The sequence below is a fragment of the Lynx rufus genome, unplaced genomic scaffold (genome assembly GCF_022079265.1).
Source record: "Lynx rufus isolate CCGP_SWC_20201006 ecotype Redwood Valley unplaced genomic scaffold, mLynRuf1.p SCAF_23, whole genome shotgun sequence".
NCBI lineage: Eukaryota > Metazoa > Chordata > Mammalia > Carnivora > Felidae > Lynx > Lynx rufus.
This window is the reverse complement of record NW_025814838.1, coordinates 21,339,240-21,452,108: the sequence shown is the minus strand read 5'-3', so window position 1 is coordinate 21,452,108 and position 112,869 is coordinate 21,339,240. Positions and strand designations below refer to the sequence as shown.

At 57.2% G+C, this 112,869-nt stretch overlaps 4 protein-coding genes across 4 annotated transcripts; 2 read left to right on the top strand and 2 right to left on the bottom strand.

The window, feature by feature from the left end:
* Positions 1 to 34,120: 34,120 nt before the first annotated feature.
* Positions 34,121 to 38,253, top strand: GLIS2 (GLIS family zinc finger 2). Its single transcript, XM_047087760.1, has 6 exons — positions 34,121 to 34,292; positions 35,098 to 35,270; positions 35,805 to 35,981; positions 36,062 to 36,195; positions 36,305 to 36,423; positions 37,395 to 38,253. The coding sequence occupies exons 1-6, from the start codon at positions 34,121 to 34,123 to the stop codon at positions 38,192 to 38,194; spliced, it is 1,575 nt and encodes a 524-aa protein (XP_046943716.1). The 3' UTR covers positions 38,195 to 38,253.
* A 2,621-nt stretch (positions 38,254 to 40,874) lies between these two features.
* PAM16 (presequence translocase associated motor 16) lies at positions 40,875 to 48,648 on the bottom strand. The gene is made up of 5 exons (XM_047087761.1): positions 48,334 to 48,648; positions 42,950 to 43,034; positions 41,959 to 42,095; positions 41,498 to 41,563; positions 40,875 to 41,031 (listed from the first exon to the last, which is right to left on the bottom strand). The coding sequence occupies exons 1-5, from the start codon at positions 48,334 to 48,336 to the stop codon at positions 40,945 to 40,947; spliced, it is 378 nt and encodes a 125-aa protein (XP_046943717.1). The 5' UTR covers positions 48,337 to 48,648; the 3' UTR covers positions 40,875 to 40,944.
* A 1,705-nt stretch (positions 48,649 to 50,353) lies between these two features.
* On the bottom strand, positions 50,354 to 107,565 carry CORO7 (coronin 7). The gene is made up of 28 exons (XM_047087758.1): positions 107,432 to 107,565; positions 104,762 to 104,858; positions 103,807 to 103,881; positions 100,029 to 100,099; positions 99,403 to 99,586; positions 96,681 to 96,757; positions 85,420 to 85,470; positions 79,161 to 79,247; positions 78,628 to 78,710; positions 58,430 to 58,484; positions 57,995 to 58,052; positions 57,731 to 57,876; positions 57,556 to 57,648; positions 57,266 to 57,397; positions 56,682 to 56,808; positions 56,290 to 56,465; positions 55,668 to 55,776; positions 55,473 to 55,559; positions 55,250 to 55,392; positions 55,068 to 55,172; positions 54,903 to 54,988; positions 54,012 to 54,153; positions 53,828 to 53,917; positions 52,882 to 52,998; positions 52,225 to 52,360; positions 51,712 to 51,803; positions 51,096 to 51,182; positions 50,354 to 50,982 (listed from the first exon to the last, which is right to left on the bottom strand). The coding sequence occupies exons 1-28, from the start codon at positions 107,489 to 107,491 to the stop codon at positions 50,977 to 50,979; spliced, it is 2,772 nt and encodes a 923-aa protein (XP_046943714.1). The 5' UTR covers positions 107,492 to 107,565; the 3' UTR covers positions 50,354 to 50,976.
* VASN (vasorin) lies at positions 71,587 to 73,620 on the top strand. Its single transcript, XM_047087759.1, has one exon. The coding sequence runs from the start codon at positions 71,587 to 71,589 to the stop codon at positions 73,618 to 73,620; it is 2,034 nt and encodes a 677-aa protein (XP_046943715.1).
* Positions 107,566 to 112,869: the final 5,304 nt, after the last annotated feature.

The following is a 112,869-nucleotide window of genomic DNA, read 5'->3' as shown; positions in this document are numbered from 1 at the left end:
ACAGTGCCATACAACATGAGCTAATCATGGGAGTTACACCTTCCGCACAGGCTCCGCCCACGCTCAATGGGAGGGGAGGGTCCAAGGGCAAATGTCCCTGGGGGTTTGCCACCACAGAGTGGGGAACACCAGCGAGGTGCCCCGAGAATGTTGAGGGACTTGTCTAAGGATATCTAGAGAACTGCAGATGAACTCAAACAGAAACCTAAGGTCCCAACCCTAATTCGAGGCTTCTTCCTCTACACAAATACGCCCAGGAGCTGGGGAATGCACGAGATGGCCTTTTGAGCCCTGGCCTGCTGGGCGAGGCGGTGGGGGGTAGATACCAGCTGTTGAAAGCAGGGATGGGGCTCCTTAGAAGCAAAATGTCCCTGCCACAGAGAAGATCCTGAATGCTCCCAGGAAGGCCGAGTAAGAGTCAGACGGCCCTCCTGGGGTTTGGAGCAAAGCCCAGTATGTCCCCAATGCCCTGGTCTCCTTTACTAGCCTAGACAGGGAGATCTCCAGGTCAACGAGGCTAGAGTCCCCCAACCACTAGGGGGCGCCCGGCCCACACGACGCTTTGTGTGCAAGCCTGGCGGAATTCAAGGTAGGTACTGGGGTGGAGGGGCAGACTACCGGCCTCCCCACACCCCCAAGGCCCTGCAGACCCAGGGGGCTCCAGGCTTGTCTATGTGCCTTAAGGCCCTGGCCTCCCAATGCCTGCTTTCTTTCTCCAGCTAAATCTGATTCATAAGCAAGCCCTTGAAGGGGGCTGGGGCCGAAGTCCATCTCTGGCATGCACCCCTATCCCCACCTCCAGTCTGGTTCCTGGTGTCTCGAGGCCTGACACTTCAGCGCACTGGAGCGGGCTCCTGCCCTCACCCCCGCTCTCCCTCCATCAGTGCGCACTGTCCTGGACCCGGTCAGCACCCAGCTCATTCCCTCACACTACATGGGGAAATTTCACACCCACCCCCACCCCCACTCTGTTAGGGACTCCTCCCCTCCCCCAGGGAAATGTGGGACCTTACACCTAGCCTGGGCCCTTCCCACTGGGGAGTTCAGGGGGAAATGGGGACGGGGCCCTCGGGGCCTCTGGACAACATTAAAAGGAGAGCAAGTCAACCAAGAGGGGAAAGGCTGAGCAGAGGCACACAAAAATCCAGGAAGGAGTATTTGGGGTTCAAGGAAAAGGTACACAGCATAGGGCACAGGAAGTGGACAAATGAGGACGCTGTTGAGCTCGGGGAGTGTATCCAGCATCCCTCTGGGCAGCCAGCTCTCATCCGAAGGAGTGGACAGAGGTGGGGGACAGAAAGCAGGATTTCAAGTCCCATGTGAGGATAGAAAAGGATGGGCTGGGCTGGGCCAAGTCAGGGGATGGACAGAGGCCTGCTCTGGTGACAAGGCAGACCTGGGTGGGCTGCAGGAGCAGCTCTCCCGGGGAAGGGTGGGCTCAGAGCCCAGCGTGTAGAGAGGCACACGTGTGTGTATGTGTGCATCAGTGGCCGGTGCCCCTGTGGCAGCTGCTGCTCTGGTGGCTTTACTCCCATTCTGTCTGGTCCTCACTATGGCACCTGAAGTCCCGTGATAGCCTAGGAACTTGCCCAGGATCATCCCAGATGGTCAGAGCCAGCGCCTGGCTCCCTCAGACCCCTCACGACCGCCCACGCTCCGGCCTCAAGGATGGTTTTTCCCAGTGGCCTCAGGACTCGAGAGCTCACCTGGCCAGATAAGGCCAGGTGCAAGAGAGGAGGCTACCTGGGTGTGGTGAAGGATATGGGGCCGCGAGGGAGAAAACGTGATCTGCGTCAAATGACAAGGTCAAGTACACGGTGAGAAAGAAGCCACATTCTGTGATCAACTGTCACTGCCCAGACAGCCAAAGGAAGAAACAACTCCCGGGGATCAGGACAGGCTTTGGATTCAAATTTGGGCAGACAGAGAGGAAGGAGAAGAGATGAACACTCCAGAAGGGGAACCAGGCTGGAGCAAAGCAGCTGGTCTCCTCCTCCAGCACCTCCGGCCAGTGAGCCCCTGCTGTTCATCGCCGGCCGTGGCTGCCAGCACCAGCACACCTGGGGTTAACTTCCGTCTGGTGCAGTGGCCTCAGCAGCAGCAAAAGCAGCAGCACAGGGTGGTGCCAGTAACTCAGAAGCTGCTATGTGAGAAGCAGGAGGAGAGGGGCAGGGCCAGGAAAGGCTGAAAGGCTGAGCCACAACAGCAGTGAGAAGAGAGGGTTTCCCTGGCAGGACCCTGAGGCTCCACTCTTGCGGCCAGGCCAGAGGATGTCCTCTCGTCCTTGGCGCACATCCCCTCAGTACGTTGCCCTTCCTGCCTCATGCCGTGGGCCACCACTTAGGGTGGTCCACAGTCATGGCCGGCATCCAAGCCCTCGGGCCAGGGGGCAGCAGGTCTGTGCTGCAGCTCTGGGGAAGGGGCTGAGGACCGTACCCAGGCAACCAGCAGAGAACGCACTGGGCCCTGCGGTGCGGCTTTTGCCAGAGGAGGGGGGGGGGAGCTGGGCAGAGGGCAGACGGGCAAACGGGAAGGTTCGGCGGGGTCCTGACCTCGGAGGCCCGGCCTTGACATCCCCCTCCTTGAGCAGAACTCAGTCACAGGAGCCTCCCACAGCTCCAGGGGCAAGGAGACACGCAAAGCTCCCTGTCCACTCCCTGGGCTGGCTGCCAGCCTGCCTGTGCAGTGAGGACCAAGAGGAGACTGTCCCTTCCCACGAGTGTGTGAGGTGCTGGCTACAGAGGGAGTGCCTCATCTCCCTTCCCTTGGTCAGTCCTCATCCACCATATCACTAAGTCCACAGGTAGTATCCACCACTACCAACGAGCACAGGCTCAGACAAGTGAAGACAGTTGCCCAAAGGGGTGCCCAGGGTGGCTCAGTCAGTTAAGCGTCCAGCTTTGGCTCAGGCCGTAATTTTGCAGTTTGCGGGTTCGAGCCCCACGTCGGGCTCTGTGCTGGCAGCTCAGAGCCTGGAGCCTGCTTCGGATTCTGTGTCTCCCTCTCTCTCTCTGTCCCTCCCCCACTTCCCCACTCACACTCTGTCTCTCTCTCTCAAAAACAAATAAACATTAAAAAAAAAAAAAAAAAGAAAAAAAAAGAAAGTTGCCCAAAGCCACACAGTCAGAATGCCAGAGCAGACTTGAACCTGGGCTTGCCTGACTGGCACACTTACCTCCGTGCCACAGGGGAAGGTGGGAAAAGCAAAGTTCACCAGCAGGTGAACACGGGTCTATGTGCTAAATCCAAGAAAGGCAGCCCCGGGACCCCTAGGAAAGCAACAGGGGAAATGCCTGGTCCCAGATCTATGGGTGAATCTGGGGGAGTCGGGACCTCCCATAACCCCCGGGTGCGTCCCCAGAGCAGGTGAGCAGATCACAGAGCGCTGTGCGGCTTGAGGCTTGCAGGGCCCCTGAAGAGTCAGCAGCATTTACTGAGGGGCAGTCCTCAGCAAGGCTCCGCTGAAACTGAACAGAAACACCTCGCAGGCATCACGGGATCCTGCTGACCAGGAGCGGGAGAATCCCAGGGCTTCCAGCTGTGTGACCTTGACTCACCTCTCGGAACCTTGGCAGCCTCATCCGGAGGCGGAACATACCAGCACTGACATTCAGGGTTTCTATGAGGATTAAATGAGGTGTTCCTCAAAAAGCACTCAGTTTGAAAGCCTTCTCCTTCACAAAAGCATTGCAGGATTGTTCGCAAAAGGTAGAAACAACCCAAATGTCCACGGATGGATGAAGGGATAAACAACTTCTGATCCAGCCACACAGTGGAATATTATTTGGCCATAAAAAGGAATGGGATAGAGACACCTGCTACAATGTGGATGAACCTCAAAGACGTGGCGCTCAGTGGCAGAAGCCAGACACCAAAGGTCATGATGGTATGCTTCCATTTACAGGAGATGCCCAGAATAGAGACCGAAAGCAGGCTGGTGGTCGCCAGGGGCGGGGGGAGGGAGGAGGCAGAGGCCCTGCTAGTGGACTCAGGGTTTCCTTTTGGCTTTGTTTTGTTCTATTCTATTTTTTTTTTTATGGCAGGTTTAAGCTCATAAACCATACTGAGCAGAAGGTACAGAGATTTCCCACACACCCGCTGCCCCCACACATGCACAGCCTCCCCTATCCTCAACACCCACATGAGCGGTCCACATGAGCTGTCCATTTGTTCCAACTGGTGAACCTACAGGGGTTTCTTCTGGGGATGATGAAAATTTTCTGGAATTAGATTGTGCTGATGTTCACAACTATGTGAACATACTAAAATCCACTGAATTATACACTTTGAAAGGATGAGTTTTGGGGCACCTGGATGGCTCAGTCGGTTAAGCGTCTGACTTCGGCTCAGGTCATAATCTCACGGTTGGTGGGTTCGAGCCCTGCTTTGGGGCTCTGTGCTGACAGCTCGGAGCCTGGAGCCTGCTTCAGATTCTGTGTCTCCCTCTCTCTCTGCCCTTCCTCCACTCACGCCCTGTTTGCCTCTCAAAAATAATAAATAAATGTTAAAAAAAAAAAAAGGGAAAAGTGAAAAAATAAAAAGGTGACTTTTATGGTATGTGAATTACATCCCAATTTTTTTTAAAGCACTTGGTAAGAGCTCAGAAAATGCAGTTCTCATTACTTTGTCCTTCAAATTCTGAGAGTCTGTCCCATGATGAAAGAGACAGGATGAACGTATTTTTAAATGCTCAACACCCAGCAGGGAACTGGGCAGAATGCTCTCAGCAGATTTAGGGTGCACGGGTCATGGACGAGTCACCATTGGTAGCAGCCACCGACTGCCGTGTCAGTTCTACGCAGAGGCCCTGAACACGTGGCTGTGAAAATGAGAATAACCCACGGGCACGAGGCTGGCAGGAAACGCTTCTTCCCTAAGAGGAAGTGAACAGGCCACAACTTTGAGGACTTGAGTTGTTCAGTGGGGACAAGGGCACACGTGGACTTGTGCAGGCTCAGAGGTGTGACACTGAGGAGGGCTCGCAGGGGTGGAGGGTGCCAAGCTTAGGGTGACACAGCCCTTCTAGTACTCTGCACGCCCCATGCAGGTGATGGGAAGTGCTTTACTTCAGGTCACAAGCAGGTGCAGAGTTTACAGGAGGCCTGCTCTGTGCCCTCCCAGAAGCTCCAGATTTCTCCTCAAGTGTCCAAGAGGCTTGAACTACTCTGGGCACGAGGCTTCCTCTTCTCTCTCTCTCTCTTTTTTTTTTTATTTTTTTATTTTTTTTAATGTTTATTCACTCTGGAGAGAGACAGAGGGACAGAGCACGAGTGGGGGAGGGGCAGAGAGAGAGAGAGAGAGAGAGAGAGAGAGAGAGAGAGAGGGAGACACGGAATCCCAAGCAGGCTCCAGGCTCTGAGCCATCAGCACAGAGCCCAACATGGGGCTCGAACACACAAGCCGTGAGATCATGAGCTGAGACCAAGTCGGACACTTGGCCCCAGGTTCCAGGGTTGCAGGAGAGAGACCATACGAGATCAGCAACTCTAGTTCAGGGCAGCACCCCTCACGCCCAGTGTCAAATGACCAGACACACTGATAATGTGGCACGGGAGGGACGGAGCCAGCTACTCCTTAGAGACTGGGCCCTTCCTCCAGCCACAGCCAGAGCTGAGGGCAGGCAGAGGGGACTCCAGACGCAGGTCTGAGCCCACAGGCTTCTCCCTTCCTCCTGCCACCCCTCTCCGGTCCCTCTTGCCTCCATCCTCTGTCCTTGTGTAGTCCCCAACCCTCTCTGGGGAGAAGCCAAACAATACAAACACCTTGGAGAAGAGAAAGGGCCAGGCCTACTGTGCGCACATGCACACACACGTGCATACACACACATACACACACACACTGCCCTTTCAGACCACAGAGATCTAGATGGAATCACAGAGAACCTACATACAGGGAAGATAAAGGGAACCAGTTAGCCTCGGCCCCTCCTCTGGGCCAGGAAGGTGTCAAGGGATTTGCACGCACTGTCTCCTTCAATCCTTAAAAGAATCCTATGAGATTTCAAAGACGAAAAAAATGAGCTTCTGAGAGCCTAAGGAACCTAGCCAGTGAGACACCCAGTAGGTAAAAGACAGAAAGCTGAGCACAGTGCCCCAGAAGCCGGTCCTATAGAGGGAGCTTAGCAGGGTGGGCATGTGTGCAGTTTCTGCCCAGCGCCTGGCATTGGCTCCTTTGGGGGACCCCTCACTCCCACTTTCTCCATGTGGTTCTAGGGGTGTTGGCCCTATCCCGGGGCAAGCTCCTGAGCCAGGCTTGTCCAATCAGCATCTGGGGGGAGCTGGGACCCGGAGTCTCCAGACTTTGCAGGAGCCCCAGGGAGAGGCAGGCTGGGAGTTCTCAGGCTTCAGGAAGCACTGGCCGGAAAGCAGAGCAACACAGAGGACACTGGGCCAGGGGAGGCGAGCCAGTGTCCCGGTGCTGTTGCTGAGCACTGGACCAGCTAAGGCCGTTGGCTTCTGCAGTTATACGAGCTGTTAAGTAACTGGTCTTTGAACCCAGCTCTGACTGAAGACCTCAGGCTTCCCTGCCCCAGGCTGTTCCCACAGAGGATCTGGTAGTTCAGGGCCCGGGTCTCAGCTGGGGATGGGGCCTCACCTCTCTCCCAGAATCCTGGGGTGGGGCCGTGTTGGACTCTCTGGGCCTCCTCCTAAAGCAGCTCCATAGCTTAGTTTGACCTTCAGAGTTGGCATCTGCTTGTAGGAATCTGTCTCTCTCCTCCTGGAATTCAGCCGCCAGATGTCAGCTCCAAGGCGGCAGCAGTGGCTGCACAAGGCTCCCCCCAGAGTGAATCAGCTGCATTCCAAAGGTGCAAACACAGACGCCACACCCTCAGCAGCCTGGGGCTGCAGACTTCCTCCCCAGGCCCGCCCGGCCCCCACTCCTGCTCCCCTCCCCTTTCGCCTCTCCCCAGCCAGACCAGGCCTTGGGCTTCCTTTCCAGAGACATTCTCCTGGAACTGCAACAGAGAGAAAAAGAAAGCCACTGGGGCCGGGAGACACCCTGATCTGCTCTGCTGACTCTCTCTCCTGCAGCGAGCACTGACCAGCCCAGACCTCCCCCAGCTGTTAGCGGCAGTCATGGGTTCATCCATTCAGCAGGTATCTGAGCACCTACTATGGGGACGAACAAGATGTGGACAAGCCCCTGGTGTCGTGGAACTCAGCCCAGCACGAGTCAGACAAAATCGGGTCCACATACAGAAAACAATTCCAAGGGTGGGAAGAACTATAAAGGAAAGACAGAAGGGCTGCAAAAGATGACAAGTGACAGAGGGAGGGTATTGGGGTGGGGGCCTCTCTCAGGGGTGACTCGTAAGCAGAGGTCTGAAACGTCCTCTCCAAAGCACTTCTCAGTGATCATTTCACGAGAACTACAGCATTGTGGACCAGAGAACTCCTAGCACTCGGCAGGTTCTTTTTGTTTATTTTATTTATTTTGAGAGAGAGACCACACAAGAGCAAGGAAGGGACAGAGAAAGAGAGGGAGAGAGTGAGTCCCAAGAAGACTCCCCACTGCCAACTGTGGAACCTGACGCGGGGCTCGAACTCAAGAACCATGAGATCATGACGTGAGCCAAAACCAAGAGTCAGGCGCTTAACTGACTGAGCCACCCAGGTGCCCCCACTCACCAAGCTCTTGAGGTCGCTTCCTCAGGTTTCTATCAGAATTAATACGGGGAGGTCCGCCTCTATTGCTTTAATTAGAGCTTTGTTGAGATAGCATTCACATATCATGCAATTTACCAGTTTAAAGTATACAAAGTGTAAAGTATACAAGTATTCGTGGGTTCGAGCCCCTTGTCTGGCTCTGTGCTAACAGCTCAGAGCCTGGAGCCTGCTTCTGATTCTATGTCTCCCTCTCTCTCTCTGTCCCTCCCCCATTCATGCTCTCTCTGTCTCTCAAAAATAAATGTTAAAAAAAAAAATTTAAGTATACAAGTCAACGGCTTCCAGTTGTGCACAATCAATTTAGAACATTTGCAACACCCCAAAAAGACACCTGGCACCCACTAGCATTTACTGTCCATCACCACACCCCCAGTCCCCAGCACCTGCTAGTGTGCTTTCTGCCTCTGTGGATTTGCCTATGCTGGGTGTTTCCTGTCAACAGAATCACAGTATGTGGCCCTTTGTGTCTGGCTTCTTTGCACTTATGCTTTCAAGGTTCATCGGTGATGGAACAGGTGCCAGTGCTTCTGTTCTTTTTATGGCTGATAATACTCTACTGTATGGATGGACCACGTGGTTGGTTTTTTTTTAATGTTTATTTATTTACTTTTTTTTTTTGAGAGAGAGCACGCGTGCGGTAACGGGAGAGGGGCAGAGAGAGAGAGAGAGAGAGAGAGAGGGGAACAGAGAGTGTGAAGCAGGCTCTGCACTGATAGCAGAGGGCCGAATGTGAGGCACAAACCCACGAACCACGAGATCATGACCTGAGCTGAAGTCAGACGCTGAACTGAGCCACCCAGATGCGCCGGACCATGTTTTATTTACCCATTCATCAGTTGATGGACATTTGGGTTGTTTCCACTTTTGGCTGTTGTAATGCTGCTGTGAATACCTCTACACGTTTTTGCACGGACATATGTTTTCATTGCTCTTGGGTAGATACTTAGGAGTGCAATTTCTGGGTCAAGTGGTATCTCTATGTTGAGTTGCTGCCAGACTGTTTTTTTTTTTTTTAAGTTTATTTATTTATTTTGAGACAGAGAGAGCACAAGTGGGGTGAGGCAGAGAGAAAGGAAGAGAGAATCCCCAGCAGGCTCCGCACTGACATCACAGAGCCTGATGTGGGGCTGGAACTAACGAACTGAACCGTGAGATCACGACCTGAGCTGAAGTTGGATGCTTAGCTGACTGAATCACCCAGGCTCCCCGCTGCCAGACTGTTTTAAAGTGGCTGCACCATTTGACATTGCCACCAGCAGTGTGTGAGGGCTCCGATTCCTCCCTATCCTCCCCAATACTTAACTATCATTCCTCTTTTGTTATAGCCATCCTGGGGGGTGGAAAGTGGTATCTCACTGTGGGTTTGACTTACAGTTCCCTAAAACCTGCCCTGCGGTGCCCTGAGCTCTCCCTTTCCTTCCGTATTCATGCTGCCCCAACCCCTGAGTAACCCAGTCCCTTCAAACCCTACATCAGGTCCTGTTTGATCCACCTCCCTTCTCGTAAGGGTCAAACCTATAGCCAGCCCAGTTCAGCCAATGTCTACCACTTGAGGTTTCAAGTACAAGAAACAGGGGAGAGGAGAGAGGGGGGTCCCGGTGTGTGCCTCCAGGGCAGACAGGGAGGAAAGCGGTCCTCAGGCAAGTTCTGACAGGAGGCCCTACACATCTATCTGTACCCCACTAAAATCTAAGCTCTCCTGCATTGGGCTCTGTGCTGACAGCTCAGAGCCTGGAGCCTGCTTTGGATTCTGTATCTTCCTCTCTCTCTGCCCCCTGCTCATCCTCTGTTTCTCTCAAAAATAAACATTTAGAAAGAAAAGGAAGGAAGGAAGGAAGGAAGGAAGGAAGGAAGGAAGGAAGGAGGGAAGGAAGGAAGGAAGAAGGAAGAATAAGTAAATAAAATAGTTTTAAAAAGTAGTTAGAGGGGCACCTGGGTGGCTCAGTCGGTTAAGTGTCCAACTTCAGCTCAGGTCATGATCTCGTGGTTCCTGAGTTCGAGCCCTGTGTCGGGCTCTGTGCTGACAGCTCCGAGACTGGAGCCTGCTTCGGATTCTGCGTCTCCCTCTCTCTCTGCCCCTCACCTGCTCATGCTCTGTCTCTCTCTGCCTCTCAAAAATAAATAAATGTTAAGAAAAAATTTTTTTAAAAAAAGTAGACATGGGAGACAGAGGTGCAAAGAGACCAGTGCCTGGGGTGCCAGGTAGATGGCATGGTCAGGAAGATGAGAGGGTACTAATCCTTTTATCATGAAAAGCATACAGAAGTCAGAAGTTCCCAGCAGGAAAGCCTGGCTACTGGATGGCTCCCTTAAAAATGGCAGGTGCTAGGGCGCTTGGGTGTCTCAGGTCATGATCTTGAGTTCGTGAGTTGGAGCCGCACATCGGGCTCTCTGCAGTCAGCTCCGAGATTGCTTCAGATCCTCTATCCCCTCTCTCTCTGCCCTCCTTCGCTGACGCTCTCTTTCTCTCTCAAAAATAAACATTTTTTTTTTTATGGCAAAAAATAAATAAATAAATAAAAAGGCAGGTGCTGGGGCACCTGGGTGGCTCAGGTGGTTAAGTGTCCGATTCTGATTCTTGATTTCAGCTCAGCTCATGATCTCACGGTGTGTGGCCTCAAGCCCCGCATCAGGCTCTGCACTGACAGCGTGGAGCCTGCTTGGGATTGTCTGTCTCCCTCTTTCTCTGCCTGCCCCCCTCCCTCCCTCTCTCTCTCAAAAATTAATAAACAAATATTTTTTAAAAACGGCAGGTAGTTTTTCCCCTATCAGGGTGTGCTGCTTTGGGAAGGAGCCATGTAGAACCCACACCAGCCGGACCACCTTAGGATGAAGGTGTGGCCAGATTCCCCTCAAATCAGAGTCTATTTGGAACAGCTCAGTGGGCTAGCCTAGGGGAAACCTCAGGGCAGCCCATAGAAAAATCAGCCTGGCACACCCCAGAGACTGAGTAGAAACACTGGGGATTGCCCTGAATAGAGATGGGTGTTCCCCTGGCTATGCCTCTTTGACACACGTCTAGCAAAGGAGGTCCAAGGACGGAAGCTTAGGGAATACCACAGGCAGACTGGAAGCCAGTATAGAGCCCAGAGGGCTGAGGCGGTAGGCACAACCTGGGGCTGGTGGAGAAGCAGCTCAGAGGTCTCTGTGCAAAGAACTGCCTGAGGGAAGCTCAGGACAGGGAGCTCAGAAGAAAGTGGGTGACGTAGGGCGGACGGCTCGGCTCTTCGGGGAAACTTGGCGGGGGAGGGCTGGAGACAGGGCTATCGCTTGAGACGCCATCATTTATTGTAAACAGGGGAGAAGCTGTGCTGATGACAGCACTCCAACGGAGACTAGGATGCGTTTAAATCCAGTCATGGAATCCAGCCCACATCAGGCTCCGCTCTGCTAGAAAGCGCTGGAAGGGAAGGGGTTTCTCATGGCTGCCCGGCTGGGAGGTCCAGGCCAAGTTAGAGGACCACATGCATCACAACCATTTGGGAGCCTGTTAAACATGCAGACCCCTGGGCTCTGCCTCAGACTTAGTGGGTCAGCTGGTTAAGTTTGGGAACCTGCTGGGGCTCTAAGACTCAGAATATTGCAGAGAGGCACAAGTCCGCAGGGAGGGGAGGACCAGCTCAATAGGAAACAACGCACAGGGAGCGACTGTTCACCACGAGCCCCCGTCCCTGGGGGTTACTTGAGGGGACCTGCTCACATGTCCTGGCATGCTATCACCATGAGTCTCAGACCTATCTCCCTCCACCTGGGCACCCTCACACTTGCAGCCCACCTGGTCAGTGGCCGTAACTCCAGCTGCCCCCTTAGTTCAAGGCCAGGGCACGCAGATGGGTCCCAGGTGCCCAGGTGGACTCATTCGCCTGATGGGCCCAGCTCCAAAACCAAAGCCCCAGACTTGATGAGGAGGAAGCCCCAGCTGGATGGCCCTGCCAGGCGTCCGCTAAGTCTCTGGCCGCACCTACACCAGTCCCTCCTGAGAAAGGACCGACTCATCCGGCCTAGACACAAAGGCCTGGGGACAAGGCCGAAGGACTGCAGAGCAGAGAGGAAAGAAGAGCTCAAAGCGTCTCTGTCCCCTTTGGTCATGATCCCCACAGAATATGTGTGTGTGTGTGTGTGGGGGGGGGGTGTTCTCCAAGCCAAAAGTAAAGTATATCCCCTCTGTGGGGATGAATCAGCTCCCTGAGGCACAGGATTCGGGAGTCCAACAGTCCCATCTTTGGCTACTTTATAGCTGTGCACTCTCAGGCAAATCACTTAACCTCTCGGAGCCTCTGTCTCCTCTACGAAATGCACCTAAGAGTAAGTCCCCCTGTGGACCCATACCATCAGGACTTCTGACTGACTGGTGACCTGAGGCTTGGACACAGAGGGTTGGGACCCACTCCTAACCTCAGGCCTACATTTCACGCCACAGCCCCGGGGCCAAGACTGGAAGGTGTGTCCAGCCGAAGGAGTAAATTGCATGATTCGCCATCCCTGCCCCCAGTAGAAACCCACATGCCTTCCTGGAACCAGAGGCACAGGCAGACCTACCTCCTTTTTCCACATTTCCCCCCTTCCCACAGCAGAGAAAGCAGTTCGTAGAGAACTCAGATTGGCAACCCTGAGGCCCTCCCCCCACCCTCCCCGCCACGGGCAGCGGTCAGGGAATCCGCTTGTCAGGGCAGACTTGGGTGGGTTTCATGCGTACGTTTTCATTGCTGCAGGCTCACAGGGAGGTGATTTCACAGGGAGTGATTCTGGTGGTCTGCAGTCGCTGGTGAATACACTCGGCCTGCCTGCCTGGCACCGCAGGCACTGCCTTTGTTACTGCTCGGAGCACTCGGCCATACTGCCCCCCTTCCCGCCCTCCACCCCCAGGCTCTCAGCCTTCCACCCTCCCTCTCTGAAGCCACTTGTACCTGCTCCAGAGCCTGGAGGGGTGACAAGTGCTTCCCAGACGTGCTCGGAGGCGCCCACTACACCCTTGTCCTGTGCACTGATTTGAGGCTGGGTTTCAGAGCCCCAATTGCTGGGTATACATTACAGCAGGCTGGCTTTTAGGGCCGGCTGCTGGCAAAGCCGGCCCTGCCTGCCCATCCTTCATTCCAGGTCAGTCATCCCCATTTCCGTTTAGGACTCTGGGAGGAAACTGAGGTCGGGCATAGAGGACCTGTCTTGGGCAAGGTCACCCCACCCTGGGTCTCCTGGGTGTGTTTCAGGCAATGACCTAAATTTCCTTGGGCTCCAATGCTGTGTGACCTTGGGCAAGTTATTTAACCTTCCGGAACCTCATTTCCTCTGACATAATGATACTGTCCAGGTCCCGGTTGTCCCGAGGAATGAAGGAAATTATATGCATAAAGCACCTAGCGCTTTGCCCGCTACCCGTTCCACACCTGAGCTATTTTATCATTCTTCCACCCTTTTTGTTCTCCCTTCTCTCCACTCCAGCCACACAGGCCTCAGTGCCCTGGGGCTCCTCAAAACCCCTGGCATAGGTTTGTTCCCTGGCTTCTCCTCAGGGACCCTGCCTAGTCGTCTGGTTGACGCGGTCCCCCCCCACGTTGTTCGTTGTTCATCCTAGCCTTAACACTCTCTCGGACATACTGGACATCCTACTGAGTCACCCCGCTGGCCTCTCTCGCCCTGGAACGTAAGCCCTCTGAGGGCAGGGCTTTCGCAGTACGGCCCACCCAGGGGGCGAGCGCCAGGAGTGAATGAGAGTCCTATCCAGGGTGCCTAGCCCTGGGGCCGACCCCGCCCTGGGGGGCAGTCAAGCCCAGCCCAGGCCAGAGGAGCAGCGCCCGGGGGGCCGCCGGCCTCAGCAGGCTGCGGAACGCGGGCTCCCGGGGGCGGCGCGGAGGACAAAGGGCGGCCCTACCTTTGCGGGGGGCGCGCGGGCACCTCCCCCAAGGTGGCTCCGGCGCGCGCCCGCGAGGTCACATCCCGGGCGCGCCGGCCGGAAGGAGGCCCCGCGCGGGGCGGAGGGCGGGGCGTCATTGGGCAGACCACGCCCCCAGGGCGCGGGGCCACGGCGGGGGCGGGGCCACTGGACCGGAGCCGCCTCGCACTTCCGCTCGCCCGAGCCGGCTCATTCATATTCATAAAGACAGGCGAGGGGCGTGTCCCGTGTCCCCGCGGCGCCCCGCCCCCGGGCCGCCGATCCCTCCCCGGCGGAGGCTCCGGCCCCAGTGGGGCGCCCCCGGCTTCCGCCTCCGGGAGGGAGTTTCCACTTGGTCACAACTCAAAAATGTGTCGCTCCCGCTCCTCCGCCCCCTTGTCTTTGCCCTGGGCGGGGGGTCTCCACCCTCGGAGAGCAAGGAGGGCGGGGCCAGGGGAGGGGCGGCTCCTCCTTCCTGGGGCAGGTCCATAGGGATGGGCTGACCCTTCCCTTTCTCCCTTCCTCCAATTTAGCGCTTGTAATAATCCTCATTTTTAAAACAAAATAATAGTTATACTTTATTGAGTGCTCGTTTTGTTGCAGGCACTGTGCTTTTTATATTGTCATGCCCAAAAGCTCGGAAAAGAGTGACTTACCCACTATCACACTGCTGGCCTTGAGCTTTTTCGGAAAGGTTCGTACTGTTGGGTTCGAGGGGCAGAAGCTTGTCCCCCACCACTTTTTAGGAACTGGGCTTACCTAAAGCACTCATGGCTGGCTGGGGGTGGCTGAGGGGTGCACCTGAATGCCCCATTTGAAGGAGAAGCTACTACTGGAGGAAACCAAAGCATGAAGCCAGGACAGGCTACACAATTTGCCAGACCTAGTGCAAAATGAAAATTCCAGGCCCTGTACTCCAAAATGATTAAGAACTTCAAGAGGGTGATGGCAGAATATTCAGCCAAACATGGACCCTGCTGAGTACCAGGACTGCACAGGTGAATGTCCATGAACCTGTGTGATAAAGTAGCTCAGCAGCTCTTCTCGGGGCTGAGAAGCCAGCAGGGATACCCCCACTGCCCACCTCCAATGCCACCTCACTCACCCCTACACCCCAGCCCAGGACCCTCACTTCCACACTGGCATCCAGGGCTCAGCCTCCAGAACGCCAAAAGCTGAGCATTTCAGGCCATCTAGAACTGGATTCGTGGGGGTCTGGTGAGTCCTGTGGGGACAGTGTGTCCTAAACCTGAAACACCCAGCTGGCCCTTGAGGCTGGGCCTCCTGGACATTCTCAGCCCTGGGCCACCTGAACAGGTGGGCTGGCTCATACATGCCAGACCCAGCACAGGACTCAGTTCTGACTGGAAGCCCTCTTTTCTTGCTGGAGCAGGGTGTGAGGAGCAGCCCGGGCTGCTTCCCAGAATAAACACCCCACCCACAGTCAGCCCCAGCCCTGCAGGCACAGCAAGCCAGCGCCAACGGGAGAGAGCTCACCAGGCCTCAGCTCAAGGTTAATAAGTCACCCTGATCTCACCCCCTCCATCACTCTATCCTTCTGCCTGGGCCCCCACTCACAGTGGTTGCAGGCTTCACTGATAACAACAATGGTAGCTACTATTTGTTGCACTCTTTCATCCCACCAAGCAGTACCCTCTGCACTGAGGCTCACGCTGTCCCATAATAGGCATGAGGATCACCAATTTCACAGATAGGGAAACTAAGGTTCAGAGAGATCCAGCTTGGCTAACCTAAGGTCAAGGGCCGGAGTTTGGGGTTTGCTGCCATTCATCCATCCTGGTTCCTGTGGTCTCTCCTCCAGCTACAGCGTAGGTCATAGGGCTCACTTCTTTATTTTGTTGTCTTGTATTATTTACTTTCAGCTCCTTGAATAAATTACAGGCTCTGGAAAGACAGGAACTGTGCATAAGTACAGTGGTGTAAAATGCTGAATCTAGCATGTGTATTCATGGAAGTCATTTAAGCACCTATGTTGTGCAGGACACCCTTCTTGCAGTGTGCATGTGTGTGAATGAGTGAGCTGTGTCCCCTCTGGATACTGATAGGTAAGGGGTCCCCACTAGACTGAGAGATTTCCTTGAAGACATGGATAGGCATACCTAGCCCAATGCACAATGTAGGGCCTCAGTAAATGTTGACGAATAAACACATAATAGGAGCTTAATAAGCATCTGTTGAATGAATGGGAACCTCTGAGATGTTCAATAAATGTTTATTGTTGAAAGTTTAAGGGACCAGATTCAGCCCCCCAAATATATCTTTCAGCAATTATCCTAGCTCAGACTACTATAACAAAATAACATAGATGGAGTAGCTTAAACAACACACATTATTTCCAACAGTTCTGGAGGCTGAAGTCCAAGATCAAAGTGCTGGCAGATTCAGTTCCTGATGAGGACACTCTTCCTGGCTTGCAGATGGCTGCCTTCTTGCTGTAAGTTGGGGAACTTCTGGTTTAGTACTAGCAGGGGTGACAGTTCATAACACAGGAGAGGGGAACAGGTAGCAAAGGATGGTTGCTCAGAACAAGGACTCTTAGAGGGAGGAAGCCCAGGGTGATAGGAGGGGGGGAGGACATCCCCTCTTACCCACCTTTCACTAAGAAGGAGGAAGCCAAGCTTGGTGTCACTGCTATAGCAGGCGCTGCCTCCTGGAAAAGCACAACCCCCCACAAAAAATCCTTTCAGAGCCTGGCCCTCTCAGATGTCCTGCACCCCCACCCCATAACTTTTCTGATGCCCCAGGGAGATAGTGTGTTATAACACAAGCTTTGGAATCAGCTCAGCTGAGACTGCAATCTGGACCATGTCTCTCACTAGCTTCTAAGACCTTGGCCCAATTACTTCTCTGTGCCTCAGTTTCCTTCTCTATAAAATGGGAATAATAATAGGACACACCCTCAGGGTTACAGTGAATATAATAAAAGTGAGCCATCCAGTACAGAGAAAAAAACTCGTCTGGCTGAGAACTGGGGGTTTCTGGGTCGGGTCAGCCCCACCCATATTATATAGTTCTTCACTCTTGTGGGATTTGCAAAAGCCAAATTTAGGGGGTTACTGGCAGCTAAGGGGACTCCATCTGGGTCCTGCAATTGTGGACACTAGGTAGTGATGGCTAATATGTGTTAAGAATGTACCTCATTTAATCTCCAAAACAACCTTAGAAAGGAGCAAGGTGGGAAATCCCAGCTCAGAGTTCCAACTGCGAGCAACCTGCTTGTCCATGAAAACTAGTGTGTGTAGAAAAACATTGAGAAAGGCCCTCCCAGGGTGAAGGTTTCTTATGGTCAAGTGCCCCTCAAGGTGCAGAGGTCATTGGACTTACCTGGTCATTGGATTCAGGTCCTACTGGATTGTAAGACCCCTGAGGGCAAGGACAGCTGAGGTGGTCACTCTTGTTTTCACTCTCGCCCCGCCCCCCGCCCCCTCCCACCCCCCCGCATCCTCCCCCTCCCTTCGAGATCGCACAACACTTTGCCCCTGGATGCAAGGCCGCCCTGCGGGCAGCATAGTCGCGATCCCCGGCGCGCCGGGAGGGGGCGCTCTGCGGCCCTCAGCCTTCACCCCTCCCCACGCACCCGCTGATCCGCGGACCGCGAGAGTCGGCCCTTAACAGCCCCCTCCTGAAAGGTGCTAGGTCCCAAAGCTGGCCTGCCCCCAGGCCCATCTGCCAGCTAATGTTTAACCCGGTCTCGCTCCACATTATCCACACGAGGGAAATCGGGGTGGGGTGGGGTGGGGTGGGGGCAGAGGAGGTCACCTCTAAATCGCCACTCTTCGGTCTACAGGCCTTTCATGTATTACCCAACAGTTCATGAGCACCTACTCTGTGTCTATTCACATAAATCGTGAGTACCTATTATGTGTCCATTTATGCAACCGTCATAAGCATCAACTGTGTATACATTTGCCTAAAATATAATAAGCATCTACCATGTGTCCATGCAAAAGTTTAAGAGCACCAGCTGTGTCCCTTTACGCAACAGTCATGAGCACCTACTATATGTACATTCGCTTAATATATAATGAGCACCTACCCTATGACCATCCGTGCAACACGTCTTGAGCACCTACTAGGTGCCAAGCTCTGTACCAAGAGCTGAGGATGTTGCGTGATCAAGACCCACCGGCCTCGGGCTGTGGCGGGAGATAGCAGCATCAAATACACGAACGAAGGCGTAATGACACCCGGAGTTAGATGCCTCACCTATAGAGGATGCTTTTCGTCTCTTGGGCTCCTCAAGGCCAACTGTGAAGCGGCAAGGCTGGCCAATAGCAGGAGGACTGTTTTTGAACCAAGATTTGCCACCTGACAGCAGAGCAGCAGGAAGATAACTGGGCGGGGGCTCCAGATTGGCCCAAACAAGACACATTCAGGAACTCAGAGCCTGGGTTCAACATCAGGAGGGAGAAACAGCTTAGGCGGGTGCGGGTGCCGGGCTTTCGCACTCGCCGGCATCCACTCCCACCGCGCGTCCTAACCGCGGGCGCCGCGCTGGACGCGGAAGGTCCCAGAGCGAGCAAGGACCCCCGCGGCGCTCAGGCTGGGGATGCAGGTTGTCCCAAATGCTGGGACCAAGACTGGGGCCGAGCGGAAGCCAGGACTGTTCCCGGCCCGACCACGTCCTAATTCTACGGGGTGGGAAACTGAGGCCGAGGGCAAGGCGGGGACCAGCCCGGCGAGGGACGGGAGGGAGGGGCTCATCCCGGCCTCGAACCCTGGCTTGCGCCTCCCCGAATCCGAAGCCGGGGCCTCTGCCTGCCGGGCGCTGCCCGCGCGTTCCTGGAACTGGGCTGGGCGGAGAAATCAGGGCCTGCGGAGAGGCATTCCTGCCGCCCTCCCCGCCGCCCGTGGCCGCGGGGGGCCTGGCCAAGGTGACCCCGCGGGAGGGAGGCTAGGGGCCCCCGCCCCCTCGGCCGCAGCGACCTCCTCCATCTTCCCGGTCTTCGGGGCTTTTCCTCTGGGCCCGCACGCCCTCCCTCCGGTCATCAGCGCGCCCGCCCCCTCCCCGGGCTTCCCCGAGGGCGGGACATCCCTCCCACCCCCACCCCCCCGCCCCGCGCCACCCCCAGGCCACCTCCGGGCCGTGTCCCAGCGCTGCCCTCGGGCCGGGGGCGGGGCTGCGGGGGAGGGGGGTGACTCGGGGATGGGGCCGAGGAGGACGCGCGTCGCTCGGCCGCGGCCCGCCGCCCCCTCCCTCCCGGTGCCCGCTCCCCGCGGCCTCGCCGCCCTACCTCCCCTCCCCCGGCCCAGCGCCGGCTCCCGTCCGCCCCCTCCCCCCCGACGCGCACGCCCCGCCTGGCAGCTGGCGCCCCGGGCCTGGGGCCGCGGCGGCGAAAGGGGTTTGCTGGGAGGGCGGGCGCGAGGGAACCAGCGGGGGAGGGAGGAGGGAGCGAGGCCGCCCCCCGCGCCCCTCCTCCTCCCCCCTCCTCCGCGGCTCGCCGGGCCCTCCTCCCCGCCGCCTCCCTCCTCCCTCCTCCCTCCCTCTCTAAGACATCCCCGCACGGCCCGGCCGCCGCGGCCACCTTCCCTGCCCGAGCTGCAGATGTGGCGGAGCGGCCGGGCGCCGGGCGGCCGTGCCAGGGGAGCCCGCGCCGCGTGAGCCTCGCGCCCCGGCCCCCGCCCGCCCCGGCCCCTCCCCCGCTCGCTCCCCCGCCGCCCCCAGACCGCCGGAGCCCGCAGCCGGGAGCCCGACCGCCCCCGCCGCCGAGGTAGGAAGCCCCGCGGCGTCGCGCGGTGGGGATGGGACTGGGCGGGGGGGCTGGGCTGTCGCGCGGGGGCTGCGGGGGGCTGCGGGACCCGAGGGTCGCCTCCTCCTCCCGCGTCGGCGCCTCGCCCCGGGCCATTGTGAGCCCTCGCCGGGGCCCCTGCGCTCGCTCCCTCGCTCCCTCGCTCGCGCGCTCCCTCCCTCGCCGGCTCCCCGGCCCCGTCCCTCCGTCTCTCCGTCTTTCTCCTCCCTCCCTCCCTCCCTCCGTCCGGAGGCCGGGCCGAGCCTCGGCCGGGCCCGGGGCGGGAGCAAACTTCGGCGGGGAAGTTGGGCGGCCGCGGTGGGGGCGCGCTGCGGGGTGAGAGGGGGCCCCCGGAACCTGGGCACGAAGTTGTCTGGGGCAGCCGGGCAGCCGCCCCTTCCCACGGCTGCGCTGGGGCTGTTTCTAGGACGGGGTTTGAAAGGTGTCTCCTCCCTTGTCCCGGAAAGTCTCCCCCCTGCTGCCCCTGGCCAGCCCCGGCCCTTCCTGGGGGGGCAGGGGAAGGGAGGCGTCCCTGGGGGTCAGGACAGGGGGTACTGCCGCGTCAGGACTGGGACACTGCAGTCCTGTATGGCACTTTTTCGTCCACCGCCGCCCAGGGGGAAGCAGAAGAGCCTGGCAAAGTGATGAGGGCAGGGGTATCCAGCCGGCCTGAAGGAGGGTCTGAAGGGAGTGGGGGAGGGGTGAGGCAGGTGCATCCCGAGGGAGGGAGATGCAGGCACCCTGCTTCCCCGCAGGCCCCCTGGAGTGGGGCTGGAGTCCAAGCTGGCACCTGGAGCCCCTGGCACTCTGCCCTGGCCAGTCGGGTACTCAGGCCACAGCAGGGCAGCATGCCGCCTGTGCCCGGGTCCAGGAGGGCCCGCCTGGCCTGGCCACCCCCAGGCGGGGATGGTTGCAGGGATCCTGGCCCTGCCCTGGGGCTTGGGAAGCGGGAAGAGATCCTGGGAGGAGCCCTGGGCCCCCGGCCATCACAGCCTGGGATCTTGGCTCTGAAGGGAACGCTTGACACCAAGGGGGCAGCCAGGGAAGCCCAGGACCTGGCCAAGGCCTGGGCTCTCATCGTGGCTCTTGGTTTAGGCCAGGGACAGGGGCCGAGCTGTGGTCTTTAGAGGCAGCCATCCTGAGGGTCTCACACGCCTGGTCCTGGCATCCTGGACGAAAGGTGGGGCTTCGCTGAAGCTAGAAAGCAGCTAGGAGACATTCTGCGCCCCACCCCCCCCCCCCCCGGCCTTCCTCAGCTCCCAAACGCAGGGAAGGGGAGACTGGCCCCTCAAGTCTGCCCACCCACCCAGCCCTCTCCAAGCCCTACTCCTTGTGCCACAGTGCCACAGCTGTTCCAGCCCAACCCACACATCCCTCCATCCCTCCCCGTGACCTCGGAGCCTTCCCCCTCTGCTCCTCCTTCTCCCCTCTGGGTCTGGGCTGGGCCTCCCAGCTGGCCCTGGCCCACTCTGGGGGAGGGGCTGCACCTGGGGAGCCCTTCCCAGGACACCCCTCTCCGAGCTCCAGCCCAGCCCATTTTACAACCCCACACCAGAGCTCTATTTGGCCCTCTCTGCAACCAGCCAAGCAGAGGCAGATGCCAGGGGGTTGGGGCACAGTTTATGGGGGTTGGGGACCCCTTGGAAGCAGCCCTGTTTTCCTTAGCTCCTTACCCTCCCCCTCCTTTCCGGAGCTGCCATTAGCGCTGACCCTCTGACCCCTAGTGCCTGCCCGCCCTTCCCTGTCTGTGACCTTTGACCTTTGGTGTTAAATCCCTCCAGCTGGGGCTCTTCGGCCCCTGGGTGACCCTGGCCCAGGTCCCCTGGGGGGCCTCTCCCTGCTTCTGGCTCTCTAAACAGGGACACCTGCCAGTCCCTCCCTCACTGATGGGGAGGGGGTGCCCCAGAAAGCCAGACAGTGAGTCACCCCACTTCCAGGCACCACCACTGCTTTTGGAGTCAGTGGCTTTGGGGGATTCGCTGGAGCCAGGCCACAGCCTGGAGGATGAGTGGGAAAAGCCCCTGGCCTGGGAATCTGATGTCCTGGATTTGAGTTTTGGCCAGGCCACCAACTCCCTGGGGTCCTTGGGCCGGCTCCTCCCCTTTCTGGGTCTCAGTTTCCTCATCTGCAAAACCAAGAAAGAGGTCAGACAAGGTGAGCTTCCCGAGCTGGAGTCCCTGAGAAGACTTGGTGGGGGGGGCGGGGACTGAGAAGGGGGGGTCAGGCCAACAAAAGCCAACTCTCAATTATCCGTGGGTGGAGCCAGTATGAATAACTGGATGCCACAGACATCCAAAAACCTCATTTCAAACAATCGTGTGAACCGCGTCCCCCCAAAGCTTTTGTTGTTTCTCAAAAGCCAGCTGCAAACGGGTAGCCACAGCAATGCTTTCAGCCTGGGCTCCCCTTGCTGGGAGTGCCCTTGGAGGGCACACTGGCCTGCAGGAAGACAGAGCTCTGCCAGGGCCCCTCCTCGGGGCCTGTTGGGGAGCCTAGACCCCTCTCAGCCACACCTTGCGGGCCCCACTCTCCTCTCCCCTCCTTCCCTGGCCTGGCCTTGGCCCCAGGCGGTGGGAGTGTCTTCTGCCACCTAATCCTCCCAGGGTCTGAACCGCGGTATAGAAGGAAGAATGTGTCTTCCTGACGACATTTTCCCATGTGCATTTTCAGCTACCCTGACTTGCCTGGAATCCGAATTTCCCACTTGGGCGAGGGGGTGGGGACGGGGTGCCGGGCAGAGTTTGGGGCAATCCCAGGATGAGGGAGGGTGGCGACAGCTGTGGCTGGGGGACCAGATGTTGGGGCTGGGGCCTGCAGTGAAGCTCTTTGGGAGGCATTTGGGGTGGGGCCCTGGTGCTGGGAGGCACATTGGGGTTTGAGGGGACAAGATGGCTGCCCTTGCCTCTCCTCTGCCGCACCGGATGCCTCTCCAGGTTGTGTCCCAGGGGGAGACTGTGGAGGCCCCTCACCCGAGTGGGGAACTGGGCTTGCAGTGGAGAGGCCCTGGGCCGGGTGGAATAGGGGCCCTGCTTTTTCTGAGGCTGCCGAGAAGCCTTCCTCTATTCAGGATTATTGTTCAACCCCTTCCTCCATTCAGGGTTATTATTGTCATTTTATATTTCACACAGATGACTGAGGCCAGAGGGTGACCCGTGGAAGGTGCCAGGTGGTTCCCCCCCCCTTAACCCAGAGGTGGGGAGTGTTCCTGGCGGCTGAGGGGGCACCTAAGGGCCAGCCAGAAAGATGCAGATCCTACGTGCCTGGTTGCTTCCCTTGTGAAAGGGTCATAGAAATGGGCGGCCCGGACATATGTCTGGGATTTCACCTCTCTGAGATGGGACACATAGCCTTTCCCCAGCCTGCCACCTAGCCTGGGTGTGGGGGACCACAGCTTTTGCAAGGCCCTTGGGACACATCTGCCCCAGTGGCTCCAGCATCACCCTGGTGAATTCTGATTCAGGTGGAGCTAGGGGCAGGGACTCAGCATTTTCAACGTCTCCTAGGCTCTCTAGTGCTCTGCTGACTGGCTGGGGTTGAAGCTTTGATGCCAGAACAGGAAAGGATGTGCTGCTAGGGGTTCCTATGTAAGGCCTCAGCCTAGAAAAGTCCCAGGTTTCTCTCTGGGTTCCAACTCCGCCCTCGAAACCCCTGCTGTCGCTGCAACTAATAAAAATATGCCAGCTTCGGTCCCTGGGGAGGTGGGGGTGGGATTGGTGAAGTGGATGAGGGATAGAACTTCACAGGGGGAACAACTCCCTGAAAAAATCAGCACAGTGCCTCCAGTGGCCCAGCGAACTTTGCAGGTGTTGACGTCTGTCACCTGAAATTGCATTAATCTTGTGAGGAGGATCCTGTGCTCACTATTTCACAAATGAAGGGACTGAGCTTAGGATGGACAAGGGCCAGTGGGCCTCTGGGCCCGAGTTCCCAGGTCTGCCATGGCTGGGGGAGGGCTATCTTGTGGCCGGTTTCCCAGCCTGAGATGAGAGGGGACCCTGCTCTTGAGGGGAGCCGAAGCTGGCCCCAGCAGCTGTGGACAATGGGCCCCAAGACTCCACCCTTTCCCGGGCACCCTTCTGGCCTTAGCTGCAGACCGCTCTACGGGGGAGGTGAGGTCTGGCCCAGGTCCATAGGGGTCCCCGGCCCTTCTTCCCATCCCAGCTCTGGTGCTATGGGACCCTCCCAGGGTGGGGTCCTCCAAACAGCTGGTCCCGGGGGAGCCTCGGAGGCCTGACCTCCCATCCTGGCTAGGATGCTTCTCTCTAAGCTCCCTCAGGCTAGGCAGGGCGGAAGCTTTGGCTCTGGGCATCTTGAGGGGTGGGAGCTCTGGCCTTCTGCTCCTTCTCCCCCTCCCAGATGGGATGGAAGGTTCTGGTTAACTGGTGGTCAGGCCGGGAGGAGCCTGGGGGGCACAGGGATGTGAAGTGATTCCAGTGTTGGGGTGGGGGGAGGACTTCCCATCTGCTCCAGATGCCCCTGGTGGGGGATGGGCTGATGGCCTGAGAATCTTCCAGTGGGGGTGAGGGGAGAGGCAGGGGCTTCCTCAGGCCCTTTGTCTTCAATGTCTGGGAAGCCAGGTAGTACTCGCCACAGGGAGGGCCCCACTACGGAGCATGTGACATGTGTGTGCACACGTACTCCCGCCTTGGCAGATGGCTGTCTGGGGAGGGGACTGACCCGGCCCCTGGCCCCCTCCTCCAGTCATGGCCAAGGGCGGGTGGGAGGCTACAGAGGCCCCAGGAGACTGCTGAGCTGCCTGAGTCAGCCCTGGGAAAACAATCCTGCCCAGCTGACAGGAGGGTCTTGTCTCCTTTGCACAAATGCACTCACAGGCTAGTGCCCCGCTGGGACCCTGGGAGTGAGGAGGCTGCGGTGGGGGCTGGGTGTGTGTGGGGGGGGGGACTGAAACTCAGAGATTTGAGGGCTTGGCCTGGGGTCACTTGGGGTCAGGGAGGGACAGAGGGGGACTAGAGCCTAAGACCGTCAGGCCCTGGCCCCTGACATGCCGGTTCAACCAGGGAATCCCCTCAGCTCCACTCCTGTCCACCCCCACCCCCATCCCCTGCAGGGGCATGAGGGCATGACGTGGGGGCAGCTGCGTCCGGAGGAAGCCTCTCTCCCTCCCTTCTCCCCATCGTCCATCTGGGTCTGGCTGGCAAGTCCCAGCCTGCCTGAGCCATTTCTCCCCTGGGCTACTGCCTCCTGCATCCAGAGCTCCCCAACCCCCATCCCCACACTTGCGGGGCTGACTGCCCCTGAGCTGTGATGTCCTCCTCCCCCTAGGCTGTGGGGCCCTCCATTGTCCTGTCTGTTCTAAAGTCCCCCCCACCCCCAGTTCTGTCTGCCTGCCAGCCCCACCCTCTTTCAGGCCAGGCCCCCAGCACCACCTCAGGATACCTAGTGGTCACCCTGCATGGTCCTAGGAGCGGACATGGGCTCAAAGGAGGCCAGGCCCGGCAGGCCCCTACTCAGTGGATGTTTCCCTTTGGGTTTGAAGACCTCCCCCAGCTTCTGGACTTGCTCGGCTGCCCAGAGTGAACAAGTGGGGAGGGGCGGGGGCAGCGGTGGCAGGGAGGAAGGAGGGGGGAAGAGTCCAGAGTTCAGCGCAGGGCCCCTGCTGGGCCTGCTCGAAGGCAGCTCTGGGGTGGGTTCTATGCGGGCACCGGGTGGAAGTGGCAGCAGAGAAGCTGGGGGAGCTAGGCCCTTCCAGTCATCCCAGCTGAACCAGGGCACTGCTGGTACCCCGTCCTTGTCCAGGTCTGCTCCCGGGTCCTTTGCCCTGGACAGGGAGAAGGAACCCTCTGTGTCAAGGCCCAGGCCCTGCCCCTCACCTTGACCTTGGGCCAGCCACTTCTTGCTTTGAGCCTCAGCCCCTCCATACGTACCCACCTCACCTGGCTGGTGGGCACCACAAATGGAGTCATTCACTCAGGAGACGGTCACTGAGTGCCAGGTGTTCAGGAAAAGCAGAGGGCAGGTGTGTTGGTGCTGTTCAGGGAGTGCTTAGGGTGCTGGGGCTCCAGTTCACTTTAGGCCAGCCCTCTCCCTTCCTGGGTGGGGAAACTGAGGCTCAGAGCCTTGCCCACATCAGAGTGGGGCAGGCCTGTTTTCTGGCTCTGCACCCCCAGCACTTTGTATCCCTGCCCCGTTCCCGATGGTGGAAGGAGTGAGCTCGGTGTAGGGGCCGTGGGAAGAAGTACAGTGTTCTGTCTGTTCCATGAGGCCGTCACCTGCTCTAGGACTCCCTTCTTGGAATGAGGCTCTGAATGACAGGTGCAGGGGTAAGTGCCTGGGGCCAAAGGTCGGGGGCAGCGCATATGACACTCTGTGTGTGGGCCAGGCACCCAAGCTGTGCTCAAGCACCGTTCACACTGGGGCGTCTGAGTGGCTCAGTCAGTTGAGCATCCGACTTCAGCACAGGTCATGTTCTCATGGTTCGTAAGTTCAAGCCACCTCTATCAGTGAGGAGCCTGCTTGGGATTCTCTCTCTCCCTCTTTCTCTGCCCCTTCCCCAACTCACGCTCCCTTTCTCTCTCTCCCTCTCTCAAAATAAATAAACTTAAAAAAAAAAAAAAAGCTGGTGACATTGTGGCATTAGTGAGGACTTGGACCCCAGATGAATGTGGCAGGCAGCACAGGGCCGCTACAGGGCTGGAACATTTCCCTCAGCAGCCTGGGGACAGAAGTAGGTCCTCTGCTCAGCTGTCAGGCACCTGGAAGAACAGCCCATGTACAGCTGCAAGAGTCTGAGGTTGGCCAGGGTGAATCAGGAAAGACTTGCTGCAGGAAGGGGCAGGAGGGGGCGGGTAGCTGGAGGAGAATATGCGAATGTGGAAGGTTGTCACCAGAACCTGGCACCCGAGAGGCGAGCAAGCATCGAGCTCGTGGGAGAAAGGGAATCCTGAAAAGGGAGGTGCTGCAGGGAAGAGCCTGGGGACAGGAGCCTCTGGGCTGGAAAGAAAGAGGGCACTTTCTGTGTGGAACACTCTGTGGCTCCCCGGTGCCCTCCAGGTCCTGGCCCAGCCTCCCTCTTGGGCCCCCTCTTCTGGGTGAGGCAGGTTTGCTGAAGGTCAGCCGGTGCCACCCCCCAGGCCTCTGCAGCATTGGGCCCAGAAAGCGTGTGGGCTTTGGGGCCTGGAAGTGAACCCCAAGATGGGCTCCTTACAAGCTCTGTGACCTCAGCAGATGACTGAAGCTCTCAAAGCCTCCACCTCCCTCTCTGGGAAATGGGAAGGGTAACAGCCAAATTGCAGGGCCGGGAGGGTGTATGGAGATGGTGAGCGGGTGGCAGACTGGCCTGTCTGGCTCTCAGAACGAGTTAGAGGGCCCCTGGGTGGCTCCGTTTGTTGGGCGCCCAACTTTGGCCCGGGGCGTGATCTCATGGTTCGTGAGATTGAGCCCTGTGTCGGGCTCTGCTGACAGCTCAGAGCCTGGAGCCTGCTTTGGATTCTGTGGCGCTCTCTTTCTTTCTTTCTCTCTCTCTCTCTGTCGCTACCCTGCTTGTGTTCACTCGCGCTCTCTCTCTCAGAAATAAATGAATAAACTTAAAAACAAAACAAGTTAGGATGTGATGCTCCGTCTGCCCCAGCACTTCGCCCCACATCCCCTCTTCTCGGGAGCAGCCCATCCCAAGCCTGCCCCCACTGAGGTCGGGGCGCCCTTCATCCTCGCTCACCTGTGGGCCCCCAGAACTGAGTTGGGTGGAGGGCCTGGTGTTGGAATGCGTAACTGAGCGATGGGGTAAATGAGGCGGAGGGAGGGAAGGGCCAAAGTCCAGCTCGCCTTGCCCGCCTTGCCCGCCTCTGCCCGCAGCTGGCAGATGCTGTTCAGGGGACCTGGTGCTCATCCCAGGGTAGCGGGACGGATGGCCCGTGGGCAGGAGCCCCCCCGCCCCCCGGACTCGGGAGGTACTCACTGGGTTGTCTTGCAGCCAGACTCAGTTGGGGAAGTGCAGGGTTTCCTTCCCTTTGGGGACTGGGCCTCATCCCCGCTGCTCCTCCTCACTCCTGGGTCCCAGCCCCTGACGCTGGTCCCGTGCTATGTCCTGTGTGTACGGTGTTAGAGCACAGGTGTGACACGCATACATATGCCTGTATGTCCGGGTGCACTGGGTGCCCGTCCATGTCCTATGGGACACTGGCCGTTGCCTTTCCTGGCCCCAGAGGGTTCTGGCGGGGTGCCCAGCCCTGCCTGTCCACCATGAGTGGCAGTGCTGCCTAGCAGGGCCTGGCCTCCTCCTGCCTAGGCCTCAAAGGGTGTGTGTCCCTGTCTGGCTCCCCCAGCCCCATGCCAGCCCCTCCCAGGGATTTGGGCAGCCTGGGCCCAGCCCTTCCCTTCCCAACCCCGGGGGCGGGTGTGGGGGCTGCTTGGCGGGCTCGCCCCTGGCTGAGGCCCAGGTGCAGGCAGTGCTCATAGCCCCAGGCACCCCCCCCCCTTACCCCGCAAGCTGGGCAGACAGGAAAATACCAGACATAGTTGTGCAAAGGTGGCTGCAGGCGGGCGGGCAGTAGGGGGTGGAGGCTGTGAGATGGGGGCCTAGAAGCCACTAGGCCTGGGGGGCCTGTGTGCCAGGCTGGCTCTCGCAGCTGGGCAGGCCAGCACATCTGTGTGAGTGTGCACATGTGGGCCGGACCCGTGTGGGAGTTGCTCCTCCCTAACCCCCCAGCCTGGTGGCACTAGGGAAGGAAGTGCATCTCCTGGGAAGCCAGGACTGGTGAGGGGCGTTGCGGGTGGGGGAGCCAGCTGTGAGCCTTCCAGCTTCAGCACTGCCTGAACTATCTGGGTGAGCTTGGCAGGCCAAATGATTGCATGGGGCACCCCCAGCCCAGAGCCAGGAACAAGAATCTTCAGGGCTACTGGTTGCTGGCACCTCCCGTGTACCAAGTGCTGGGCCAGGCTCTCCCTGCAGGGCGTCCCGAGTCCCCACCTTCCCTAGTGAGCCGGGCACCTTATACTGTACCTATGTTTCCACCCAAGGCTCAGAGGGGGCAGCAGGGACCCATCTGAGGCCCCACAGCAGGGGTGGGAGCTCAGGGGACTGGGACCAGCTAGCCTGGCTCTGGGTAGCACTATCTAAACATGCCGGAGTGAGGATCCTGGCACACCCTCCTGTTCAGGTGCTGCCCAGCTGAGGGCTTTCTTGAGGCCCCCAGAGCTGAGGGCAGAGACCTCATCCCTGGCGGGGTCACTTGGGGCACTTGCACTCCCACCTGGGTGGGGTCTGCCCACCCAGGGGAGTCTGGGGGCAGTGATGGAGGGGGCTGGCTGAGGGCCCACCTTGGGTGGGGGAGGGGCCTGCCTGCTGAGTGAGGTTCCCAGGGAGGGCAACCCCCTTGCTCTTCCAGGAAGTACTGCCTGCCCTGGCCCCTCTCCCGGGGCCTGCTGCTAGAGGCCTCAGGATAAGCCCCTCCCCTGGGTCCCCGGGAGGAGGCCTGCTCCTTCCTGGACCGCACACCGCCTCTCCAGGGCCTCCCTCTGTCTCTGATGCAGTCAGGCTCTGGAAGGTGGCTAGGGTCAGCTGTGGCCACTCCACAGGACAGCAGAGGCCTGAAGCTTTCTGAGAGGCACAAGCTTGTTTAGTTGCACCGTAAAATGAAGGCCATGTGGGCCCAGGTGAGAGTGAGACTCTGGTGTCTCTGGGTACAGCGGGAAGATCATGATCCCCACTCAGCTGTCCTCACAGCTCCAGACCAGCCAAAGCTTGGAGGTTTCAGCGATGGTGACAGTTCATTCAACAAGTCTGATCAAGTACCTACTATGTGCCCAGCACTGTTTTAACTGATGATTATTACATAATAATGGGAGACATTAAGAAATTATAGGATGTGTGCATCATTACCCAAAACCCAGTGAGGGGTGTCTTATTACTGTCATCCCATTTCAGAGGTGGGGACAATGAAGCTCAGATGGGGAAGTGACCTGCCCTAAGACACATGGGCAGGAAGTAGCAGAGCCAAGTTGGAGACCCAGGTGGTCTGACCCGTACTTGGAGCGTGCTCTGCTGCCTGGTCAGGAAGGGGGGGTGCGGAGACATGGGCTCCGCCCCTGCCCCCAGCCCCTGCTGCCCGGCTGCCAGGAGGGTGGAGCTCTTGGCCAGAGCAGGGAGGGAGCCGGAGCGGTTCCCAGGAATGTGGGGCCGTTTGCTTTGGCAGCATATCTGCCCTCAGCTCTCCAAGCCTCCCTGTGCACCCCCCCCACCAGAGTTGGCCCCTCCAACGCCCACCCACTGCTGCTGCCCCTCCTAGGCTCTGTACCTAGCTCCCACAAACCCCTGGGCAGGGAGGGTGTGCCCGGCTGGAGCACCTTTGCCTTCCCCCGCCTCCCCTCCCCCAGTGAGCACAGGAGGGGCCAGTAGTGAACATGGGCTTCTGGACTCACCTGGGCTAGAAAGCCAGTCCTTCCACCGACAAGCTGTGTGACCTTGGACAGGTCACTCAATCTGAGTTTCAGGTTTTGCATCCGTAAAATAGAGATGACCAGCACCTGCTTTAACAGGTGCTGGCTTTTTGCCTCACCACCAACAGCCGGCTGTTGGTCCTGTTGTAATGTAATATTCGCTCATGGCTTGCAGTGGGCTCGCTTCCCCCTCCAGCCCTCAGTTTCCCCATTTATGAGAACAGCATGTTGATAGTGATGACCCAGTCACCGAACACCAGGGAACCCATGGAGCAAGTGGCCGGGGGGTGGGGGGGTGGGGAAGGGACTTACTTCCCCTTTTCATGAGATATCAAGAAAGCCACTGGACTTTTGAGAGGTGCATCTTGGGCCCTTGTCCCTAAACTCTAGCTAGATGGGCATGGTTGACCAAAGGGCAGCTTCAGGACTGCCTTGGGAATAAGGGGTAACTCTTATATGGCCCCAGGCTGCTGTGGCGTGCACAGGGAGAGCCCCCAACCTACAGACAGTTCTGACCTCTCTCTCTCTCTCTCTCTCTCTCTCTCTCTCTCTCTCTCTCTCTCTCTCTCTCTCGCTTCGGCAAGGAGCCCCTGAGAGCTTCTCAGGGTGGGTATGCCTAGCTATCCCCTCCACCCACACAGGCACCCCTCCAAGCTCCCGGCCAACCAGCCGCCCTCCTCCAAGGAGGGAAGGAGGGGCTTTATTCACAGCAGAGTCCAGCCCACTCCCGAGCCTGGTGAGCTCGAGCCTCAGTTTCCCCATGGTCGTCGTGGGCACCTACTCCCAGTAGGGGTTTTAGAGGGTTCCAAGAATCCATGGACAGCCGGTGCCTGACACATGGTAGGTGTTGGACGGATGTTGACCGCCCCCCACCCCCAACCAGCGTGCGTCCCACCCCAGGCCACAGCTCCCTGGTGGAGTCCGTTTCCCACCCACCCCCTCCACCCCGCCCCCCGCGCTCGCCCCGCCCGCCGCGGGTGGGCTCGGCCGCCAGGTAGGCCGGGCCGGGCGGGGGCGCTCGCCTGGCGCTGCAGCTGGGGGCCGTCTGCGCGCGGCGGCCGGCGGGCGCACAATAGCGGCCATTGTCTGGGCCGGGCCGGCGGGGCGGGCGCGGCGGGCGGGGGCCGGGCCCCGGGGGGTCCCGCGCGGCCCACCCTCGGGGTGACCCCCGCCCCGCGGGGAGGCCGGCCGGGGTCCCGCGCCCGCCCCGCCGCCCCGGTGGTCCCCGCGCCGCCCCGCTTCCTCCAGCTCCCTGGGCTCTAATTAGTTCCTTGCGCAGCTGGAGCAGCGGCGCGGCGCCCGGCAGCGCGACCACCTCGGCGCCGCCTCTCTGCCCGCCCGCCCGCGGGGAGGGGGGTCGCTCCCGGCAGCCCGGACGCCGCGTCGCTGCCCCGCTGTTGCCGGCTCCGGGCTCCGCCACTGGTTCCGAAACTCGCCTGCTCCCTCCGAGCCGGGCACGTCACCCCTCCGAACGTCCCTGGCCGCCTCTGGGAAACGGGTCGGGGGGCCCGCTTCCCCAGCCCACCTGGTTGTCCAGAGCGTCGAATCGGGTGCTGGCGTGGCTGGCCTACCGGAGGTGATCACGGCGCCAGCCCCCAGGGTTCCAGGCCATGCCGATCGCCTCAGAATCCCGGGAGCGTGCCACCCTGGCTCTCACCTTCCCCACTCCACGCAGCCCCGGAACAAAGAGCAGAGCCCCAGTTCAGAAATGGCCCCTGCAAGCTGGGGGTGGGAAGTGGCAGGGGACACCTTGAGGCTGATCAAGGTCAGGACGGAAGACCGGTCATGGGGGTCTTCCCCTTGGTGTGGGACCACCTTTCGGAGGAAAATTCTGGGTGGGGCCAGCCTGGGGCTGGGTGTGCTGGGAAGTGTGGGCTTGTGGGGTGGCTTTTCGCTCCTTCCCCAGGAGTGGGGGGCTGGGCTTCTGGGCTGGGTTCTGGCTTCCATCCAGATGAACCCCTGCCTCCGGGGGCAGAACCCAGTGGCAGGAAGTGTGTGTGTGTGTGTGTGTGTGTGTGTGTGTGTGCGCGCGCGCGCGCGCGCGCGCGCGCGCGTGCACGCAGGAGGTGGTTTTCTGGGGACTGAGCCTGCTGATTAAGGGGGCTGCTGGAGTCCCCACTCCCACCTTGGGTGCTGTGCTTGCCCGGCTGTGGGAAACAGGCTCCTCTAAGGGCCCTCCCCAGTTCTAGGTTGAGACAGTGACTCCCGCAGGTCACTGCGGGACCCACAGGTTAGGGCCCCTCCCTGGACCCCTTCTGGCCTGGGGCAGAAGCCAGTAGGGCAGATGCCAAAGGATGTTACCTGGGCAGGGTTACCAATGGAAGTGTCAGTTTGAGTTCCCAGTTTCCAAACCATCCTGCCCTCATGGTCCCCTTCTCCAGAAGGTCCAGTTGGTGGTGGGGGTTGGAGACAGAGGCTGTGGGGAGGCCTGTGGCCCTAGGCCAGCTGAAGGACCAGGCCACCAGCCCTTCCTGGCTCCTGAATTCTTAATCAGCATAAATATTTACTTCCTTCCTCCCCTTCCAGGCTCCCAGCACAGAGGAGCTTCAGGGAGGTTGGACTGGGCCTGTGTCTAAAAATAAACAGGTGGAGGGACAGGCAGACACACAGACAGACATAACTGGGGGAGGGGGGTCAGGCAGAGGGCAGCTCCGTGTCCAGCCAGAGGGAGAGTGGAAGGGGCCCAGATCCATCCATCACTGTCACTCACCCACCTGCCCACTTTGGGTCTGGGACTCCTAAAGGACAGGGTGGCAGCCTGATGCCAGCCCTGCTTGCATCACTGGGAGTCCCTGGCCCTACGTGGCCTGGGGGGCAAATCCAGACAGATCTGACTGCTCCCACCTGATGCAGTTTAACTGGGACAAGTCAAGTCACAGATGGGGCCCCACCACCAAGTGCAGCTGCCCTTCCGTGAGCTCTGCTATCAGCCATGTGCTGGTGGGGTCTTGGGATGTCCTAGAAGCAGAGGGTCCTAATCGAGGGAGGGGGCCGCCTTGTTCCCTGTGTGTTTGGAGGGTCTTGGCAGACGTGGAGCATGTCAGTGCAGACACATGAAAACAGAGAAAACTGTTTTAAGTTGCTGAGGTGCCTGGCCTGGGAAAAGGATGAGTGGGGACGTGGGGGCTGCCCTCCTCCTTCCTGCTGCATCAAGCAGGTCTGCACATGTGTGGGCCACTCCGATTCCCAGGCAGAGACTGACAGACACTGAAATATACGGTCATTTACCATGTGGTGGTTACAGGGATGTCCTGTGTTGAATTATGCAAACGTGGATTTGGTGAATGATGTAGAGTGTCTCACAGTGTTAGCTTGTTCAGCAGATAGATTTTCAGGGTGTGATCCTCTCAATGAACAAATGCAAGGAAACACTTTTGACCACATGCGAAAGGCTGCCCCTGGAAAAAGGTTGAGTTTGGAATAGAGAGTTGATCTTGCTCTCCTGTCATTTGTACGTGAAGAAAATGACACCATTGAGAATTTGTAAGGAAGTAGTGAAAATAACAGCATGAGAACTTACAATAAAAGAATATCATCGCCACTGAAAAAGTGTGTGTGTGTGTGTATAAATAAATAATATATATATATATATACATATATATATATATTATTATTAATCACCAGCGCTGGTCCACTTCCCTCCAAACCCTGTCCCTGGCTAGCCTGCCTGGATCACAGTCCCCTGCTGCCCCCTGGTGGTGGCCCAGAGCCCTCTGGGTCCCAGGCCCGTGGGCACCTCTCTGGACCTCAGCTGGGAGGCAAGGCCACCTGTCTGCACCCCCATCCTTTGGGCCAGGTTTTGCAGCTTGCCCGAGACACACTCTCAGCCTCCTTCCCTTGCAGGTGGTCACAGCTGCCTGGGCCCAGCACAGTGGGCCCTTGGCAACTGGTAGCTAAGGGACCACTCCCGGCTGCCTTGGAAGATACTTGTTGCTCTTCTGGTCTGGTTCTGGGTCTTCAGGCTCAAACCGGGCATGTGATCCCGAGCACTTTTCCCTCGGTCAGAAATAACCTTTGGGACATGGCTGGCCATTTCCAGGGAGATCTGGCCTGGAACCTGGTAGTTCTGCCACTTTCTAGCTCTGTGACCTGAGGCAGTGTCTCTAAAACTCAGTTTCATGGCTGAATGGACTCTCTGAGCTTTGCCTCCAGAAAAGACCTGAGGGCAGCGGACATGGAAGCTGTCCGTAGGTGGTTGGCTCTCCTCCTGCCCCCTGGACCAGAGCCACTCAGAGGGCCTCCCTTCCCAGGGAGATGGCCTTCACACTGCGGGACATCCATGCTCCGTCCCCTGTGGGCTTCAACGGGTGCAGCCCGAGGAGAAGCCTGAGGTCACAGTCTCACGACACAGCTCCTGTCCTCTCCCAGGTTCCTGCCTGAAAACCAGCTTGGGATCCCCCCGCTGCCTGCAGCCACCTCCTACCCAGGCCCCCATCACCATGCACTCCTTGGACGAGCCGCTCGACCTGAAGCTGAGCATCACCAAGCTCCGGGCGGCGAGAGAAAAGCGTGAGAGGGCGCTGAGTGCAGTCCGGCACCGAGCTCTGCACAGGGAGCTCGGCCTGGTGGACGACAGCCCCACCCCAGGCTCTCCAGGCTCCCCGCCCTCAGGTACAGCACCCCCAGTAGGCAGGGAGGTCTCGGGTCCCAGTGAAGCCGTGGCAGTGGGAAGAATGTCTAGGGTGTGTCCACCAGGATGTCCACAGCCCCTAGCAGCTTTCAGCCTAGAGCTCTGTCCATTTATCCTTAGCAGTTTGTCTCTGGAAGTGACATTGTCCCCAGGGGGAGGCAAATGACCTGCCCAGTTCATGAAGCTGGCACAGCAGAGCCAGGATTCAAACTAGGCCTCCGGGAGGACACAGAGGGGCCGGTGGGGGGGGGGGGGGCAGGGGGCAGGGGATTCACAAGTAGTGACAAGGCCCTGTGACCCAACTCCTGGGCTCTGAGGTCAGGTCAGTAGAGATTGGGGACCGAGCCCAGCAAGATCTTCTCAGGGGGTGCTTGGGGCTCAGGACTCCCACTCTGCCTCCACTGAACCCTGAAAACCCGACCTACACATGTGAGGTGTGAGGCTCTGGAGGCATCCTGGCCCCAACGCCTGGTGTTCCAGAAGGGAGCAGTGAATCAGGAAGGGGCCCAGGAAAAGTCCGAAAGGTCCCTACCTACCAGTATGACAGGAAGCCAGGGGTCTGGCCTCAAGTTCCTGTTCAATGGGTACTTTCCACTCTTTATCTTGACCGATGTCTGAACTCTCATGGTGATGCGGGCCACATTGGTCAGGTGCGCAGCCTGCTGCTAGATGCGTGGGGTCCCAGGGTGGTCCAGGGGTGTGAGGGTGGCATCTGCTTCCAGGGTCGTGGTGGGAGACTCACAGGACCCTCAGCCCCAGCACCTCTGAACAGTTTTTCTCTCTTAGGCTTCCTGCTGAACCCCAAGTTCCCCGAGAAGGTAGAGGGACGCTTTTCGGCTGCCCCTCTGGTGGACCTCAGCTTGTCACCGCCATCTGGGCTGGATTCCCCCAATGGCAGCAGCTCGCTGTCCCCTGAGCGCCAGGGCAATGGGGACCTGCCTGCAGTGCCCACCGCCCCGGTGAGGAGGGCATAAGGGCTCTGGAAAGAGGTGTATTGGTTTCCTGGAAGGGACCACAAACTGGGTGGTTTAGAACAACGTAAATGTATTATTCTGTCACAGTTGTGGAAACTAAAGTCTGAAATCGAGATCTCAACAGGGCTGTGCTCTCTCCCAAGGCTCTGGCAAGAATCCTTCCTTGCTTCTTTCCAGCTTCTCTTGGCTCCCGGCGTTCCCTGCCTTGTAGCTGTGTCACTCCGGTCTCTGCCTCTGGTGTCACCTTGCCTTCTTCCCTCTGTTGTGTCTCTGTGTTCAAATCCCCCTTTCTCTTATGAAGACATCAGTCACTGGATTTAGTGCCCCCCAATCCAGTATGACCTTGACTGCATCTGCAAAGACCCCATTTCCAACTAAGGTCACACCCAAGGTACAGGGGGTTGGGACTGGGACATGTCCTCATGGGGGACACAACCCGCCACAGGAGACAGGGGTGGTGGGGACCTGCTGGCCCAGCAGGGCGCACTGACCAGCTCTGTCTCTCCCCTCTCCCCCTAGGACTTCCAGCCGCTGCGCTATCTGGATGGCGTCCCCAGTTCGTTCCAGTTCTTCCTGCCTCTGGGCTCCGGGGGGGCCCTGCACCTGCCTGCTTCCTCCTTCCTCACCGCCCCCAAGGACAAGTGCCTCTCACCAGAGCTACCCCTGCCCAAGCAGCTGGTGTGTCGCTGGGCCAAGGTGAGTGGGGGGGTGGCCAGGAAGACCGGGGTCAGTGTGCACAGCCCCGCGTAGACTCAGAACCTTCCCCGGCCCCGCAGTGTAACCAGCTCTTCGAGCTCCTGCAGGACCTGGTGGATCACGTCAACGACTACCACGTCAAGCCCGAGAAGGACGCAGGGTACTGCTGTCACTGGGAGGGCTGTGCCCGCCACGGCCGCGGCTTCAACGCCAGGTGAGGGAGGGCGAGAGGGGGGCCGGGGGAGAGGGGCTCCGGAGTCCCGCGAACTGAGTCGAGGTTCCCCCCCCTCCCCCCTCCCCGCACCGTGCCCTCCCTGGAGCAGGTACAAGATGCTCATCCACATCCGCACGCACACCAACGAGAAGCCACACCGCTGCCCCACCTGCAGCAAGAGCTTCTCGCGCCTGGAGAACCTGAAGATCCACAACCGGTCGCACACGGGTGAGTGGCTGGGCTGGAGGGCTGGCCCCGGGGCAGTCAAGGGGTGAGGGACGCATCGCACCGTGCAGTCGTCGCTTTGCGAGTGCCACTTCTGGGCGAAGCCTCTCCCGCGGGTCCCCTCTGCATCCGCCCTTGGGGCACAGACACATCTCCAGGTGCCGCACTCAGAGGCACTCAGCACCGTTGTTTGTGAGGCTTTGTGAGGCGGCGCGTGCCTCCTCCTGGCTCTGCCCCAGCACACGGTGGGGCCAGCCTGGTGACACGCCCACATACCTGACTTTAAATTTCCCAACCACCAAAAAAACCCATCCTCATTGCCGCATTACACAAAGTACAAAGGAAAGAAATGAATTGCAATGATGTATTTTCTCAAACCCGATATATTAAAAGACTGTCAATGAGACATTAGATTGCACGAAGTCTGTGGAATCACAATCTGGTGTGTATTCCCTCCCCCCCAACCCCGTGTGTTTTACGCTCACAGCACAGCTTGGTTGGGGCCGGCCACACTGCAAAGGCTCAGAGCCTAGAAGTGGCTCCCCGACCGACGTTTAGTAAATGTGGAGGCGTTTTCCGGAGCCAGAGCCGGAACACAGCCCGGCGAGCTTTCCTGCAGCGCTCACAGTGGGCCACGTCCCAGCAGGGTCTTCCTGGAAGTGTGGAAGCAAATGTGTGGTCCTGCCGGTGGAGGTGGTCGCTGTCACCCACAATTTGAAGCACGGGACCGAGGCCGAGGGCACACCACCAGGCCACAGGCAGGGCTGGGGTGTGACCGGGGACCAGGCCAGCTGCTCAGCGCCTGGGCCCTGCTGCCCCCAGCTGGGAAGAGATCTCGTGCCAGGTGCCAGGGACGCCACCGCCCACGTCAGAGAGTCCCCACTCTCCGGGAGCTCTCTGGGGCCGGGGGGGGGGGGGGGAGAGTGAGGAGGCTGGGCTGGGGAGAGGCCCCTCACGCCGGCACTGCCCTGCAGGTGAGAAGCCCTACGTGTGTCCCTACGAGGGCTGCAACAAGCGCTACTCCAACTCGAGCGACCGCTTCAAGCATACGCGCACCCACTACGTGGACAAGCCCTACTACTGCAAGATGCCCGGCTGCCACAAGCGCTACACGGACCCCAGCTCGCTGCGCAAGCACATCAAGGCCCACGGCCACTTCGTGTCTCACGAGCAGCAAGAGCTCCTGCAACTGCGCCCGCCCCCCAAGCCACCGCTGCCCACCCCCGATGGCGGCCCCTATGTCAGCGGAGCCCAGATCATCATCCCCAACCCCGCTGCCCTTTTTGGAGGCCCCGGCCTGCCTGGCCTGCCCCTGCCCCTGGCCCCCGGCCCCCTTGACCTCAGCGCCCTGGCGTGTGGCAATAGCGGGGGCGGTGGGGGTGCAGGGGGCATGGGCCCCGGGCTGCCGGGCCCCGTCTTGCCCCTCAACCTGGCCAAGAACCCGCTGCTGCCCTCACCCTTTGGGGCTGGTGGACTGGGCCTGCCTGTGGTCTCCCTCCTCGCTGGCTCCGCTGGCGGCAAGGCCGAGGGGGAGAAGGGGCGCGTGGCAGTGCCAGCCAGGTCTCTGGGCGTGGAGGGCCGCAAGACACCCCTCGAGAGGACTGAGAACAGCCGCTCCCGGCCGAGCCCTGACGGACTCCCCCTGCTGCCGGGCACCGTGCTGGACCTGTCCACGGGCGTCAGCTCGGCGGCCAGCAGCCCAGAGGCACTCGCTCCGGGCTGGGTGGTCATCCCTCCAGGCTCCGTGCTGCTCAAGCCGGCTGTGGTGAACTGAACCCGCCTGGTGGACAGCTACCTGCGGCCCAGCTAGGAGCTCCCGGCCCCCTGCCCCCGACGAACGGAAACTCTTCTGCGAAATAGCAATAATGTCCTCCTGCCCCTGGGGCCTGGTTGGCTGTGTCCCCCAGGCAGACCCAGCCCCAGACAAGCTGGGCAGCAAGGATGGTGCTAGAAGGTCACTGGTGGTGTCCCAGGCTCCGGAGGGGAAGCTGGTCCTGCTAGCCAGGGAGAGCTGTGCTCCTGGGTGCTGAGGCCTCGCTCACCTCCAGCCCACCCCCTGCCCTCTCCTTCACCTAGTCCTCAGATGCCCTGGCCCTCCACCATCCTCCCTCATCCAGTCACCAGCCTGGGTAGGTCACCTGTCCCCTCCCTGCCATGACCACCCGCCAGCCATGTTCCCGTCCTGCCTAGCCTCTCTGGGCCCCTGCTCTGGGGGCTTCTTGGACCCCTTTCCCTCTGGCCCACCCTCCAGAGGGAGAGCAAGACAGACGCAGGCAAAGCCACAGGAAAAAGCCACCTTATCCCTATGACAAGGCGCCTCCAAACTCCGAGAGGGAGGCCCGCTCTGCCAGCTGCCCCTCACCACTAGCCTGTCCGGAAAGAGCCAGCATGGAGGGTCAGCCCCTTGTCCAGGCTGGACACTCTCCCAAGTGAGGGGCCCATTGACCACTCACCTGCCCCTTCACTACTGGGCCTTCTCCCTCTCCTTTCAGGGAGCCCTGGGGATGTGGGGAGCAAAGCCCTAAGCGAGGAAGAGAGATGCCAGGACCTGGGGCCCTTGCTTGGCTCAGGGGGCAAGTGGGACCAGGATTGGCCCAGGGCAGTGCCACTCCGCACAAGGGACCATGGAAGCTTGCAGGGTGTCAGGAGATGGGAGGCTGGCTGGGGACAACCCCAGGCTAGGACACAGTCCCAATTCTGGGGGTGCCAAGTCACAGCCAGCACACAGGAGGGGTAGGGCTCCAGGCCAGTGCTGGGCATGGGACCTTTCCAGAGGCCATGGACAGAAAGCCCCGGGCTTGGGGGTGGTAAAGCGAACCGGGATGGCCATGGGAGGGCCCCAACTCTGTGCCTGGGGAGGGGAAGCTGGAGGAAGGTGCCTGGATTTAAAACATGATTGTTTCCTTTGGCTTTGGCTCCTCCCAACTGAGCCTCTGTCCTAGAGGTACCCCCCGCCCCCCACTTTCACTGGCATGGGCCAGAATAAGCTAAGGATGCTGGTGCTCCATATGCCCTACAGCCCACAGCCCGACCCTAGCAGGCCTTGGGGCCGCAGCACATACGCTTTCCCCACCCTGAGCCCCTGCTGTTCCTCCCTGGAGGTGGCCTGGTGCCACCTGGGAGGTGCTGGCCTGGCAGTCAGGACTTCTGGCTCCAAGGCCTGCCCGGTCCTTGGCCACATGACCAAGCACTCCATTCCCCTGCTGTAGGACTGGGAGCTGCAGGCCAGCAGCGGGGTGGTTAGCAAGCCTGCAGACCCCACCCTTTCCTGGACTGCCCTTCTGTCCTAGAGGGGTCACCCTGACCCGGCCTGCCCTGACAGGGCCTCGCAGTGCTGGCTCTGCCCCTTGAAGGGGCTGTGAGCAAAGCAGGAGGGAGCTGGTCTCCTTTCTTCGGGCCCCACCCAGGACCCAGGCCTTAAATCCCCAGTTGGGGGTGAGGGGTTTGAGACTCAAGCCCAGGGAGCAGAGGAACAGGGCACTGGAAGGTGACATTAGCTCAGCATGTGACTCGGTGATAGACCAGGCTCGAAAGGGCTGGTGTACGTGTTGTTGTTGTGGGTTTGTTGTTGCACATTCCAGGATATCAGTATTTTAACAGGTTCTAAGTGCCTTTCTATCGTAGCTTATGTTTTTCCTCCTCTTGGCTCCATTGCTGTTAGCATAGAGTTTAAAAAAAAAAAGAGATAAGCTAATGACTATAACAATATATTCCTCCATGTGAGAGGAAGTTTATAAAGAAACAATAAAATTGAGTTGCAAAGACAGTTTCTGTTTTGGCTGTGCCACGAGCTGAGCCACCCTGCTTGGGAACCATCCTGTGCCTGGTTTGGGTCACCCACCCCCAGAACGCAGCACCCAGAAGCCCTGTTCTGGGGCTTCCTTCCCACCCTGTGGGTGCCTCGGGGAGGGAGCGGCCAGAGGGGGCAGGTGCTGAGGGAGCAGAGATGGAAAAGATTCTAGGTGACGCAGGACCTGGTCCTACCACCACCTGCTGTGACCCTGATAAGAGCCTTAGTTCTGGGAAGACACAACTCGTCCATTGAGAGTCTGGCAAAGGCTTCTCTCTCTCCCTGTACTGGAGCATTCCACCCAGATTCCAGAGATGCTAGAGTCAAACCCAGCTCAGGGAGAGGTTGCCTGTGACTGAGCCGTGGGCCTGTGGGCCTGGGGCTCTGGACCCGGTGGGAAGGGCAAGGGCAGGCCTGAGGGCGGGGATGCTCATCGCAGGAGGGGCCTGGCACTGGAGCTGTGAGGGCAGGAGTGGCCCTGTCCAGTACGTGACAGCTCAGCAGGCAGGGCAGGGCTGGGCTGGCTTCTTGCCAACCTCACCCACCCCAGCCCTGTGGGGTGTCAAAGTCATGTTAACAGGGATGCGGTACTACTGGCTTCCCCCCTCCCTGCTGGCAGGAAGAGCAGTCTGCCTTCTGGAATGTGGATGTGTGCACTGAGAAATGCGGAACAGACATTTATTACCGAGCTATAAATTAGAGGTGGTGGGCAGGGTGCAGGAGGGGCTAAGTGGTCACGTTTTGGGCATCCGCTCCTTCTCTCTGTCCTCCTGGGCCTGGATTCTGAGCTCCTCCTGCAGGCGCTCCCTGGCTCGGACCACCTGGAAGGGAGTTAGAATCAGGCAGGGCAGTGAGTGGGATGGGCCTCTGCCCTTCGCAGTCCTTCCAGCTTCGAGTCCCTGCAGAGCCCTGGGCATGTCTGAGCCAACAGCTGGGAAACACAAGTGCCTCCTTTACGGGTGCCCAGCATTCCCAGGGGGACAGGGCCCGGCCACACCCTGCTCTTCACCCGCCAGTGGTCCTGTTCCCTCACAGCCATGGCTGCTGGGAGGGCCACTGTCAGAGTGACACAGGGCCCAGACATTTCAGCCCAACTGGCTGGGCCCCAGGGAGCTGAGGCAGCCAGAGGGAGTGGCAGCCTAGGGGGGGCCTCCCTGAGGCTGGGACACCAGGGACTGCCCGGCACACCTGCCTGCCTGCCAAGCTCTGAAGGGCCTGGGAATGAGGGACCCCCCCCAGTGAGAAGGGCCCTGGACTTGTCCCCTCCCAGCATCAAAGAGCACTCACCTTGGACTGCAGGTAGAAGGAGCCACCCACGGATTTGTCGTTCACCTTGAATAGGTGTTCGTAGTTCTGCAGGGGAGGGGAGACGGTGAGAGGGTGTGCAGGCTCTGGGTTACAGAGGCAGGGGGAGCTAGGAAATGACAAAGAAGGAAAGCCAAAGGGTTCAACCCTGCCGCCCCGCAGGCCCATGTGACTGCTGGGGGACAGAGAGGTGGACAGGTGCCCACAGAGGGAAGGGGCTTGTCTACCACCAACAACCGCTCTGTCCCTGCCACTGCCTGCTTTGGGCCTAAAAACAAACGAGTGACAGCGGCTGCCGTAACTCAGGGGTCCAAGCACCTGCTCCTTTCTACCAGGCCACATTCACTCTGGAAGACCCTTGTAGCCTGACTCCTCCCGCCCGATCCCCCCCTTTCTGGTCTTCTGAGGCAAGACCTGTCTCAGAGCCAGCCTAGTGGCCTCACCTTCTGGATCTCCTCGGGGCTCAGCTTGGAGACATTGAGAATCTGCTGTGCCTCCTGGAGGCTGAGGCCGGACAGGTTGGAGGCAGCTGCAGACTGGTGTCCAGCGCGTCCCCGAGCGTCAGCTGCTGCCCGGCTGGCTATGTAGACACATGGGTGAGTGCTCAGCCCTCAGCAGCCCAGAGGTTCCCCTTGGGCCTTCCGAGTGGGCAGCTCAGCCTGCCAGGCGGCACGGGAGAAGACACACACAAGGGACAGGGTACATCTCTTCTCCAGGAGTGGCTTTTTTTGGGGGGTGGGCGGTGGGGGACGGTGAAGTGAGGACAGATTTACTCCACTGGAGGACAGGGGCAGGGTCTGGTCCCCAACCTAGACCACAAGATGGTTCTATTCCTCTCTTCTCCCCTGCCCTGTCATCCCCAGTGCACAGCAAGTTAGGGAGCTCTAGGCTACAATGGGAAGCAGAGTGAAGCCGCACAGATATGAAGAGGCAGGAATAGCTCAGTTGAGACTTGGCTGCCCATCAGCTACCTAGGCCAGCCAAGCAGGTGGCTCAGGTGACCCCTTCCCTTTCAATGACCCTAGAATCAGGGTCCACTAAACTTTTTCTTAAAGGATCAAAGAATAAATATTTCAGGCTCTGCGCACCAATTAAAATCTGGGTTTGCAACTGCTCGAATCTTGAAAGTAGCCAGAGGGTATGGCTGTGTTCCAGTAAAACTTTACTTATAAAAACACGTGGTCAGGTGAACCAGTTTGCCCATTCCTGCCTTAATGTTCAAGTCAACCAGCTTTCCCTTTCACGAGAATGTCGGGAAGTCCAATACCCCCACCCCCACCCCCACCCCCTAGAAATGCCCCAGACTGCCAGAACCTCAGCCAGAAGAGGGTGCTGGCATCCCAATGGACCCATGGTGAGGGGCCATACACAAGAGGAAAATCTCACCGGGGCAGGAGCTCCCAGCCCAGGGGGAAGACTGGGGCTCCAACTTACCTGCAAACTCCTGCCGCAGGGCTCGGGCAAAGGCCCTGCCCACCACCTGCACCCCCATCACAATGATCTGGGCCAGGTATTTGGCCTGTGGGCAAAGCAGGTACCTGGTTAGCAGGTTGCATTTTCCAGAGATGGGACCCTGGAAATGGCTGCTGAGTGGCAAGGCTTCTGGAGATCTGAGGTAATGAAGTCCAGGGCAGCAGCCTCAGGCAACTTAATCCAAATTACCTTGATAAAAGGCTTCTGCTTTGGGTGGCTTCAGATGCTCTCTGGAGAGCTGGCTGGGGTGGACCTGACGGTGTTCCCAGAGGCAAGTGGGACCCTCCCTTGGCCTTCAGACCCGAGGACAGAACAGCTAAAACAAAGGGGCTGCAGGGCACAGAAGCTTCCAAAGGAACACTATGGCCTGGAGCCAGAACCAGGGGCTGGTCCCAGACCAGCCACTGCCACCAACTCACCCAGTGCTTCTGAGACTGGAGGTCCCAACCTTTGTTCTACCAGCAGGAAACTCAGGGAGCCTGGAGCCACCCCAATTCTCCCAAGACTATTCTCGAAGGTTGCAATCAACACAACAAAAGAGAAAAAGAGGCTCCACCTTTCAGCAGCAAAAAGCCCACTAGGGAGGCATTTAAGACAACTAACTGGTGAGGGAAAACAGGACTGGTCACCGGTTCCTCCACTGGTTCAAACACCAGCACAGTCGCACAAGGACACACGGAACCCTGCGGTGCCCTCAGAGCTCCCGTACACCGCCTGGCCTGGCCTGGCCTGGCCTGGCAGGGGGAGCCTCTACAGGGCACAGCATGGTGGTTTTCTACTCCCAGACCGCGTGATTCAACACACCACAGGGGCACACAGAGCCTCATTAAGCATGACCAGAAGTATAGAAAGGCAATGGAAGGAAACCTCAGGAATGAGACGGAGACATTGGAAAAAGATGAGATTTCTACTGGGCTGGATTTCGAGGGCAGAGAGGATCACAATGGGAATACTGGGGCTTTCTAGGCAGAGGAACCAGGGCGAGCCCACCAGGAGAAAAGTGTAAAGGCCGTCCCGGGAGCAGCCAAGAGCATAGGGGACTTGTAAGGTCGTTGGAGAGAAGACTAAGAAGGTGGCCGGGATGGGAAAACGTACAGCCCTTATGGAGAAAAGACGATACAGACAGCACACCGGAAATGACCGGTGTGTGCGATGGTACAAATGAGGGCGGGCAGAGGGCCCAGACAGGCCTCACTGCAGGCCGACACTGCTCAGGGGGCACATGCCCGTGGTTTCCCTTACTCTTTCTTGCACTTGTCGGTAGTTAGACGTTCTATCAGTCAGCAAGTATCAACTGAGCCTGGGTGCCAGGCACTGTGCCATTTAACCCAAGACCTCAAGCCACCAAGGCACAGCAGGGTTTAATGACGAGCCCAAGGACACGGCTAGTACTCAGGGGGAACGTGGGCAGGAAACCCTGACATTGGTACTCTCAGCCATGGCATCCTCAGGCTGCCCACCTCACAGAGGATCCTGCAGGGAGGGCAACTCAGCAACCTGACAAGGATCAGGGACTCAACCCAGAGGCCAAAGAGGGGCTTGTGAGATGCCAGGGGAATCCGGATTCCAGAATTGGCTTTGTGTGGCTTCCAGTGGACTTGCCCTTATGGGCAGGGCGGGATGTTGGTTCTGGGACATTAGCAGGAATTAAAAAATGGAAGTGGGTTTGGATTTCACACGTAAATGGAAATTTCATAAGCCCTGTTATTTCACACCAGAAAGCAAAGCTCAGTGAAGGCTCTGTCCAGGGATCAAAGGGAGGGGCGGGGCTGCGTGCAAAGAGGAGTCAAGACCAATACTGTGTGCACTGGAGGGAGGGAAGCCTCCCAACTTCTCCGTCCAGGCCCGAAGCCCTTCCCAAGTGGGACTGGAGGTTCCCAGGTAGACGGCTGGCCCCGTCTGAGGTACAGTGAGGCTGACAGGCCAGTAGGTGACGGCTTACACACCCTTCGGCCTCAGACCACACCTTCACCTGCTGCCACACGCCTAGGGGCAAGGCCACTGCTCCACCCATCACTGCCCTTCAACTTACTTCTCTGCCCCGGGATGGTGGCTGTTGCTCAATAACGAACCTTAGAAACTCAGAGTGTAACTGGGCAGCCCCCCTAACCACCCCTGCAGGCTTCAAACCACAGTGGCATGGTGTCCCTGTCGTTCCTGCTGCCAGAGCTCCATGGCTGCAGAAAAGGTGGGGATAGCCTCTAGTTTCAGAGGGTACCCTGACTGACCAAGGGAGCTGCCTGGTTGGTCCACTGAGGCTATCAAGGTTCGTGTGGGGGGCATCTCCAGGGGATGATGTGCGCTCATACAGGCAAGCTTTGGGATCACCCGTGTACAAATCCCAGCTGTGTGCTCCTAACGTGTTCTCAGGTCCCCTTAGCCTCAGTTTTCTCACCTGTAAAATGGGGACACGATAGGGCTGTCACAGGGATTTAATGAGATAATGCTTGTAAACTGCCTGGCACGGAGCCTGTTGATACAATAAGTACTCAATAAATGTTGGTTTCCATTTATTATATACTGTTTCACAAAAACCTGACAATGGTCAGACATTATGGAGTAACAAAGCTTTTCCCAAAAAGGCAACTCATTTGATAGATCCACTAATTCCTCACAGGAAAAGGCTGCAAAAAGCCAGCCTACACTCCTAAGGAGCTGGAAAGCAGCATGGAAGAAGAGGGAGAGGGCTGCTTTGCAGCTCTAATCTGGCTCCCAGCTTGTCTTCTTGCTAGCTGTGTGGTCCTGGGCCAATTACTCAACCTCTCTGAACCTCAATTCCCTAATCTGCAAAATGGGGAGAACAATACCTTCCTCATAGGGGGGCTGCAAGGTCCTCAGGAGGCAATCCACATAAAACCAAGCAGACAGTCAGTGGCAGGTTCACAGCAGCCCAGCAGCTACCTTGCTTCTGGACCAGACCCTGCTTGGTGCTCAGTGGTCTAGAGACCAGGCAGTGCAGCCAAGTTTCTCATCCACCTATTCAGTACCCAGTGCCAGCCGTGGGTCAGATGTGCTCACAGTTCTGCCAGCTACAAGAGGTGGAGAAGACTGCCACTGGGTGAGGTTTCTTCTAGAAAGTCCTAAAACATCCCAGAGTCCACTCACTGGCACTTGGGCCTGAAGACCCTGGGCCAGAACAACCAGCTGCCATGGCATCCGACTGAGGCCAAACTTCAGGGTAAGCAGCAGAGATCAGAGCCACAGGTCGCCAAGCCTGGAACCCACTGTGGAGGACACATACATTTTCTCATCTGAGGAACACAGCCCAGTGAAGGACCAAAGCTCTGCAGGTGGGGCAGAAGGCCACAGGAAAGCATCTGGGGACACTCGGGAATGTGGCTTATCTCATGTTAAGTGCATCAAGAAGGGACCTGGCTTTCAGACAGACCGATGTGCAATGTTCCCTTCAAAGCCCAGTTCCAGGTTCTTGGGCTGGCGGGCAGAGACTATCACTGAGACTCACTCCCTTCTCAAGGATCCACTGAGACAGGAGGGGGCTCTGTTCACCCAGAGCCCCTGCAAACAGCTGCTGGCATCACAACTAAGCAGGAGGGCAGTCAGGAACATCTATGCCTGGGGTCCCCGCCTATGGCCGGCACAGCAGCCCACTGGTATGTGAACCAACGTGACACTTAAACAGGTCACCGTCGGCAACAATGCCATGCCCCCAGACGGGGTTTCCAAACGCCTACCACTCCCTCTGCTGGAGGGCTTCAGCTATCCCCCAAGACACACACAATTCTGCCATTGCCACTGCCGGCAAATTCAGTCCACTTTTCAGTCAGGCGTTCTCAGCTTTGGCTACAGACAACTTCTCTGGTCTTCTCTCCCCTCACCTCTCTCCGCACCTACTTCGAGATCAAGCTCTCTGACTTCTTTACCCCAATGTCTGCAGCTCGCAATTCACACACCATACAAATCACTCTTGTCAAGTGTTCAGTGCTTTTTAGAGTATTCGCGTAGCTCTGTAAATACACTAAAATGCATGGACGACTACTACTAGTTCCAGAACATTTTCACCACCCCTCCCCAAAAAAGAGAGCCATTAACTTTGAATATCCTATTACCCTGATAGTCAAAACCCAACATCCTGCAAAACTTAACACAGCCTGGGGTGCTGGGTGGCTCAGCTGGTTAAGCGTCTGGCTCTTGACTCTGGCTCAGGTCACGATCTCATGGTTCGTGGGTTCGAGCCCCATGTGGGGCTTTGTGTTGGCAGTGTGGAGCCTGCTTGAGATTCTCTGCACCCCCCCCACTCATATGCTCTGTCTCCTCTCTCTCAAAATAAATAAAACACTAAACACGTTACCCCCATCCCCCCAAGTGAAACCTCCCCAGGCTCCTACCATGTCTATCCTCCCACAGCACAATCTTTTCCTACTAATATGCTGTTCTAGTTCACAGACCTGCCTGATTCCTCCTTTAGGATACAAACTCCCCCAGAGCAACCTTTTAACTTTGCTCTTGAGGGTGGCTCAAAGTTACACGCACAAATGAGAAGGACCCAGTTCAACCGTTCGTTGTGGGTCCTCAAAAAATGGCAGTAACCGGGCTCAAAACCAGACACTGCTGCATGAATGACCCTAGACGAATCAAACTCTGAAATTCAGGTTCCTTAGCTGTGAAATGCGGACAATGACAGTACGAACTTCATAAGCATTACACGAGAGAACCCACGTAAGGCCTCAGCTCAGGGCCTGGCACTTGCAAGCCGCTTCCTTATCCTTAATAGTAAGAAATGGTTCCCCAAACTGACTGCCTCAATCCCTTGGGGAACTGACAGAACCTCCGAGGGCAGAGCTCAGGACCATGCATTTTTATAGGGTCCTCAGGTGCACCCGTCGCAGCCAGTGTGGCCCAGGTCTGTGGATTGGCTCCAAGTGCCAATGGTACCGCAGAAACGCTCAGTTTTCGGTGTCGAGGGGCCTGGTTCAAGCCCTAGCTCTGCCACTTCCTTGGCAAAGTCTCGGAGAGCGTTTGGTCAGCTGCGAAAGGGGAACAATAATAGGGCGACACCACCAACTACCTGCGGGGCCAAGCAGGGGCTCCCGGGTCGGCCCTAGCCTCCCGCTGGGGCTGTGCGCTCATGGGCTGGAGCCCACGACCGCACTCGCTGGGCATTTTGCGGCCGGCCAGGCCCTCCCTGCTTTCCGGCCAAACGACTCTCCGTCGCCCCGAGGCCGCCAGCGCCCGTAGCGGTCCTCCCGGTACGACGCCCCCGGACCCCGCTTCCCGTCCGGCACGAGGCGGCGCGCGGCTCCCGCAGCCCGGCCGCAGCTCGCCGCCCCTGACCCGGCTCTGAAACGGCCCCCCCGCCCCCGGGCAGCGCCCATCTCGGGCCTCACCATGGTGGCCGCTCTGCCTCGGGGTCGTGAGCTGCTGCTTCCTGGCCCCGCGGCCCCCAGCTCAAGGGCGGCCGGCGGGTCAGAGGTCAAGGGAGAGAGCGCGTGCGTGACGCCGCACAAAGCATGCGTACTGTTCCCTCCGGAGGGCGGGGTGTGCCTTGACGTAATCCGTAGGCGGAGTCGGCCCCGGGCTCCGGTTCGCAAGACTACCGGGGACGGGCGATGGGCGGGCGATGGGCGGGCGATGGGCGGGCGATGGGCGGTCCCAGGACTCACCCTGGCCCTCGCCCCGGCCCTTCGCCCTTACCCTCTGTGCCAGATGCCACAGAATAAATACAACTGTCAAATGCGGAGCAATTTCTTCCCTTGATTTTGCCAAAATATTTGGTACTAAAAGATATGCAATAAACATACGACACCCCACGAACATAAGGAGTAGGATGCCAAAGTCTCACAAATATATAAGAAAACAGGAAACTTCAAAATAAGTTTCATGCTAGGGTCCCTCTACTCTGGGAAGGACCTCTCACTGCCCCCTCCTTCAAGTTCTTGCTCAAGTGTCATCTTCTCAACAAGGCCCACCCCGATCCCCTACCAACGCTGAACCTTGTCCTGCATTGTTTTATAGTAACCGCTTTATTGAAATAAAATCCACACACCATCCAATTCACCATTTTAAAGTGCACAATTCAGTGCTTTTTAGTATAGTCACAGAGTTGTGCAACCATCACCACAAGGACACCACAACATTTTCATCAACCCCTCAAAAAAATTCCTGCGCATTAGCAACCAATGCCCCTGCCCCATCCCCCTGCGCCTGGCCACCACTAATCTTTGTTCCGTCCCTAAGGATTTGTCTGTTCTGAACAACTCCTGGAAAGAGAATCCAACTATATGTGGCTTTTTGTGTCTGACTTAAACTACCATTCTTGGTCCCCTCTGTTTTTTTTCCCGGAAGTTCTTAATCATCTTTAAAAAAAACATTTTTTTTTTTTTAATTTTTGAGAGAGAGAGAGAGAGAGAGAGAGAGAGAGAGAGAGAGAGAGAACAGGAGTGGGAGAGGGGCAGAGAGGGAGACACAGAATCCCAAGCAGGCTTCAGGCTCTGAGCTGGCAGCACAGAGCTGACCTTGAGGCTTGAACTCGGCAACTGTGAGATCACAACCTGAGCTGAAGTCAGCCGGTTAACCGATTGAGCCACCCAGGCATAATTCATGTACTTTATGTTTATTGTTTATAACTTGTTCCTGCAACTAGAATGTGGATCCCTGGTGGGCAGGACTTCTCTCTTTTCCCCACTCTTGAACTTCAGCACCCAGAAGGGTGGCTGGCACATGGAAGGTATCCAACACATGGTTGTTCAATGAACGTTAAGTCAGACTGCCTTGTGCTATGTCCCGGACCACTGCCCTTTCCTTTCCTCCAACTCTTCAAATTCTTTCTTCCCTCGGTGCTGTGGCCACCTGACTTTCGTCTGAAACATTCTCATGGCTCTGTGGCTCACTGACCTTCAGGTCTCAGCTCTCAGCATAAAGGTCACCTCTCAGACTGAACACCCTGCTTCGTCTGTATCTCTGCTGCTCTGTTTCACATAATTTGTCTTCCTTATGTATATATTTGTGGTTAAGTAATCTCTATGCGCAACATGGGGCTCAAACACGCAACCCCGAGGTTAAGAGTCGCACACTTTACCAACTACACCAGCCAGGTGCCCCTAATTTGTCTTCTTTATGTCTCTCTTCACAGTTTGCTTACTTGCACACAGTCTGGCTCCCCTGCACAGGAGGACAGTGACAAGTGCCTTGAGAGGCCTGGTCTCTCCTGTCCCTTACCGTATCTACCATCCAGACCACTGTTGGGTATCTATGTGTTGGATGAATGAACCAACTCATAGCAGCTGAAAAGGCCTGAGGAGCAAAGTGAGGCCTGGAACAAGGGGGAACCCAGGGCCAAACCGCCTTCACCCATACTCCTGTCCCCGAACTCTCGCAGTCAGCAAGAGACCACAGCAGCACAAGAGGTAGCCAGCTCAGAAAAGTTTAATTGCTGAAAACATCCAGGGTATATTCAGGCCAGTCCCTGAGGGGCTCACACCCCGCCCTTAACTGGGCCATCAGCTCCGTGATGTCCCCCTTCTCCTGGTTTCAAACCTGGGGAGGAGGGCAACTGGTCCCTGGCCCGTGAGGCTGGTGCTGTGCCAAACGGCCTGGCAGGGGGCCAGCCCCCAAGGCTCTTACCTGGAAGTGGGGGCAGCAGGCAAGATGGGATGTTGCCCGTGCTAAGTGAAGGTGCTGGGCAAAGCCAGCCCAGGCTGGGACCAGCCCAGGGACGTCTACTAACCCCTCAGCACTCCCAGCCCACCGCGCTCCCGTGCCCCTGGCTCCACATGCTAGCAGGCAGCTGAGGAGAAGCAGCCAGTCCCAGGGAAAGCAGAGGTGCAGACAATCCATGGGAGTTGCAGCGGGACCTAGAGGCCTTGGAAGTGCCCAAGGCCCAAAGGAAGTCAGGGCTTTGGGGAGGAGGTGTGCCAGGGCCACGAGGCATCTTCCAGTTTGAGGGGGAGACCGGAGGTGCGCAGCGGGCACATCAGGTGGTTCTGGGAGGTGGCGGCAGCAGGTGAGGCCAGAGGTGGCTGGTGGGCGGTCTAGTCCTGGGGAGATAAACCAAGTCGGAGGGAGTTGAGAGGTCTGAGAAGGGGGGGTGTCGCAGGCTGCAGGGTGAGGGAGGGACGGAGGGGATGCCAGGGCCCTCTCATCTACTCACCCACTCATCCTCGTCCACACCTTCAAAGGAGTCCTGAGGGAGCGGGTCCTCGCGGTTCCCCAGCTTTGCCACCATGGCACTGAGCAGCTAGAAGAGTGGACAGAAGAAGAGGTGGCAAGGGAATAGAATAGGACCGCTAACCCCAGGAACACAGGCCTTCACAGTTTGAACCCAGTCAAGGGTGTGAAAGAGCCATTTTCATCAGAGCCCTGACAAAGGGGATGGTTTTCACAAAAAAATACACTTCGACCAATATTAGGGAGCCAGAGATAGACTCTGTGCCACGCAGCACTGGAGTCTGCACACTGCCTCAGATGCTCAGATGTGCACCAGGGCCCCAAATGCACTTGGGTCCCAAACCCTTGGCTCTGTTTGGGATGGGCCAGGCCAGAGGGGGGCCTCCTTCTTCCCTTCCCTGGATTCCTGAGTCCCGTGCCCCATGGGTCCACTTCAGGGCTCTGGAAGGTCTCCCCCAGTAAGCTGCCCAATCGAGAGAGGTGTGTGACCCTGGCTCCTGTCCCAGCCTGGGTCGGACAGACAACCGAAGGGCAGTCGTTAGGTACGGCCAGGACTCTGTGTGCGCCATACTGGTCAACCCCCTCCCATGCCTACCTACCTCTTCCTTCTTTTGCTCATCTGACTTCTCTTCCAGGTACAGTGCTGAGGACGGGGCCCGACGGGCAGGGGCTTCACGGGGTGCCTGGCTCACTGGGGTAGGGCAGGGACAGGCATCAGACATCAGAGAATCTCCTCGGTGAGGACTCCTTGCCCAACCCTTTGGTACCATTCCCTAGGGAATCCTGTGGCGGAGACCCCAGAGAGGGTAATAACAGCTGCCCCACCCTCTGCTCACAAGGCTGCGGTGGGCACCATGTAGCGTATGTGTGCACATCAGGGGTGGGAACTGTGATGGAAACACAAACCCTGGGCCCTGCCCTTGAAAGGCTCAGAGTATGAGCCTGGAAATGCAAACACCCCATCCTTGGAAACATCAGAGGTTTCTGTGTGACAGGGAGATGGGGGGGGGGGGGGATCTTGGACTTGACCTTTCGACCCGTTCTCCAGCCCCCCCCCCCCACCACTCACTTCCCTGCTTCCTACTTGCCACCCCCCCAGCTCCTCAGCCTACCTGGGGTCATGCCGGGGGGCTGTAGGCTGATCAGCCGGGGCTGCCCATTAGCACCTCCCAGCCAGGCCTTCGCACTGAGCACCGGCTCCCAGCTCATGGCCGTGTCTGGGAACACATCATCCTGGAAGAACTCTTTCTGTAGGGAAGAACAAACGGGCTACCCTGGGGCACCTACCAGAGGCCCAAGGTGCATCAGCATCCCTTCGGAAGGGGGTAAGGTAAGATCCGGGGCCCACTCTGGGGTTTCTGCCAGTTTCAGAATCTCAGCAGAATAAGGGAACAGGCACCCCAAAGAGCAGTGAGTGGGATAGTTTGGTGACAGGGCCAGTCGGGCCCCAAAGCCCCTTTTATGGGGACTGGTGGGGGTGGGGAGGCGCCCGGGTGGCTCAGTCAGTTAAGCGGCCGACTTCAGCTCAGGTCATGATCTCACGGTTCGTGAGTTCAAGCCCTGCGTTGGACTCTGTGCTGACAGCTTAGAGCCTGGAGCCTGCTTTGAATTCTGTGACTCTCTCTCTCTCTCTCTGTCCCTCCCCTGCTCACGTATTCTCTCTCTCTCTCTCTCTCCAAAAATAAATATATGTATATAAAGATTAAAAGAAAAATTAAAGGTACTGGGAAGGAGGACTAGGTGTTGGGGTGTCAGGCCCCCAACCTCACCCTGACTCGGGGTAGACGGAAGGCAACGGGCTCCAGGGAGGTCTGGCGAAGCCGCAGACATCGGGCAAACTCTACTTCCTGGACGTCGCACTCTGTCTTGGGCAAGAGGACGAAACCCTGGAGAGCAGGGGGATCTGAGTGGACACCTGCACCCCCACAGACTGCCAGCACCCCTACTTAGGACCACCAGAACCAAGGCCCATCCCTGGATGGGAGCGTGCTAGCAGATGCTTAACAGCTAGCTCTCTGGAGGGGCGCCTGGGGGGCTCAGTCAGTAAGCTTCCAACTCTTGATCTCGGCTCAGGTCACAATCTCACAGTTCATTGGTTTGAGCCCTGGCATCGAGCTCTGAGCACACAGTGCGGGGCCTGCTTAGGATTCTCTCTCTGCCCCTCTCCCACTCACACACACACGCACACACTCTCTCTCTCTTTCAAAATAAATCAACATTTTAAAAAAATCTTTAACAAGTAGCTCTCTGGAGGAAAAATGCCGTTTTGTAGCTCTGACTAGCCTATTTCCATGTTGTAAGAACCCACCATGGTGATTTCTCACCACCAACATGACTTGTTGAATGCAGAATGGGGAACACATGTGTGGTAGCAGCATCTAGTCTATCCACTGGCAGAGCCCACAGGTGTAAGTAGCCTCGACGGCACAAAAAAACCATAAAATCAGGTAAAATAATTAAGAAGTGATACATTGAATGTTTACTGCCTAGGTTTTCAATGTAATTTACTTGTAGGTTCATATAACTTAAGGTTTTATAGTTTAATTTCTAATAATGGTGGAGTTTAACAACCAGCTCCTGACAGCTGCTGGGCACACCCTGGCCCAGTGACCTGCTGACCCGACAGGCCCCTGCACTTCCCCATCTGGCCAGGAGAGGGCAGGGGAGCCCTGTGTCGCACCCACCAGGAGGACCAGGGAGGGCGCACAGGCTCACCTTGTGGGGGTCAGGCGATGTGAAGCTATTGCACTCCAGGAAGAAAGGAGCCTCTGGGAGCAGCTCGTATAGGAACACACGGGTGTCACCCTGGGTGGGTGGCAAGAGTGAGGCAGCCAGCTAAAGCTGCCTTTCTCCCCACCTTTCACCTGCCCACCACCCCCGCCTGCACGCTCCAGCCCACCTTGCCCGTGAGTAGCACCAGGCTGGTGTCCGGGTCATAGCTGGGAAGCAGGGTTGAGGGAGCCACATCCAGCCCCAGCACTGCCAAAGGGCCACCGGCCACAGCCTTGGCGGGGTACAGGAGTAGCTGGCGCTCACTTCGGCTGCAAGGGAGACCCCAGGAGCAGAAGCAGGTCCTTAGAGCTGCAGGGACCTGAGTCAGGGAAAGGACTCTAGCAAGGACCCTGATCCTGTCAGGCTTCAACACCTGAGGAGTGCCTCCGTCCCTTCTCTTTCCTGATCCAGTTCTCAGAACTACTGTCTCCGGTCTCCTGCAACAGTGGCCTAACCTGCTGGCCTCATCCCCTACTAATGCTCCCTCTGCTGTTCTCCGATCCTCCACCAGCATGGGTCTCGTGGCCACTGTGGCCTGCTGTCTGTACTTCTCTCCCCACATTCTGCTTGTCATTCTCTGCTCCAGCCAGGCTGGTCAGCCTCCTAGCCTTTCCACCCACACTTGAATGCCCTCTCCTCTGGATTTCTGGCTACTAGCTCCTTTGTGACTCAGTTCAGATGACATCTACCTTAGGAGGCCCTCCCTGATCCCTCTTCCAATGTGCCAAATACTCTCCCTCGGGCCTCTCCACTAGGCTTGGTTGTTTCATGCTTTTCACCCGGTCCATGCCAGGCATGGGCTCCAGGCAGTAGGTATGGCTCTCATCCCTCTGGGTCTCCCTCCCTCCCATCCATCCACTAACTTACCCACCAACCCATCCATCCATCCATCCATGCACCCAATAAGTGAGTAGCAGGAACAGCTTTTGATGCCTAACATGTGTATGCGTGTCTGGGGAAAAAGGACACAATTAGCTGCTTAAGTCTGGGTGTGGGGATGGTAGTCCTGAGTCCTCACCTGTCAAAGCCGGACACCAGCAGACAGTGACCGTCACACACCCAGACAACGCGGGCTCCACGGGCCCCCTCAGGCCCTGGGCCTTCCTGTTGGGATACAGCACATGAGGGCCAGCAGCGGACCCTCAGTCAGGTCTGAAGGCTGCCCTCATTGCCTCTTGCTCACCTGCAGGGGCTCAGGGCCACCCCGGGGCTCATAGACCCGCAGGTGCCCATCCTTGCAGACAGTGGCCAGATGCTGTCCGTCGGGACTCCAGGCCAGGCCGAAGATCTGGAGGCAGATGTGGATGGATGTGAGAGGCGGCCTCTCAGCCTGTGGCTGGGCGCCTGCTCCCACAGATGTCCTACCTGGTCCCGATGGCCCTGCAGCCTCAGCCGCTCAGCTCTGGCCTTAAGGTCCCAGATCCGAATGGTCAGGTCATAGGAAGAGGAGGCCAGCACGTCGGCTGCCAGCGGGTGGAAGCGCAGAGAGTAGATCTTCTCTGTGTGGCCTGGGGGTGAGGCAGGGAGTAACGCTGAGTTCCTCAGGAGCCACTGCCTGTCTCCCAGCCCCCACCCTGGCCCACCTGACCTGTGAGCACGGCCTCAGGTGTCGTGAGCACCTCCTCCAGGCCCTCTGGGGGCACCCGCCACAGTCGGATCCTGGCATCCTCCCCACCTGAAGAGAGTGCTGGCTCATCACTGCTGTGCCCAAGACCTCTGGGCTCCCCCTACCCTCATTCACACCCCTGGGCCCTCCCTTGAGCCTAGTGCCGAGCCTCCTTACCCACAGCGAGGCGGTAGGGGTCAAAGGGGTCCCAGGCCAGATCGGTCACAGCTGCGCCATTCTGCATTGTGGGCAGTGCTGTGTCGGGCAGGCGGCCAGGCTTCCGCAGCTGTGGGAGGTAACCCCACCCGCAGGCCCATCAGTAACAGGCAGGAGAGCTCGGTCCCCAGGGTCTGCAGGGCAAGCAGCACGCCTGGGCCCCCCACCTTCTGCAGCTGATGCCCCACTGCCGGGTGGCCCAAGCTCTCTGCCTCAGCCGCCTTGTGCTCTGAGCCTCAAGCGCCAACTGTGATGTCCCAGAAAGCGAGGGGGACAGCGTGGAGTGGTGGAAAGAGCTCAGGCTTGGGGCTCAGGCAGTCTGGGTTCGAATCCCAGCTCCACCACTTACACAGCTGTGTGACCTGACAGGTCACTAAGGCTCTCTGTGCCTCACTGCTTTCATCCATCTGTAAAATGGGGATAAGAGTGGTATCCCCGCAGGACAGCTGGGAAGATCAAAGGGGATGCTGGCAGGTGCTTGGCACATAGTTTGTGCTCAGAGAGTATGAGCTGGTGTGGGTACCCAATGCCCTTAACTTCCTGCAGGGCCCTGGGAGGGCACCATGTGAGTGGGGTCTCTCACCTCCAGCACAGCCACCTGCCCGCCACTGCTGAGCAAGGGCACAGCCACACGAAGCCGGTTGGCACAGAACCCATCGCTCTCGCCAGGCGTGGTGAGGTTGAGCCCCTTGAGGTTGGTGATGTGGCTGTCTCGGTGCAGGACGGTGCCCTGAGCATGGCGGAACTTGGAACTGGGGCCTGGCAGGCGGCAGGGATGGAGCCACGTGAGAATGCCCTGCCCACCGGCCTGCCTGTTCACATCACAGCAGGATGGTGCACAACCTGTGCCCAGGCCTCCAGAGAACATCCAGGCTGCCCTCTTACTGCAGACTTACTCCATCCCACAAGGACAGGTGACCCCACCAGGAGAGGAGCAGATGTAGACTGGGTTAGTTCCTGCCCTGATGCACTTACCTAGCAGGCTCTGTAGGGATCTCTGGCTGGGGCTGGTGCCGATACCACTGGTGCTAGAGAGCGAGGGCCCCAGGCTGGAGGGCGTGGAGGGGGAGGTCAGCGAGCTGAGAGGGGAAGAGAAGCCCTCCTGGGGGAGAAACACCCTGGGTCAGCCAGCAGGCCCCCAGTTTCTTGGCCAGAGAGAAAGGGGCACTGGGGTCATCACTCTGGGCCCCACCTCCCAGGCTATGGGACATGCAGGGCAAGCTAAACTTTAGACGGTGGGGACAGTGGGTGGCAGCTGCCAACTCCTGGCTTGGTAGGAGAACAGGCAGGCCCCGTATGGTTAACATCTGCCAGTACTTCAAGAGAAACCAGAAACCTAGATTTTTCTGTGAAAGTCTGGCTTTTTAAGGGTTTGCTCAATTTGGACAACAGCATGAAGTTCTTTGTTTGTGCTTCACATGTTTCTGTCTCTGTTATGCTTGATGATGACTACAAAAGGCTCAGAGACCCTCAGGCAGGCGAACACACTTGGCAGCTTTGACTTAGGCACCAGGATGGTGGCAGGATGGAGAGGAAAGGAAGACCGCCCTGGCACTCACGCTGGGATCCGCATCACCCGCGGGAGTGTCTGCAGGCTGGGCCTGGTCCGGGGAGGGCTCCGCGGGGGGCACCAGGCAGGAAGTGAAGCTGAGGTGGGGCCGCCGAGCTGGGTGGAGGCTAACCTTCTGCACCTGAGGGAAGAACGTGGTGTCCCAGGCAGGGGATAGGGACAAGGAGGGAGACACAGGGCAGCTGAGTTCATACAGCTGGACTGTGGGGTCGCGTGCGTGGGGCAGGTGGAGGCTGGGAGTGGCCAGCCAAGCTGGAGGGCAAGGGTGAGGGCCCCTACCTGCTGGTTGCTCCCCACCCACCAGGCATGGGGGTCGGAGGCAGGGATGCAGCCTGCGGTGTCCGGGAACAGGTCCTCATGGAACTCCACAGCCTGTTGGCAGATGGGGACATACGTGGCCAGTCAGGTCTAGGCCCCCTAGACCTTCCCAGCCCTTCACCCAGGTCCCCCTCACCTTGCGAGGCACGTGGTAGCTGACAGGCACGATGGCCGTGTCGCTCAGCTGCAGGACACGGAGCACCTCACAGCCCATGACAGCCAGCGCCCGCCGGGGCACAAGAGCCGCGCCCCTCAGCACACTCTCAAGGAGGCACTGCGTCACTGTGGGGGACAGCATGGGAAGACAGGTGGGGAGATGCGGGGGTGGGGAGCATGGGAAGAGAGTCAGGGAGGTGGGGGAGGGAAGGCAGGGGGACGGGGAGGAGGGAACAGGGCTTACCTGGGCTCAGCGCTGGCTGCTGCGGGGTCACCTCGTAGCAATACAACTGACTATCACCCTGAAAGGAGCCCAGACTGAGCGCCACTCGCCACCCGCGCCCTGGTGGCCTCGCATGTGCTCCAGATCAGACACCGGCTCCCACCCCCGTGCTCTGGGCTGAGTTCCTCGGTAGACTTCACTGCACACGGAGTAAGAACAGGGCGGCTTCGGGGCTTACAGAACGCCCGCTGTGAGCTAACACTGCTTGATTGTTGGCCTTGTCCACAAAGCTGACATTCTTGGGAATTACGGTCACGCCAACCTGAAGGCCACTCAGCCTGGCAGAGGTGGAGGGCATCCTGCTATCTCCCAGCAGGCCAGCTAGGTCGAAGGTTGGGGCCTCGCCTGGCCGCCCTGGGGGGCTGATGTGGGTGGGCACTCCAGCTTCTCACTTACCTTTCCTGCCAGGACCAGGAGCCCGGTGTCTGGGTCCAGGAGGGGCATCAGAGACCTAAGAGAGAGGGCTGGTAGGCAGGATGCGGCCAGCCACTGTGCCTGAGGGGCGGCTGGGGGGGGGGGGGGCCTCATGACCCCAGACAGGGGCTCAGGCCACACACCCCACTGGCTAGGATTGAGACGGTCCCTCTAGCTGCATCTAGCCTGTCCCGGCTACTCTTCTCTCCTTGTGCTGACTACAGGCCAAGCACATCCCCATGTCTGAGACCTTCCTGCCCTGCCCACCCTCCATCTGCCCACCCTTTTCATCCCAGGACTTGTATGGACCCTGGGCATAAGGGAGCAGGCCCCTCTTTCCACACCTCAGTCCCAAGCTCCATCCCTGGCTCACCACATACGTTCTGTCTCTGGTCCCACCTTGGCCAACCTGGGCATCAGGCCAGAGTTCCCAGGGAAGAGGAGTAGGCGTGCTAGAACCTACCTACACCCTGCCCAGGGACTACCTACACCCTGCCCAGTGCAGTTGGCCTGGGCGCACCAGGCCTGCACAAAGGTTTGGGGGCCACCTCCTCAGTTATCCCAGGCTCCTGATGACATCTTAGAGACTCAGAACCTCCCTTGGCATGACTTCGAGCCCCTGTGCCCAAGCCTAAGCCAGGGGCTGGGAGCAGGGCCTCCTTCACCACAGTGCATCCCTGCTGTCCCCACTGTGTTCCTGAGGTGGGGCTCTGCGTGGGGGGGCAGTGGCTGGGAATACACACCCCAGCGTCCCTGCCACTTTGTGGCCAATGGGCTGTCACTGTCCAAGAGAACTCTGACAGGTGCCTTCATCCATTTGTTTCTTCCCTTGGTTTTAGTTTCATGTCCCTGGACCCGAAGGCCTGGACTCTGACTCCAATGCTGCCACTCACCCTCAGACAGAGCCCCTTCCTCATCATGGTTCCAGTGGTCAGAGGTCACCAGCTGTGGCAGCTGCATCCAACCCTCACCCAGGCAACAAAGCTCCCCCACCCCACCCGTCTGTCCCCTTCTGGCCAGCTGCCCACCCCCCCCTCCCCACCCTGCTGGGAGCCACAGAGTGGGCTGGGAAACTGGGTGGGGCCGTGGGTGTCTCCACGGCTTCCTGGAGTGCTCTGGGCTGGCCACCTGTGAGTAACAAGGGCTCTAATTACCTTGAGCCGGTAGGGTGAGCCGGACTCAGAACTGTCTTTCTTGACCTGGTCTATCGCCTTCTCTGTGGGGGAGCAGGTGGGCAGGGGGACAAGGTGGGTGTGTGACCTAGGATGGCCCTCCATGCTGATGCTGGCTCCAGTGGGGATGGAAGCAAGTCCCTTCAGCAGCCCCAACAAGACTTTCATTCATTCACTCACTCATCCATTCCCATTCATTCCCTTGTCAAATTATCCATGCCCAGCCCTTGGCTCAGCCTGCAGGTGTGACCAGAAGTGAGTGCAAAAGACCCCACCTCTGTCCTCAAGTTGCTCACAGCTTGGCCTGAGAGGCAGATGCAGCTCCCTCTCCCCCCAACACACAAAACACGTGAAGGCAAAGTTCCCTGAGGACAGCCAGCAGGGAGCCAGGATACCAGACCCTGGCCACAGGGGAGGGGGGTGTTCCTTATGCCCCAAAGGGTAAGGAGGAATCAACCAAGCGGGGAGGGTTCCAAGTAGAAAGAGCAGCATGTGCAAAGGCCCTGCAGGTGTGGTAGGCAGATGCACGGTCTTCACGGTGTGAGGAACAGGGCAAAGGACGATGTGGTGATGGCTTGGGCAGTGATGGTGAGGGGCTGAGCCTCAGGATGGGGTGGGTTGGGGCCAGACAGAACGCGGCCTGGTACCTGAGGAGGGGAATCTTGCCTCCCTCCAATGGACAAGCAACAAGAAGCTGATGGCATGTCTCAAGTGAAGGGGGACAGGACAGAGACCACCACGTGGAGATGGACAGGAGAGGGCAGAAATGAGAATGATGGGCTCCAGGCACCGTCAGAGAGCAATTGGGACGGAGGGACTCCTGAGGCACCCCGCCCCTGTCACCTTAGCAGGAACTGGGGAACGGGCCTGTGAGTGGCACAGACGGCTCATCCGTGCTCCACACCGACCTCCTCGAGATGCTCCACCTGGCCTCCCTGCACCCCCACCCCGTCAGCCCCAACGGGCCGGCCCACTGACTCAGGTGCTGGGGGGCGCGGGGGCAGGAAGTCAAGGAGGGCAGGGCTGGCTCCTCCAACAGGTCAGGCCAGTCTTCCTTGCCTCAGGCAGAGCCGTCCACGGGCACAGGGCAGGAAATGGGGTCATGGCACCCAGCCCCAAGGGTTGGCCAACAGCTGGCACGGGCCTGACCCCTGGCCTTGTGAAGAGATCCAAGCCAGGTCTGGGTCTGGAATGCAGAACATAGTTCCGGCCTGGCAGAGGGCCACCAAAGGTGGTAAGAGCTGGCACCTCTCCCGCTGTCACGGTATGGGGCAGGGCTGGCATCTGGGCTGGCCACTGGAAAGGGCTCTGGCCCAGGTCCAGGGGTCTGCCCCAGACCCAAAGTCATAGAAGGTCTACAGCCTAGAGTGGGCCCCTACTTCCAGACCCAAGTCCCAGAAGATGCAGATACCAGGTCACATGAGGGAGAGGTTGGTGCCTGATAATCTCATCAGCTTTCCTAATATTCCTGCAATTAGCACAGGAAGTACTGCCTGCCAGGAAAAGCTGCTTTAAGAGTTCTCCGGCTCTCCCTGGCAGCGCATCTCTCCCCTTCAGACCCACCAACCTAGATATCCTGGCATCACCACTGGTCCAAAGTAGTCCAGATCTCCTGGATCTGCCCGTGTCACCCAGGCTGGGCAGCCGAGACCCCCTTGGACCAAGCCTAGCCCCACACTCCCTTAGAACCAGGTTCTAAGCGGGGCAAGGGGAGGGGTACCTTGATGCCATATGAGGGGAGAATGGAAAAACTGGGGAGGGGGTCCCCTGGAAGCTGCCTGTGAACCTCTGCGTGAGTAGTAGCATGGCATGTGTAAGCCCAGGCCCAGCACTGGAGTAAGGGATGCACCCTTTAGGCAGGTGTGTGGGCTCTCTCCATCAGCAACAACCGGACAGGGAGGTGAGAAGCTTGGGGGCCTGTCACAAAGTCCTGTTCCTTAGGGAGGGTTAGGTTGCAGCACCACCCCCCAGGGGCATCTGTGGACGCTCCTGAGGGCTCTAGGGAACACAGGGCCATCTCACTGAAGCCACACAGTACCCACTGCAAACTCAAATGCTTCAGGAATGTGAGCGGGTGGAGTGCTCCTGGTGGAAGACACCTGGGAGTTGTGGGGACGGGGGTGGCCAGTGAGCCTCGGCTTCCATCAGAGGGGGCAGCTACTCCTCGGCCCTGGCCCAGAGTTCCTACTGAAGGGCAAGCTGGGAAGTCCCGTTTTGATGTGAAACCACCGGATTTTTCAATGTTGGCAATGGCTTCAAAGTTTTAAAAAGTCCCAAACGAGCCAAATGAAACACACCAGAGATCCAGCACTGGCCCAGGAGCAGAGGTTCACAAGTCATGCCCCGCATCTCCACACCAAGACAAGCATGCAATACAGGCCAGGCTGGAGGGGATGGCGGGTACCCCAAGGCCTTCTGGAAGCTGGCAGCTGAGCTGGTCCCCAAAGGCTCGGAGGCATGATTCTGACCACAAACATGGAGCAAGAGGGCAGAGAATTTTCCTGGAATACTCCAAGGCAGGGAGTTTTTCTGGACTAGTCCAGTCCCTGGCACCCACCCCTCCTGCCTGTCAAGGGCCACCATCAGCTGCACCCAGGCCCCACTCACTGAGTGTGAGGCCCAACCTCCCAGTTCATCCCACCCCGTCCAGCACAATGGTAAAAGTGGGGCCCTGGGCAGACGGTCACTTCCCTTCCTGTGTCTCAGTCCCTTCATCTAAAATGTGGAGAATGTGGTCCAGGGATGCTCACCTCCCTGAAAGCCCTCATGGCTAAAAGCACCCCCGAACTCAGATTTGGCATTAGAGATTGTATTTAAGAGGCTCTCAGAGGGCTCTCTGTGGCCTGCCCAAAAGTTTTTGAAATTGGGATTAGCTACCAACAATAACACATTGACAGATTTCACCTTAAAAAAAAAAAAAAAAACAAAAAACAAAAAAACAAACAAGAAAAAAACCAAAAAACAGATTCCCAGTTTCTCTTGAAAAACCTGCAACTCTCACAGACTGGGGCAGGTCATAGGGGTTGAGCCCTTACACCAACCCTCACCCACCCACTCCGGCCTCTCCAGGTCCCCACAAACTCTGGGGTCAGCTCCTCAAGTTTGTATTACCCTTATATCACCTGCCTGTTGTGTCACAGGCATCCGGGTTTGGGACTCTTGGCCTCGATATTCTCTTCTTTTTCACACGAAAAACAGGGGCCCGCCCAGGGTTGTAGGGCGAACTAGTGGCAGACCAGACTGGAGCGCGGGACTCCTGATTCCCTCGGTCAGGAGGTGGAGTATTAGGTTGCCCGGAGGAACGACCCCTTCAGCGGAGAGAGGAGGCGGGTCTCTGTCGGCCCCGCCCCGCCCCGCCCCATGGGGAGCGGCCCCGCCCCCGGCCCTTAAAGAGCGACCCGCCTCCTAGCCAGCCGACTCCGCAGCCCAAACCCCGGGCGGGGAGACACCGACGCTGCTGCCTCGGGACCCTGGAACCAAGGACGCTTCCAGGCCGGCCGGCCCACCCCGCCCGGCTCCCGCTGCCGCCGCCGCCCGGTGAGTGTCTGCCGGGCTGGGGCGCTGCGGGCGGAGACGGGGGGGCGCTAGGGGGCGGGCTGTGCAACGCGCCGATCACGCGCGCGAACCCCTCCTATCGCGCGCACACGCACTCAGGACCGACACCTGGACCCCAGCCCCGCACGATCACCCGGGCGCAGGGCGGGCGGGCCCCGTGCACCCCCTGCCCGCGCCGGAGTCAACCCCTCCTCCTGTAGTCCCGGACAACCCCACGGCCGCGCGCGCACCCGCGCGCGCGCACAAGGCTCACGGGCCAGTAGCCGGCAGGGCTGCGAGCAGACAAAATAAACACCCCCTCCCTCGCTTCCTCCTCCCACGGCTGGGCCCTCCGGCATGACCAGTTTTATGAATCAAACCCCTTTGAGGGGATAGCCAAGCCATAGTCTTGGGTTACTTTTACCTACTGGAGTGGGACACTCTGGTTCTGGGCCTGGAGCCCTCCGTGCCCCTGTGCAGATCTGGGCAGATCGGCCGCCTGGGTATTGAGGACCCTTGTCACCCAGGGCAGAGCAGGGGGCCAATAGGCATGCAACCCTGAGGAGGAGTCGGGGGTGGCTACGAGGTATTTGACGCCCCATGGGGCACGAGGGACAGACCTTGGCTGGCTCGGGCCCTTCATTTTCCAGATATTAGGGTGTTCTGTCTCTGCCTCTGCCATGGACAGGGCTCTGCTTGGGCTATGAACCCAATGGCCTGGAGCCAGCTTAGTCCTTTGTGTCCCTGGGCTGGCAGCTCTGGGGCCTGAGGGCTGCTGAGGTCCCCTGTGGTCACTGGCAGGCCAGGCAATTGGTGCCAACCATTCTGCCTTGCCCCCATTCATTAAAGATTACCACACCAGGGTCACTGACTGCCTCTCCTGCTGGGGCCCAGGGGTGGAGTCTGAAAGGTGGGAAGGAGGAAATGGCCCTGAGGGTCCCAGTGTCCCCCCGCTTGCCTTTTGGCAAGGGCAGGTGAGGTTCTGGAAGAGGCACCAGGATGCAGAGCCCTCTTCTCCAGGCCTAAAGCTTCTGGGGCTGGGTAACTGTACTAAAATTTAAAGGCTCCTTCCCAGTCAGCTGGACTTTGAGTGTTGGGAGCATAGAAGGGTAGCTAGGTGGGTGCCCTCCAAGTGCGGTCCATTTGAACTGACTCAGAGGGTAGCGAAGTCCAGCATGGGCCCAGCTGTTGGCAAGGCCCAAAAGGGATAAAGCAGGCGGGTGGGGGGATGGGAGAGCAGTCCCCTGGGCTGGCTGTCTTCTCCCAGGGGACTCAGCCCCCAGAGCTTCTGTAAACAGAGTGTCAGAGGCAGGAAGAGGGCTCTGGTAATGAGCAGCCCAGCTGGATTCCCTCCAGACCATTATCTGGCCCAGGGAGGGGGGATGAGCACACACGTGCCAGGCTGGGGGCCTGGGCACTGCCTGTCCCCACCTCCCCCAGTTGCAGACTGAAACAGCTACCCTGGGACCTGTGGGTCCAGAGGGTCAGATGGGGTCAGTGGGGGGTTGCTGTCCCAGGGCATTTGCTTTCTCCACACTCTGGAAATGGGGGAGGAGGGATTGAACACAAAAAGCCAGACCCGTGCTCTCCTTAGGAAGCCTCCTCCAGCAGGCATGGAGATGCCCTGGGCAGGAGACGGGTCCACAGTCTCTTGACTCCCATTCCTGACACCCCTACTAATGCCTTGGGGGGGGGGCTGGAACAAGTCCCACGTAAAGATAGTTGAGTCCCCATGGGGTCTTATAAGTGAACCCCATCCCTGAGCTGGGTAGCTCCTGGGAAAAGGAAAATGGTGTCTCAGGTGGGCCCAGGAGGCAGCTCCCACCTCAGCAGGCCAGCCAGCCAGCCCCCTTGGGGACCAGAGAGAAGGCTAGGGTGAGTCTGTCCCACAGAAGCATCCCTGACCATTGGCAGGCCCTGAGCTCTTGGAAAGGGCAACAGTGCCACCTAACCCGGTTAGTGACCCCTCCTATAAGCCCCCCTCAGCTCCCCTTAAGAGTCCCTCCCTGAGCCAGGGAGCCCAAGGCTCTGCACTGCCAAGAAAACCAGCTCCCCTCACTGCTGTGGAATTTGCAAGATTTCTTGGAGAAGGGGGAGGGTGTGTGTGTGTGTGTGTGTGTGTGTGTGCGCGCGCGCGTGTGTGTGTGTGTGTCAGAGCACAGCCCAATGGGCGTGTGTCTGGCGTGGGCATGTGTCTGCGCGCGCGTGACTGAACAGGGCTGTGTTTGGGGGCGGGCAAGGGTGCTGCGGGAGTCTGAGTGCACCACAGGCGGACAGGGGCTCAGCCTTCTTCCTTTTATCGGTTTCCACATTCCAGAGTCAGCCGGATTGCTTTCCCTCAGCTGGCTGGTCCGCCTGGCCGGCCAGGCCCTCAAGCCTCCCCCACTTTTCCTCATTCCAGCCTCTCTGGGTATGAGGAGGCTGAAGCAGGCTTCCTTGAGCCACCTTGGTTTTGGAGGGTAGAGGCAGGCAAGGGGCCAGTTCTCCAGGTTGGGGATGGTCCCCCAACCAGTCTCCTCCAGGGGAATGCAATAAGGCTCTGACATTCCTCCGCGGCTGCCTGAGAGATTTAATTAAAGAGGGAGGAGAGAACTGGCTTGCATTGAGAAGGAGCTGGGGCTGGGGCAGTCACTGGGGCCCCTACTGGCCCTGGGCCTGGATGGGCAGCAGTAAGAATTGAGAGACCCAGGCACAGGGGACAGGGTTGTGGCTCCCCTGAGCCACTCGTGGACCCCAGAAAAGGCCATTTCTGCCACAGGGAAACTGAGTACCCTGGGCACGGCAAATGAGAAGGGCAAGACCCCTCTAGGGCCACTTACTTCTCAGTCCCTGCCTAGGCCCCAGACAACCTGGGCCCAGCTGGCTTGGGCTGGTGACCTCCCTTGGTGACTAAGGTCTTCCTCTGGCAAATTCAGGGTTAATTGCAGGGTTAGGGCCTTCCCTGATGAATGCTTGGCCCTGGGTGGGGACAGGGCAGCAAGGCAGCCCTGCATCTGACTGGGCCCAGCCCCCGTGGCATCACACCTGCGTGTGCGGATGGTAGCATCTGGACTGGCCCATTTCTAGTTGGGCTGCAGCCACCAAATAGCTTCTGGGGCAGCAGGTGTCCTCTCCCAACAGAGTGGCACCTCTCCTGACTGAAATGACATATCTCGCCGCCCTGAGGGCCCACTTGAGCAGAATGGCTTTAGTCACTGGTCTCCCAGCCCTGGGCTGACAGGTCTGGTAGCTGCCAAGTCATCCATGGTGCCAAAGAAGGCAGCCACTTGGGGCCAGGCAGCTCCTGCCCTGGAGGAGTGGGGGCAGTGGGGAGGAGGGCCCAGCTCCTGCTCTTCTAGCGCTGCCAGCCAGCCAGCCACACCTGCCACATTTGTTGGGGATCCACACCCCTCCCCAGACAGGGAGAGAAGACTGACATCCAGACTGTCCCCCTTTGCAACCTTCTGCCCCAATGTCTGTAGGGGCGACTCACCCAAGGAGCCTCTCCTACACAACTCTGCTGGGGCCTTATCCCAGAAGTTCTCATTTAATTGCCCCAGGTTAGGGGTAGGGGTGGTAGTGGTGGTGGCAGAGGGCATCAGGAACTTTCCAAAGCTTCCCAGATGATTCTCATGTGCAGCTGGGGTTGAGAAACCTCTGGGTTATAGGTGGGAAACAGAAACCCAGAAAGGGAAGGAAACTGGATGGGGTCATGAAGTGGTGTCTGGGCCTCATCTGTAGAATGAGCAGAGCTGGCTGGGGAGGTACACAGAGTAAGGCAGAGAGGCGGAGACTAGTACAGACTCCCAGCTTCATCACAGGGTCTGACTAAGGCCCCCAGCCCCACCTCAGCCCCTTCCCCTGAGGGCCTAGGACAGAGATTCTGACCTCTCGGCTTTGCTGTGCCCCAGGGATGGGGAGATAGGCGGACCCAGCCCAGGCTCTGAGCCTCCTCAGACACGTCAGCGAAACCGGAGCCAGCCGTCCTGGCCGCCGGCATGGTCCCCGCCTGCCTGGGGGGTTGGCAGACTCCTGGGCTGGGCTGCTGCCAGGCCTGGCCAGCAGTACTTAGCCTGGGGGGGGGGGGGGCGGGAAGCACTGGGAGCCAGAGGCCCAGAGTCTCAGGGTCTCAGGGTCAGACCTGCAGCACCTGACCCCTGCGCCCACTCTGCAGTGTCTGGCACAGGAAGGGGCTGTGCTGGCCTCATCTGTTCATCTGTCCAACCCTATTCCCTCACCAGCCTTGTGGCCTTCCCCAGGAGCAGTGAGATGAGCAGCCTAAGGTCTGATGTGGTCACACAAATGCCTGGGTTCCACCCACTCACCAGTCCCTGCCTGACCCAGTGCCTGTGTGTTAGTGGGTGCCTCCAGGTGTCCCCTACACTCACAGGTGGGTGGGGGCACCAGGATCCCCCTGAGAGCTCCTCCCTCTGCTCCCTTTCCCCACCTCCAGGTCATAGGCTGAAGGGGGGCTGGCCAAAGGTCAGCTCATTCCCCCACCCACTGCCAGAACTAAATACACCCCTCATCAGTCGGCTTTCTCCAATTCCTACTCTCCCACACCCAAGGGTGGAGGACAGAGGGCAGCCTCTGCATGGAAGCCTCCCCTGGACCCAAGGGACCTCCTGTCTGTGCTGAAAGTGGCACAAAACCCCCCTCACACCATGGCATCCTCACCCTGTATGTGCAGAAGGCAGGGCTCAGGTTTTATGGGTAACACCTTCAGGAACAAATGTTTACTGAGCACTTAGCATGTGCTCCAAGAACAAACTAAACAGCCCTCACAATGAGGCGCTATAACCAGGACCCCTCCCAACTCCCGCCTTCACAGATGGGAAGGGAAGTAAAGGGCCATGGCCAGGCTCTCATACAGCCAGGCTGGGACTGCGGACAGTGGGACTTTAAAGCCCCATCCCAGCAACTGTCCCCTGGAGGGCAGCAAGGCCAGCAGCAAGAGCCTGGGCCTCTGTTTCCTGCCTCTTCCCATCACACCACAGTGGGGCCAGGTCAAGGCAAGTCTGCAGAGTCCAGGTTTAAGAGAAGAGACCTGGACCCTTTGCCCTCCTCCCACCCCACCCCCCAAAGCCTCAGGGCTGCCTCCAAAAGTCTCCCCTCACCCTCTGCAGAGGGAAAGGTCCTACCTCCCTGCCTTGGGTCAGCAGATCAGATATCAAAGCCCAGGCCCCTGGTCCTTCAGAGCTGCAGGAATTGTAATGGCCAGGAAAGCCGTGACCTCCCATGACAGACCCCACCCCCAAAGCACACACACACACCAGAACGAGCCCAGACAGGGAGAATCACTCCCAGAACTTGTTAAAAGAACTTCCCCATTTAAAAACAAACAGAACAACACACAACTACAACTCTGGGTGTTCAGAACAACTCCAGAGAGTGAGGCAGGGCTGGGGTGAAAATGAGGCCCAGAAGTGAACAGGGACTTGGGAAGCTACTTAGGGGCTGAACTTGGGCCTACACTCAGGTCTCTATCTCCTGTAGCTCTACTGCCCACCCCCTCCATGGTCAGTCTTCACCTTCCGGGTCCCTTCTGGGGACTCTGTGGTCTCCTCTTGGTGCCAGGACAGCCCACGGCGGAGCCCCCAGAGCCGCCAGCACCCACCTTCCCATTTCCCAAAGCCCCCATGCTGACTCCTCACTGGGCAGGTGGAGCAGGGCTCTACATCCTAGCTGCTGCCTGCTGGGGTCTTCCCAGCCCAAGATGCCGATTGCTCTTGTGACCCAGCCCCTGCTCCCCACCAACTCGGCCAGACTGCTGCTCTATGGCTAGACGGACCTACAGCGAGCGTCTCTGCCTCCCTCTCCCGTGATGACTTTATTGATTAAAGGGCCAACAGACTCTGGAGTGAAGCCCAGAGCCCAGGCTGATGCCTCCTCCGTGTAGACTGGGGAACACCCTCCAGCATGCACCCCAGGCCCCCAGGGGCCACGCCCGGCTGCTCTGTGTTTAAGCGCTTCCAGTCGTAGGAGGTGCTGCCTGAAACGCCTGGGCAGACAGCGGAGAAACAGAGGCTCTGAGAGAAAAACGCAGTCTATGGCCTCATGGCTGGGATGCCCCTGGCCCAGGTTGCCTGACTGGAGCATGAGCTCTTAACTACGACCTTATACAAAACCCAGAGGGAGCTGAAGCCACAGGGGTGGCCACGTGTAGGGTCCCCTCCCATCCTGGAGCCTGGCTGCTCCCTTCCTGACCCTGCCGGCCCCACGGGGAGGGCTGATTCAGGGGGAAGCGGCTCACCCCACACGTGGATGTGGGGGGTGGGGGTCGCACACAGCCCACATCTGGAGGCCAGGCCACACCCACTGCCTTCTGAGTCAGTGAGGGTGGAACGGGTGCACTCCGGGGAGGAGGCTGGGTGCGGTGCACGCAGCCCCCTCGGGACGGTGCCGGCAGGGCCAGCAGGGGCACAAAGCCTTCCAGGTTCTGGTCCAAGCGTCATCTGAGGTTCAGCACGAGGCCCTGCCCCAGCACTCACTTGGCAAAGGTGAGCTAGGCATGCTCTGGGACACACGGGAGCAGGCAGGGTCTCCCCTCAGGGTGGGGATGGTAGAGCCAGGACCTTAGACAGCCAGGGAAGGGGCACCAGCTGGAGGTCGAGGAAGGCCTCCCTGGCTGGCCTGTGAAAGGTGGTCATCGGTGTTAACTAGGGGGGCAGAGGCCGATGGCCCCTCTTCCCTGGCACAGGGGACCCTGCAGGCAGGCCGGGCCTGGGCGGGCCCAACCTGGGTAGCAGGCCTTTACCTAGAGCTGGTCTCCCCAGTGACTTGTCTAGTCTGTCCTGGGACCACCTGCCCCCCCTCTTCTGCCTCACATTGCTGGAGCCCATGTTCCTGGGGGAGGAGCCCGACGGAGGGCAGCGGGGCAGAACACAGGCTGGATTGGGGTGGGGGGCACGTTACCTGCCATGGCCTGATGGCTGGCAGGCATGGGGGAAGGGGAGGCTGAGGCCCAGCACAAAAGGCCCTTGTGTGAGCAGAAGGCGCCTGGAGGGGAGGAGTGCTGGCCTCTCAGGGACTCTAGGGGCCCAGAGAGTGGGGACTGCTGCTAGGGTGGCCCCTGGGCTCCTCACAGGAGCCTGAGTGAAGGGGGGCCCGTGCTGTGGCCCCATTCTGTCTTGAGCAGTTCCAACTACGAGCTGGGGCCCAGAACAGCAGAGGGAGCACCCCCCCACCCCGCCCCGGGCAGGACTGGGCCCCACATCAGGAGGGCAGGACCATCACGGACTGCAGGCCTAGCTGCACCTGGACGTGGTTAAGGACCTGGGCTCCGGCTCAGATTTCCCGGCAGTGGGACGGCAAATCACTGCACCTCCTGGAGCCCCCCCTCTCTCCTGCCATCTGGGAGCAATGAGAATAGTTTCCACCTGCTGTGGCTGCTGGGGGTGCCACGCGAGGGGACCATAAATGCTCAGTGTGCCAACAAGGGGAAGAGCTGCCTGCCGCTCCTCATTCTCAGTGCTCTGGCCAGAGCACACCCCAAGAAACAGCAGACAAACCAATCTGCAGAATGTTTCTAGGCCCAGCCCTGCTTCTGGGGCCACCCCGCAACCAGTGTCCCTCCACCTGCCCCGGGTCAGTCTGGGGAGGCCAGGACCCCCACCTCTAGATCTGTCATCACACCTCAGAGATGAGAGATCTGAAGACCAGGGGACACCTGCCAAGGGCTTAGGCCCTCCTCTGCCCCCTCCCCAGGAGCGTCCCCCACCCTGGCCAAGTCCTGGCGGGCCCTCAGCTCCCATATGGGGCAGGTCTGACTTCATAAGTGGAAAAACACCGATCCCATAGTTTCCGTGTGAAGTCTTCCCGCCGCAGTCTCTCTCACTTGGAGGACACAGAGCGTGGCGGCAGGGGCCAGCGGCGCAGGGCAGTCAGCTTCTCTGCTTACGCGCTGGCTGCCCGCCCCTCCTCTCCCAGACACTGTGGGGAGGGGCTGCCGCTCTAGGACCCACCACGCTCCCTCCTGGCCTGTCCACCTCAGCAGAGGCGAGGCGGGGAGGAGGGGTGGGGCTGGAACTGCAGGGAGGGCACAGAGCCTGATGCTTTCTGACCACGTGTTCTCCCTGAGCCGCAGAGGCAAGAGGGCTGGGGTTAAGGAGAAGGGGATTTTCATGATCACTGAGTGTTTGGGGGCCAGCCTCCCTGTGCACACATCAGCCCACTAAACCCTGGTGACAGCGCAGGAAGTAGCAACCGATAGCCTAACGAAGTCATGTGACTGCTCAAAGTCACTCAGTGAGAGACTGATGGGGCCGGGGCAGGAACGAGGCCGGGGCACTGGGGACCTGACTCATAACTACTGTGTGCTGTCAGATTTGGGGGCAGGGAGTGACGAAGGGGGCTGGGAATTCCCTTCTTGGTCCTTCCTGGTGTGGCTGTCCCCTGGGTCCCTGACTCATGGTCTCCTGTCTCTACCACTTCTCTGCTCCCAGGACCCAGAAGATGTACCCCAGAATCCCTCTGCCCCCAATGCTGCCGCCACTGCTGCTGCTGCTGCTGGCCCCAGTCCCCAGGGTGCAGTGCTGCCCGACAGGCTGCCAGTGCAACCAGCCGCAGACGGTCTTCTGTGCCGCCCGCCAGGGAACCACAGTGCCCCGGGACGTGCCCCCTGACACGGCAAGCCTTTACGTCTTCGAGAACGGCATCACCACACTCGATGCAGGCAGCTTTGCCAGCCTGCCAGGGCTGCAGCTCCTAGACCTGTCACAGAACCAGCTCGCCAGCCTGCCCGGCGGGGTCTTCCAACCACTCGCCAACCTCAGCAACCTGGACCTGACTGCCAACAGGCTGCGCGAGATCACCAACGAGACCTTCCGCGGCCTGCGGCGCCTAGAGCGCCTCTACCTGGGCAAGAACCGCATCCGCCACATCCAGCCCGGAGCCTTTGACACACTAGACAGCCTCCTGGAGCTCAAGCTGCAGGACAACGAGCTGCGGGCCCTGCCCCCGCTGCACCTGCCGCGCCTGCTGCTGCTCGACCTCAGTCACAACAGCCTCCCGGCCCTGGAGCCTGGCACCTTGGACACTGCCAACGTGGAGGCACTGAGGCTGGCCGGCCTGGGACTGCGGCGGCTGGACGAGGGGCTCTTTGGCCGCTTACGCAACCTCCACGACCTGGATGTGTCCGACAACCAGCTGGAGCGAGTCCCGCCGGCCATCCGGGGCCTCCGGGGGCTGACGCGCCTGCGGCTGGCCGGTAACACCCGCATTGCCCAGCTGCGGCCCGAGAGCCTGGCCGGCCTGGTGGCCCTGCAAGAGCTGGACCTGAGCAACCTGAGCCTGCAGGCGCTCCCACACGAGCTCTCTACCCTCTTCCCCCGCCTGCGGCTCCTGGCGGCCGCCCGCAACCCCTTCAACTGCGTGTGTCCCCTGAGCTGGTTTGGCCCTTGGGTGCGGGAGAGCCGCGTGGCACTGGCCAGCCCGGAGGAGACACGCTGCCACTTCCCACCCAAGAACGCTGGCCGGCTGCTCCTAGACCTTGAATATGCTGACTTTGGCTGCCCAGCCACCACCACCACGGCCACGGCACCCACCACAAAGCCCATGGCTTGGGGGCCAACTCTCTCACCTTCCAGTCCAGCTCCCACCTGGCTCAGCCCCACGCAGCCTGCCACGGAGGCCCCCAGCCTGCCGCCTGCCGCCCCACCCACTCTGGGAGCTCCCCCGAGGCCCCAGGACTGCCCAGCGTCCATCTGCCTCAACGGGGGCACCTGTCACCTGGGAGTGCACGGCCACCTGGAGTGCCTGTGCCCTGAGCTCTTCACGGGCCTCTACTGCGAGAGCCGGGTGAGGCAGGGGCCCCAGCCCAGCCCCGCCCCGGCCACGCCGGAGCCGCCGCAGCCCCTGCCCCTTGGCATCGAGCCAGCGAGCCCCACCTCCCTGCGCGTGGGGCTACAGCGCTACCTGCAGGGCAGCACCGCGCAGCTCAGGAGCCTCCGCCTCACTTACCGTAACCTGTCAGGCCCCGACAAGCGGCCGGTGACGCTGCGGCTGCCTGCTTCGCTTGCTGAGTACACAGTCACCCAGCTGCGGCCCAACGCCACCTACTCCATCTGCGTCAGGCTTCTGGGGGCCGGGCGGGTGCCCGAGGGCGAAGAGGCCTGTGGGGAGGCCCGCACACCCCCAGCCGTCCGCTCCAACCATGCCCCTGTCACCCAGGCCCGGGAGGGCAACCTGCCGCTCCTCATCGCTCCCGCCCTGGCTGCAGTGCTCCTGGCCGCACTGGCTGCCGTGGGGGCAGCCTACTGTGTGCGGCGGGGACGGACGGCAGCGGCTGCCACTCACGGCAAAGGACAGGTGGGGCCAGGGACTGGGCCCCTGGAGCTGGAGGGGGTGAAGGCCCCCTTGGAGCCGGGCCCCAAGGCGACTGAGGGCGGTGGGGAAGCTCCACCCAGTGGGCCGGAGTGTGAGGTGCCTCTCATGGGCTACCCGGGGGCCAGCCCCCAGGGGCCCCTCCCCACTAAGCCCTACATCTAAGCCCGGAAGCGACAGGCTGCCAGGCCAGGCTCTCAGCCCTGCTGGACCCGCCAGCACCCTCCTGCTGCCAGACCAAGGAAGTTCTCGGATCCCTACAAAGAGGACACATCAAGGTGAGGGCTGTGTGACCACAGCAAGATCCTGCCCCTCAGTCTCCTCATCTGTGAGATCCTGGGACGCAGGTGACCACCTCTAAGGTGGCGCTATGCCTGAGTGCCTACGAGGACGGCATCTGCCCGGTTCTCTGCAACGTGCACCTTCCCTGGGGAAGGGTGGGGCGGGCCCTGCCGTGTGCTGGTAACACAGGCCCAGGGCTGCCAGGCCCCCCTCCCAGGAGATCCTGGGGGCCAGTGAAGGAAGCCCCCAGAAAGACAGCAGAGGGAGAGAAAGGCTGGGGATGGGGTGTGTGGCCCAGCCTCGGCCCCAAGGAGCAAAGGAACAAAAGAAACTGGAAAGACAGACGCTTAGGAACATGTTTTGCTTTGGTTTTTAAAAATATATTTATAAGAGATTCTTTCCCACTTATTCTGGGAAAATGTTTTTCAAATTCAGAGACAAGGACTTTGGTTTTTGTAAGACAAACAATGATATGAAGGCCTTTTGTAAGAAAAATAAAAGATGAAATGAGTGTGTTTCTCTGGCATGGCCCAGGGTACCTGGGTGGGTGTGGAGGTAAGCGGGAGGCCAGAACCCCCAGGGTGGGAGGGCTGCCGCTGAGGACTATGCCAGGGTGGCCTGCCCTCCCGGGATCCTGCCCTGGGCTGTGTCTGCCCAGCCTCAGCTGGGGTGCCTGATTCAGTCTCTTGTTGAGACTGGGATGCAGGCCGGAGCCAGACGGGAGCTGGGCAGCTCCTAACCTTGAAGAAGAGGAACATGAGGGCAGCCTTACCTTGCCCAGGCCCAGTGGTCAGCCAGCAGGAACTGTACTGCCCCTGTGAAGCTGGGGAGGGCTCGTAGCAGATAAAGACCGAAAGACCGAGAGGGTCTGCAAGGGCTCCTCCTCAGGGAAGGGCCTGACAGGCAGTTCACCTCCTACCTTCCTCTGCGGAGGGAGTGCGCCTACTGCAGCAGGAGCCTGTGTCCGGGGCCTGGCACAACACACAGCCCGGCCCTGCCTGCAGTCCTGATGCCCTTCCGCATGGGCTCGGGCTGGGAAAGCTTGCTCCCGGCCTCCTGTTCCAGCTGCAGCAAGGCACCTTGGAGGGGCAGCATGGATCGTGAAAGGCAGGAATCCTCTGGTGATTGTGAAGGGACCAGCCAGGGCTGTTTGGGGCAGGTGGCCCAGGGACAGGACAAAAGGTCTGAGCCTGGCTTGTGAAGGCCTGGTAGCCCTGTGATGCCCCTTTACTCTCTGCACTTGGGATGTGCCCAGGCTTTCCAGAAACCCCGGAAGTGGGAGTGTTTTCCAGGAAAGCCGCAGGCTGTGTGGGGGCAGGGCCAAGGATGTAGAGTGCAGTTCTGGCCCAGACTGGGTGCTGGAAGCTTGGGAACAGGGACGGATACACAGCACCTTCTCCCATGACCGTGGGACAGGAGGCAAAGTGGGCCCTGAGGCCTCAGAGAGGTGCTGTGACTGCTGAGCGAGCCTCCCCGAAGCCCTGTGCCTGTGTCTCCTCTGTGGGTCATGGCCCCTGGGCCTCACCAGCCTCACCCTGGCTGGAAGGAGGCAGCCCAGTCAGGTCTGGGGAGCAGGCCCTGTGGCTCAGGGCGTTGATGTCAGCGCCGAGTCAGGCCCAGCCACGCGAGGCTCTGGATTCAATTAGTGGCTGCTGAGGGTTCTGGCATGGGAAGGGAGGAGGTGGGCGGTGGGTCGTGTCGGGCAGCAGAGGATGGTGGCAGTGAGCCTGGGTGGGGCCCCTTCTTCCTGAGGCAGCGGCGGCAGCCCAGGTGGATTTCCTGTGAGCCTGGGTCCCATTAGGGGAGCAGTATGGCGAGGCCTGCCCTCCCCCTCGGCAGCCCTGTCAAAGGGGCCATTGTGGGCCCACGGGCCGCTGCTGAACACAGCGTGGCTGCTGAATAAATGTTTTCACTGCAAAGCCAAACCTGGCCTAGTGGGATGGCGGGGGGGTGGGGGGGGGGAGGCGGGACCTAAAGAAAGGCGCTAAACGCTTACTCCAGCCCTCCCAAAAAAGGGATTTGGGGTATCCCAGCAGATCAGGAGCTAGGGGATGAAGGGGTGGGGCGGGGGCAGGGGCAGAGTGGGAGACCAAGCCAAGATACAACCCTTACCCAGGACAATGCCCACGGCTCTGGGGCAGGGTCCAGGGACAGATGTAGGGAAAACGCCAATTCTGACTGCTGGGTTTTTGCTGCCACAGGCCCTGTGCCATACGGGCTACACACGCTCCCACTAATGCCCAGCAAATCCTCTCCAGACGAGAACCACAGCCTGGGAGAGGTGAGCTGGCAGCCTGCTCACCGCAGGGGAGGATAGGATCCCACCACGGGCTCCCTGGCCCAGGATGGGGTGGCCAGCCACGTGGGCGTCCAGGAGACGGGCAGGGCCACTGTGAACAGCAGAAGCTCCGCAGTGGGAAGCAGCAGAAACTGAACCCCAGCCTCCACCCTGCACAGCCTGGCTGCTGGGGTGTTCTCAACAGAGGATCGACTTCTCTGGCCTCCGCTGCCTCTGAAGTAACCGGAGGAGAGACATCCCCACCTGCCTGTGGCTGACGATGGGTACAGCTGACCACTCCGCCATCCAGAAGCACTGGACTGAGGCAGGCGGCATTTTTACATCTCCCAGTCTACAATGTGAGCTGCTCCTTCAGTGCCAGGCCCTGCTGCCTACCTTCCCACCTTCACCCCGCACTGCACACAGCCCCTGGCACATCTGAGGGACCTGCTGCTTGAGCTTGGCTTCACACATAGGCCCCTGATGTCCTGTTCTTCCCCTACTCTTGATGAGGTATGCTCCACACGTGATGGTGGGGGCTGTGACAGGGGCCCCTGGGAGGCGGGGGGGCCCTGGGCTCTTCCTAGGAGATGACCGGGAGAGGTGAGTGCCTGAGCCCTGGCCCCCTCTAGCTCCTATAAGAACACATACTGCTTTGCTCAGATTGAGATGGAAAAGCTGTAAAATAAACTGAGAGTGGGAGAGAGGAGGGCGGGTATACTGGAAATCCACGGCTATCCCCACATTTGACACCCTGGACATCTTCCGTCCCAGTCACTCAGCAGGCCTAACCCTCCAGGGAGCCTGAGGGGGCAGGGCATGTGCCACCACTACCCTGGTCCACCAGCTTCACGGAGGGCCGGAGAGTCCCCACTCCTCTGCCAAGGGTGTGGCCTGGCAGGGCAGGGGCCAGGAGTGGGGGGAAGGAGGGGGCGGGACACTGGCCTGGCCACCCATCTGGGAGTGATTTGAGAAATTCCAGGCCTTGCTGGCCCTGCGAAGCTATTCTTAACCGCTGTAATTACAGGGTCAGCCTTGGCCAGTGGCACCGTGGGGTCTGGGCATCGTTAACTCCTCCAGGGCAATGCTGGGGAGGGGCGGGGGCTGCTCTGCGGGGGAGGGGGACCCATCAGGAGCCAGGGGTGGAGCCTAGAAGGCAGGAAGTGGTGGGTGGAGGAGGACTTGATGGCTAGTGCTGGGTCCCTTTTCCTGGCTGGTCCAGCTCCCTCCTGCTGGGGAGCCCTGTAGGGAAGGAGATATCTGGCCCGGGGAGGCATGGGGGCTAAGATACCAATGCAGCCTCAGGGCCTGGGTGCTCTTATTCTTCCAGCGCAGGGGGGCAGTCACCAGGACCCCAGGGCCCAGAGTAGGAAGAGGCCTTGCACTGTGTGGTTCTAAGGCACTGGATCTCACTCAGCCTTGCCTTCCCCATCTGCAAAATGGGCCTCACCAGCTCCCCAGCCTCTTCCTGGGTTTTAAGAGGGGGGTGGGAGTGGAGGGTCACTGCCGCTGTTACCCCTTCCCTGGGAGCTCTCAGGTGGGGGGTGACTCGGCAAGAGTTCTTATGGCATCAGACTTCCCCGCTCCCAAACACGTCCATGCCACACCTGGAGCTTGGACAGGTCACCACCCCCTTCTGTGACTCAGTCTCCCCAGTCATGAGTGGAAGAGGAAGGGGCTGGATAGATAGCCAAGGGACCAAGACTTTCTCCTGGCTCTGACCTTCACAGATCTCTGCCTGGGGAGCAGCAAGCCCCTCCAAGAGTCATGGGAGAGCAGGGCTGAGGCTTCTAAAAGGGAACCGGGCCCCTGCCTCCTCCTACCCCAGCCAGACTGGTCCCCCACTCTCCTACGCCTTGTTTCCTCACTGTGACAGGCAATCATCTCTGAGAGCCTCCTGTGCCTAAGCCACAGTGAGCCTAGGCCCCCGTGCACGGAACTGGCGTGGCCTGGACCCACGGCACCCCACAAACCTCCTGCACACACTGCCATGAGGATGGAAAGATGAGGCGCACATGCAGTCCCAAGCCACCCAGGCGCACCCACCCCCTCACTCACCCCCCAAAACCACCAGAGACAGGCGTGTGGCCCGGGCTAAGGAGCTTCCATAAGGCCTGCAAGCCTGCCAGCCCGAATGTCCCCCCCACCTCCCCACCACGTCCACCCTATCAAAGCTTTGGTCTCTTCGACCCTCGGCATCACCAAAACAGCCACAGCAAAATCAAGGGCACGTCCATGTCTCCCACCCATGTGTCTGCCGGGTCACAGTCCTTCCCCCAAATGCCAAAACACGCCGACATGAGCCCTCAGGCTGAGGCCTGCACGGCCAAGGGCCCACTCTGTGGCTAGGGTCCACGTGAGATGGGGTCAACAGGCGACCCCACAGCCCAGCTCAGGCACCGTGACCGCTTTGGTGCTCAGCCCCTCACTGACAAGACCTGAACCAGGTGAGGCCTGTTCCAGCTGGACTGGGCCCCTCCACTCCGCAGGGGGCCTTGCCAGGGCACATTTGGAACCCTCCCCAATGGTGTCCATTACAGACCTGGACTTAAGACACCATCTAGCCCTTGACCCTCCCCACCGATCCATCCCAACATGCCAGCTGCTCCTACCCGGGTGAGGTGTCCAGGGTGATGGAGGTGAGGGCGCTGGAGAAGTGCCGGGTGTCCCAGAGCTTCACTTCACGCTCACGCATCTGCAGGGAGGGAGCCAAGAGGGGCTCAGAGGGGCCCATCCCCAGGAACCCAATGCCTGAGGAAACAGCCTTGACACAGGGGCACCTGCCCCAGAGCAGAGCTTGGAGGGTGGCGGTGGGGGGTGAGTCATGGCAGGGAGGGAGGGTTTGGGTTTGCATGTCCGGCCCCTTTAAGAACCCTTAGGTGACAAGGGACAAGGGGCGGTTCCCTCCATGGACTCTGGTCCCCTGGGGGGGGGGGCTGCCACGGTTCCCAGGGTCAGGCTTAGCTATTGCAAATGGAATCTGCCAGTTTTCAGCAGCTGGAGGTCCCCTGGGGCTCTGAGACCCAGCTGCACACAGGGCCGTATATGGACAAGCCTAGAGCTGGCTAGCCGTCCCCCACCTCCCCCTGGGCTTCACTCCTACCCTCTTGGTGTGGGTACCCCACCCATCTGGGAGGAGCCCTACCTGGTTGAATCCACTGGACACAAGGTGCTCCTGGGTGCCCGTCCACACCAGCCAGCCATCCTTGCTGTTCTTGTGGGCCTCTGTGCTCTGGAGGACACAAAAGATGGTGCTGAGCCACCAGGTCCTCCTGCAGGGGGGACACCTGCCGGAGAGCCCTACAGAGGGCAGGAAGGGCCAGGATGGTGACCCCAAGAGGCTAGCTGGGGACAGGGAAGACTGTATCACTACAGGATGGACCCCAGCCTCACCTTGGCTGAGGAAAGCTCTGCACCCAGAGGGCCACCCGGTCACCAAGCTTGGGCTCAGTCTCCCTCCTCCAAAGGGGACTGTTGGGCTGTCCTGCCACAGTGACGGTGCCAGGCCAGCAGCACATCCTTGTCCTTGCAGGTTCCTAGACTGGGAGGCACTCAGTTGCCGGTCACCAACCCCAGCCTCTGGGGACCCCTGTGCTCTCTCAGAACCTCATTTTTCTCACTTGTGAATGGGGCGTGTTGCCTGGGCTGCCTACTTCCCAGAGCTGTCTGAGCACCAAATGACACTACATGCAAGAGCCGGCCTACTACAGATCAAGGGATAGCAAGCATCCCAGCTGCCTCCTGAGTGCCAGGGGCTGGGGAGAGGGCCTGATGCCAGGCTCTAGGGAATGGTCCCTGGAGAGCGGAGAACGCACAGAAGTGCTCCTCCTCGCCCTCCCTCGGTGCTGGAGCTGCCAGCAGGAAGGCTTCCTGGGCCCAGGGAGGAGAGGCAAGTTCACACCCCAGGCAGCCCTGTCTCCTGGGCCCAGGCAGGGAGGAGCAGAAGGGGCCAGAGGAAATGCAAACAGCTCCCTCCCAGTCACCTCGGCCCCTGGAGCCTGAGACCAAAGACCCTGTTACCAAAAATAGCTCACCCCAAACTGTGGCCAGCTTCCTCCAAGCTTCCCACGATCTCCTTGGGAATGAATGAGAGAAGGGAGGTGGCCTGGGAGGAGCTGGCCCAGCGCCCCCTCCCCAGCCTGCGGAGGCGGACCCCAGCGTGGGAGACCCTGGAACGCCCGTGTTGTTTAAGGGGCTTTTCTCACTGCTCCCTTCCCACCCAGCAGTCAGCACAGGAAGTCGGGGCTGGTGCCTGAGAACCAGGGCCCCACACCCCTCTCCACACGAGGGGGCTGTGGGGCCAGGGCAAGATCAGCCTTGCCCTCACACCCCAGAGTCGGTGAGAAGTGTCACATGGGCCCTCCCTCTCATCAGTGTGCAAATATCCCGTGTAAGCAGCAAAACAGATGGCCGGCAAAGCATCATGCATCATTCATTCATTCGACAGACATTCGAGGCTTCCCCAGGCCAAGTACCATGCAAGGAGCTGGCTGGTTCTCAGGTGGATGGTCACATGGGGGAGACCAGGCTGCTCATTCATTTGTTCTTTCATAATACGAGTGGAGTGTTCAAACTGCATACTCCACTGGGCGCTGGGGACATGGTCAAAACAGAAAGGGTCCCCAAACTCACAGCATATACAAGTCGGGAGATAGAGGCGAACCAAACAGAAATACCTATGTCACTACACGTTGTTGTAAGTGCCAGGAAGGAGCAAAGGGAAGGCTGTGGGCACAAGCTTTGGAGTCACTGCCTGGGTGAAAACCTGCCCGGCCACACTAAGCATGTCTTCCCAGCATGAATTACCCGACGTCTCTGTGCCTGTTTCCTCAACTGTAGAAAGAGTACTGAGCACTGTATTGGGTCCTCCTTTGGAGGGCTGTTGTGGGAAGTGTCAACACTGGCAAACACTCAGGGCTATGTCTGATACACATCCAATAGGCATGTTTTTTAAAAACATGGTAACAGATGGGGCGCCTGGGTGGCTCAGTTGGTTGAGCGTCCGACTCTTGATCTTGGCTCAGATCGTGATCTCATAGTTCATGGGTTTGAGCCCTGCGTCAGGCTCTGCACTGGTGGTGCGTAGCCTGCTTGGGATTCTTTCTCTCCCTCTCTCTCTGCCCCTCCCCTGCTCGCGCACATACTCTCGCACTCTCTCAAAATAAATAAACTTAAAAAAAAAAAAAAGATTTTAATTTTTTTTTCCAACGTTTTTTTATTTATTTTTGGGACAGAGAGAGACAGAGCATGAATGGGGGAGGGGCAGAGAGAGAGGGAGACACAGAATCGGAAACAGGCTCCAGGCTCTGAGCCATCAGCCCAGAGCCCGACGCGGGGCTCGAACCCACGGACCGCGAGATTGTGACCTGGCTGAAGTCGGACGCTTAACCGACTGCGCCACCCAGGCGCCCCCCCCCCCAAAAAAAAAGATTTTAAAGTAACATAGGAGATAAGACGGGAAGGATCAGAAGGTGTGAACCAGGCAGGGGAACTGGCACCTGTGAAGAGTCTGGGCCAGGGAGAGCAGAGGCCAGTGAAGATGCAGGGGGTACGGGGCGAGGGAGAGAGGGGCGCCCTTGAGCCTGCAGGGCGTGCGCGTCAGAGGCACAGGCTGGGGATGGAACATACCTTGGCCCGTCTCCCACCTTCCTATTTCACACATGGAGAAACCAGAGGCTCAGGGAGAAGCAGCCACCTGCATCCAGTCACCCAGCAAGACAGCTGTCAGCTACCTGAGCCTCCTGCCCCCCGTGGGCCAGGTTACTATTCTAGGTCTGCGTGAGAGGGACCTGCGGTGAGAAGAGTTGAGCAGCTGGAAGGCAGAGCGGGGACCAGAAGGGACTCAGGATGTCCACAGGGTGGTGACGGTCTCTGAGCAGGGCACTGGTCTCTGAGAACACTGAAGGCACCAAGGAAGCTGAGACCAGGTAAGAGCTTAGACAGAGCCCAGTGTGCCCACTGTGGGCACACCTGGCTCTGTGTGCCCAGGGGCCACAGGAAGCCCCATGGGCGGGAGAAGGGTGGCCACCCACCCCTCCATCCCTATCTCCAGATTACTACAGTAATTTTTATTTTCAGAAATGGCAAGTTCTTCTTCCCTGACCTCAGCGGGACTAGGGAGGAGGAGCCCTCTCTCAGATCCCCAGACTGTCATTCTCCGGGGCAGGGGGGAGGCTGTAGCTGGACCCCAGGCAGCCTGCGAGCCCTGCAGCCCCAGCACTGTCCCAGGAGGCTCTGAGGGGAACCGCAGGAGGTAATTCCCAGCCTGCAAGCCACAGGGGATGAGGCAGCAGGGCATCCTGCTTAGGGAGAAGCCCCACAGTCCCCTCGTGTTTCCCCCATACCTGGCCCCAAGGAGAGAACAGGAGGGGCTGACTGGCCAGCACAGGGGCACCAGGAGCAGGCACATAGCAGCATTCCAGCCGCCATACGGCCAAATCCCACCTCTCTGTCACCATGGCAACACTTCCTGCGTGGGGCAGGGCAGCTGGAGGAGCAGCCCTGGGCTCCTGGGGTCCTTCCTCAGGGCCAGGGGACCTTCTCTGGTGTAAGACCCCCACCACCCACCTATTCTCCTTCCCGGCCTCTCCTTCCCTCCAGATGCTGGCCCCAGGACCTGCCTGATGCACACAAAAGGCACAGGGCCACCAGGCCACGCCAGAGGTCAGAGGGCTCGCTCCAGGCCAGTCCTAACCCTGGTGAGGGTGCTGAAGCCTCACAACTCCCTGGACACTCGCTTTGCTGCAAGCTACTTCCCTGGCATGCCCATGGCTTCAGGGCCTGCCCTCCCACCCCTCCACACCCCTCCCCCCCCCCACTGGGCTCTGGCACCGTGAACAGGCTTTGGTGTCAGACGGAGCCTGCCTGGGCCACCCAGCTGTGACCCTGGGACAGAAATGACCAATGGGACAACTTTACAGGGCAATCATGAGGGTGAAAAAAGACTGTGTGTGCCAAGGGCCCGGAGTATGATAAATGATCATAAATGGAATCTAGAAATGAAGTAGGGGATGTGAACAGGAGACAGCTGCCCAAGCATCCCCTGACTCAAACTCAGGTCACACAGGGCCCAAAGAGGCAGCAGGAGGTGGACCCCCCCAGGGCTCCCCACCAGCCTCCATGCTACGGTGACAGCCAACGGGGCAGGGAGGGCAGCGCATCCTCCCGTGACTCCCCCAACAAAGCCCCCCTTCTAGTGGGGAAGGAGGATCTCCAAAGAAGGAGCTCCCCAAAGGCCTCTCCCCTGAGCCGGCCCCTCAGCTCACACCGACCCTGGCCGCCAGCAGCGGTTTTCCTAATAGAAGCCAGGTGTGGGCCAGATGCCCTGGGCGGAAGTGGGGGGCAGGGCCATGAGGAGGGCAGCGTTCCAGGCCCTACTGCCCCCGCACCAGCGCACCAGCGGCAGAGCACAGGCACCAGCCCAGCAGCTGCGAGGGGGCAGGAGCCACCCACGCTCTTCCCAGGTCTCCCTGGCCCAGAAGCCCCATTCAGGGGGGCTTCCTCCAGAACGAGATCCTCTCCCCCCTCTTCTAGAAACGTGGAGCCCTTTGGACCGCAGCCACTCTGTCTCCACCTCGGCACCATCATGGTCCCCCACCCCCCTTTGCTGGCGGAGGAGGCAGGGAAGGAAGAAAATGTTCAGGCTGGGGGAGCTGGCCCTTCAATGCCCAGTCAGGGCAGGAACGGGGGTACTACGCACAGTGCCCTGGGACCCCCCTTTCTGAGCACAGAAAGCTCCAGCGAAGCCCCCTGATCATACCTGCACTGCTCTGAGACTCTGCTGCCCTGCCAGCCACAGGGCCACAAACCATAAGCCAACTTCCCTGGGAAGCAGGGCCGCTGGGGAGTGGAGTGGGGAGTGGGCTAAAACCACTCCTGCCTGGCTTGGCTCACCTGTCAGGACGGGACCTCCGTCCGGTCTTCAGCCAGTCAGAAATGGAACAGACTGGGCCGTCTGGGGCCAAAAGCTGCTACGGCCTACCTGAAGGGGATTCCGTGTGTGCGCGTGCACACACACGTGCTACGGGTGCAGGGTGGGGGTGGGGGAGGAAAGCCCTGCCATCCCTGGCTACTGCTGGTCAGGTGTAGGCTGACAAAGTGCCCTCTACCCCTGGTAGGGAACAAGTCCTAGGGATGGGGAAAGGGTATCTGTGATGGGCCCGGGGCTTTGCTGCGGAGCTCTTCCCCTGAGCTGTCAGCAGGGCCCTGATCTTTACTTTCCTCAGGAAAGAAGCCTCTTCAACTTCTAAAAAATACTTTTTCTTTTTTAATATTTATTTATTTGGGGGAGAGTGCAAGGCGGGGGAGGGCCAGAGAGAGGGGGACAGAGGATCCGAAGCGGGCTCTGAGCTGGCAGGCTGACAGCCGTGAGCCTGATGTGGGGCTCTAACCCACGAACCGTGAAATCATGACCTGAGCCAAGGTCAGACGCTCAACCGACTGAGCCACCCAGGAGCCCCTAGAAAAAAATTTTTTTAATGTAAATCTGAGCAGGGCACCTGGGTGCACTCAGTCAGTTGAGCGTCTGACTTTGGCTCAGGTCATGATCTCACAGTTCGTAGGCTCGAACCCCACATGGGGCTCTCTGCTGTCAGCGTGGAGCCTGCTTCAGATCCTCCGTCTCCCCCCCCCACCCCGTCCCTCCCCTATGTGTGCGCATGCTCTGTCTCAAAAATAAGTAAGTATTTTTTTAAAATGTAAATCTGCTCACCTCACTTTCGGCTTAAAACTCGAATGGCTTCCCATAGCCCAGATGACAGGCCCCCTTCATCACGTGCTCGACACTGAGCCAATGTCAAATGAATGAATGTATGAATGAATGAATGATTCCCCAGTGGCTCACTGGCTATAGCATGAACCCAGAACCCAGACCCCCGCTCAGCACTCAAAGGGCCACATGCACCCCAAGCACCATCACAGACACAAACCAAACATGCTCAGTGCCTAGATCCCACAGACCCAAAGGAGCAGAGTGAGAGTCCACTGGCTGTGAGACTGGACAGGTACGAGGTGGGCAGCTGTGTCTTTCTGGCTCCTCTGAGGCTGGCTTCTGCCAACTGTGCCAGGAAAGGTAGGGGGGATGGGGGTCTCAAAGGAGGAGAGGAAGCTGGATTCTGAAATTAGCTTCCTAAAGCCACAGGATGCCTCCACTGAATGCCTGTGGACAGCCTGGCTGCACCGCACCCTGTGATCAAAGCCAGGTACTCCCAGGACTCAGAACATGCCTCCCGGAAAGAGCTGCCAGCAGCAGGAGCCCACCTCCCAGGTGACCCCTTCACACTCACAAGGCCTTGGCCAGGGGCGTGGGGTGTGGCAGAATCTCTGCCAAGAGGCAGAGCCTGTCCCGGCCGGCACCTGTTGGAGCCACTAGGGCCTCAACCCAGCCCCCTGCCCACACAACTCACCTGGGAGGCCCCGGGCTTCGCTCTGGGGTCGAAGATCCTCAGCTGCTTGTCCTGGGAAAGCAGAGAGGAGTAAATAGAGCACACTTAGGACAGGCAGCGTCCTCAGGGGCCAGATGTCCCCTCCACCCACAGGCTGTCACGGTCCCACACCCTAGTACACAGAGCTGGCATCACGCACCAGGGGAGACCTCCCCAGCCTGGTTCCTTCTTCTCACTGCAGGGGGCAGGTCCCCTTTCCTGCCCCAGTCACCCACAATAGAGAACTCAGTGAGAATTCACATTTCCTGAGCACCTACTATGTACCAGGCCCGCTAACACACATGATCTCTCTCCGTGCTTCCAAACATCTTATGAAACAGTCCTATCACCACGACCCCCTCATAGATAAAGAAACTAAACCAAATTCTAGGCTACCAGCTGGCAAATGTTTTGCCCTGTACCCAGCCCAGCCCAGAGAGGTGTACAAGATGATGTCATTTCTACACTTAAAGAACTTGGTGTCTAACCAGGACAGTGAGCTGACACATCCTAACCATCACTCAGCATACAGTTACTGACTCAGGTTACCTAAGGGTGGAGATGGGAGTAGATCAAAAGATACGTACGTGTATTGTAATAAAGTACCATCCCTTATAATAAGGACTTTATTCCCGTAGAATAATTGATCTGTGTGTACAAAGGTACGTGCATAGCGGGGCACCTGGGTGGCTCAGTCAGTTAAGTGTCCAACTCTTGATTTCGGCTCGGGTCATGACCTCACAGTCATGAGATCAAGCCCCGCATCAGGCCCTGCACTGACTTTAGAGCCTGCTTGGAATTCTGTCTCCCTCTCTCTCTGCTCCTCCCTCTGTGTACCACGTGTGCACGTGTGCGCTCTCTCTCTCAAAATAAATAACTAAACATTAAAAAACCCTTTAAAAGCCCACAAACATCCATGCATAAAGAACTGGAGAAGAGAAGGAGTAGAACCTGCATTCCCTGCCTACTTAACGCCTTGGCCACGACAAACTATTAAACACTACAAAGAAGGTGCAGAATAACATACGTGGTGTGATTCTGCTGTGGTAAAAATAAACAAAAATCCATATCTGACCACATTCCTGTAACTTCTGCGAGCTTGGCTAAGCAAGGAGAAAGGTCTTAAACAGTGTGGGCTGTGCATTAAGGCTGGGTGCTGGGGAGGGGGAAGGCGGAGGGTAAGTAGCTTTTACTTTTTTTTCCATCTTAGCACAGTTTCACTTTGTTTCAATCAGCATGGATTCATATTTTCATATTTTGAAAAACAATGAAGCAGCAATAAACTGGAATTTGTAATTAAAAACATAATACCATTCACATCAGCATCAAAAAATATGAGACACATAGCTATACGTCCAACAAAATTCATACCAGATTCATGGGAAGGATACTACAAAACTCTAATGAAAGGAATCAAAGAATTAAATAAACGGAAAAATATTCCACGTTCATGGACAGGAAGACTCAACACCGTCAAAACGTCAGCTCTTCCCAACTTGATCTACAGATTCAATGAAATCCCAGTAAAAATTCCAGCAACTTATGTTGTGCTTATCGACAAACTGATTCTACAGTTTATATGAACAGGCATAAGATTCAGAATGGCCCAGGCAATACTGAAGGAGACCAAGTGAGTAGGACCAATAGTACCCAACTTTAAAGCTACATTAATCAGACAATGTGGTACTGGCATAAGGATAGACAAATAGATCAAAGGAACAGAACGGAAGGCCCAGAAACAGACCCCCACAAATGTGGGGAATCAAATAGCTATGTCCTGGTTAAGGAGATTAAAGGGAATGCATTGCAAAGCAGAACAGTACTTTCTGGCCTTGCTGAAAACAGCAGACGTGTATCTAGTTAATCTGTATACAGGGGGTGGGTCCTGCCTGGGCTCGGGAATTCCCTAGACCCTGTTATCAACGGGGTATCTTATCTTATTCTCCACCTTGCTTTCAGCATCTGCTCTTTTGTAGTCTTTGGAATGCCATGTTGTTTTTTTTGCCTGCTTTCTTGTTTTTTTGTTGTCTTGTTTCTTCTTGTTTTTGTTTTTTGTTTTTATTTTTTTTGCCCGCAGCCACTGGCACACTGCACAATGTTTTCCCTATAGTTATGCCTGATAAATGTGGGAGCCGGGGAGTTGGGAGGGGTGCAGGAAGACTTCCCCTAGCCTCCCTCTCACCTCTTGCTCGGAGTCTTGAGTAATCCTTTCTGCTGTCATCCTCGGCTTTGCTGGACAAAGCCAAAAGCCAAACACACACAAATACAGTCAACTGATTTCTGACAAAGGACTGAAGGCAACACAATTGAGAAAAGACAGTCTTTTCAACAAACAGCACTGGGACAAGTGCACATTCACATGTGAAAAGGTGAATCTAGACACAAACTTTACATCTTTTACAAAAACCAACTCAAAATGGATCACAGACCTACATGTGAAATGCAAACTTACAAAAGCTCTAGAAGATAACACAGGAGAAAAATCTAGGTGACTTTGGATTTGGCAATGAATTTTTAGATACAATATCAAAAGTGTTGGTGTTGCATCTATACAACGTGACCAAAAAAACAAAAAACTGGATTTCATTAAAATCATAAACTTCTGGTCTATAGAGGCACTGTTAAGAAAAAGGAAAGACAAGCCACAGGCTGAAACTACCTGCAAAGCACCTATCTGAGAGAGGACTTGAATCCCAAATACACAACACTTAAAACATTAGAAAAATTAAAAAAAGTAAGATTCTATTTAAAAATAAGAAAATAGGGGCGCCTGGGTGGCGCAGTCGGTTAAGCGTCCGACTTCAGCCAGGTCACGATCTCGCGGTCCGTGAGTTCAAGCCCCGCGTCAGGCTCTGGGCTGATGGCTCAGAGCCTGGAGCCTGTTTCCGATTCTGTGTCTCCCTCTCTCTCTGCCCCTCCCCCGTTCATGCTCTGTCTCTCTCTGTCCCAAAAATAAATAAAAATGTTGAGAAGAAAAAAAAATTAAAAAAAAAAAATTAAGAAAATAACCCAAATGAACAAATGGGCAAAAGACCTAAACAAACACCTCATCAGAAAAGATACACACGATGAACAATGAATACAGGAAAACCTGTTTCACATCATGTCTCATTAGGGAATTACAAACTAAAACAAGTTACCACCACACACCTATTAGAATGGCTAGATTTTTTTTTTTTTTACAAAATGACAACACCAAATGCTGGAGAGATTAGGGAGCAACAGAAACTCTTACTCATTGCTGATGGGAATGCAAATGTAATAACCACTTTAGAAGGCAGTCTGGCAGTTTCTTACAAAGCTACAGATAACTCTTAACTGTATGATCCAGCGATTACACTCCTAAGAATTTATCTGAATGAGTTAAGAACGTATGCTGGTATAAACGTTCACGGCACTTTTAAAAGTTGCAAAAAAAAAAATGGAAGCAATCAACAGGTCCCTCAACAGGTGAACAGATGAACTGCGGCACATTCGTACAATGGAATGCTATTCCGTGATAAAGAAAAGAAGGAAGAAGCCAAACCATAAAACTCCCAGAAGCAAACGTAGGGGAAAAGCTTCATGACATCGGATTTGGTAATGACTCCTTGCACAGGACACTAAAAGCACAGGGAACCAAAGCCAACAGCAGACAAACAGGACTGCATCAAACTTCTGTTCTTCAAAGGACACAATCAACAGAGTCAAAAGACAGGTTGCCCTAAGGGATGGGAGAAAATGTTTGCAAATCACAGATCTGGTAAGGGGGTTAATATCAAGAATATATTGGGGTGCCTGGGTGGCTCAGTCGGTTGAGCGTCCGACTTCGGCTCAGGTCATGATCTCACGGTCTGTGAGTTTGAGCCCCGTGTCGGGCTCTGTGCTGACAGCTCAGAGCCTGGAGCCCGTTTCAGATTCAGTGTCTCTCTCTGCCCCTCCCCTGTTCATGCTCTGTCTCTCTCTGTCTCAAAAATAAATAAACGTTAAAAAAAAAAAAAAAAGAATATATTGAAGGGGCGCCTGTCTGACTCTTGGTTTCCGCTCAGTTCATGACCTCACGGTTTCATGAGTTTGAGCCCCACATGGGCTCTGTGCTGATAGCGCGAAGCCTGCGTGAGGTTCTCCCCCTTTCTCTAATCCTCCCCCACTCACACTCCCTCTCTCTCAAAATAAATAACTAAATAAACTTAAAAAAATATACATGAAGAACTCCTACAACAACAACAAAATCAAATACCTGTATGTAAAAAATGGGCAAAGGCACCTGGGTGGCTCAGTCAGGTGAGCATCTGACTTTGACTCAGGTCATGATCTCACAGTTCGTGAGTTGGAGCCTCGCCTCGGGCTTGCTGTGGAGCCTGCTTCGGATACTTCTGTCCCCCTCTCTCTCTGCCCCTCCCCCATGTGTGCTTGCTCTCTCTCTCTCTCTCCCTCTCTCAAAAGTAAACATGGTGTAAAAAAGGGGCAAGGGATTTGAACAGATATTTCTTCGAAGATATACAAATGGCAAACAAATATGTGAAAAGACGTTCACCATCACTAATCATCAGGGAAATGAGGACTAAAACCACACTGAGATACCACCTCACATCCATTAGGATGGCTACTATCAAAGACCCAGGGCCGGGGAGGAAGTGCAAAAGCTGGGAGCCTTGTGCACTGTCGGTGGGAACATAAGACAGTGTGGCCGCTGTGGAAAAGAGAGCTGCAGCTCCTCAAAAAAGTAAAACCAGAATTACCTTATGATCCAACAATTCCACTTCTTAGCGTATACTGAGAGAACCGGGAAGAGGGTCACCAAGAGGGTGCCCATGTTCGTTATTCACGTTATTATTCACAGCACTCACTGCAGCATTATTCACAACAGCCAAGAGGTGGAGGCAGCCCAAGAGCCCACTGACAGATGAGCGGATAAACACAATGTGGTCCCCACATACGATGGGATGGTATTCAGCCTGAAGAAGGACATCCTGTCACATAGCACAACACAGATGAACCTCCAGGACATTAGGGTAAATGAAGTAGGCCAGCCACAAAAGGACAAATCGTCTATGATTCACTTACACGAGGTATTTAAGGTAGCTCAAATCACACACGGGGAACAGAATGGCGGTTACTGAGGGCTAGCGGGGAGAGGGGGCAAAGGGACGTTGTTGTTTAATGGGTATAGAGTTTTGGTTCAGGAGACCTGTTTCACAACAATGTAAATAAACTTAACGTTACCGTATATTTAAAAAATGCTCAAGGGGCGCCTAGGTGGCTCGTCGGCTAAGCGGCCAACTCTTGATTTCAGCTTAGGTTATGATCTCACGGTTCGTGGGTTTGAGCCCCACGGTGGGTTCTGCTTTGACAGCATGGAGCCCGCCTCGGATCCTCTGTCTCCCTCTCTCTGCCTTTCCCCAACTTACACGTGTTCATGTACACGTGTGCTCTCTCTCTCAAAAGTAAGTGTTAACAAATTTTTTAATGGTTAAGATGGCAAATTTTATGATGCGTTTTTTACCACCATAAAGAAGTAGCTCTTGGTCCACAAAAAGCCATGGAGGGCCCACGAGTGCACCTGACTAAGGGAAAGAAGCCAATCTGGAAAGGCTGTGTGTTGTATGATTTCAACTACATGACATCCGCGAAAAGGCAAATAACATTTGAGAGACAGCAAAAGAATCAGTGGTTGCCAGCAGTTTGGAGGGGGATGGTGAATGGGTGAAGCACAGGGCACTTGAGGGCGGCGAAGCTATTCTGCATAATGCTGTCACGGTGGGCACGTGATGTCGTGCGTTCGTCAAAACCCCTACAATGCATCATCCAGAGTGAGCCCTCGTGTAAACTGTGACCTTCAGTTCATGCAGCAACAGCGGTTTACCTACAGCAAATGCACCACCCCAACCAACGCGAGACCAGACAGGGAGGAGGGACATGAGAACCCCAGGTACCAGGTACTAGCTGCTCAGTTTCTGCCTGGTTCCCGCTTGGGTGCTGAGATGAACCTTGAAGTACAGGCAGAGCTTGCACTGGGAAGGGAAAGGTATTCAAAGGAGGTGGAAATGCATGAACAAATATGTGGAAACAGGAACTTGCTGACACGTGACATGAAGGGGAAGACAAGGTCATGCCAGGAGACCAGACGGTGGGAATGGAGGGGGTAGCGGGTAAGTGCTGGACAAGTGGACAAGTGAACAACAGAGAGGGCCAGGCCCAGGACTTCCTGACACGCTGGCAGGGTCCCAGGGTCCTTGGGTCACTCCTGTCAAAGTCTTCCCAGCCGCAGTTCACAGAGCACTTGCTACGTGCCATGCGGGAACCAGGCCCGGCCCCAGGATCAGCCGTGCTGTGCGGCACCACCCACAGCCTTGAGTTCAGGAGGACGCTGTCTAGAGGTGCACAGGACAGAAACAGGCCGAGAGAAGAGCGAACAATGGAGACAGATGGAGAGAGGCACAGACTGACAGAGACAGAGAACAGGGAGAGAACAAAGAGAGACAGACAGAGAGACAGAGGACAACCAGAAGATCGAGGAGAAACAGGGCAGCGAGAGACAGACAACAGGGAGAGACAGTGAGAGACAGAGGATCTTGAGAGACTATGGGCAAGAGAGAATGCCTCTTTGGGGCGCCTGGTTGGCTCAGGCATTTAAGCGTCCAACTCTTGACTCATGACTCAGGTCATGATCTCATGGATGGTGGGTTTGAGCCCCGCGTTGGGCTCTGTGCTGACAGTGAGGAGCCTGCTTGGGATTCTTTCTCTCTGCCCTTCCCCCTCTTGTATTCTCTGCTCTCTCAGAATGAGTAAATAAATTTTATTTATTTACTTTTAAATGTTTATTTATTTTTGAGACAGAGACAGAGATCGTGAGCCAGGGAGGGGCAGAGAGAGAGAAGGGAACAGAGGATCAGAGGCAGGCTCTCTGCTGACAGCAGTGCACCTGACATAGGGCTCGAACGCATGAGCCTTGTGACCATGAGATCACGACTTGAGCTGAAGTCAGATGCCCAACAGACTGAGCCACACAGGCACCCCAATAAATAAACTTCAAAAAGAGAGAGAGAGAGAGAAAGTCTCCTGGCAACAGGGGCCACTCCCACCAGGAGCCATGTGGAGAGACAGATGGCCTGGGTTTGGATGCCAACTCCAGCACTTACGGGCTCTGTGACCTGGGCAAACCCCTAAGCCCCGGGTAGGACGAGGACAAGTGATAGCAACACGTCTCACAGGTCAGAGTCCCAATTCTTGCCGCATGGGTGCTCCCCAAAGGCAGCTGGGCCACCAAATGCAGGGGGTTCAACACTGGATCCACACCAGGGGTCAGACTGGGCACTGGAGGCTGGCCTGGCCTGCTGGGCCACGGCAGAGGGGGTGGCCCTGGGTGGCCAAGGTGTATGTCCTCACTGGGCTCACAGACACAACCGGACCACGTGGAGCGGGATCGCAGCTTGCCTGCCCATCCGTGAGGCCGACACGCCCCCTAGTGGTTGGCTGCATTTCCCTCAGCTGGAGGAGCTGGGAAGAGAACAGGAAGGGGCTTCTGCGGTAAAATCAGGGGTCCTGGGAGGCAGAACCAGACAGCCAGCAGGAGATGGTGTGGAGAGGGGGAAGCCCCGAGAGGAAGCAGAGTGTCCCCCACGCTGTACCCAAATCAGGCAGTCCTGTGTATAAACCTAGAGCCCAGCCTGCAACCCGTCTGAGTAGAGCCCCCTCCTGCAGAGGGCGGGCCCCTCACTGGCTCCCCCACGTGCTCAGGACAAACCCACGGACACCTCCTCCTGACCTTCAGTCATGGGGGGGGCCCCCCCACAGGACCATTCCCCAAAGGTTTTGGCATTTCAGACCCCCGACCAGGATCCTGAGGGTGCCCCTTGACAGGAGAGGGCAGCAGCAAACTCAGGACCGTGGTGGCCCCCAGCCACCACTGACAGCTCGGAGTGGAGATCACACCCTGTAGAACAGCGTCCCCCCCAGGATGCTGCACCCAGACGCGGCAATGTCAGGTGCTGTGTCCCCACAGGTAGAGCACCCAGGTCCAGGAAAGCAGAGGTGGGCGTGGGGGAGGGCTCTACTCCAGCCACCCATGTGGGGAACCAGTGGTTCCTACTCCACAATCTCAGGCTCCTGGGTCGAGAGGGGCAGGAGAGTTCCACCGGACCGAGCTGTGGCCTCATCAAACTCACTCATCCTCAGGAGACAACAGCCTATAGGAAGCTGACTCATCACGCCGACAGGAGGTGGCAGGACACAGAGGGGCATTCTGCGACCGGGCCACTTTTCACCCCCCCACCCCACCGTTCAAACTGGGAGGCAAATGGGGCTCAGACCCCTGGGGAGGAGTGCCTGGACAGCTGCACACTTCCTCAGTAAACCCTCTGCTAACTCCCCAGAGCTGACACCCTCCTTCCCACGCTCTAGGCCCTCCTCCCTGCCCTCGGTCACCCAGTCCCGTCTCCAGTCCCGGAGGCCTGGCACCTGCACTGCCCCCTCTCCTGGGGGCTGCAACACTCCTCATGGCCTCCCCATGCCCCCCCCCCAGCTCCACCCCCTCTTGCTGGATTCCCCCCTCCCCCATGCCCACTGCTCTCAGCTGGCCTCATACTCGCCCTCGCCCCACCCGCCTCCCTTCGCCGGCGGTCGCCCGCAGCTCCTTTTGCTGGCACTCCTCACCTGGCTGCCTCCTCACACGGCAGAAGCCCTGGGAGACAAGCCTGCATCCTAATCCAACTCTTTGTAGCCTCACGGAAACCAGAAACCACCGTGCTGGGCTGTGAGCTCTGTGGAGGGGAGGGGTCTCTCTGACTGCTCCACAGGAAGTGACCCATGTCAAGCCTCTAGACACCTGACTCTCAGACATCCTACCTGCGACTGGGCTGGGGGCCTGGAGCTGACACGGGGCAGTGGATGCAAGACCGAGAGAAGCCACCTCCCTCCAGGCTGCAGCCTGGACTGGCCTTGTGGGCCGCAGCTCTTAAGTGAAGGACCATCCAAGTCACACCTGCAGGCCATGGGTGGACACTGGCGGGATCCCCCTCACCAGGAAGCCATCCAGCCTTGTGGCCAGAGAGAGCTCTAAGAGAGGTGGCCCCGGCTTGCCCTGAGCCCCACAGCCATACCCCAGGCAGGCCGGTCCGGGCGAGGGCCGTTAACATCAGAACATTCATACTGGTGGAGACCACACCTGCACCTCCCGTGAGGATGCTGCCCTCATCTGCTCAGGGCCGCTCTGCTACTGGGGAAGCCAAGGCACCTTCCCACTATCCTCTGTCACAGCTGCAGATCTGAGCCCTTCAGGCACCCACTGGAGGAGCTCTAAGGCCAGAGAAGGGCAGGGGCCCAGTGGCAGGGCTTCCGCCTGCGGGACCGGTGCTCCTGCTGTCCCGCGTTTCGGATGAGAAGCGGCAGAGCAGCAGGTTCAGAGGGCGGAACAGACACCCAAGTCCCCTCCCAAAGCCCAGGCTGGAACCACAACCTCCACACACAGCCCCAGGAGGCTGGCATTACTCCTCTGGAAGACAGCTAGGGAAAATCTACCAACCAGCTGACAAACCTTCACAACCTCCAAGCCAGCAATGTCCCTGGTAAAAATCTAGACCCGGGGTGGCGGGTGGGGGGAGAGGGAGCTAAGGCCCTCAGGCCAAGTCAGCCAAATCCAACCCACAACCCGAGATCTGATTCTGCAGATACAGTTTTACTAGAACGTGGACATGCTCACCATTTACATTTGTCTGTAGCCGCTTCCTTGTTACAAAACGGCACCGACAGAGACAGCGTGGCCTGCAAAACCCAAAGTATGTACTATCTGGTCCTTTACAGAAGTTTGCCGGCCCCTAAGCTTTCTAAGCTAAGAAAGTCACATTGAGGGGTGCCTGGGTGGCTCAGTTGGTTAAGCGTCTGACTTTGGCTCTCACGGTTCGTGAGTTCAAGCCCCATATCAGGCTCTGTGCTGATAGCTCAGAGCCCAGAGCCTGCCTTGGATTCTGTGTCTCCCTCTCTCTCTCTCTCTGCCTCTTCCTGGCTCATGCGTGTGCGCTCTCTCTCTCTCTCTCTTTCCTCCTCTTTCTCAAAAATAAATAGATGTTAAAAAAAATTTTTTTTAAAGTCATGTTGAGCGGCACCTGGATGGCTCAGTCAGCTAGGCGTCCAGCTCTTGGTTTCGGCTCAGGTCATGATCTCACGGATCGTGGGTTCGAGCCCCACGTTGGGCTCTGTGTTAACAGTGCAGAGCCTGCTATGGATTCTCTCTTATTCCATCTCTCTGCCCTTCCCCCATGTGTGTGCACACAGTCTCTCAAAATGAATAATCTTAAATTTTTTTTTTAATTTAAGAAAGTCACATTGCAAACAAAAAACAAAACCCCTCAAAAAATCTGTATACAAATATATTCAGATGTTATAACTTGTAACAGCATAACTCAAGTGAACTCGTAAATCTGAATGATAGAATATTTTCTGTGATGTTCATTCAATTACTGATGAACTGGAAAACATACATATTACACAGAACGTAAAACACAGGGTAGAGTAACGTGGAGAGTGCGATCTCAACACATACAGGAAAACATGCCTAAGAAAAGTTCAGAGAGAAAGATGTCAAGATGGTGACAGACATCGCCCCTGGGGGGGGAGGATTACAGGTGATTTTTTTTTACTTCTCCACTCCTGTCCCAAATTTATAAAACAGGCACAAACTACGCTCCTCTGGTAACCATAAAGTAAAAACTCCCGGTGGTGACTATCTCCTGCCACTCTCCTCCTTCCCTCCCTCTCGACCTCACTCTGTGAAGAGCTAAGGGCATGCAAATCAGGGCAGAGAGGGCTTCTCATTGGAGGGGGAGGTCACAGCCCCAACCTGTCCAGCTGGTGCTTCTGCCTGGAACGCCTGTCCCCTCCTCCTCAGCGAGGGAGGCCCCACCTCGCTGTCCCTGGGAAGGGGCGTGCACCAGCAGAGACAGAGCAAGCGAACCACGCCCTGCTGCACAACCACCTTGCCCTCCAGCAGGGGCTGCTTGGGGGCTAGCGGCCCCGCTGACTGCAGAGCACAGGCCAACACCTGGAACTTACTGTCTAATGAACCAAATGGGAAATAAAACTTGACACCAAAAAAACAAAAACAAAAACAAAAACCCACCTGGAAAATGGGTCTTCCAAGAAGGCAGAGAAAAGAATTTTGGAAAGAGGATCTCCCAGGTATGCAGACCCCACATTTTCTCTTTCAGAGAAGCCCTTGGTCCCCCTGGTCCCCCCACGGAGCCAGGTCTCACTGTCCAGCTGCTTACCTTGCACGTCGTGCCCACCAGGGCTCCATCCCGGCTCCAGACAGCACCCTGCACCAGGTCCCCATGGGCCGCCAGCTCTGTAGAGAAGCAGCCAAGGTCAGGAGGGCATCTAGTGTCTCCCCACCCTGCCCTGGGCAATGGGAGCACCAGGGAAGCGGGTGCAGGAGGACCTGGCTGGGGATAACTTCCCAGGGTGCAGGCCGGAGCTGCAAGGGCCCCTCTCCTGCGGGAAGAGCACGAGGTGCATGTCCTCCCAGACACGCTGCACTGCACCCGGGACTTCTCCCTTTAGCCCTGCCCTCAGCAGGCCACGCTTGCACTCAAAAACCTTCTGAGGCTCCCTGCTCCTCAGACGGGCTCTCACTTCCCACCCAGGGTTACTTCCAGTCACTCACCAACACACCCCACCTAAATGACACCACCCCGTGGCTGAGCCACATTCCCACCTTGGACTCTGCTTGGGCCACCCCTGCTCCTTCCCCAGTGTGACAGTTTTGAAATATGTCCACATAGGCATAGGGGCTCAGTCAGTTAAGCATCCAACTTCGGCTCAGGCCATGATCTTGCGGTTCATGAGTTCGAGCCCCACATTAGGCTCTGTGCTGACAGCTCAGAACCCGAAGCCTGCTTCAGATTCTGTGTCTACCTCTCTGCCCCTCCTCCACCCTCTCCCTCTCTCTCAAAAATAAATAAACGTTAAAAAAATTTTTTTGAAATATATCCACAAATTCTTTGATGCTCCTCCTATTATAGGTTGAATTGTCTCCTTCACGAAAAGATGCTGGGACGTCTGGCTGGCAATATTGAAAGAGCATGTGACTCTGGATCTTGGGAGTCATGAGTTCGAGCCCCTGTGGGGTGTAGACGTTACTTAAAAATAAATAAACTTAAAAAAAAACAAACAAGGATGCTGACATCCTAACCCTCAACACCTGCACTATAACTTTATCTGGAAATGGGGTCTTTGCAGATCAAGTTAAGCTGGTATCATTACGGTGGACCCTAGTCCTGTATGACTGGTCCTCATGAAAAGGGAAATGTGGACACAGAATTGGACGTGCACAGAGGGAAGACGATGCGAAGACACGGAGAAGACGCCACGTACAAGCCAAGGGACACCTGAGGCTACGGACGCAAGGAGAGAGACCCAGACGGTCCACCAGGGGCAGCCAGCCGCCATGCTGTGGGGGCACTCAGGCGGCCCGGGGACAGGCCCCATGGCAAGGACTGAGGCATCCTGCTCATAGCCAGCACCATGTCCATGAACCCTCTGAGAAGCTGAGCCTCCTGCCCCAGTCACGTCTTCAGATGACGAAGCCAGTGTCTCAACTGTAGCCTCGTAAGAGACCCTTAGCCAGAACCACCCGGCTAAGCAGCTCTCAAATCTTGGACCCTCAGAAACTGTGACATAAACAGATGCTCCTAATTGTTTTAAACCCCTAGGTTTTGTGATCACTTGTTCTGCAGCAGCAGAGGACCACTATGCCAGGGCTCACTGCCCCGAGATCAATCCCAGCCCTGCCACCCACTTGCTCCTTGTTCTTGGTCAAGTTGTTTAATTTCATCTGCAACATGCAAGGCCCTCAGCACAGTGGCAGCACGAGAGGACCTGAGATGCAGCAGTTACAGCTGGGTGACCCCCTAGTGACATCCTGCCTGGTAACCTTCACCTCTGCTCCAAAGGTTAAGCTGGTCTCCTTGACTGTACCAGGAGCTCTCTGTGTGTAGTTTATGCTACTGGGGGCCCTTGGTTGGCCCCTGGGTCCCAGCCCCAGAGATGGGGACACCACCTTGGTGTCCCGCCCTGGTCACCCTGCACAGTTCTAGAAGGCAAGGCTGTCCTTTAACTCATTGAGCCTCACGTCTTTTCCCTAAAAAAGGGGATGAGCGTGTCAGGGCTTCGGCAGAAACGACTCAGTGGCATCACCAGAGAACGCCAGGGCTCCGTGGGGGTCACAGTGCAGGGTCGTAACCATTCACTGAGCAATCGGGCTCTAGACTGTCATCATCTACGCGTAGTCTGAATGTTTGTATCGCCCTACGAGTTGAAGCCTAACTCCCACTGTGTTTGGAGGCAGGGCTTGAAAGAGGTGATTAGGTCACAAGGGTGAAGCCTCCCAAACCGGATTAGTACCCCTAAGAAAGGGGCCCTGAGAGTGTCCTCGTCCCTTCCACCACGTGAGGACCACACCACCAGGACGACCATCTGTGACCCAGGAAGTGGGTTCTCACCAAACACGGAACCTGCCGGCACCCAGATCTTGGACGTCCAGCCTCCGGAACCACGAGAAATGAGCGCCCCGGCTGTGGTGGTGTGTTAGAGCAGCTGGACTCGGGATGGACTAAGACAGGCTAGGTCGTGAAATCGAGAGAAGCGTGGGGGAAGGGGCTGTAAGAGAGCAAAATCCCCGCCTGGCAGAGAAGCAGCCAGACGTTTGTTTTCAAAATCGAAGTGACATACAGTTCGAGAAATAACAGTATGAGGAAGTTATTTAGACATATGGAAGAAAAACAGCTACATGAAATGAAAACAGATGCCTACAGGAAGTGGGACGGATGGAGCATGTGTAATACGTCTGCCGGAATCTTACCACCTTTCAAACCACGTACACATGAAACTTTAACACAGATTTTAAAATTCACGTTAGCAAAAACATAAAGCAACAGAGTGCCGTCCAGCCGGGGGGCCGCCCAGGGTGGGCAAGGCCAGCGCGGCCCGTACCTGTGAGGGCCTGCTGCTTGGTTACATCCCAGACCTTCACGGCGGTGCCCGCCGCACTCACCAGGACACCGTCCACGGTGGGGTGGAACTGCAGTACCTCCACCTGGACGCCCTCAGGGCCCAGCACCAGCCCCGGCACCGAGGGCAGCGCCTGGCCAGGGGCCGGTAGTCGCCACAGCTTCACCTACGGGAAACAGCAGGTCAGTGAGCCCAGGGCTGGGGAGAGCCTCCAGCTGGTCTTGCCCAGGGCTGCCCCCAACCCCAGGGGTTGTACCTGGACATAGAGGCTGTGTATCCTGTGTTAGGAAAGCCAGGGTAATCCAGCCCAGGATCATAGGGTGTAATTAGAGGCGGGGGTGGGGGAGACAGAAGCCATGGAGTGGGGCTCTGCTCTGTCTCCTCAATGTCCCACACCACCCCAGCCCTGCTCTCCTCAGGCAGCCAAACAGCAGAATGGCAAGTCAGGGCCACAGCTCCCAGCAAGCACACAGAAGCTCACGGGAGCTGGTGTAGATCAAGGAACTGAGAATTTGGGCTAGCCCAGCCCTGGAGGCCTGTGGAGGGGCTGAGGGCCCTTGAGGGGAGGGGGAGGCGCATTGAGCAACTTGTCCAGCAGCTCCACTCACCGTCCTGTCGGCTGAACCCGTGGCCAGAAGAAAGTCATCAAAGGGAGAGAAATCCAAGTCCGTGACCAGGTCTGTGGGAGAGCAACGACTGACATGGGCCTCATGAGAACTCACCAGAACTTTGTTTCCAGTCCGATGTGATGTCTCCCCAAGGCAGACAACCGCAGCCTAGGGTTTCACAGGGGACACCTCTGCCCACACGGTGGTGGGCTGAAAGCCCACAAGGAAAGGCACTTCTGGAAACCCCTGCCTGTGATATACATGCCCCAGAACGGGCAAAGCCCTGCGTCAGGAAGCTAGCAGGATGACAGACACAAAGCTCCTCAAACTACTGAGCACCTGCCTTTGCTCAAAACCCAGAATGCAATGCGGGGTTCAGCACATCAGCATGTGAATGAATGCGAGTACCAGCCCTGCTCTGGGCCCACGAGGTATTCACAAACCAGACAGTTGCCACCCAGCCCTAGGAGACCCTCACCACCTCACACGTCTCTGCAGACGTGGCAAAACATGGACTGAGCACGCAGGGGGACCCCAAGGTCAGGGGTCAGGGCAGCTTCGTGGAGGAGGCACGGGGAGCCCTGGGGAATATGAAGGACCAGAACAGGTTAGAACATCTGGGAGGCGGGGCCTGGATGACGGGCCTAGGCTAGGAGCTCTCTGCTCCTCAGGTCCCACCGGGGCTGACACTTGGCTTGAGGGCACCTGACCCGAGTCTGAGCAGCCAGCTGCTCTCATAAGGCAATTAAACCAGGAAGTGAGGTCTGGTGACAGGGTGCCTCAGGGACTAGCCTTGGGGGGAGGGCAGCCAGCTGGGAAGGAGCCGTCAGGTCCTAGCCAGGACCCTCCTAAGGCCTGTACATCCAGCTGCTCCTTCAGCTCTGGAAGCTCCCCAGGCTTTCAGTTCTGGAAGCTTTCCTCCAAATCCCTTTTTGGCTAAAGCAAGTTGGAGCTGGCCTCAGTTCTTTGCAATCTAAGAACCTGAACTGCTCAGCTCCGGAAGGCCAGGAGAGGGAGATAGGGGCACGCAGAGTGAGCCACAGCGCAGAGAGGAAACCCACAGTTCCTGAAACCAGCAGGGGGTGTGAGCATGATGGCCAGGCTTGCATCACCAGAGCAAGGCGCACGGTGACTTTCCCTGCTGCCTGCCGCCCCAGTGGGGTCAAGCAGGTATGCTTTCCTCTCAGGCCAGAGCCAGACTCCGGGCACCCCGGCCGAAAGAGACAAAGACAAGGAGCAGTGAAGACAGGGACCCCGTGGGACAGCCCTGGCCCAGACTCCTGGAACACTGCCACCCTGCTTGTGGGCTCCACACTGGACAGGGCAGTGGCCAGCGAGAGCCACCTGGCATTCCCAAGGGGATGAGAAGCAGCGACCGGGTCGACCTGAGTGCGCAGCTGAGCTGACAGGCCAGTGTTCCGTACGTGCGTTTACCTCACCGAATCCTCACAACCACCCCTCGGGATGGCACTGTGGCATCATCCCCAAGCGGAGCATGGGGACAGAAAGGTTAAGTAACCAGCCCAGAGTTACACAGCTAAGAAAGGGCCAGGCTGGTGGTTGTGCGGGCAGTTTGGTTTCAGAACCTACATCCTCAGCATACCACCGCACTGCCTCTCCCAAATCGGAGCAAGCACCCAGCCGCCCCACAGCGAAGAACGCAGGACTATTCTCTCAGCGCTTCCCAGCCATCTGCTCTCCTGGGCAGCTGGGCTGGAAGGCCGCTTGGCCTTGAGCCAGGAGGCAGAAGGCACCCCCAAAGGCAGGGAGGCAGCCAGAGGCCAGCCCACCACACTGCCCCCCACCACCGCACCTAAGAGGACAGAGTGTGCCACTGTCTCCAAAGCAGGTTCTCAGGAGCCAAAGTTATCCCGGGAGCAGTGTGCTGGCAAGGTCAACAGTTGAGGCCGTGGTGAGGCTACCAGCCCTCAGAAGAGGCTTGGTCCAGCTTCTCCTCAAAGCCCTTCCAGTAACGGGGCCTTACAACCTACAGACACCAGCAGCCCGGGGCAGTTCCCCCATGGGTCAAGTGCACCAAGCACACAGGGGTCTCACAAGACCTGGTTCCGAGTCTGGCTCCGCCAACCGCGGTGCCGGTGTTGGCAGGTTCCCGATCTCTTCAAGCCTCAGTTTTCTTAGCTAAAAAACGGTTAAAAATCTACTTCAAAAAGGTGCAAGAGTGGATGAGAAAGCAGACTTCTTCCACATGTTACAACACAGACGAACCTCAAATCACGAAACTCAGTGAAAGAGGCCAGATTTTAAAGACTACGTGTGGTGTAATTCCATTTATGTCAAGTGTCCAGAAAAGGCTGCGCTGTAGAGGAAAAGCTGGCGAACGTCTTCTGCAAAGGGGGAGGCAGTAACTATCTCAGGGTTTGAGGGCCAGACGGTCTCTGTCACAACTACTCAATTGTGTAGTTGCTGGGAGAAAGCAGTCACAGGCTGAATGTCAATGAAGAGGCGTGACCACGTCCTCACAAGACTATTTACAAAGACAGCAGCTGGCCGGGCAGCGGAGGGAGCTCCAAGACCCTGGCAGCAGGGGCAGGAAGAGGATCCACTGGCACCAGAGGTGGAAATGAAGTAACTGCAAAGGGGCACGAGGACCCTTTGCGGAAACGTCCTAACACTGGGTTACAGATACCTACCTCTGTGACTTTATTTTTTTATTATTATTTTTTTAATGTTTATTTTTGAGACAGAGAGATAGAACATGAACAGGGGAGGAGCAGAGAGAGAGGTAGACACAGAATCTGAAACAGGCTCCAGGCTCTGAGCTGTCAGCACAGAGCCCGACGCGGGGCTTGAACTCACGGACCGTGAGATCATGACCTGAGCCGAAGTCGGACGCTTAACCGACCAAGCCACCCAGGCGCCCCTACCTCTGTAACTTTAATAAAAGTAATCACACTATTAACTGAAAACAAGTAATATCAATGGAATATAAATGATACCTCAGTAAAGTTGTAAAGAGCTTTAAGAAAGAATTAGATGAGAAAACATGGACAAGGTTCTTAGTGCATAGACGGCTCCTGACCCATCTTGGCCACCGTCACTCTGTTAGCTGCCGTCATCATCGTCTGGACCCCTATGCTGAGCTGCACACTCAGACTGGGGAGCCAGGGTCAGCCCCATTCTGTCAGCCGAGGTCGCCGGCCAGGCGGCCAGGAACGCCAGCAAGCCAGAGGGACTGGCCCACAGCCTCCGCCGCAGCTGCAGAGGGACAGAGGAGGCAGCTGGGCCAGGGCTGCCGCAGTCCGGGGAGAGCAAGCCGTTCTCTTGGAGTGGGCGGACTGCCAGGCGGGCTGCCGGGCGCCCCCAGAAGCAGCTGCAGCAGACAAAAGCTCTCTTTGTGAGGGCCTGTCTGCAGCCCTGCAGCCCAGCCAGACCCCTCCCTGAAGGGCCCCAAGCAGCCCTGCTGGGGAGGATGGCTGGTGGTGAGGGGTGGCCTCCTGGGTTCCAGGAGAGCACAAGGGGCTAAGAACTCCACAGGGTTGAGTCCTCTACAGTGACTGGGAGCCAGCATCAGCCTGGAGCCTGGGCTGGCCAGTGCATAACCCCCTTTCTCAGCTTAACCACCTGCAGCACTCAGCTTCCCTTCTCTCCACCCAAGTGGAATTCCCAGCCAGGACCCAGCCTTCCAATATGGACACCATCTGCACAAATGCACAGTGAAGACAGCAAGAGGGACTGGGAACCCATGGGACCGTAGGAGTCCCTGCACCCAGGGAGGGAGGAGCAAGTTCCAGACCTCCTGGGTCCAGTTTCCACTCACCTGAATGGCAGCCCAGGTGGGCCACCTGTCTCTTGTCCTCTCCTTGGCCATCCAGAGGCACAATACCCAGCACACCTGTCAAACACACGTGGAGGCTCCGACATCAGGCCTGATGGGAACTGTCTGCTGCCCAGGGCTCCCAGAGGACATGAGACCCAAAGCTCAGCCTTGGACCTTCCCAGAGCCTCCACCAATCATAAGATCATAACTCTCTGGACACAGTCAGTCCAAAGTTAGGTTCTTACCCCCTACAAGAACCTTCTGTGACATCAGATGTACAGAAGACACTGGGGAAAAGGTGGTCTTTTTAGCATTGTGGGTCATACGAGGCCAGCTTAGGGCCACCGGTTGCCCCTTTTCCCAGCTTTACCTGAGAAAGAAGCTATCACTCAAGGGCACTGGGGGCGAAAGACAGGACACAGGTCAGGGCCAATGGCATATGTGAGCCTCTAGAGAAGCCTCTGGACCTTTTACTTATATGAGCTAAAGAGGTACCCGATTTTTGTCAGTTTGAGGTCTGAGTTAACGCTAGCAACAAAAAAAGTCCCGAGTGACATAGGGAGCTTTTCAAATCTTGGTGTTCTTACTGACCTGAGCCATTCTCAGGCCCCCAGATGAGGAGGGGGCTGCATATGGGGATCAGCTGAAAACAAAGGGGACAGTCCCCTCGGTGTCTTCCTGGCCAATCTCTTAAAAACCACAGCCAGGGGGAGAACAAACAAACAAAAACAAACAAACCCACAGCCAGTGTCGTTTATACAAAGTATACACACATGCCCTAATCAAAATCAATCTGATTATTGCACTTGACCAGTTTGTAGGGGTCGAAGGCCCTTCATGGTGCTGACCTCTGAGCCCCATGAGGATCCCCTAAGCCTCCAACCTGAAATGAGTCTGCCCTTCTGCTCCATCCTAATTAGGATGACAATGTATGAATCTATGTCCACCTTCCTACCTGGACGGTCAGAGTTAAACGCAATCAAGTGGCAGCTGGATTTGATATGGTTCCCACACGAGGGTGTGGTTCCTGCTCGAATGTCACCGATCCAGGCCTGAAAATAAAGAATAAGAATTGTGATGGACAGGCCTCTGATCGTAACTAAAGCAGGGGGTGGGTTATAATGCAGGGAACTCGACCTTAAAGCTGCACCACTAGAAATGCATTCCTTTAGATCCAACCCTGTCCCCATTCACACACTCCCTTAGAATATTCAAAATGTTCCTGAAATAATAACCTAAGTCATGGAGGGAACAATTTTGTCTATTAAATCAAATCTCTAATAAGGGTGAGAAGGCTGTCAGAAGTGACCTCAGGCTAAATGAAGTCAAGAAGCCAACTGAACAGTGTGTGTGGTCAGGGGACTGTTTCTGTTAAAAGGGAGAGAGAGAAGCAGAGAAAGCAGAAGTGAGCACCTAAGACAGAAGATAGACTCAACTTCCTCCAGGGCACTGCTGAAGGCCTCCACCAAGTACAGGGGGTGTCTCCTACGAGCCCCAGGAGATAACACTCAAGCTCAGAAAGGGGAAGAACCAAGGCCTCTCCACAAAGTCTCATAGAAAGGTGAGCAATGCACCTCCACGAAAAGATGATAATATTAACACCCCCACAAACGGGGGGCAGAGGAGCACTTTTTCTGAAACTAAGACCAACAAGGCCCACATGTTTTCTCTGTTGGTATCAGAGCACTGTACAACACTCCTGCCTGCTTCCTGACACCCGAGCGGCCTTGTTTTCCAGCCCACCCACCCACAGCATGCCGGAAACCACCCCCATCGTGCAAGTTTCTATTTCAGTGTTCACCTGCCGTGGGTAGAACATTACCTTCTTGCATTATTTTTTCCTCCTGATTCATGTTTACTGTTCAGAGTGACGGGGAATATCTCTGAAAAGGAGAACAGATCACCTGTCCTCCCCTCTCCCTAACCTAAAGTGTTTAAAGCTTTCTCTGTAATCCCTGTTCCCATGCTTGACTGTTTACATTGCTGGACTAAGGCCCACCTGGGACAAGCCCCAAGGCCCATCAAGTATACTCGAGACCCTTTCAAGGAGCGCTGATGGCACTCAGAAAGACGGTATTAATGCAAATCTGAGCCAATCTCTACCCAATGCTCTCCACTTTCAACCTTTTAATGGCTCCCAACCACATTCAGAAAACACCCAACTGGGGGGGCCTGGGTGGCTCAGTCGGTTAAGCATCTGACTTTGGCTCAGGCCATGATCTCACGGTTCGTGGGTTCGAGCCCCATGTCAGGCTGGGGACTGACAGCTCAGAGCCTGAAGCCTGCTTCAGATTCTGTGTCTCCCTCTCTCTGCCCCTCCCCCACCTGTGTTCTGCCTCTCTCTCTCAAAAACGAATAAACATTTTTAAAAGCTTTTTTTTTTTTTTAAAGAAAACCATCCAACTTCTTCCTGTGGTCCTTGAGCTCTGCAGGACGGCTCTGGACTCATGTGACACACCCTGCTTCCCCAACACTGCCCCCCATCCACCCGGGCTCACCTTCCATTCCTCTGCTAGGCTCTTTTCCACCCTACTTTTCTTGTATCTGGCTGCTTCTCACCCTTCTGGTCTCAGCTTAAATGTCACCTCCTCCCTGCAGCTGACCCTGACCACTGTACTGAGAATGACCTCCACGTGGCCATTTAGCTCCTGTGTTCTTCAGGGCACTTACTACAACTTGCAGAGCCCTTGAAGGCCTGTCTGCTTGCTGGCTGTCTCCCTCACAGGGGTGTAGGCAGTACAGAGGAAGGAAAGTGCGGTCGTGTTCACAGTGGTGGTTTCAGGAGCAGAGGGGAAGTACAGAGGAAATATCGTCCAGAGGATGAAAACTGGGCTTCTGCCCCAGGCTACCCTGCTGTGCTTTTGCTCCTGATGGGGTTACTAGAGGTCAGTTCCTAAGCCTTCCAAATAACATTGGGAGCAGCAGACCAGGACTGGCATCTCTAAAGCATACCTCTCATCAGGCCGGCTGCCCTTCCGGGGGTCTGAGACGCCCCCTAACACCTGGCTCAGCTCTTCCTCTGGGCTCCACCTCCTTGGGCCTCCCCAGACCCCACCCAGCGCCTGGCAGCATCACCCCAGTAAGAGAAGAGCTGCTCTTGCGCCAGCCACGAGAGAAGGAAGCGCCGGCGGAAGCCCGAGGGAGGGGCGCGCCTCTGTCTGAGGGGCTCCTGTTCTTCAGCTGACACACCCGGACTCGCGGAGGCCAGGGGAGAGAGAGGCATCCCTTCCACACCCCAGCCCCGGGCAGGGCCGATCGGGGCGGCAGGGAGGAGCTGGTGCCAGCAGCGCCCGGCCGCGGCTCCCCAGTGAGGCCGACCGGAAGCGGAGAAGGCAGGCAGCCTCGCAGGCCTCAGGCCTCCGCCGGGTCGGGCTGGTTACACCAGTTGGGGGTCCCAGGGCGAGGCGGGGGAGCTGGCGAACCGCGGGTCTCTCGAGAGGAGAGAGAGAGAGAGACCGGGTCAGGCAGCGCCGGACTCTGCCCTCCGGGCGCGACGGCACAACCCGGACGCCTGGCCCAGGCCTGAAGGGGGCGCCCCGGGGCAGGAGGGCTCGGGGGTCCCCGCGCGGGTCTGGGGAGGGGGAGGGGGAGGGGCAGGGGCGCGGGTCCTGCGGGCAGGGCTCACCTCGCGTCGGGACGGCCGGGCCTCCATGTGCCGGAACTTGGACACCTTGAAGCGGCTCATGGCGACGGGGAAGGCGGCGGGCGCAGCTTCGAAGACCCGGGCGTCGGCTCTCAGGTGCACGGACAGCCAGCCGTGACTCCCGCCGCCTCCGGCCCCGCCCGCGGCCACCCCTCTCGCGGCCACGCCCTGGAACGCCCCCGGCCAATCACAGCCCGCTCCGGTCCGCCTGGCCCCGCCCCCGACCAATCGCCGCAGAGCTGTCCTGTGAGGCCACGCCCCGATGCCGGCGGGCTTGCCGCGCGGGCGAGAAGGTCACGTGCCGCGTGCGGGTCTGGTTGTCCCCGGCTCTGCGGGGCGTGCTCCCAGGCGGGGGGCAGCGTCCAGGTTTTGCAGTCAGGGGTTTGTCACGGGAGGCTCCGGGGTATGCGGGGCGCAGCCGGGGCGGAGAGGGGGCAGACGTGGACCAGCTCCATTTCGGATACTGGGACCGTGCTCAGGACAGAGCAGGCGCTGGCCGCGGTCACACAGCTAACGAGTGGCAGTTGGGGGAGGAACGGGAACCCGGGTCTGAGGCATATCCCAGCCGCGGGGCCCTCTCTAGGCCGGGTGGACTTGAAGGCCGGGCTGGGGCCTTCAGCGTCCCGGCAGTTAGGGCACGTCTTGGCTGCAGGGCGCGATGGGGCAGGACTGACCCCTGCAAGGAAATCAATGTATGATTTACAAATAAACCCAAAGGGAGAAAGATGAGGGAAATGGGGAATACCTTTAATAGCACATGCACCCCACCGGCGGCTTGCTTAGTCCCCGGGTCATTCAGGAAGAAAAGAGAACAAGCTTCATTCCACCTGGGGCCATTCATTCCACAAGCATTTGTTTGCGCTTTGAAAATCGAGTCCATGATTCCAGAACACGCTTTCTGCTTGCTAACAGACAGAACACCTGCTCAGGCCTGTCTGGAAAAGGGACTTTGATCTGAGGAATGTGAATGATTGCTGCGAAAATAACCTTTCCTAAGCGCATGTTAGAGAACGGCCTAGCCGCCTAGCTGGAGTTACAGGCCTACAGGGTGATTCTGAAGGCTTGGCCTGGTGGAGGGCACCAATGGACCCCACAAATGCAAGTTCCTTTTTATGGTGTTTACAGGTAAACTATGAGGACTAAAAGGCTACTTCCCTGTATCCTACCAAGGGAGTTAAAGAGCAACGACTTTGATCTCCATATACTAAAAATAGGATGCCAGTGCAGTTGAGGGAGGCCTGGAATTTGGAATTCTTTTTTTTTTTTTTTCATTTTTTTTTTCAACGTTTATTTATTTTTTGGGGGACAGAGAGAGACAGAGCATGAACGGGGGAGGGGCAGAGAGAGAGGGAGACACAGAATCGGAAACAGGCTCCAGGCTCTGAGCCATCAGCCCAGAGCCTGACGCGGGGCTCGAACTCCCGGACCGCGAGATCGTGACCTGGCTGAAGTCGGACGCTTAACCGACTGCGCCACCCAGGCGCCCCTGGAATTTGGAATTCTAAGCAGTCCGGCTGCTGCTGAAGTACAGCTTTCCCAAGGCTGCTACTCTTCAGACTCTGGAATTGCAGCAGCTTTGGAAAAGGCACCAGCAGTGCAGTCTTGGGATGGCTATGGTGTTCAATTACTGCCAATATTGCTTCTTTTTCTTAAAATTGTGGTGAAAAACAACATATAAAATTTACTATTTTTGACTGTATAGTTCAGTAGTGTTAGGGACATTCACACTGTTGTGCACAACCTTATTGTGCAATCCTGAGACTCTATATCCGTCAAACAACAGCCCTTCATTTCTTTCCCACCAGTCCCTGGTAACCACCATTCTACTTTCTATTAGTTTGACTTTATCTTTTTTTATTATTATTATTTTTTATTTTTAAGTAATCTCTACACCCAGTGTGGGGCATGAACTCACAACCATGAATGAGATCAAGAGTCACATGCTCCTGGCACCTGGGCAGTTCAGTTGCTTAAGTGTCTCTTAAGTGACTCCTGATTTCGGCTCTGGTCATGATCTCAAGGTTCATGAGATCGGACCCCACATTGGGCTCTGTGCTTACATTGAAGAGCCTGCTTGGAATTCTCTGTCTCTCCTCTCCCTCTGCCCCTACCCTGTCTGTGCATGCATGTGCACACACACTCTCTTCCTCTCTCTCAAAATAAACAAACAAAAAAAGAATATAAACTTAAAGAAAAAAAAAAACCCACACAAGAGTCATGTGCTCTACCGACTGAGCCAGCCAGGCAATCCCCCCCCCCCTTTTCAAATCATTATTATTTTTTAGGATTTTTCTTTTTGAGTCTGATTATTATACCACTGTATTTACCACAGAATATATATCATTAATATACCACATTTTGTTTATCCAGCAACAGCCATTTGCGTTCTCCCTCCTCTTGGCTGTAGTGAATAATGCTGCGCTGAACATAGATGTGCAAATATCTCTTTAAAGTCCTGCTTTCAATTCATTGGGATATATACCCAGAAGTGAGGTTGTGGGATCATATAGTACTTACATTTTTTTGATGTTCCTCCATACCGGATATTGCTTTTAGAATTACAATTATTAACAGCTTAATATCATCTGCTAATGTAGATTGTTTAAATCTATGGTATGCAGTAATCTCTTTTTGCATCAGCAGAATTTGCTTTATAGTCTCCCTGGAGGGGACATTCAGACATTATCCATTGTAGTTCAAATGTAAATCAACTATAGATCTAAAACTATACAAATCTTAGAGGAAAACACAAGGCAAAAGCTTCACAACACTGGATTTGACAATGATTTTTGTTTTTTTGGATATGACACCAAAAGATCTAGGCAAAAAAGAAAAAATCATGAAAAATTTAAAAATCTGTTTATCAGGGTGCCTGGGTGGCTCAGTCAGTTGAGCATCCAATTTCGGCTCAGGTCCTGGTCTGCTGTCATGGCAGAGCCCACTGCAGATCCTCTATCCCCCTCTCTCTGCCCCTTCCTTGCTTGTGCACTCTCTCTCCCTCTCTCTGAAAATAAACAGTTAAAAAAAAAACTATCATGGGGGCGCCTGGGTGGCTCAGTCAATTGAGTGATTCTTGTTTTCAGCTCAGGTCATGATCCTGGGATCAGCGTGGAGCCTGCTTGGCATTCTGTCTCTCTGTCCTTCTCCCCCTCTCCCCCACTCTCTCTCTCAAATAAATAAATAAATAAATAAACGACTCAAAACCACTATGAGATACCACTTCACACCCAATAGGATGATGCTACTACCAACAAACAAAAAACCCTAGAAAATAACAAGGGTTTTCAAGGATGTAAGAGTAATCAGAACATTTGTGTGTTGGGAATCCACAGTGTGTTGATGGGAATGTAAAATGGTACAGCCACTGTGGAAAAGAGTATGGTGGTTCCTCAAAAAAATAAAAATAGAATTATTGTATGATCCAACAATTCCACCTCTGGGTATATACCCAAAATACATGAAAGCAGGGTCAGAAAAAACACATTTGTACAACCACATTCATAGCAGCATTATTCACAAAAGCTAAAACATGGAAGCAATCCAAGTGTATGTTGACACATGAATGGATAAGCAAAATGTGGTATATACATATAATAGAATTTTATTCAGCTTTAAAAATGAAGGAAATTCTGACACATGCTATAACATGGATGAACCTTAAGAATATTATGCTAAGTGAAATAAGCCAGTTACAAAAGGACAAATAGTGTGATTCCACTTATATGAGGTAGTTAGACTAGACAAAATCACAGAGACAGATGGGAATGCAAGCTGGTGCAGCCACTCTGGGAAACAGTATGGAGGTTCCTCAAAAAACTAAAAATAGAACTGCCCTACGACCCAGCAATTGCACTACTAGGTATTTATCCAAGAGATATAGGTGTGCTGTTTCAAAGAGACACATGCATCCCAATGTTTACAGCAGCACCATCAATAATAGCCAAAGTATGGAAAGAGCCCAAATGTCCATCGATGGATGAATGGATAAAGAAAATGTGGTATAGGGGCATCTGGGTGGCTCAGTCGGTTGAGCGTCCGACTTCAGCTCAGGTCATGATCTCACAGTTCATGAGTTCAACCCTGCGTTGGGCTCTGTGCTGACAGCTCAGAGACTGGAGCCTGCTTCGGATTCTGTGTCTCCCTCTCTCTCTGCCCCTAACCCACTCGCATTCTGTCTCTGTCTCTCTCAAAAATAAATAAACATTAAAAAAAATTTTTTTTAAGAAAATGTGGTGTATATATATATATGATGGAGTATTACTCGGCAATCAAAAAGAATGAAATCTTGCCATTTGTAACTACGTGGATGGAACTGGAGGGTATTATGCTAAGTGAAATAAGTCAGAGAAAGACAAAAATCATAGGACTTCACTCATATGAGGACTTTAAGAGACAAAACAGATGAATGTAAGGGAAGGGAAACAAAAATAATATAAAAACAGGGAGGGGGACAAAACAGAAGAGACTCATAAATACGGAGAACAAACTGAGGGTTATGGGAGGGGGGATGGGCTAAATGGGTAAGGGGCACTAAGGAAGCTACTCCTGAAATCATTGTTGCACTATATGTTAACTAGTTTGGATGAAAATTAAAATAAATAAATAAATAAATAAATAAATAAATAAATAAATAAATAAATAAATAAATAAATAAAATCATAGAGACAGAAAGTCGAATGGTGATTGCCAGGGGCCTAGGGAGAGGAGGGAATGGGGAGTTTGTTGTTTATGAGTGTAGAGTTTCAATGGATGGTGGTGAATCAAAATCAAAATTTTGAATCAAAAATCAAAATTTTTGCAAGAGGATAGATGAGGCCAGATTCAGTGCAAACAAATTCTTAGATCTAGTTATCTGCCCCTGAAATGACTGTTTATTAAGATGCATGTTGGGGGTACCTGACCAGCTCAGTTGAAAGAGTGTGTGACACTTGATCTTGGAGTCATGAGTTCGAGCCCCACCTGGGATTTAGAGATTACTTAAATAAATAAAACTTCAGAAAAACAAGAAAAATTTTTTAAATGTCTATTTATTTTTGAGAGGGAGAGGGAGAGAGAGAGGGAGAGAAGGAGAGAGAGAGAAAAAAAGCTAGTGAGTGGGGGAGGAGCAGAGAAAGAGGGAGACACAGAATCTGAAGCAGGTTCCAGGCTCTAAGCTGTTAGTGCAGAGCCCGATGTGGGGCTCAAACTCACGAACTGTGAGATCATGACCTGAGCTGAATCGGACACTTAACTGACTGAGCCACCCAGGTGCCCCCCCACCCTCCCAAAAACTGTTTTTATTTTCTTATTTATTTTGTAATTTAAAAAAATGTTTATTTACTTTTGAGAGAGAGGGAGACAGTGTGAGCGCATTGAAATGTTTTCAATGTGCAAAATACATCACAAAAATTGGGAAAAACACTCCATATCCCATCCCAGAG

Bases quoted from the DNA above. Each gene is read 5' to 3' on its own strand.
- GLIS2 (XM_047087760.1), top strand. From the start codon at position 34,121: ATGCACTCCTTGGACGAGCCGCTCGACCTGAAGCTGAGCATCACCAAG. The intron at 34,293-35,097 runs GTACAGCACCCC...TTTCTCTCTTAG, and splicing joins TCCAGGCTCCCCGCCCTCAG to GCTTCCTGCTGAACCCCAAG. The intron at 36,196-36,304 runs GTGAGGGAGGGC...TCCCTGGAGCAG, and splicing joins GGCCGCGGCTTCAACGCCAG to GTACAAGATGCTCATCCACA.
- PAM16 (XM_047087761.1), bottom strand. The intron at 42,096-42,949 runs GTAAGTTGGAGC...GTGTCTACATAG, and splicing joins CCTGCGGCAGGAGTTTGCAG to CCAGCCGGGCAGCAGCTGAC. The intron at 41,564-41,958 runs GTGAGGCCACTA...CCTCCCCTGCAG, and splicing joins GCCCCGAGGAGATCCAGAAG to AACTACGAACACCTATTCAA.
- VASN (XM_047087759.1), top strand. From the start codon at position 71,587: ATGTACCCCAGAATCCCTCTGCCCCCAATGCTGCCGCCACTGCTGCTG.
- CORO7 (XM_047087758.1), bottom strand. From the start codon at position 107,491: ATGAGCCGCTTCAAGGTGTCCAAGTTCCGGCACATGGAGGCCCGGCCG. The intron at 55,393-55,472 runs GTCAGGTGGGCC...CCTCACCCCCAG, and splicing joins ACCTGAGGCCGTGCTCACAG to GCCACACAGAGAAGATCTAC. The intron at 51,804-52,224 runs GTAGGCTGAGGA...GCCCTACCCCAG, and splicing joins GCCCCCCGGCATGACCCCAG to TGAGCCAGGCACCCCGTGAA.